Here is a 109,358-nt window from a genome sequence, read left to right as displayed (position 1 = left end):
TGTTGTTACAAATATGAATTCTATACTTTTTCTTAGTCATCTTTGTCATTGAGCTCTTATTGCCACTTTTCACCCTAAGCCTTCCTTTTCCAAAAGAAAAATAAAAGCCCTCCCTTCAAAAAAAAAAAAATTAGGATAGGGACAGCTAGGTGGCTCAGTGGATAGAGAACCAGGCCTAGAGATGGGAGGTTCTGGGTTGGAATCTGGCCTCATATACTTCCTACATGTATGACCCCTAAAATGACACAACCCCAATTGCCTAACTGCTACCACTCTTCTACTTTGGAAATGATCCTTAGTATTGATTCTAAAACAGAAGGAAAACGTTTAAAAAAATAAAAACAAAAAAATAGGAATAGTCATATAAAACAAATCCTTATATTGGCTATGTCTGAAAATGCATATATCATTCTGCAATTCTAAGCCATTGTTTTTGTGTCAAGATATAGTTATCCCTTGTTGGCTTCGGGAAGGGTGGCTGGAGAGGAAGGAGGGAAATAAAGTGAGTATTGTAACAAAAAAAAAATTTCTTTTAAAGATATAGTTATCATTGTATTGAACATTGTTTAGTCTCAGAGTTATATTTTTCTTTACAGTGTTGTAGTTATTATATAAATTGTTCTCACTTCATTCTGAATCAGTTCATACAAATCTTCCCAGGTTTTTCTAAATCCATCCCATTTTTCATTTCTTTATAACATAATAATATCCCATTAAATCCATATACTATAATCTGTTCATCCATATCTCAAATTGTATAAATCCACTTTTGTTTCTGGTATTTTGCTACAACAAAAAGTAGTGCTTCGAATATTTTTGTGTATAGCCTAATTGTTTTCTCTGCTACTAGGCTCTCCCAAATCCACTCCCTGCAATTTATCCTCTATACATCCTACAAAATAATCTTCATGAGCAAAGGAGTTAAACCAAGAGCAGGACAGACAACCAGAATGGCTGAGTTACTGGCTTCTAGTAGTTCCTTTTTTCTCCTTCCCTCTCTCTAAATCCTCTTTTCATATTCCAGCTACCCAACAAATCAAAAATATTTCTTTTCACAATGTCCTTAGTAAATTAGTACTAGTTAAAGAATGTCTATTCATGCTCAAGTATCTCCCAAAAACTTCCATTTGTATATTTGCCATAAAATCCAAAATTTAACAATTATCTGAGAAAAAATTTCAGGGGAAGGAACTTTGATAACTCTTTGCATTAAGAAAATGAATTATTTGAAGAAGATGCCACAAAGATGACTGAAGAAACCTCCACAGCATCAGAAGACCCAGAATGAGCCTTGGAGCAAAACTGATTGCACTGTGGGGGATTGAACACAAGTATTTCAAATATAAACTTGTATGCCAAAGGGGATTGCCCCCTAATTGGCTTATTGTCAATGCCTCTAGCAAACTTTGAAGTTTGCTCTCTCTTATTCTTTCATTTCTCTCTCATCACAACTTTAGACAAGGTAGGCTTTCCATGCTCTTCCACATAGTGAAATTGCATCAGGAGAACATGCAGATGTATTCTGTGCATATGCTAATTTCTCTTTATAAATTATTTTGTAATTATAATCATGCAAGTTCTGTATGCATCTTAAGTATAGTTAACTACATATATTATATATATATATATAACTTATAACTATATATAGTAGTAGTAGTTGTCTCTCGGTAACCGAGGATGACTATTGTCTTTGTGCGTTTTTGTGCACAAAGACACTTGTGCGTGAAGGAGATTTCAGTGGAAAAGTCGATGCACAGAGACAGTCCCACTCTCTCGGCGTTGGAAGCCTGGGTCCATTGGCACGAAAAGTCGTTACATCTGGAGACTTCCTCAACTGCATTGGATGGCCATGTTGTCTTTTGTGCTCCAACACTCCCTAAACACTCCACAGTGCTTTGCTGCGTCGCCATCTCAGCCATTGAACATTCTTATTGGTTTCTTCCGTCTGTTCTGCCGAAGCAGTCTTCACATGCTGGGTGAGCAAAGCCCTAGTTCACCAGGGGCCCACAACGACCCGATGGCTACCCTCACAAGGTTTAGCCGGCCTGTCGAAGCCGTTGCCCGGGGTGTGGCCGCTGCCTCATGCTAGCAGCTACCGGGAGCCACAAGTGAGAGCTGGGTGTCAGGTGAGGGTCAGAGGCTGGAGAGCTGCCCTAAGAGGGCACGACAAGCCCTCCATACCAAAGATATTACTCCTCCCTGAGCACCCCATACACCCCATAACTATATATATATACATATATATATATATATATGTATATATATATAATTTAAGTTAAGTATATTCCCAAAGAGCCCATAGGTGGTTTTTATTTCCTTGCTTGGTTTTTGTTTTTTAAATTTCTTTCGAACAACATCAGACATCAAATTAAACTTGCTTTGCAACTATTACATTTAAATATATAAAGTTATAAAATGTTATAACAAGGTTTTGCTCTTTCAAAGTTTTACTAAGTAGATTTATTATGCATGATTTTTGCTATTTATCCATGCATTCCCATTCACCTTTAAAAATGCTTTATGTGGATTATTTAATTTGATCATATTCTGCTATCTTATATTTTAGTGCTTTAGTTTTCTTTTTAAAAATATCTCTCCCTCTTACTGTTCTCTTAATTGAACAACTAAAACAAAATCCTCACTTTGTTTCTAGGAATAATCCAACAAAACAAATCTTCACATTTAGCACAAGTGGTTTTCAATGGAATTTTAGTCAGGTGAATTCCCAGGCCTTTGAAGCATATTTATCTCCATCTCTTAAATGACAATCTTAATCTTTCATGACATATGGCATGATGGAAGGCTATGTTGTAGTATTTAATCTACTGGGGAACTTCTCTAATTTTGGAATAATTCTGTTCAGCATATTAATATATTTATCATATCCTCATACTATCGATGGAGACATATTTTCCAGGTCCACTAGAGGTAAGAAAAAAATTCCAAACATTTTTGGAGTGATTTTTATAATCTGATGAAGATGCCAGTATCTTATAGGTTCACTGGACTTTTTCTGACAATAACTTTGGTATAGCCTTTATTGAAAACAGTGAATTTCTTCAGTGAAAATTACCCTTTTTTAGTCTTCAGTATTTTTGTCTTGACCATGACAAAAATTTTTCCCTACCTATGCTTAGTAGTTATTTTTATTGTTCTTACAGCTATTTTTCTGTTTTTAAGAAGTCCATGCTTCCCTGTGGAGGAATTAATAAAAACCCTTTCAACTATCAAATCCTTCAGAAAGGCTTTGATAGTTTCTGATAACTAACAAGAGTTATTTTTCATTTTTCACACTTTACTTGGCAGTTTGGTACACTCAATTCTGTTACATGATACTTTTGAATAATCATGGAAATGCTTCAATTCCTCACACTAGCAGCTGCTACAAAATCTTTTCCAGCACTGAAGCATATGTTTTTAAATAACTATAACCTTTACATGCTCCCTTGAATTAATACTCATTCTTTAAAATAATATTTAAAAACAGCAAAACAGAACACTGGGCCTATGACACAACATCTAGCATTAGAGCTAAAGGTGGGAAAACTGGCTCATTGTGGTTTTATCTGGTTAAGGTCAATCTTTCTGAATTAGCCTGGACTTATTGGAAGCACACAAATATAAGGAATGTTATCACAAAATGAAACTATTTCAGAATTACTGCTTATCCCAAATAATTCACATGTGATTGTCAGCTCCTTGAGAGCAGGGGCTGTTTCATTTATGTCCTTGCTGCAGCATTGGTGAAGACATGGAATGCGTGCAGAGCCAGCATTTAGGGAGCTTCTCCTTTCCCCTCTTCCCAGAGCCTGAGGACATTTTTTTGCATGCGTCACCCCTCAGTCCAGCTGCCCAAAGCAAGCACTTCTCCCTCAACTCTCTCCTGCAATCCAGGGGTTCACAGACAGTTTGAATTTGCCCTCTGGGTACTCGAACTCAAAAGGTTCGCCAATGTGGTAAGGTGCCAATTACATGTTGAATATTTTGACCTTCCATTCTAGATGTACTAATCTGATTACCATTCTCTTTCTCTTCTTCAGTACACTCTCGTCTTATACAGAGGAAGAGTGTACTACCTCACCAAGAGCATTCTAGGCTTTTTTTTTACCTTTTTATAAATAAACCTTCAAAACAAGACATCTAGATTATGGGGACATTAATACTAGTATCATTTAATTCATAGTAATAACTATGTCATGATAAGATATATGCCAAGTTCTTTGCACCCTTAAAGCACTTAAAATTGTGACATTGTTTTATTGTGTTTTACTTTTATGAACATTTAACTTTTCTCCTAGGAATTTGACAGTTCCAAAGAAAGAAATAAAAAACATGTAGTTAATTTTATATTACTTGTCTCCTTTTGAGGGGATGAAGCATGTACATACATATGTGTGTGTCAGAATGCGCTTGTGTTTTGGCCAAAATTCTGTCCCAGTGGCCTTTGTGCAAAATTATCAGCATTTCTCACAGTTAATTTAGCCAAGAAGCTATGCCAAAGGAAACCCTCAGCTTTGTGAGCCACTGTCATTGCTTTCCTGATATTTCAATCACTGACACTAATGCTGATTTGCTTTTATGCTACTGATGTTTTGAGTATTTTTAAAGCAACTATGCACAACTTTTTGTAGGTCAGGGATCCCTAATCGTTAGAGAAAATGAACTATTTTTTCATTTTCCTGAAATTTTACAATCTACTAGCCCCAGAGGATGGAGCTGAGGGAGAATGGAGGAGCATTGCTGTCTGAAAAGTTTCAGAGCAGATTGGAGATCTGATGCTCTCACATACTTTGTTTCTGAGTATATTGGCAAATATTGGTGGGAGAAGGACAGGCTGTGGTAGAGGTAGGTGGTAATAACCACTATGGAGCTCTGTCAGGTGAGGTTTCTTGTGGTAGATCTTGATTAGAGGAATTCTCTTTTAAGTTAAGATGATCAGGATTTTAAGGTCTTTGGATTGATTTAAGTAAAATTGGTTTTCTTTACCTTTCCCAACATATATGATAATCAAACCTTGTTTAATCATTGCTGTTCTTAAGGAAATGCCATGATGTTGTGTCTATACCTGTCTAAAATTTAAAATGACTCGGAAGTGAATTTGACCTCTATGATATTTTGGATAGCCAGTGCTAGAGCGAAGACTTGTATCTAAATACTATGGAGATACTGGGGACTTCTTAGTTATCTAACAAGGTAAGTAGGTTTCTGGTAAGTAGGGAAGGTAAGTAGGTTTCTGGTGGCTTCTTTACTCACTAAATAGTCTTTCTATCCCCCTCTGTCCTTCGTAGTCGTATGAAATAACAAGAGCCCTCAAAATCAGAAACAGAATCAATACTATTTAAGTCTTATTTATCCCCAAACAGACATAACTAGTTTTAAAGACTGATATTTTAGGAATATTTGTTTTGATTTAAAGTTTAAAATTCTATTAAATTGTATTCCTATTTCTGATGATTTTATTCACAGTCACAACTCTTATTCATTGATAAAATTAAGTCCCTATATAATAGAATGAAAAGAGTACAGGCTCTGGAGTCAGGAATGCCAGGGCTCAAATTCCACTTCTTATACTTCCTACCTGTGTGACCTTGGGCAGTTTCTTAACTTCCTGATTTCTCATCTCTAAAATGAGGGACTTTGACAACATGACCTCTTAGGTTCCTTGACATTCTAGATCTATGATTTTGTAGACTTGCATTGGGTAACTTCTACTAATTACTATTTTCTACTTTCTGCTAACTACTTTCTAATTTACTTGTCACTTTTTAAATTTAAAATTTTTCTGACTCACCTCCTTATGATCACTTTCAGAACTGATGCTGTAGGTTGTTGTAGAAGTCTTCAGATTTCTTCCTTTTAACCTGAGATTTCAAAGTGAACTCTCAAAAGCAGAAGATGAATGTCAGCAGGTAGCATGGTATACTAAATAGAAAACTGGATCAGGTACCAGAAGACATAGGCTAAAGGCCTGACAAGTCTTGAAATCTTGAGAAAGAGGATCTTAATTTCCCTATCTGTACAGTGAAGAGATTAGACTAAATATCTCAAGTTCCTTCTTTTTTATAAAGTTATATGAGTTTATGACATGAATGACAGGAAGAAGCCCATAGGAGAAAACTTCTTTACATTAAAAATGAAGAAAATTTAAAAGAATATTAAAAATATACAGAAGTTGATGGGCATAAAATGTTTTATAATTTTTTTTCCATTTGAATTAGTTTATTTAATCAATTTAGAACATTATTCCTTGGTTATAATGATCACATTCTTTTCCTCCCTCCCCTCTACCCACCCTTGCCTCAGCCCACATGCAATTTCATTGGGTATTACTTGTGTCCTTGATCAGAACCTATTTCCATGTTGTTGATGTTTGCACTGGGATGTCTAGTCTACATCCCCAGCCATATCCCTTCCATCAATGTATTCAAGCAGTTGTTTTCCTTCAGTGTTTTCACTCCCACAGTGTTTCCTCTGAATGTGGATAGTGATTTTTCTCGTAGATTCCTCCTAGTTGTTCAGGATCACTGCATTTCCACTAATGGAGAAGACCATTACATTCAATTGTACCACAGTGTATCAGTCTCTGTGTATATACTGTTCTGGTTTTGCTCCTTTCGCTCTGCATCACTTCCTGGAGGTTGTTCCAGTCTCCATGGAATTCCTCCACTTTTTTATTCCTTTTAGCACAATAGCATTCCATCACCAACATATACCACAATTTGTTCAACCATTCTCCAATTAAAGAGAATCCCCTCATTTTCCAATTTTTTGCCACCACAAAGAGTGCAGCTATGAATATTCTTGTACAAGTCTTTTTCCTTATTATCTCTTTGGGGTACAAACCCAGCAGTGCTATGGCTGGATCAAAGGGCAGACAGTCTTTTATCGCCCTTTCAGCATAGTTTCAAATTGCCCTCCAGAATGGTTGGATAAATTCACAACTCCACCAGCAATGCATTAATGTCCCAACTTTGCCACATCCCCTCCAACATTCATTACTTTCCTTTGCTGTCAAGTTAGCCAATCTGCTAGGTGTGAGGTGATACCTCAGAGTTGTTTTGATTTGCATTTCTCTGATTATAAGAGATTTAGAACACTTTTTCATGTGCTTTTTAATAGTTTTGATTTCTTTAACTGAAAATTGCCTATTCATGTCCCTTGCCCATTTATTAATTAGAGAATGAATTGATTTTTTGTACAATTGATTTAGCTCTTTGTAAATGTGAGTAATTAGACCTTTGTCAGAGGTTTTTGTAATGAAGATTGTTTCCCCGATTTGCTGCTTCCCTTCTAATTTTGGATACATTCATTTTGTTTGTACAAAACCTTTTTAATTTGATGTAATCAAAATTACTGATTTTACATTTTGTGATTTTTTTCTAGCTCTTGCTTGGTTTTAAAGTCTTTCCTTTCCCATAGATATGACAAGTATACTATTCTATGTTCGCCTAATTTGCTTATAGTTTCCTTCTTTCTATTCAGGTCATTCACCCATTCTGAGTTTATCTTGATGTAGGGTGTGAGATATTGATCCAAACCTAATCTCTCTCATATTGTCTTCCAATTTTCCCAGCAGTTTTTATCAAATAGTGGGTTTTGGTCCCAAAAGCTGGGATCTTTGGGCTTATCATAGAGTGTCTTGCTGAGGTCATTTTACCCCAAGTCTATTCCACTGATCCTCCTTTCTGTCTCTTAGCCAGTACCAAATTGTTTTGATGACCACTGCTTTATAGTATAGTTTGAGATTTGGGACTACAAGGCTGCCTTCCTTTGGATTTTTTTTCTTCTTCATGATTTCCCTGGATATCCTTGATCTTTTGTTCTTCTGAATGAACTTTGTTATGGTTTTTTTGTAATTCAGTAAAAAAAAAGTTTTTTTGGTGGTTCAATGGGTATGGCACTAAATAAGTAAATTAATTTGGGTAGGATTGTCATTTTTATTATGTTAGCTCATCCTACCCATGAGAAATCAATGTTTTTCCAATTGTTTAGATCTAGTTTTAATTGTGTGGAGAATGTTTTGTAGTTGTCTTTAGTTTGTTCCTGTGTTTGTCTCGGCAGATAGATGCCTAAGTATTTTAGATTGTCTAGGGTGACTTTAAATGGAATTTCTCTTTCTAATTCTTGCTGCTGAAATGGGTTAGAGATATATAGAAATGCTGATGACTTATGTAGGTTTATTTTGTATCCTGCAACTTTGCTAAAGTTGTTGATTATTTTGACTAGCTTTTTCATTGATTCTCTAGGATTCCTTAAGTAAACCATCATATCATCCTCAAAGAGTGATAGCTTGGTCTCCTCGTTGCCAATTTTAATACCTTCAATTTCTTTTTCTTCTCTAATTGCTACTGCTAGTGTTTCTAGTACAATGTTAAATAATAGAGGTGATAATGGGCATCCTTGTTTCACTCCTGATCTTATTGGGAAGGCTTCTAGTTTATCCCCATTGCAGATGATATTTGCTGATGGCTTTAGATATATACTGTTTATTATTTTTAGGAAAGGCCCTTCTATTCCTATACATTCTAGTGTTTTCAATAGGAATGGGTGTTGTATTTTTTCTGCATCTATTGAGATAATCATGTGATTTTTGTCAGTTTGCTTGTTAATATGGTCAATTATGTGGATGGTTTTCCTAATATTGAACCATCCTTGCATTCCTGGTATAAATCCTACCTGGTCATAGTGAATAACCCTTTTGATGACTTGCTGGAGTCTTTTTGCTAGTGTCCTATTTAAGATTTTTGCATCTATATTCATTAAATAGATTAGTCTATAGTTTTCTTTCTCTGTTTTTGTCCTGCCTGGCTTTGGGATCAGTACCATATTTGAATTGTAAAATGAATTTGGTAGAACTCCTTCTTGGCTTATTCTTTCAAATAATTTGTATAATATTGAGATTAGTTGTTCTTTGAATGTTTGATAGAATTCATTTGTGAATCCATTAGGCCCTGGGGATTTTTTCTTAGGGAGTTCTTTGATTACTTGTTCAATTTCTTTTTTCTGATACAGGGTTGTTTAGGTAATCTATTTCTTCCTCTGTTAGTCTAGGCAATTTATATTTTTGTAAGTATTCATCCATATCACCTAGATTGCCATATTTGTTGCCTTCATTTCCTCTTCATTAGAGGTGAGGTCTCCCTTTTCATCTTGGATACTGTCAATTTGGTTTTCTTCTTTCCTTTTTTTAATTAGACTTACCAGTACTTTGTCTGTTTTATTTGTTTTTTCAAAGTACCAGCTTCTAGTCTTATTTATTGTCAATAGTTCTTTGACTTTCAATTTTATTAATTTCTCCTTTGAGTTTTAGGATCTCTAATTTAGTTTTCATCTGAGGATTTTTAATTTGTTCACTTTCTAGTTTTTTAATTTGCATGCCCAATTCATTGACCTCTGACCTCCCTATTTTGTTAATATATGAACTCAAGGTTATAAATTTTCCCCTGAGTACTGCTTTGGCTGCATCTCATAGGATTTAAAACAATGTCTCATCATTGTAATTTTCTTCAATGAAGTTATTGTTTCTATGATTTGTTCTTTAACCAGTTTTGGAGAATCATATTGTTTAATTTCCAATTAATTTTTGATTTACCTCTCCATGTGCCCTTACTAATTATTATTTTCATTGCATTGTGATCTGAGAAGGTTGCATTTATAATTTCTGCTCTTTTGCACTTGTTTGCAATGTTTTTATGCCCTAACACATGGTCAATTTTTGTGAATGTACCATGTGCTGCTGAAAAGAAGGTGTATTCCTTTTTGTCCCTGTTTTTTTCCACATATCTACTAACTCTAATTTTTCTAAGATTTCATTCACTTCTCTTACCTTTTTCTTATTTTTTTTTGGTTTGATTTATCTCGTTTGGATAGAGGAAGGTTCAGGTCTCCCACTAGTATAGTTTTTCTATCTATTTCATCCTTGAGCTCCATTAGTTTCTCCTTTAGAAATCTGGATGCTAATGCATTTGGTGCATACATGTTGAGTACTGATATTTCCTATTGTCTATACTGCCTTTTATCAGGATGTAATTACCTTCCCTATCTCTTTTAACTAGATTTATTTTTACTTTGGCTTTGTCAGATATCATGATTGCAACTCCTGCCTTCTTTTTTATCAGTTGATGCCCAATAGATATTTTGCTCCATCCTCTTACTTTCACCCTATGTGTATCTACCTTCCTCATGTATGTTTCTTGTAGATAGCATATGGTAGGGTTTGGGATTATAATCCACTCTGTTATTCGCTTGTGTTTTATGGGTGAGTTCATGCCATTCACATTCAGAGTTATGATTACTAGTTGTATATTCCCAGCATTTTGATTTCTACTCCTAGCTCTACCTTTTCTTTTTTTCACTATTTCCTTCTACACCAATGTTTGTTTTTTTAGTCGATCCCTTTAGTTCCCACCCTTATTTTACTTCCCTTTCTACCCCCTCCCTTCTTATTCCCCTCTTATTTGCCTTGCAGTCTTTCTAAGACTACCCCCCACCCTCTCCCTCCCTTCTACTGCTTCCCTCCCCCACCAGTCCATTTGTTACCCTTCTACTCCCCTATAAGGCACAAATCAGTTCTCTGCCCCAATGGATTGGATTGTTTTTCCCTCTTTGGGTCAATTTCAATACACATAAGAGCTGAGTATTTCCTATCTCCAACCTCTTTACCCTTCCAGTGTATTGATGTTCTCCCCCCTCCTGCCATGAGCTTCTTTGTGACATATACATTTACCCCCTTTTGTTTCTTTTCCCATTTCTTTTAGTATTAACCTCTTTTTTTAGTTCTAGTTGTATATATTGTAAACCTTAAAATTTCTTAGACTTATAAATGTTGGAAATTTCACCATTGGGAAATTTCATACTTGAAAAATGTCCTATTGAGAGTGGGAACTCTATTGGAATGTGAACCCCATTGGCATGGGAGGTTCCTCCTCCTCCCTTCTTAAGATTACTTTAGGACAGAAACCTTTTGCTGAACAATGGAAAGGGCTTTGACCTATGCTTAAGCATAGAACAGGAATTTCTTTGAGTCATGATTGATTTTAGAATTGATACAATAGAGATACTTGGAATGACAGAACCAGGTCTTGGAAAATACAATTTCCTCCCCACTCAGTCCTAACAGGATTTAGGAAGGGCTGCAGCATAGATCAAAATTTAATTATTCCAATCTCTACCCTACTCAGGGTAACAGGATTTAGGAAGGGCTGTAGCAAAGGATCAAAGATTTAATTATTTGAGAATATGACCTTCAACAGACATGTGCAAAGCCACAGACCTCTGGGCGGTCCTGGGTTAAGCTAGAGCCACCATTGGCACATGGAAGACATGGACAGTGATTGGTAGATGTGAGAACTGAGGGGAGGGAACTTGGATGGTTTCCTTAAAGATAGAGGGGTCTGAGGACTGAGGGGGTGGTTGGTTGGAGAGTTTTGGCTCTGAGTGGTTGGAGAGGTGCTCTAAGAAGCTTGCTCTGAAGGAAGCTGGAGGTGGAGGCCCCTGAGACTGTTTCTCCATTTTGGTCACGTGAGTAATAGGGACTGATCTCCTTTCTTTGCCCCAGCTATCTAAAGGCTTGGGCCTTTTGGCTCAGCCTAAACAGAAGGGGTATTTAAGCCCTATTCCCTTCTCTCCCCTTTCTCTCTCCCTCTCTCTCTCTATCTCTAATTCCTTTCTTCCTCCTGTTTGTAATTAAACTCTATAAAAGACAGCTGACTTGAGTTTTCATTTAGGAATTACATAGCTGAATTCCTTGGCGACCTTAAATTAATATATATCAGTCTTTTAAAGTGATTTCCTTGTCACAATATATATACACGTATATGCATTTATGCATGCATATATCTATATACATATTTATGTCTTGTCATTTCATCCTATACAGTTTGTCACTGTTCCCTCTAGCTGCCCAGTTGAAAATAACAATTTTTAAGAGTTACCAATGACCTCTTTTCTTATAGGGATACATATCATTTTAACTTATTGAGTCTCTTAAAAAAAAGTTTTCTTGTTTTTGTTTTTGTTTTTCTTTCTCCCCTCTTTTTAAATTACATTTTGATGGTTCTCTTGAGTTCTGTGCTTGGACATCAAATTTTCTGTTCAGGCCTGGTCTTTTCTTTACAAATTCTTGGAATTCTTCTATTTTGTTGAATGACCATACTTTCCCCTGTAAGAATATAGTCAGTTTTGCTGGGTAGTTGATTCTTTGTTGTAGACTTAGTTCCCTTGCTTTCTGGAGTATCATATTCCATGCCTTTCGGTCCTTCAGTGTAGATGCGGCCAGATCCTGTGTTATCCTCATTGTGGTTCCATGGTATCTGAATGACTTTTCTTGGCAGCTTGTAATATTTTTTCTTTGGTCTGATAATTCTTGAATTTGGCTATAACATTCCTGGGTGTTGTCAGTTAGGGATTAAATATAGGAGGTGAATCAGAGAGATGGAAATCAAAACAACTCTGAGATAGAACCTCACACCTAGCAGATTGGCTAACATGACAGCAAAGGAAAGTAATGAATGCTGGAGGGGATGTGGCAAAGTAGGGACATTAATTCACTGCTGGTGGGGTTGTGAGCTGATCCAACCATTCTGGAGGGCAATTTGAAACTATGCTGAAAGGGCGATAAAAGACTGTCTGCCCTTTGATCCAGCCATAGCACTGCTGGGTTTGTACCCCAAAGAGATAATAAGGAAAAAGACTTGTACAAGAATATTCATAGCTGCACTCTTTGTGGTGGCCAAAACTTTGAAAATGAGGGGATGCCTTTCAATTGGAGAATGGCTGAAGAAATTGTGGTATATGTTGGTGATGAAATACTATTGTGCTCAAAGGAATAATAAAGTGGAGGAATTCCATGGAGTCTGGAACAACCTCCAGGAAGTGATGCAGAGCGAAAGGAGCAGAACCAGGAAATATTGTACACAGAGACTGATACACTGTGGTACAATTGAACATAATGGAATTCTCCATTAGTGCCAATGCAATGTCCCTGAACAATCTGCAGGGATCAAGTAGAAAAAACACTATCCACAAGCAGAGAACAAACTGTGGGAGTAAAAACACCGAGGAAAAGCAACTGCTTGACTACAGGGGTTGAGGGGACATGTCTGAGAAGAGACTCTAAATGAACACTCTAATGCAAATGCCAACAACATGGAAATGGGTTCAAATCAAGGACACATGTGATACTCAGTGGAATCATGCATCGGCTATGGGATAGGTGGGGGAGGGGAGGAAAAGAAAATGATCTTTGTCTCCAATGAATAATGTTCGGAAGTGACCAAATAAAATGTTCAAAAATAAATAAATAAATACAGGAGGTGATCTGTGGATTCTTTCAATCTCCACTTTTCACTCTTCTTCTAGAATATTGGGGCAGTTTTCTTGAATAATTTCCTGTAGTATTATGTTCAGACTTTTTCTTTTGTCATGGTCTTCTGGTAGACCAATGATTCTTAAATTGTCTCTCCTTGAACAATTTTCTAAATCTGTTTTGTGAATGAGATGTTTCATATTTTCCTCAATTTTTTCATTCTTTTGGTTTTGTTTTATAGTTTCCTGCTGCCCTGTGAGGTCACTTAATTCTAGTTCTTGTATTCAGGTTCTTAAAGACTGGATTTCATCCCTGGCTTTTTGGTCATCCTTCTCCTTCTGGTCTGTTTTCTTTGGAGGTCATCTTTCATCCTCTTTGCCTTATCTCTCATCAACTTTGCCTCATTTTCAAGTGGGTTGATTTTGGCTTTCAAGACACTATTTTCTGTTTCCAGATGACTTATCTTAGTTTTTAAGTTCTTTTCTCAATTGTCTTCAGCCTCTCTTAATTGTGTTTTGAATTGCATTTTGAGTTCTTCCAAAGCCTGTATCCAATTCGATGGGATTTCTGATTTATCCTTTGCTGATCCCTCCCCCTCTGCTTCGTTCTCTCTTTGCTCGTTGCCTGTACAGAAGCTGTCTATTGTAATTTCTTTCCTCTTTTTCTGTTGTTTTCTCATATTTACCCCTTCTTTGCTCCCCGTATTTGTCTGTGCTCTTGGTCCACTCATTTTTTTGGTTTTGGGGGTTTCTGTCAGTCTCCCCTCTTGGAGCTTTGACAGGTCTCTCCCTGCAGTCTGTGGGGGAGGGGTGTTGTAATTTGAGCTTCCCTGTCCTCTGGAGGCTTTTTATTGGTTTAAATTAAAGTTCAGCAGTCTGTGAGGGAAGGTTATTGGAATTTGTGTTTCCCTGACCTCTGAAGACTTTTGATGGGATTAAGTTCAGCTGGATTGGGTTGGATGTGCCCTGAGGCCAAAACCTCCTGGAAGGCTGGAGCAATATGGAAGGTCTCTGCAGCTCTGTCTAGGCTGCCAGCTCTATGCTCCATCTCTAGCTCCTTCCCCACTGCCTATGTTTGATGCTCTGAGCCTGACACAGCCCTGCCCACAAGGTACACTCTCCAGACCAGCTCCTTTGCCTGCCCAGAGGTTCCTGCTGCTGCTGGAGAATTAGTGCTCTAGGTGGGTGGGGGGGAGGGGTCCTAGGACCTTCCTTATGCCTTCCCCTTAAACGCGAGTGTTCTCGGATTCCAGCTTTTGGGGGGTGGGTGTACCTTTTGGATTGAGTTCAGCAGGAGAGTTCCTTGGCTCTATCTTATTGTTAGGTTTGATTTCCAGTCTCCTAGGAGCAGTCAGTTTGTGATCAGTAAGGAAGGGTTTTCAGAGGTCTGAACTTCTACTGCTTCTAAGCCACCATCTTCACTTGTTTTACAATTATATTCATATTGTCATAACAACATAAGAAATTGAAATTACATTTGTAATAGAATTCTTCAGTCTCATTTCAGTAGTAACATGTATCTCATGACAAGCAGTGTGGTGTAATGGAGAACCTTACAGTCAGACTTCTGGGTTCAAGTCCTGTCTCTGACATGTCCTAGTTGTATGACCCTGGGCAAGTCATTTCCCCTTTCAATTCCCTAGACAACCCTTTCAAACTATTACAGATCAGTTGTAGATCTGCATTTGTAGAAGGAGAACAAAAGTGCCCTAAACCAATGGAATCCACAAACTAGAAATCCCTGCAATTCCACTCTGTTCCCAGGCTCATTGGATAATATCAGAATGGAGCCATAAAACTTGTAGTCTATTGTGGAGTTAGTTTCCCATCTTCCATCTACAACATTTTGAACTGATACTAATTTTTTAAAATTAAATTAATTTTTTAAATTTTATTTGATCAATTTCAAACATTATTCCTTGGTTACAAAAATCACATTCTATTCCTCCCTCCTCTCCCCCCGCCCTTCCCATTGCTAATGCACAATTCCAAGTTTTATTGGATGCAGAATATTTTGAATTAGGTCAGAGCAGACCATATAGTAGAAAATCTCTACAGACCTTGCCTTTTTAAACTACACTTAACTAGTAAGAAAGTATGGAGATGAGGAAAGCACAAAATTAAAAATTTGATTTAAATTCTCCAAACTTCTTCAATCAGTTTGCTTTATTTGCTCAAGCAAAACACTAAGCATTTAGATGAATGACATGTTTGAATATCTAAATTTTGTGAAGAATTGTAAAGCAATTTATTATTGTTCAGTCATATCTGATTCTTCGTGAACTTATAGACAGACCAAAACACTGAGTTTTTTTTGTAAAGATACTGAACTGCTTTGCCATTTTCTCTTCCAGTGAATTATGGCAAACAGAGGTTAAAGGACTTGCCCAGCATCACACATCTTGGAAGTGTCTGAGGTCAAATTTGAAATCAGGTCTTCCTGACTCTAGGCCTAGCTCTCTAACCACTTAGCCACCTAGCTGCCTCCCACCCCTCTCCAAATGTACTTTTCTCTCTACATAAACTTTAATTATTCTTAACTTCGCTTATAGCAGTGATGGCAAACCTATGGCATGGGTGCCAAAGATGTCAAGCAGATCACTTTCTGTGAGCACTCACCTCACCCCCCCCCCCCAACCAAAGTTCATTACTAGAAAGGCAGAGGCTTGGGAACAGCTTCTCCCCTCCTCCTCTTCACCATGCCTGATGACATTTTTTCACATCCCTTCCCCTTTGCCCAGCAGTCTAATGGGAGCGCACAGTGAGTAAGTAGGTGGCTCACAGGGGGCAGAGCTAGAGGGGAGCAGAGTGCTTGGGCTACTCCCCTGCCCCTCTACATTTGCTGAGAATATTCCTCACTTTCCCTCTCCCTCTGCCTAGCAGCCCAATGGGAGCTCTTCTTCCCTCCCCTGTGTGGGGTAAGGTAGGGTGGGTGGAATGCCCAGAACTTGTGGGGGGAGGGGCATGGCACTTGGTCTGGAAGGGTATAGGGGGGTGGACTCCCAGCACTCTATCTCTAAAAAGTTTGCCATCACTGACCTATAGCCATTTTTCTTATTGGTTGGTTCTAAAGAATTTATGGATACTTTTTTTTATAAAATGTTTTATTTTCATAACTTTCTTCCCCCTTGAAAATTAAGTTAAAAATGAAAAGTAAAACAAAACAGTATTCTACAAATGGTAAAATTTCAGACAGTTTCTAGATATATACAAGAAAAAATGACATTTTTTCACTTTTTAAGAAGTTTTGCTGAAAAGAGAGACTAAGGACAATTTTTAAGTTAGAAGCATTCTCCTACAATTCTCACCAAATTTTAAGTCAAAATAATAAATGAAGTTCTTTAAGTGCTTTTTAAGTAAGGTCTCAGATTTGAAATTTATTATTTCTGTCAAAAAGCTTGCATCCCTTTGAACACACAGTACAGATCTAGAACAAATAACTGGGCAACTGAGGTTTCAAACAGTGGAAGATACTAAATGCCCAAAGAATCCATATATATATATATATATATATATATATATATGCATGTTCATATCAACATTTGAGCAAAAGGTTTTATTAAATTGGTCTAGAAGCTGACAACACAAGAAACTCATTTAAAATAATTAAATGTCTCACAATTTTTGAACTCTATTTGAAACTAACTGAATTTCAGTTGAAATAAAGAGATAAGTATATCCAGTCATGAGAATTTCCCTTTATGCCTTCTCCTTGAAGATCCAAAAAACCGCACTCAGAGAATGCATAAATTTCCCCTTTATGATTTTTACTTTGTTGTTTTAAAAGTTACTAAAATTATTCTTTTATTCAAACTTAGAGCAACTTGTATTGAATATTTTTATGAATAGAGAACATTAATGGATTTGGTATAGCTTAGTACTTACAAATACCAGTCATATCTTTAGACAACTAAAAGACACCAGACCAAGTTGTAAAAAACAAACAAACAAACAAACATTTATATGGGGTCCATTGATCTATTTCCAAGATTAAAAAAAATTTACCCCCTAAAGTTTGAATTTCTGGCAATGAAAACAAATATTTTGTTATTGGAGACTTGAGGTCCAAATCAATGAAACAAAATCATCATTTCACAATTAGTGAAATTAGTTCACCTTCTTTCAAATGTTTCTTCTTGAGAAGCAGGTTTTTTAATAAATGCTTAAGACACATATAGATCCAAATGTCAAGGGGAAGTACACTAGTAAACTTTCCTGCTAGTTTTTTTGTTTTAACTGAGAAAATCTGTAAGAATTCGTATCTTTTATAATGGGATCTGAAAACAACACTTTCTTTTCATACAATACACTCTCACATACAATCTTAACAATTTTCCTGTAAATATATATATATATATATATATATATATATATATATATTGCATAGACTGACTTCATAAGGTTAGAAAATATAGTAAGCTGCATATAAAACAGTACAAATTGAGTTGGCCAGGGAAAGCATGTTCAAAGCATTATTAAATACAAATGCAATTTTTGTGAATATTTGCAAAATATTCAACCATAAAAAATGTGTTATAGAAATATTCTTATATAAGGATACAATTTTCCCCTCAAATCACATAGAAAGGAACTTAATCATTTACCAAGTTTGCTTTCTACTGAATGCAATAGAAATACCTCCTGTAGATCAAAAGAATGCCATTTACAGAATGCCATTGTAGTGGCAAAACTATTAATAAGGTGGATCGTTATGTAGATATCACTCTATTCACCCTGCAAGCATGTTGTTCTCATCTATTTTTCCTGGGGCTAAGTAAGAATAATAACCATAGCAATTCAAATAATAAGGGTATGTTAATAAGGAAAGTCACTTAGGGGGTTTCAGTGAATGTTTCCATTCTTCCAGGGGGCTGCTTTGCAGTCCCCAGTTTCCACGTGTGACCCTGTCAAAAAGCATGGTCTTTGAAGGTTCCTGGAACACATAATTGAGAACAGCAGCCAGGAGTCTTTCAGTCAAGGTACACAGCTGAAAGGATCAATAATCACTCTTCCCATTTTTTCTGTAGGCAAGTCCTTTATCTATAGAAATCTGACAGCAATTAAATTCTGGCATTTTACAGCTACTAGATGAACAAGATGCTGAAAGTCATTACTATACAGCACACTGCTACATAGGGACTCTTTCATTCACTGATTCTGGCACACTTCCAAAATATACCAAACAGTCCAGTTTTATTTTTGTACAAGAAGCTGGGAGTCAAGGATCGGATGTATGCACAGGTATATATAAGCAGCAAAACGATTGTCAGTAGACTCTGAAAGTTGAAAATGGCAGACATAGTGAGGCCTCAGCTACCACCAGCCACATTGCTCTTCCAGGGAAATAGCTGGATATTCTTTCCAAAAACAGGCTCTCCTTTTTTACAACTCTGAATATCTCAAATAGACTTAAGACCCTGTTTAATAAGGCAACCTACCCCAATTTCAAACTTCCACTACTTTTATAGATAGGAGCAAACAACTTCCATATGAAAGGAAGACAGTCTTGATTGGTACCCAGAAATAAATCCAGAGGATTATAAAAATATGGTCAAAGCTGATCCCAAAAAACAATAGTGAAAGTAAGATATAGTTGCAAAAGCAATTTTCTCATTATGGCTAAATTTAATAATTCACATGATTGATATGTACTGAAACCTTTAATAAAAGAATTGATTTGGGGCTAAAGTCTCAAGGCAAGAAACAAACATATTTTAACTCTTTCTAAAAAGGGGCACATCCTCTCATCTACCATCTGAGTAAGCAGATTGTTTATCTACCAACTTTCCCAAAGTTAGACAGCAAGCAGTTCTCACATATTTGTAATAGCAGGAAAGGGATCCTATAGATAGGTTATAATACAAGGAAGATTGATGAAATATGTACAACATCATAACTTGTAGGAAACAGACTTACATATTGTGCTTCACTTTTAGAATCAGCAAAATTAGGCATGAGCATCCTTCCCCAAGAATCTTGTATTATTGATGTGGAAACAGATGTTGTTACTTTCAATAATCTATTGTATTGTGAATTCCTCATTCTCATTGGTTAACTTGCAAATAAATGTACAACTCTTAACCCCTGCAAGCTGAAGAAGTCTCAGAGTTGCTTCCAATACACATCTTTGTGTATTCTTTATATTATCCGCATTTCTTTCCTCCTGCCCTATGTTTTCATGTCAAAGGTTTCCCTCCTCAGATTAAAAGACCCATGTCTTTTATTGTGCTGGATGCAACATCAAATGAGGAGATATGATTAGTGTCACTTCAACTTCTCATCCATTATAGCACCATTAAGGAAATGAGATTAATGCTAAAGAGATGAGATCATTGCAGGTTCCAGCTGCCCTTTCCTGTGGGCAGGCAGACAAGTACCCAAAGGCCAGGCAAGATTGAAAGATGGGGCCATGCAGACAAACTTGGCAGTAATGGTTGATGTGATTCCTTGAATGCAGCTGGGCAGGTAAAAGGCTGATCACAGAGAAATGTCTACAGACAGCATAATTTACATTGAGCTGCATAGTGAAAAAGTATTTACATGCATTTCTTCCAATTTATACCCATCAGGCTAGTTCTGGTTTACAAATATCAAAATATTCACAAGGTCTATTCTCTGGCACTGGAAAAGAGCTTTGGCTAGCTTTCCAACAGTGGCACCCTTGTTGCCTTCTCTCATTAGCCACTTCTGGAGCATCTGGAACACCTTTTCTTTCAGTCCATCTCGATCATAGTCATGGTCAATTTCGTCAATCTGGGATTCAGTGAAGCCCAACCTCCGGGCACATTTTTTCCAATTCTTTCCAAGATTCTCTCTTACAGGGTCCAGGTGTTTATCAAGCACACCGGTGGTATCTTCTACCAAAGGAAAAAAGAGAAGTAACTAGATAAAATGTTACAAAAATCAAATTCTTACACCTCTTAAAACTGGTACTTATGCTCAAGGTCAAGGGAGGGGGCTGACCTAGTTGGTCTCTGAAGTTCCTTACAACTTAAATTTAGCATTCACTGATGCTAGGTGTGTTGAGGGTATAGAGTTTTATGTTGGAACAGAGAAAGGAAATGCATTTTTCCCCTAGATTCTCTCTCTTTGAACCTCAAATGTACCCTCTCCTGGATATAGAGGAAAAGAAAAATGCTTTTACTGATCTCCAAGTTGTCCTTTATATATCTCTTTGTACACGACTATTTGCATTTTGTCTCTCCCACTGAGCTTGGGAGCTCCTTGAGGGAAGGGACTGTCTTGCTTTTCTTTCACTCCCTAGTGCTAATTAGCATAGCACCTCATAGAGTAGGTGCTTCATAAATGCTGGTTGACTTGACTTTCTTCCTGACTTCCTTTTCTACCTAACTGAACAAAGAAGTCCTGACCACAACTGTCATCCACTTTTTCCTTCTTTATTCCCACTTTGACTATTCTCTTATCTAAAAGACACATAATAGAGTCAAATAGTTAGGAAAAGACATCTGTGTGGCCTAGGCTAGGTCTGAAAATTGCACAACTCATTTTATTGTACTTCACAGATACTGTGGATTTTTAAAAAATTAATTCTTTTCTCCACCCTCCCAGAGTGGATGAGCAATTCCACTGGGTTATACCTATATCATTGTTCAAAACCTATTTCCATATTATTAATATTTGCAATAGTGATCACTTAAAGTCAAAATCCTCAGCCATATACCCATTGAACCATGATCAGATAATGGTATTTTTTTTTAAATAAACTGAATGTTTGTGGCAACCCTGTGCTGAACAAGTCTGTCAGCTTTGTTTTTCCAACAGCAGATGCTCACATTGTGTCTGTGTCACATTTAGATAATTCTCACAATATTTCAAACTTTTTCATTATTATTATATCTGTCATGATCATCTATAACCAGTGATCTTTGGTGTTACTTTTGGAACACAACAAACTGGAAATTTTAATTGATAAATGTTTGCTCTGTTGATTAGCTCTTCTTCATTTCTCTCCCTCTTCTCTGGCCACCCTATTCCTTGAGATATAACAATATTGAAATTAGGCCAATTAATAGTCCTACAATGGCCTCCAAGTGTTCAAGTAAAAGGAAAAGTCAATCAGGTGGCAGATTTCATCAATGACTTATTTTAAGAAATTGCCACAGCCACCCCAACCTTCAGCAACTACCACCTTGCCCAGTCAGCACTGAGATAAGATCCTCAACCCCAAAATAAGCTTACTACTCACTGAAGGCTCGGCTGATGATTAGCACTTTTTATTAATAAAGTTTATTTTTAGACATAATACTATAACCCATTTAATCGACTAAAGGAGAGTGCAAATATAGGTTGTATATGCACCGGGAAACAAAAAAAATTAATGGGACTTGTTTTATCTCACTATTCACTTTATTGTGGTGCTATCTCTGAAGTATGCCTACCTGTATATGATGATACTCTAGAGGCTTTTAGCCTTCACTCTAAATTGAATTCACAAAATATGTGCCATAGAAAGTAATTCTTTGATATTAGTAATATGTATTTAGAAAAAAAGGAATATTAAAAAAGTATCCCTTATTCTTCACTCTCCTTGCCCGACTGCCTACCTCACTTTCCCCCTTGTTTCAGCTCTAGAGCCAATTGTGACAGAAGAATCCCCTTAGGGACACATTTGCTGCCTTGAATAGGTCCATACCCACTTTGGTGATGCATTCAGGGCAATGGGTAGGCATTTTACATTTTAAACAGTATGCAGGATATTTAATTATATTTAGTACCAGCCTACCTTCACCAAGTGGCAAGAAAGAATCCTGCCCCAATGTGACTAAACATTAAGTCTTTTAAACTCTAGGAATCCAGTTTCTTTAGAAGATGAAAGATGGAGATGAGAAAATAACGTTACCCAAAAAAGATGTTTTGAGGACTAATTAGAAAATTTATTTATAAAAAGTTAAGTTCTTTGTAATTAATAGATCTCTAAATATTCTGTAAGGCACCATATGTACCTAAAGACTTATCACCACAAATGTATCTTTAATTCTTATTTTTTCTTTTGGGACTATTTTCTCCTTATCACTGCAGTGCCTCTTTTCTTCCTCTCCCATGCTCTTTATGTGTTTCTTCATTTTTTCTTGTCTTTCATTTTCACTTCCTCAAGTCTCCCCCAGTTTCAGTTTTGAACTGTCTATTTTGTCATTTTCTCCTACTAAGCAATCAGTAACTATCTGTCACTAGTCTTTCCTTTTTCTTTTCATCTCTCTCAATTCTTACTGAGCCAGAGAATGGGCTCAACCTGGGCTATGGGTATTATACAGCTTCTAAATCCCTTGGAATCCTTTTTTGTAATGAATCCAGGCCAGGGTTTGTTCTCTTTCCCTTTTTAGAAACTCTATTTAAAAATACCTCTCTAGGCAACATTCTGACCCTCATGCCTCTGCATTTCATTCTCAAGTTCATTCAGGTGCTGGAATTCAAACATTGAATGTACCCTCTACCTGCTAAGTCCTCTCCCTCTAATTGGATGGCTCCTTTCAACGCCTCTATTCAGGAAGAATAGAATCCTGTCTCATTCCTCTCCAGAATGAATTCAAGATTTGTTTTACTATGCCCCAGTACCTTTGTTCCTTTCCTCCCCCTCTTCTTTTCCACTTCTCTTTTTTTATGAATTGTCTTTTCCCCTATTAGAATTTAAATTCCTTGGGGGTAGGGGTTATCTTTCTTTCTACTTGTATTTGTATTCCTAGTCCTTAGTAGAGGCATATTAAGTGCTTAATAAATGCTTGTTGACTGACTTTTGAATGGTAAAGCATGGAGTGCTAAAGGTCAACCAGCTTCCCATTGCTATACTCTCAGGAGCTGGTCTGAATTGGAACAGATATTTGAAGGAATCCTTTGCTAGCCAACTTGAGTTCATAAAACACCTAGAAAATCAGGTTGGTTTGGGGATTATACTATGGTTTAGATATTTGTTACAGTTAAAAGAATGGTTGCCTTAAACTGTGACCACGAAAATATGGTTTCAAGACTTCGAATAGCCAAAACTGTAAAGATAATTTTTAGTGTCTTGGTTTTATATTAAAAATAAAGTGGTCGCCATGGGAAAAATTCCCAAATATGAAATACCCAAGTCAGCTGGGTTTTATGGAGATTTTAATTAATATAAATTAAAGAATTAAGGAAAAAGGAGAGAGAATAAGAGAAATATAGTAGGAAGGGCCTAGGCCAAAATGGCCTAGGCCTGAGCCTTAAGAGAGACTAGTCAGTCTTTTATCACTCACCACAAGATCCTTCCAAGCAAAACTGGTGTTCAGAGACCCAGCTACTCCAACTAGTCCGAGCTCCAACTTCAGCTACCAAAGCTGAACTCATTTCAGCCACCGAGAAAGAGACCAACCTCCAATTCAGCTCCAAAGCTGAATTCCTTTTCAGCGGCCTTCTGACCTCCTTTTAAAGAGAATTTTCTCCTATGTCACTCCCCTAAGTTTTCACATCTACCAATCACAGTAGACGTTTTCCAAAGGACTGACCATTCTTAATTCACACCTGAGTAGACTACAACTTTTGAGTAATTCACACCTGAGTAGACTAATCTTGTCCTTTGCAAGTTGCCTGATTAATTTGATCTTCATAGGTACTTAGCACCCCTTTGTATTAGATCTAAAAATAGACCTAGCTCAAGGGTTCTTGCTTCACTTTAAGTATGGGTTAGGGACTTTTCATTGTTCAATCAGGAGTTTACAACTATATCTTCCCCTAAAGTATGCCTAAGTATGGGTGGAGTAATGTTAGAGTTCCCACCTACATTCCTGACTAAAGTCCCTTCATTAAAAAATAAGGGGATAGCAGCCTTAACCAACAATGTCCTAAGGTAGAGTCTGAGAATTTTTAAGATTCACAAGTCTGAGAAATTTTAAGATTCACATATTCTTTGGTGAAGGTTGTGGAGTTTTTGAAGAATTGGGGCATAACAACACCTCAGTGAGCTGTTAGAGAGGGAGAATAAAGGGGAGAGGAAAATAAGGCATTAGAATTCTATTCCGGGGGGAAGCTAAGTGGCTCTGTAGTTTGAGATCTAGGCCCAGAGAGGGACATCCTGGGTTCAAAATGGCCTCAGACACTTCCTAGCTCTACAACCCTGGGTAAGTCACTTGACCTCCATTGCTTTGCTTCTTCTGTCTTGGAACCAATACATAGTCTTGATTCTAAGACAGAAGGTAAGAGTTAAAAAAAAATTCTATCTCTCTTCAGAGAAAACTAAGTAAATGGAAAAGTCTCTTCAAAGAGGTATTACCAAATATGTGCTGATACTTGGATTCTGATTCTTGCTGGATGTTGGTGGGTATGTTTCTAGCCATCAGACTGCTGTCATCAATCACCATGTAATTGTTATTTCCAAACTGAATGCCACTGCTGTTGATGATCTTGCATGGCACTGAGCCTTCTAAAGAGACATTGAGGAGGGGAAAACAAAAATGTGTTAAATGAGTATAAGTGAAAAGTGAATGGAAAAGCACAGCATGGGAGAAGGTTACAAAGTGAAGACGTCTCCTTCTGTGTAACTCTACCCCAATACAAACATCTCTAGGTAAAACTAGGGTGGGCGGGCAGATAGTACTGTGGAGCCAAGATTCCCAGGCCAGTTTCTCAGGAGTTAGGTTTCCTTTACCATCATCACCTTACTAATCATATTATTCTTAAAACAGGCGAGGTAGGGATGAGAAGGCAAAAGTTTCAAAAGGTCAAGGAAAACTTAGCTTTAGATAAACTTTGCCACACTTATCTTGTGAATTAGGGTGAGCAGCTAGTTAATTATTAACACTTATCCTTGGTGTCTTCAGCTGAAAGTACTGAGAACTGTCCAACAGGATGACAAGAACACTTAGCAATGAAAAGTTCTGTTGATAAATCTAATGGGCATTTTGAAAAAGGTAAAAATAGGAAATCTGCTCTTCTCATTTACAAATTTTAAAAATAAGAAAAAGCCATCTTAAATTTCCACAACCCTCTTCAAAAGCAAAATTGTTGTTTTCAGTTGCATCCAACTCTATGACCCCATTTAGGGCTTTCTTGACAAATATATTGGAATGGTTTGCCATTTCCTTCTCCAGCTCATTTTACAGATGAGGAAAGTGAGGCAAACAGGATTAAAGTGAGTTGCCCAGTCACATAGAATGTGTCTAAGGCTAGATTTGAACTCACAAAGTTGAGTCTTCCTGACTCCAGGCCTGTTATTCTATCCACCATGCCACTTAGCGGCCTTAAAATATCTTTACACTCCTGTTTTAAAAACTATAATATCATAAACTACTTTTAAGGCATAGTATTAAAAACAAAGAAAAGAGATATTTGCATTTGGAAGCAGGATGGAAAATTATTTCCAAAGACCAAGCTGACTGTAAAATAGATACTGTTTCAAAATCTATGCAGCTTGGCAGGATTCAAAGACTTGGATAGCAGTTTGGCAGGAAAAGGTATTCACCCTACACACAGACTTTATTAAACACATGAGCAAATTATAAGGAGTCAATTGTGATAGAGCTCTAGTTGAGGCTGTTTTTGGTTGTTTTTTTTTAAACCCTTATCTTCTGTCTTGGAGTCAATGCAGAAGAGTGGTAAGGGCTAGGCAATGGGGGTTAAGTGACTTGCCCAGGGTCACACAGCTGGGAAGTGTCTTAGGCCGGATTTGAACCTAGGACCTCAAATCTCTAGGCCTGACTCTCAATCCACTGAGCTACCCAGCTGCCTCCTGTTTTTTTTTTTTTTAATAGAGCTATTTGCAATTGTCATTGTCTTTTCTACATGACTCTCTCTTAAACTCCCTTATTATAAGCTGACATTTTATAATACAAAATACTTAATTTGAGCCAAGGAAATCTACAGTGGTCCTGAGATGGACAAATTAATGTTTATATTGTTCTCTCAGAAACTACAGGAGGCAGAATATGAGAGAAGTACAATTGGGTGCCACTTAATGGAAGTCATCAAAATTGCTAAGGAAATGCTGGCAAATATTTGATGACAGTGAATATTAAATTAGAATCAAATCACTTCTCTTGAAAACAGTATCTGTTGTCAGTTATATAGTTGTTACCAAAGCCTGGTAGAGATACAGGAATCTGAGGAACAAAAGAGAAATTCTTCATCATAGTTGACATGCTGTTTACTTGACCTGTATAATGACAAAAAACAACAAAATCTTAAGACTTATTCCTCACCTTCAGTAAACAAAAACAAGACAGAAAAGCACAGCAAATCCTTTCCTGTTTGTTATATTTATATTTTTAATGGTAATGCATACTTCGGGCTATAGAAAAAAGGAAAAAATATAAAGCCAAATAGCAAAATCTAGATGGCTAGTAAGGTTACTTCTAGATATAGAGTCTCCTTACTGGTCAAAGAAATATCTAACTTAGAGAAACAATAAAAGCATAATTTAGCAAGGACATATCTACAACTACTCTCCACACACGAGACAATTGTCAACAACCTGAATTACCCTTTAAATTTTGTTAAAGACCCATAGAGAATCAATGGGAAAAACACTCATAACTCTTCTGCTAATGAACCAAACAAGAATAGTTAGAAATGCATCAACACAAGGAAAAAATGAACACATCTAATCTTTGCTGTGTTCACACGTGCCTTACAGAACTGTTTTGGAAGATGAAATCTTTTGAAATGTATCACACTTACTTATAACATCATGGATTATATTATCTTTAAGGTAGTGACTCTTGGTTTTTGTAACACAGGACAAAGTACACCACATATAAAGTGTGCTCTTCTTTTAAAAAGTATATTTTCCCATGTTAACTTTAAGCTACCAATAAAAGAGAACTTTTAAAAAATCAATTTAATAGTTGCTTTTACCCTAGTAAAAGTTCTACAAGTTATTTTGAGGGAAGTTGCACTTGGAGGCTAGTGGAATTGTTAATAATTGGAGAGTCTTTTGCCCTGGCAATGTGACCTAATGCTCTGGTGTATCCTTTTTGATGATTTGACATTTATGAGATTTCTTTACTTAAAAAAAAAAATGTAGCTAGGTGGTTCAGTGGTTTGAGCACCTGGCCTAGAGATGGAAGGTCCTGGGTTCAATCTAGCCTCTGATACTTTCTAGCTGTGTGACACTGGGCAAGTCACTCGTCCTTACCACTCTTCTGCCTTGGAATCAATGCACAGTATTGATTCTAAGATGGAAAGTAAGGGCCTAAAAAAAAATTTTTTTAATGTTCTTAGAACTCTTGGAAATCATTTATCTTTGTCCACAAGATACAAAGAAAATCATAAATTTTGTACAGTCCACTTTGTAGTCCTTTGTAGGACTTTGTAGTCCAGTGAAGTCTATGAACCTTTTATCAGAATAATTCTACTAAGTGCATAGAATACATAGAATCACAAAGGAAACCAATTATATTGTAATTGCTATTGCTGTTCAATTGTTTTAATTATGTCTGATTCTTTGTGACCTCAAGTTTTCTTGGCAAAGATACTGGAGTGATTTGCCATTTCCTTCTCTAGTTCATTTTACAGTTGAGAAGACTGAGGCAAAGAAGGTAAGGACCTTGCCCAACATTCCACAGCTAGCAAGTTTCTGAGGCCAGATTTGAATTCATGAAGATGAGTCTTCCTGACTTCAGGCTTGGCATTATATTCTAGCTTCCCTATATTGAAATACAGTTATCATATGTGTGTGTGTGTGTTTATACACACATATATAATATTATCATCATTATTTTTTAAAAACCTTATCTTCTGTCTTTTTTTTTTTAAACCCATACCTTCCATTTTAGAATCAAGACTCTCTATTGCTTCTAAGGCAGAAGAGTAGTAAGGGCTAGGCAATGGGGGTTAAGTGACTTGCCCAGGGTCACACAGCTGGGAAGTATCTGAGGTCAGATTTGAACCAGGACTTCCCATCATCCTCTGAGCCACCCAGCTGTTCCCTATTTTCTGTCTTAGAATCAATAATAAGTATTGGTTCCAAGGCAGAAGAGTGGTAAGAGCTGGGCAAATGGGGTTAAGTGACTTGCCTGTTTCTGAATCCAAATTTGAACCTGGGTCCTCTAGACTTCAGGACTGGCTTTCTATCTACTAAGCCACCTAGCTGCCCCCAGAATATATTTTTTAAAAAGCAAACAAGTTAATGGACCTCAGATTAAGAATCCTTGCTAAATAAATGTTTCTTTGACCAAAATCCAATTTTCTCACCCTACACAGCCAGTTCAAACACTTCCTTGAGCTTAAAAAGACAATTGCTGCCTCATATGCACATGAACCACACTAGAGTCAGTGTCCACTTTACTTTTAGGAAACAGCTTGATAAAGGAAGGGGGCAGATAAAAGAGTCCAAGTCAAAAAGCTGGATTACCGATTGCATCGAAAGGGAGAGTAGGCATGCTGGCTCCTGTGTTAGATTCAGGCACGGGTATTTTAAAGGGGGTAGATACACCACTTGGGTTCAGTCCAAGGACGTTGTTTGTTCTTGAATCCATTGGCCTTGATCCAAAAACTGGATGGTTATTCAGCACTGGGAGTGGGGTGGATGGTTCTGCGGGCCTCTGGGACAGATTGTTGTGACTGTTTGCATCGGGAAGGTGGTAACCCTTCCCAGAAAGGAAAGTATTCGGATAAAATGGAGAAGTTGTACGGGGAGCAGGCCCTGCTGCGTAAGGGTCATGTGAGACTCTTCGTCTCCTTTCTTCCTCTCTCTTCTCCACAGCATTTTTAAATTGACTGTTTGTCCTCTTATCCATTCGGCTGCCATAAAGATGGTAGTTTGCCTCTTCTTGGAGCTTGCTTTGTAGGCTCTGGGCCTCAGGACTGGACTCATTCTCCACTGGCTGGTTCTCAGGGTAAGGAGCAAACATAGACTCATCAATGCTACCAGTCCTGAGTTCCTGAGAGCTATGGAGTGAATTGGGTTGTTCTGTAGAATGGAAAGAAGTAGAAGTAGTAAATGAAAACATCTCGACATGTTTTTTTTAAAAATATGGTATATTTCAACAATGGCATAAATAATAATAGTTGTTGAGTCATTTCAGTTATGTCAGACTCTTTGTGACCCAATTTGGGGGTTTTCCTGGCAAAAATACTAAAGTAGTTTGCCATTTCCTTCCCCAGCTCATTTTACAAATGAGGAAACTGAGGCAAACAGTTAAGTGACATTTCCCAGGGTTACACTGCTAGTCTCTGAGGCCAGATTTGAAATCAGAAAAATGAGTCTTCTTCAGTCCTAGCCTAAAACTATATCCACTTGACCACCTAGCTGCTCAGATGAATATGCCTATCATGTCAGTAAACCTTAGCAAAACATCATGGAGGTGAGGTGGCTAAGTGGATAAGAGAGCCAGAGCTGGAATTAAGAGGTCCTGGGTTCAAATCTTGCCTTAGATATTCCCTAGCTGCCTGGCTCTGGCCCAATCACTTAAGCCCAGTTATCTTTCCCTTACCTCTCTTCTGCCTAGGAACTGATATTGACTCTAAGACAGAAGGTAAGAGCATTAAAAAAAAATGGAAAAACTTGAAAACTTTCTCTAAAGAGGAAACAAAAGGCTCTTGTAAGAGAAAAACATGAGAATTCACATATAAAAAGAAAGGTATAACATAAAGAGTCAGAAATAAAGGTATCCCAGTAACCATGTGAACAAGAGCCATATGGGATATGAGATTTGTGCTCTAGATCCTGCCTCTCCTCAAATATATGCCCTCATGTTCCTTTGTCTTATAGGTGCTATTAATGCCAGTATTCGTTTTCTAGCTATTCACTAAGAGAAACCTACAATATGATGCTTCAGCAGCTAGTCACTAGAGGTTCTGAGTTAGGGTGATATTTCATTTCCTTCCAGAGGCCAATGTCGTACCTTATAGGAGACAGTATGCACTGAAAGTATGTCCTGACTCCTGAGCATGCATGCTGCAAACTGGTACTCCTAAAGGGTCTAGAGACTGAGCCTGTCAGTCAGTTAATAAACATTTATCAAGCATCTCTTATATTCTAGGTACTGTGCTGAGCTCCCAAGAGAAAAAGTGTCACTATGAGAGGGGAGGAGGAAGGGTCAAAAGAAGAGAAGGAAAGAGAGGAAGGAGGGAAGGAGTTAGATGAGGAGAGAAAAAGAAACCCAAAGCTCTTCAACACCTTTTTAAAAGAAGCCCCCAACATTTCTCATCCCTTTAACACCTTGATGTGGATAAAAGCCAGAGGACTGTGACTCATGAAGGTCTGAATTATGGTTACTTCCCATTTCTAAAACATTATCTATTCTATTCTGGGCCCACTTTTACTTTAAAGCTGTCAAGCATCAATGTTATATTTTGACTTGATTTGGAGGGTCTCAGATTCTCCATTTGTAATATGAAAGGGTTAGACAAGATGACCTCTAAAATCCTTTTCAGGTTTAAATCATAGTTTCTGTTCTATCAGAGTCAAAGCTTTTGTACTATCTGTCTGCATTTCCTGTCCTCTGTACCAGTATTAACTTCAATTATCTTCATAATGATCTTTTTGCTTAGGCTTATCACAAGTGCTACTAGATGAGCTCATCAAATGTGAAAAGATGTTTCATTATGTCTTTGGCAAAAATCTTCCCAGATTGTGGGAATATGTATATATGTATATATACACACACAATTTGGGAAGATTTTTGATATATATATGAAAGCTATGGGCTTGATTTGCCTCTCTTAAGGACAGCCTGTGAACCACTCTTTCAGGTAACTAGTTACCACTTCCTTAACTTCTGGATTCACTTATAAAGAGAATTGTTAATACTGCTAATTCAGTCGCTTTGTAATATAATGACTTGTTCATTTTAAAGGGAACTCTCCATTTAGAATCCCACCCATTAAATCAATGTTTATAGAGGTCTCAAAAGACTGATTCTTAGTGCCCCCTGTCTCCTTTTCTACCATTCCATGGCTGCAGAAGTGGAAAGGCATTGCACAGAACCAAGGGCTATTTTGCATTTTTCTTCATTTTGTCTTTTCCATGACTAAAACATTCATGACTTGATAGCTAAACTCCTGGCAATGAGTCTCTCCATATTTAGCTGGGCTGAGCTGACAGCAGATATATTCTTTCATCTGGAATATAATCAGAGCCTTTCTAGATGAATAGCACTTGCACCCTCCTGATAAAGCCTTCTAGAATCAAAGGTCATCTACAAGCCACAAGGAAGCATCTGATTTGGTTTTTTTTGTGTGGAGCAAATAGGGGCTAGAAAGATTAAATAATTGCCTAGGGTTTCATAACTAGTAAGTGTATGTGTGTAAAGTGGGTAAGATTGGACTTTCGATTCTATTTGTTTTTCCATTATTATTCCAAAAGTCTAAAATTTTGGCAGGTCAAATCTTCAAAAATGAATTGACATTTAGATAGCACAGTGTAAGTAATTAAGAAATATTGCCAGTGAATGCCAGACCTGGAGTTGGGAGGTCCCGAGTTTGAATCTGGCCTCACACTTCCTAGCTGTATGACCCTGACCAAGCTACTTAACCTCAGTTGCCTAGCATTACCCTTTTCTGCCTTGGAACCAATACTTAGTATTGCTTCTAAGATGGAAGGTAAGCGTTTTTTAAAAAGGAAGAAACATTGCCAAGTCTATTTTCAAAGATGATCAATAATGGCTATCAGACTCCAGAGTAATATGGCAAAAAATAGTGAAAGGTCCCATATATTCTAGCCAGTATGAAAATTCTTAAATGGAAGTTTGCTTTTAAACTTCCAAATCTGATACTACACTCTGGAGTTCCTATGTTCCATAATCCAATTTACAGACTCCATTAAAGGAGAAATGGCAAGCAATTATTTTTGCCAACTGTGATAAGAGAAAGGAGGAAGCTTTTATTTATTTATATTTTATTAAAAAAGGAAATGTTGAAAGGAGAGGAAGAAGCTGTTGTCATGGTAGAGCTGAAATTTCTTAAGACAAAACTCAATGATTTAAGTTACAAATTCCTTTCTATCACCATCTGATGAGTGATAACGAAAAAGCATCTTTTCATTCATTGTTCTAAATAAATATTGCAACATTGTATCTAATAAACTCAATTCACAAGCATTTCTATGACTAGGAATAATCTGCATCCTGCATGGAATTTTTGGAGTAATTTTTAAAAAAATTAATGTGAAAATATCTTTACAATCTCAGTATTTTGTGTGAGCTAAGTGAGGGCTAGCTGGGGTTGGATTACATGAAGCACAGCCAGGAAGAGGACAAGTGGGGGGAATGCAGCCCCACAAGATGGGCTTGGGAAATTTCCACTTATTCCTAAGGCCAACAGCTTTGATGTAACCTTTCTGGCTGAGATTCTTGTGATCAACATTTCTTAGGAAAGCGTACAAAGGGAAAACGGCTATCATATTCTTGGTGAACTGGCAGCAATTTTTGTGAAATGCAGAATTCAGGTATACATATGTAGGAGGATAGAAGCATCTCTGGGCATGTCCTTCTGAGCGGTCATTTCTGTGGCATCCCTCCACGAATAATGTTGGGGGATTATCCAGTCTGCATTTCTAAGGAGTAGGAAGGATGATTTCTGTCACCCAGTAGTTAAGCATGTAGAAAGAGAAGTTGTGATAAAAACCTGTAGCCAAGGTCTATGGATACTATGCTAGTGGAACATTCTTTTGAAGCCAGACTGCTATTAAAAAGGGGTGTTTATTCCACTGATTCTAATCCCTGGCCATCAGAGTTCAGGGATTTTGACAAATGGGAAACTAATTCCAGCTGGTTCCACTCCCTAATGCCACAAATCCTGAGAAGCAGCAATGATGATAGAAAGTAGATGGGCAGGAAATTTTAAACACTATTTGTGCCATTTCTTTGGCAATCACCATCTCCCTCTGAAAACTCTTATGTTTTTACTTAAAATTTTGTGCATACATTTCAAGTCCCCCAAGAAGAATATGAACTCTTACAGAGTAGAGAACAATCATTACATTTCTTTGTATCCTGGTTTGTTCTTACAGGTGTTTTACAAATAGTAAGCCCTCAGTAGATGTTTGTTAAATAAAATGTATGAAAGGATAAATGAAATGCCTTGCAAGCATCATGGAAGTTACCTGAATTTGTCCTGCTTGGGGCCACTGGTACTGAATCAACCTGGAGAGATTGCATCCTTTTTACTACTTCATTTGGAGAAGGATATGTTTCCTATAGAAAAAGATGAAAACACAAAGCAATGTTTTTTTTGCAAGCAGCAAACACAATCCATTTATGAAAAACACAAAATCACATGAATAATCCCATTCACAGTCTCAGAGATGAGAGTAACTTTTGCTGTCATCTAGTCCAATAAGAATGCCTTTTATAGCGTCTCCAACAGCCTTTGCTTAATGACTTCTAGTGATAGAATTCACTACCTTTCAAGGCAGCCTTATTATACTCATGGAGAGTTCTAATCGTCATAAGGTTTCTCCTTACATTATGCCTAAATTTGCTTTTCAGAAATTTCTACCCATTGTTCCTAGCTCAGCCCTTTATAACAAAGCAAAACAAATGTAATCTCTCTTTCCTATGACAGCTCTTCAAATACAAAGGATCACAGGATGATAGATTTAGGGTTGGAAAGAACCTGAGAGAAGATTCTAGTCCCACCCCATTTTAAAAATGGGGAAATTAAGGCCACAACCAATTAAAGTTGTGAGAAAATCATTTGGGTAGTAAGTGGCAGTCAGAATTTGAATGCAAGATCTCTGACTTCAAATTAAGAAATCTTAAACATATCTAATATGTCTCCAGGCCTGGTTCTCAATCTACTAAGCTACCTAGCCTTGTGCCCTGCTGCACCCCCCCGCCCCACAGGATATTCTAATAAAGGTCTCTTTCCAAGTTGACATTGAGCCTTGAATAATAATAATAATAGCTCATATGGAATTTTAAGGTTTGCAAAATGTTTTCCTCACAGCTTTGTGTGATAAGTAGGAAAATGTTCTCTCCATTTTACAGAAGAGAAAACTGGCATAGAAAGGGTTAAGTGATTTACCCAGGTTTACCTGGCTAGTAAATGTCAGAATAGGAAGAGGAATCCAAGTGTCCTGACTCTCAGTTCAGCCCCCTCTCCACTATACCATACCACTTATGGTACTTTTGGGCAAATTCAGCATGTTTTGATTCCACCTAACTATGTGATCATCTAGTCTATTTCTTCCCATATTCTCCATAAGGGTAGCATGAAAAATCTTAAAAACACTTTGCAGACACCTAAGGATACTGTATCCATAGCATCCTTCTGACCTTAGAAATCCTGCCAAAAAATGAAGGTTGGTCTGGCGTGATTCTATTCATGAAGCCAAACTATTTGTGATCATCACTTAATGTTCTAGAATTTTGTCAGGATTGAAGTCAAGCTCTTTGGTTTACTCTGTTTCCTTTTTTGGAAGATGGGACAGCATTTTTACTTCTTTAGGCCTGAGGTACCTCGCCTGTTCTCCAGCATCTTTCAGAAATTGCTGACAATGGCTCAAGTTCTTTCAATACCCATGGATCTAGTTCACCTTGATCTGGTGTTGAATCCATCAAGGATAGCTAGAAAATCTTTTATCATCTCTCTATTTATCTTATTTCAACCCCCTATAAGCCATTTTTCATCCTATCCCTTCTAGTCAAAAGATAATTCTCAGTGACAGAGAGAAAGCAGAAACAGAGCAAAAGTTGCAAATTCTTCCTACTCTTAGCTTTCCATTCTCAATGTTGTATCCATCCTGAGCTTAGGAGTCTTCATCCTTCTCTGATCCTTCTCTTTTCTCCCATAGAGAAAAACAAAAGTTTTTGCTTTTGAGCATAAAAAAAATTAATCCCCCTGTAAAAGGAAAACAAAAACTAGCTAATTTTCATTTTTTGTTGTCACCAAGATGAGATTCTAAGGAAAACCACAGAACAGTAATTCTGTGCCTCGTATTTATTCATGTTTAAGCATACAAATATGTGATATAAATATCCATTTCTGAGCTTCCACTAAGCTACTTACTTTTAAACTCTTCACATCTTCTTCTACTTTTTCTCCTAATTGTTTCAAATAGAAAGGTCTGAATTCTTGGTCAATTTCTGTGGGAAAAAAAATTTTTTTAAGTTTAAAAATTTTTAAGCACAAGAGTAAAAATGTTGACTTGTCATCTTTATAAAGTGAAATGACCCTGAAGAGTGATTATAGAGTTCATTGGAAATAGCAAAAAAGAGAAGATAGTCCCTTGATAAAGAAGATTAATAAGAAAGTTGATAATAGGTTAGGTAGGAAAGTATAGCATGCTAGGAAGCAAAAGATCTTGGGTTGCTACTGTCTTTCTCAGTTTCCCTTCACAGAGCAGGGCAGACTGACAGCATTTTTTGTTGTGACTTACCATTTCAAGTGGTCAGGGATGCACATGAAGATGATGTCCAATGTACAAAGGCTAAGTCACTCAGGCTCAGGGTATCTTTGACTTTTCTCTATCTGACTAATTAGTTGCCAAGTCTTATGAATCTACTCCACCTGCAATTTTATATGGATCCATTTTCTCCTTTCCCTTCCTTTAGGCTCTTCTTACCTCAATCTCTCTCTTTTATGACTCATTTTTTCTAGCTGCCAAATAAAATTCTTATTATTGTATTACTCTGATCATATAAATCCTCTGCTCAGAACCTTCAATGGCTTCTGATTGCTTACTGAATAAAGCTTATCTTCCTCATACTGCTATTCATCAGTGTTCATCATTATAAAACATTCATCAATATTTTACAAAAGTAAAAACATTAAGTTGTCATTTTTACAAAGTGAAATGGCCCTAAAGAGTGATTAGAGGGGCAGCTAAGTGGCTCAGTGGATGGAAGGGTCTGGCTTCAGATCTGGCCTCAGACATTTCCTAGTTGTGTCACCATGGACAAGTCACTTAACTCCAATTGCCTGGCTCTTACCATGCTTTTGTTTTGGATTCAAAACTCAGGATCAATTCTGAGACAGAAGACAAGAGTTTGTTTTTTTAAAGAGTGATTAGAGTTAATTAGAAAAAAAATAAAAAAGAATCCTTTGATAAAGACAATAAGACGCTAAAGAAGAAGTGCAACCTTATAAGAATCTCTAGGAAGCAAAAGATTTTGGATTGCTACAATCCAATATCCTGGCTTCTAACTTCAGACACTCAATGTGTGACCCTTGGCAAATTTAACCGCTGTTTGCCTATTTCCTTCCTATTTCTTAATTTCAAAATCTTAACACCTCATAGGTAAAATTGGGATAGTAATAGCACTTACCTCCCAAGGATGTTATGAGAATTAAATGAGAGAATAGTTATAGAGCCTTAGCATAGTGCCTGGCACACAGAAAGTGCTATATAAATATTAGCTATTATTATGATTAGATATTCTCTACATTCTAGCTCTACTTTCCTGCCAAACAGAACTACTCACTGTTTTTAGTTCTCATCCTGCTCTCTCCCATCTCCCTGCCTTTGCTCATTTTTATTAGTCTGCTTTTTGACTTCATGCTTTTATTTTCCTCTCCTTTTGGAAGCTTTCCTTTGTTGATGGTGTTGGGCAAGAGACAGTGCTATAAAGGGGACAGGCCTTGGCCTGGAAGTCTTGCAGCCTAGTCCCTTGCCAAGTTTTGCAGTTAGCCCATCACTGATGTTCTAAGAAGCAGGAAGTTGGAGGCTACTATCTTCTGTGTTTCAAAAAGTCAGGAAAGCAGGCCTCCTGGACTCTTAAGACTTTTGGTGGCTTGATCTCCTCAATTTTTGAAACTCACAAAGGTCACAGCCCCCAACTTCCTTCACCTAAAATGAAAAAACAAAAAACAAATACCAAAGCAGCCAAAGAACTTGGACTTGTATTTGTAGGCCATAGGAAGGAGAAGGCCCTAGCACTTCTCTTCAGCATTGTCTCTTTTCAATTCCATCAGTCAAGAAGTCAAACCAAGATCTGAATTCCATCAAGAGAGCAAGAAGATGAGACCATCTAAGGCTTTAAAAAAAAAATGACCCCAGTTCCCCAGCTGCAACCAATTAAATAGGCTATTATTCACCATGTGGTTAGCAGACCTGAATCAGTCACAGAATGTCTTTCCAAAATATCTTAAAGAACTTCCATTATACATCATTGTGATTATTTGGAAACAAGGACCTCAGCCCCTTTAGTAGGCAACTGTATCAGCTGAGCACACTGATTTACGCATTGAGTGCTGACTTAAAAGATTGCACTTACTGCCAGTCACTTGTCAAATAAATGTTAAATAAAACTAGGGGAGGGACGGAGAGACAAGAGATATAAACAAAGTATTTGCCTTTGTTGTTTTGAATATTTTTGTTTTTGTTTTCCTAAAAGCTGTTTGAGAAAATCTGAAAAATCAATTTAAAATGATTTATAATTTAAAATGTGATTTTCTGAGTTCTATTAGCAGCATGCTTGAAAATCTTTATATAGGATATAGCCCAGGTTCGTAAATATCTTACCACTAAAGGTTGGCCGATCTTCTGGATTCCCATTCCAGCAGCGTACCATGAGATCAATAATCTCCTTTGGACACTTTCCAGCTATTTCTTCCACATTTGGTCTGTTTCCATTTCCAATACATGTTATTATTTGTTGTTCACAAATAGCATCTGAAAGGCAAAGATAATCTTGAGTGCCTATCTCTCTCCAGGCTCCTTCCATAAAAGTGCTCTATAGTTCCTAAGTAGTAAGTAGAAAATATGTAAACCAAAATTTTACCTTTATCTGTACTAGAAATTGCTTTTAGGGTCTACAGTGGATATAACTGTTAGGAGAGGCAGAAGAGACTCATAACACAGAGAATCCTTTAGTTGGAAGGGACTTCAGAGATTAGCTAGCTGGGCGATAAAATCTCCAAAGGCTTCCAGGCCTCAGCTATATTATGTGAAGACAGGATTAACTCTCCCCTTGCCTATTTTTAGCTAATCAAATCAAGAACTTAAAGTACCCCCACTTATCATTAAGTATGAGAGTTCAGAAGTCACTTACTAGAGTGATAACTGCAAAGGCCACTACCCCACCCAACTTGGGCAGTGCTAAGCAAATTGAAAGACTGCCATTGGTTTCTGTGAAGAAGGAGGAGTGACAGGAAGTGATGTGGTAAAAAGGGGTATAAAGAGACCAACAGGGTCTAGCATACATTTTCCCTTCCTAGCATTTGGAAAGATTGGTTCCAGACATTCCTTTCCTGGCTTCTGGAGAGATTGGTTGTGGAAATTCCTGCTTTGGCTTTGGAAGAGGCTGCATTGGTAGAACCCTGGCTGAAGACACCACCAGGACTTTTGTCTTAGAGAGATTCTTGCCTTGGTGGCTCTGTGAGGAGACCAGACCCTCTCTGCTTGTTGGCACTTCGGTGGGACACTCCTTTCAGCGTGAGTTCTGTGGAGAGACTCTTTTCCTTGGATCCTGCATTGGATAGCTAGTGAGTGACTTGAACTTCCATGTTGAGATTGGAGCTTTGTCAGGGAGCAAGCTGAATTTCATTGGATCAGCACTTAGGGTAGGCTAGGCAACTCCTACCTCTTTCCCTCCTACAGTTCATACTTCAACTCTTTCTCTTCCTCATTATAAATAAAAGTTGCTAACATTTTTTTCTAGCTTAGGGATATTTTTAATTTGGCGACCACAACACTGAATTTATAACTCTTTTATTTAGTCAAAACCACAATTTAACCCTACACTATTACTACTTATCTTTCCTTCTAGCCTTCATAATTTACTGAAAGAAAAGGTCTGTGAAGGCTTTATAACATCCAACATTTATTTCATAGCCCAATCTTTCTCAACTTTCAAGGGACTTTCTTACATTTTTTTCCATTCTACTCCTAAATCTGGTCCTTGGAAATTTTAATATTTATATTAATAACCCTTATAATACCCTCTCTTCTTAAGACTCATCAATCTCTTATGACTTCCATGTCTACTCTTCTTTATTCACCCAATGGTGTAGTTATAACTTTAAACCTCACTATACTTGAAACTGTTCAACATCCAAGTTCTTGAAAACTACTATTCTCTAAAGACAATAGCCTGTCCTCTTCTCAATTTACTTCTTCTATGACTAGTCTTTACTTTAATCATGACCTCTGTCCCCTTAATCTCTCTGGGCAACTCCCAGACAGTCATCCCTGTTCTGGCTTCACTTTCCTTCCCCTTCCTTCACAATCTTGTTTCTATAGTTTAATCATCTTAAAATGCACTACCCTCTACCTCTAAAGTCCTTATATCAGTACCCTGGGTCCACTTTTAAAAACAGATAGGGATGGTTTCAGGAGGGGTTGTTTGGGAGGCAGCTGTGGCTGATGTTGTGACAGGATCAGCTTTGTCCAGCCCTCTGGAATGCACTGTGCCTAATGCCTCAAGCAGCCTTCTGAACAGCTCAGTACTATGCAGAAGATTTTCTAGAGACATATGTAATACAGAAACAGATACTGGTGAAACACCCAGGTAATCAGATCCTACAGATCTGCACTGCATATGGAATAACAAATTTCCACACAAGTTTTCCTAAGTTACAGGTTCAATTTTTTTCCTCCCTTCCCTTCCCCATCCTGGTACTGGTAGCCAATTCAATCTGGGTTAAAGTATGTTCTCTTCTAAAAGTTTTCCCTACTACATATGCAAGTTGTTATCTCAATTTTTTCCTCCTCTTTCCAGGCAAACTCTAAGAAGAATAGTCCATACTCACTCTGTCTACTTCCTCATTACTTATTTACTTTTCAACCTGCTGTGTAATATGGCTTCTCTGGCCATTACTTTTCCAGAATTGCTCTCTCAAAGTTACCAATGATTTCTTTAATTTTCCAAAACCTGAGGATATTTTTTTTCAGTCTGTTCTCCTTGATCTTTCTCTAGCCTTTGATATTGTGGATCATTCCCTCTTTCATGAAGTTTCCACTCCATAGATTTCCTTGTCTAGTCACTTCTGATTAGTCTCTTATATACTCTCACATATTCCTCAAACCCATTCACTAATTCATCTTTCTCTTCCCACTCCTTAAGTGTAGTATCATGCAAGGCCCTACTTTCAGACCTTTCTCCCACAATCTCATCCATTTGCAAGGTTTCATTATCACCCCATCTCCCCAGATCCTTTATTTCTTTTGTTGGCAAATGACCATGTCTCCTCCATCTTGTTCTTAAGACAGTTTTTTTTAAACTTAGTGAAACTTAAAAAAAAAAAAGACCATGCCCATTCATGTCTTTGTCTACCTAGCTGTGTGCATGTGTGTGTATGTGTGTGTATTTTAACCTCCCTATTATTTTAAGTTTCTCCCATGGAACAACTCCCACCCCATTGCATACCACCACCATTACAAATTCAATTAAAAACAAGAAGTGGGGGGCAGTTACATGGCACAGTAGATAGAGACTAGAAATCTTGGGTTCAAATCTGACCTTAGACACTTCCTAGCCGTGTGTCCCTGTGCAAGTCATTCAACCTCCATTCATTGCCTAGCCCTTACTTCTCTTGATCTTGGAACCAATATATAATATTGATTCTGAGATGGAAGGTAAGGAGTTAAAAACACCCAATAAATAAGATTCTGTGAAATGGTCATTGTGCTTCTGTTCAAAGTCTTCCAGGAATGGGGAAATCACTGCTCCCTGTGTTAGATATTCCTGATACCAACTGAGCATTCTTAACTGGGCTGGGAAATTCACAGACTTGACTTTATGTGTGGGCTTTGGAACAATATGAACCAAAAATCTGAACTCAGCTCTCTTATGAACATCTGCTTGTATCCCAATGATGACACAAGAGATGGAGACTCAGGCTCAAACATCATAGATACCACAGCTGTGTTGCATCTTCTCTTTGTAGCATATTTTCTACTTGCTCTTACCACTATATCCAGACCAATTTAGTCACCCCCTTCCCACTATCTGGCACCCCTAAAGGGTTAGTTTGTAGTTCCCAAACTATCAATTTCTGCTAATTTAAACTTTCCTGCAAAAGTAGGAACATCCAATGGGAGGCTGTTCTGTGGTACATCTGTTTTCACTTCTACCTCTTTTTCTTGATTTTTTTAAACCCTTATTTTCTGTCTTAGTAACAACTCTAAGTCAAAAGGGTAAGAGCTAGGCAAACAGGGTTAAGTGACTTGCGCAGGGTCATACAACTAGGAAGGTTCGGAAGCCATATTTGAACCCATCCTCCTAACTCCAGGCCTAGTGCTCTAAATAGTTGTCCTTCTCTTTCTTGATTGTAAGTTCTTTGAGTGCAGGAACTATATCTTATACAACTTTTTGTCCTCCAAAGAACAGCACAGCAATTTATTCAAGCTCTATTAAATATATGAATCTTCTTCATTGAAGACTTTAAAGAACCCATCCAGAGTTTGGATGAAGTATTAAGATTTCTTATCAGTCCTATGAATCTTTTATTCTTAGCCCAAGTTTCCTCTAAATCGTAAGTGATTTTCTAAAAGATGCATGGTTCTTAATTTCACAAAATAATTTAGGTTAATCATATTTTGTTTTCCCACATATCTTACTTTCATATGGTTCCTTGTTTGCAAAAATTGCCCAGAGCACTATGGCAAAGCTGTACACATCTGACTTGTCTGTAGGCTTTGCGTTGACATCATTCAAATGCTCTGGGGCCATGTACAACAGGGTGCCAGCATTTGCCTTAACAGCAGTATTTATTTTCCTCTGCCTGTTGTTTTCCTCTTTAGTCAGTTTGCTCCATGTCTTAAAGAAGGCAACACCAAGATCTGCTATCTGCAAAAGATGGCAAAACCAGAGATCACATTGCAGGCAACAAGTGAGGAGATCTTGGAAAGTGATCACTCCCTTTTCAGCTTTTCTTAAAATACTATGTCTGGCTATCTGCTTTGTTTTTATTATAGCCTCCTTAATATCTGACCTATAGGTATACATGTTATATCCCAGACTAGACTCTAAGCTTCTCAAGAGCAGAGATTGGACCATTTTTCATTTCTGTATCTCTGTATCTCCACTGTCTACTGGTGCCCCGAAAACAGTAGGTACTTAAAAAATGCTTAATTAACTTAAGATGGAAATTACTATGAAAACTTGCAGAAACAATTGGTTTTAACCAAGTCATATAGACATGCATGAATATTTTTTTTAAAAGGTAGCATTGGGGTAGGTGGGTGGTTCAGTGGATCGAGAGTGGGGCCTAAAGATGGGATCTTGTCTCAGACACTTCCTAGCTATGTGACCCTGGGCAAGGCACTTAACCCCAATTGCCTAGCCCCTTACCACTCTTCTACCTTGGAACCAATATACATTCTAAGACTGAAGGCAATGGTTGTTTTTGTTTTTGTATTAAAAGATAAACATTCAGATAAAAGTTCATTATTTGGGTAAATTTAACTAGCAAAACTACAAAAAAAATTATGACTGCTTTACCTAAATAAAAGATGTCTGACAATAACAAATTATAAAGTTTTATATCATAGATTTAGAGCTAGAAGGGATGTGAGAAGAAATCCAGTTTAATCTCATTTTAAAGAGAAGAAAAAGAAGCTCAAGGAGATTGATTGACTTGCCTAATGTCGCACTGCTAGGAAGTGGCAGAGCTAGGATCTGAATAGAGATCCTTCAGCTCCACACCTAGAACTCTTTATTACTGTATCACACTGTTCCACTGATTTCTTAAGAATCTAGAATGTTTTCTCGAAATGTCCCTTGGAAATGTATTTCCTCCATTTGGTTTTATCTTAATTTCTTTAGAAAGTTCCAAAGGCTAGTGAAAAAGCTAATAACAGTTTTGATTGGATCAAAGAAGGGGCCCAAAACCCCCAGTACTTTGCTAAAATACCTTATTTTTCCTTTTGTGTTATTAAAATTTTCTTTTTCAGAAGACCTCCTGTCTAAGTAGTAAGTAGGTAGTGATTGGGTGGGTGGGTGGGTGGCACAGTGCTTTAAATTTCTCCCAAGTAACATCTACTGATTAGTTAATACAAGTTGCTCCACATACCCAAAGGTTTTATTCAGTAAGAGACATCTTGAGGAGAGGACCATGACACTACTTGCTGTGGAGTCACTGGCCAGAGCCTAAGGGAAGAGTGGGGAGATAGGAAGGACCAGGAGGCAGGAAAGAAAATATAGAGATCAGACAGAAAACATAAAATGGGGAAAAGTAGGAGAGAAATGGGTATAGTGCTGGGCCTGGAATCAGACTCATCTTCTTAAATAAAAATCTGGCCTCAGGCACTTATTAGCTATGTGATCGTGGGCAAACCATTTATCCCTATAGGCCTCAGTTTCCTCATCTGTAAAATGGACTAGAGGAAAAAATGGCAACCATCCTAATATCTTGCAAAGAAAACTCTAAATAGAGTCATGAAGAATCAGACATGACTGAAATGCAGAACAATAACAAGAAGGAGAAAAACACAAAAATGTACAAATGAAACTAAATCAAAGGGAACAACTTTATCTCTGTTTGGGGGAAATCCATATAATTCAGGTATACTTTTAGAATTTGATTATTTAGGTCTGAGAATAAGACTACTAAATGTTGCTCTTAACCTGGAATTGATATAGAAAATAGGACTGAATATTTCATCTTCCAACTCCACAATGTTGATCTTTTGATCCCCCCAAGCCCCATCATCCTATTTTCACTATAACTAGCACCAATAAAGGACTGAGCTGATGTTATGAAGTATCCTATATGCTGATGTTCTATGGTTCTATAAGTTACTTAAGACATAAGATACATGCAGATCTTAGTGGATACAGTGCAGTACAGAGGGTGATCCCAGCTTTCTATGAAATCCATCATCACCTTAATGTGGAAGTTTTCATCCACGAGGATGTTTTCTGGCTTTAGGTCTTTGTGTATCACACCTTCTCCATGCAAGTAGCACATTCCTTCAATGATCTCTAGAATGGATCTTCCTTTCACAGATAAGGGGATACTGGTCTGAAATTAAAAAAAGAATTTTAGTAGATAAAGCAATAAAAAGACAAGACAAGGTACTAAATGTCTCATGAATCAGTTCTTTTAAGAACAGAAAACTAAAAAATAATGTCATTTAATCACTGAGAATGTATCCCTTCAGCAGTATCCTGAAAATTTGAATTCTTTTTGCTATATTCTTATGACCATAGTAATAAAATAGTTCCACTTTCCTTGAAAAATTTCTCTAAAGTTCAAAAGGTGATACAGAAAAGGCAATTTTGTTACTTACATACTAAAATCACTTAAATGCTTTTTTAAAAAAACTATGTGGTTTTACATATAATTTGATGCATTTGGATGCTTCAACTTTTTTATGGTTTTGCATACAGTCTTCTTGTTCTTTATATACTGAAGTTTTCATGTTTGTTATTTATTACAAAAACAAAAAAACTTCAAAGTTTCTCTATAGATTTTCAGAACATATATACTGTATCACATCAATATAAGTCTAAAAGTCAAGCTATGTCTGTGTTGTTTCATGAGGACAATGATAAGAGAAAGATTTAGATCTTTAAAATAATAAAAGTTGACATTGATATAATGTTCCATACAGTCTTATTTAAACTTTACAACAACCCTATGTGGTAGGAGCTATCACCATCCCTGTTTTATTGCTGAGGACCCTGAGACTCAAAGAGGTTATATCACCTTCTTATGGTCACCCAGATAATAAATATCAGACATAACTTGAATCCAAATCCTCCTGATTTGAAGTTCAATGTTCTATCCATTACACTATGCTGCCTATATGTAATAATAATGTGTAAAGGGATTTACCATATAAGCAGTCTGATTTTCTTTAATAAACATGCCAGAAATTTTGAATTCCTTTTGCTATGCTATGATAAATGTAATAAAACATTTCTATTTTCCTTTAAAATTTTCTCTAATGTTCATTCAGGTCACTGTTGTCCTTTTTCAAAATAGTTATTTTGGGGCACAATTCACACACCGTATTCCAATGATGCGTGCCATTACTCCAAACATTACTAGAATTTCTGTTTTGGAATGAGAGCCCATGGCATATTCTTTTGCTTACCTTTGAGTGTAGAATTCTTGTCATTTGACAATGTATATTTTTAGGGGGAAACAGTTACAAGTCAGTAACGAGTTGGCATAGAACCTTCTTCCTCCTGAAATGATGACTTTGGAGAACAACACTCATCACTTACTCACATTCTGACAGTTCTACCTGTTCTACCTCTGCACAGCATCTCTCTTGGATACATCTGCCCCTCTGTCTTCTCACTGCCATCAACAGTGTAGAGACAGTGACTTCTGGCTACTACCTGGAAAAGTCTCCAAAGACATCATGCTTCCAAAATAATTGAAAAGAGCTAGTTGTGTAATTCTTTGCCCAAAATAAATTCTCAGTAATCCCCATCTTGTATTGAATAATTCCAGTTCCTTTGGCTGGTATTTAAAGTTTTCCACAATCTGGCACCAACCCATCCAGATTTACCTCATACTATTCCCCTTCACAGATTCTGCTAGAGCTCAACTGGACCACATTCTGTTCCCCAAAATACACACTGCATTTCCACTATACCCCTGTTTACTCTATTAACTATGCTTGAAGCATCCCTTCTTTACCCTTTTCTAATTTGAATGCTTTCCTATCATTTAATGTCCAACTCACAGATCATCTCCTCTATGAAGCCATTCCTGACCTCCCCACTTTACTTTATATCTTTCCATTGTGTATATCATGTATTACTGGGTACTATAGTTATCTGGATATGTCTCATTCCATTGCTGGACCATCAGTTCCATGAGGGATTGGTACCACATCAGCTAAACTTTGTCACACCCCCAGCACCTGAGAGTACTATATACACAGTGAGCATTTTATAAATTTTGGTTGAATTGAAATGTTTGCTAAAAGTCCATCTATTTTCTTTCTGGTTATACCTCTTCTGCCATACACTGAAAACCAATTTTCAAAGAATCATATGTGGTATTCTCAACTTTAAGGAATATATAAGTTAAAGAACTAAGATAGGCAAGCACATAAAAATTTCCTTTAAAAAATATAAACCAGAGAGGGATGATAGTGGCTTGGATTAGACAACTATCTTGTCTTACATTAATCTCATACAATTAGGCCACCAGGAATAAGGTTACATACTTGGCATATAAGAAGACGTCCTCTGTGTGACTCCGGGCAATTGCCTAGTCTTATCACTCTTCTATCTTGGAATCAAAACACAGTATTGATTCTAAGATGGAAGGTAAGGGTTAAAGAGGGAAAAAAAAAAGTAGTCTTTCACTTGGTTTCTGGCCTGACACTTGTCAAGCTATTATGCATTTTTACCCAGTTAGATATCTATATCTCATCACCTTATGGTTAGCTAACAGGTGATGAAATTTTTTTGTCCATAGTATTCCGTAAGACATTGAGGTGGGTTTATTTACTCTACTGATTGAGCAAAAACCCAAGAAATTTTCATTCAAAGAATCAGGTTTACATTATAAATAGGTTTGTGTGGTTAATTAATTATAATTTCTATAACCATTATTAATTAACGGGTTTATATTAATTGTAGGATTATATTATTGGCTTGCATTATTAATTACTAAACCCTTATTATATATATTTTGTATAGGGTCTTGTATTATGTGTATTTAATTATATTTAGGGCCCAGTATTAGATAGAGAGGAACAGTGTCTGCCTCAAAGGGCTCACAATTTGGTCAGACAGGTATGAATGTTCCTATACAAAAATAACAGACAACACGATATGATTTACAATTTAATATCAAATGAATAATATGGATAATACATGATATGGAAGTTTCAAATAGAGAAAGATCTCCATGGGTGGGAGTTGTCAGAAGAGGTTTCAAGGAGTTTTTTCATAAGTGAATCCAAAATATTTGTAGTTTTAAAAGGCATATATTGATCTAAAATCCTATAGGTGAAACTTTATTGTTATGGACGAAAACACTCCCAAATTAAAGAAATTTCTAGGCCAACCAGGAGGCAAAATGACATCAAAATGCCCATAATGGAAAAGCAACTGCAAAACCTTAATAACAGTGTCTCCAAAGTGTGTCTTTACTTACTGTCTTCAGCACCTTCATTAGATTCCCTTTTTCCATATACTCCATTACAAGGGAATAATTCCCATCTTCTAAAATAAAGCCTAGGAACTTCACTACTCGATTATGCTTCAGCCTGTGCATGATCTTCCCTTCTTCCAGGAGGGCAGCATTATACCTATTGAAGGGGAACACACCAATGAGAGTATGTGCTAGTTCAGCATCCCAGATGAGCAACCCTGCCATCCATGGGATCTCAATATTTTTCTAGACAAAATGACAAAAAAGCACCTTCCATAACCACTGGGTAAAAAGTGATAGAAGAAAACCAACTTTCACTGTCATGCCTTTAGGTTAAATTCTCCTATGGCTCCTACAAATGAGATGAGAGAAGATACAATAGCTTAGTTAGGGGATGATATCAAGTCTCCAAATGAAACTTTACTAAAATACACACACACACACACACACACACACACAAACTCCTGTGAGCTTTCTATTCAACCAGAGGTTCCTAATCTGTAGTTTATGGACCTCTAAGGGGTCTGGATTTCAAGAGGTTTGTGAACTTGGATAGAAAAAAAAATTACATCTTTGTTTTCACTAGTCTCTAATTAAAGCTGAGTATTTCAATTGCAATTTGTAATAAGTATTCTAAAAAGAGGCCCATAAAGCTTTACTAGACTGCCAAATGGGTGAGTGACACAAAAATGACACCCTGTGTCAGACAAGTCAAACCTTTTGTCAAGGAATTCAAATGAAGGTATTATTTCTCCAAAGGTCTTCTGTATTTAAAGAGAGAATTCTCTTGCACCTTTCACCGATTCTCAAGTTTAAGGCTGGCCCTTAGCAAAATGTTGAAAAGTGGGTGGTTTTTCTTTATTAACCACCACTTCCTCTTCTCCTCATTCCTTCCTTTCATTACTTGTCCTCTGCCCCAGTGCTTTCATAAGCCTTGCCTATTAGATAGTATAGCTCCTTTCAATGAGTTCATATTAAAATATTATTCCTCATTCCTGCAAAAACTGTTTTCACTTTTAAAAGTCTTACAGGAGAATCGTTTAACTCAATAGAAAGTAAAGAATTTTTAATGGTGAAATTTCAGACAGTATAACCAGTTTTAGGGTGATACAACTGAAGAGAATTTCCAAGTGTCTGAATCACACTACTTAGAAAACTTGTTTATGGGAGAGATTAGCCCAAAATAGATTTGTCTATCCTATGAATATTCTTCTTGGCTTAGTAACAACTCTAAGACAGAAAGGCAAGGGCCATCAATAGGGTATTAAATGATTTGCCCAGGGTCACACAGCTAGGAAATTTTCGAGACCAGATTTGAACCTAGGACCTCCCAACTCTAGGCCTGGCACTCTTCACTGTGCAAGAGAGATACGAAGCACAACCAGAGAGAAGCTATCTATGTACTCATTTGGAAGACCCTATCATGGTCCATCATGACTTTTCTGAGCCTCCATCAGAAACACAACTCCTATTTCAAGGAGAAAAATAACCTCCATTTAGGTGTGTGCTAAATGGCAGTGTAGCAAAATGGACAGAGTGCTAAATGTGGAATCAGGAAAACATGGTTATGATTCCAGTTTAGACACTTATAGGCCATATTCTTCTGAGATAAGTGATTTAATCTCTCTGAGCCTCAATTCCTCCTCTATAAAAATGGGGCATACTTCATAGAGCTGTTGTGAAGATCAAATGAGATAAAGTATTTTGAAAGCCTTTAAGGGTCATAGACATTTCAGCTGTTGCTATTTTTTGGCCAATGTCCAACATACAAAAAAAAAAGGCTTTCAGTTTAATTTTATTTCTTTTTAAAATCCATTCTTTCTGTCTTAAAAGTGATACTAAGTATTAATTCTAAGGCAGAAGAGTAGTAAGGGGTAGGCAATTGGAGTTAAGAGACTTGCTCAGTGTTACACAGCTAGAAAGTATCTGGGGTCACATTTGAACCCAGGACTTCCTCTCTCTAGGCCTGACTCTCGATCCACTGAGCTACCTAGTTGTCCCATAGTTTGTATAAAAGGTAATTTTTCTGAGTCTATAATTCTTAAGCATAACAATAAAAAAATTAACAACTGATAGAAATATAGATACTAGCTTCCTAGATATGTTGGTTAAATGTAAAAGTCGGCTACTAATGGAAACAAAGTTGCACTTGATAATAATGTTGATGTTAATAACATTTAGATAGCACCTATTATGTGTCAGGCACATAGTGTAAAGCACTTTTAAAATATTATCCCAACTGACCTTTACAACTCTGGAAGGGAGGTGGCAAAATCTAAAAAATTAGGCAGTAATTAATTCCACAAAGCTCTTTTTGTCAGTACCTTGGAAGGTTACAGGACTGAGTTGCTATTTGTATGAGGAAACTTCCCATCTTTCACCATTGCTGGGGCAGCTGGACAAAGGAGTACGTTATTACACATTCTATGGAGATAGGGGGAACTTGTCATTGTCTGAAAGTAGCTAGAGTTTTTGGCTGTGAAATGGCTATGTGTTTATCTAGGTGTAAGCAAATATAGGAATGTAGAAAGAGCAACCAGACAACATGGAGGCTGCAAGTCTGGGCTGTAGTGGTCCTTTTGGAGTGTAGCTTGATGAAAGAATGATCAGGAGTGTTTGGAGAGAGTTAAATGAATGTAGGCAAAGAATGTGAGGGTTGAAGTGTGATGGCTACAATCTCAGAGTCAGGTCAAAGGGAGTAGAGAGGATGGGAACTATGATCTATGCACGGTAGGACTTGTGATTCAGTTGACAGAATCCCTTAACTATTTTTTAGCATATGTTTCCTCATCTGTAAAATGCGGGGGTTAGATTAGATAACCTCTGAGGTTCCATCCAGCTCTAAATCTGTGATCCTATGATGTAGGGGGTATAGTAGATAGAGTACTAGACTTAAGAGTCTAGAAGACATGAATTCAAGTCCAGCCCCAGATAGCTATGTGATTCCACAAAGTTAAGTCTCTTAACCTATCTCAGACTGTTTACTCATCTATAAAACATATGTTGTGAGTATCAAATTACACATATCGATACAAATGATTATGATTACATAGAGCATATTTTGTATACTATAGGTATACATATTATACATATGTATACATCTATAAAACTTTGCAAACTTAGGTACTATATGAAAGCTAGCTATTATTATCATATGATTCCCCTCATAGTATATACCAGTATGGAGTGAGCAATGATCAGCAATCAGCAAAAGCTCTTTATCTCTTGGTTTCTGTTTCGGAAGGAGAATATCTAGGGCAGGAAGAACAACTGCTCAATCTATCACTTTCTTCCTTTTATTAGCTTTTTAACAGTATCTGTAAGTTTAGGATTTTTCTGCTCTCCAGAGGCATAAAGATTACTTGGAGAGAGTAACTATGTAGGAAAAGATATACAAGCTCAATTCACTAGATAGATTTTTGGAAACCTATTTCCACATAATTCACAGACTTTATTATTCTTTGCATCACAGGAGAAATCAAGTTACAATTACACTACAGATAATCTTGTAGTTTGTAACACAGATTGAAAGAACTATAGGAGCTGTAACTATTTCAAAATGCATGTAAACATTTTCTAACAGTACTAGTCACAGAATTTTTGAGGTGGAAGAATCTCATAGGATTACCTTGACTATTCTTCCCCCCAAAGCAAAGATTTAATCTATGAGATCTGTGACAGATGACTTCCTAGCCTGAACACTTCTGATGAGAACTTATTACCTTACAAGGCAGTTCACTACACTTTGTGGAAACTCCACTCTTTAGATAGTTCTCCTTCTACTGGGCTGAAATCTTCCTCACTTCTGTCTGTTGGTCAAAGAAAGCATCATTTCCCTATTTTCTTATTCTCACAGTAACTTGTAGCCTCACCATTCAATCAACCCTGTGCTAGCTGTATTCTTTTTTCTTCCCAATACTGACTCCTTAGTGAATCAGTTCAATTGTTCCATTTTTCTATATTTTTAAAATATCTTGCTCCCTAGTCTTATCATTTAGTACTCATGTGTGACGGGATCCTAACTCCAATCACCCACTTCCTTTACTCCTGTTCATGTGCTACTGAACAGAGAAGTAGAGAAGTAGAGAAAGTCTTGAAAATTGTGTACATCTCCTACAAATTTCTTTTATCTAATTTCATCTGGATATCACTTCAGGAAGGCAAATTTTTAAACTCCTCCCTAATCAATTCCCTATCACTCTCCACAGCTAAGCAACACATATCCCACCCCCCCACATCAGGTTCAATATACAGTATTCATTACCTTTCTGCTTAAATCTACCCCTCTCCAAACTTCTCTATGTTAAAGGTATCACTATAATTCTAGTCATTCCTTTTTATAACCTTGAGCATTTAGTCTCACTCAATCCCTTACATGATCAATTGCTAAGTCTAATAATTTTTTCTCCACATCTTTAGTAGCTGTGCCATCCACTAACATGGCCATCTAATTTAAAGTTTTTAGTACTATCTCTAGTCTGGACCCCCCCACAACCTCTTAAGTGGACGACTGATTTGTGTCACCTCTCTAATGTATCCTCAACACAGCCAACAAAACAATCTTCCTCAAGCATAGGTCACACGTCATTCTCCTGCTCAAGAACCGCCAATGGCACCCAATTGCCTCTTCAATAAAATATAAACCCCTTTAGCTGGGAATTGAGAATTCCTCATAATATCACTTCAATTCCCTCTCCAGGCTTAGTTAATGTTACTCCTCTTTATGCATTTTGTATTTTAGTCAAACTGGCCTACTTATAGTTCCCCAATACCTTATTTTTCATTTCTGTAGCTTTGAAGAGGTTCATTTCTAAATTCTGGAATGTAACTCTTTCTCATCACTGACTTAAAATTCCTGGCCTTAGGGCAGGTTAGGTGGCTCATTGACTAGAGAGCCAGGTCTGGAAACAGGAGGTCCTGGGTTCAAATCTAGACTCAGATACTTCCTAGCTGTGTGACCCTAAGCAAGTCACTTAACCCCCACTGTCTAGCCCTTACCATTCTTCTGCTTTGGAACTGATACTCCATATCAATTCTTAGCTAGAAGAGAAGGGTTTTTAAAAAAAAAAGAAAATTCATTCCTGGCCTTCTTTTGATCATAAATATATATATATAGTTCCATTTATATTTATAATAAAATGTAAGATTCTTGAGAGCAGGGATGATTTTTAATTTTGTCTTTGTATTTCCAAAGCCACGTGCAATTGTTGTTGTGTTGTTTTCAGCCTTATTTGACTTTTCATGACCCCATTTGAGGTTTTCTGGCAAAAATAATAAGAGTAATTTGCCATTTCCTTCTGTGAGAGTAAAAATGAATAAAAATTCAAATATTTTAAGTATGTAGGAATTAATAACAACAAAAGTGAGAGAGAAAGGGTTAATTCAGCCAAGTGAGAAGAGCACAAGTCTAAAGACCCAGGCCTTGCCACACTTTACCAAACCACAAGCTCAAAAAGAGGCCCACAGCATGGGTCTCAGCCAAATTTATCTCCCAAGCCTCCATACGTAAAATGAGGATGTAACTTAAAAGGATGCTGGGTAAATGTAGTTCAGGTGTAGCAAATTTCTATTTGCACCCTTCTCCAGTTCATTTTACAGATGAGGAAACTGAGGCAAACAGGGTTAAGTGACTTACCCAGGGTCGCACAGCTAGTACATATAAGGCCAGATATGAAATCAGGTATTCCTAACTGCTGTGCCATTAGCTACTCCTCCTTGCACAAAGTAGGTGCTTAAGTGTTTTTCTCTGTCTTCAAGTGTCCCACAGTGTTCTCTACCTCTACTCTCTCAGTTGACAACTTTCCTCATCCAAAAAATGAAGTCATTCATCTCATGGTCTTTCTTCCCTTCTCATCTCACATCTTCCTAACAACCCTGCCCCCATCTCTTCTTCACTCAAGTCTTTAATGAAGAAGCTGCCCTTTTTCCTTGCCAAGGCCAATCCTTCCATATAAGCCCTTGATCCTATTCTCTCCTGTCTTCTTTGGTAGATTGTCCCAACCATCATCCTCTCTCTGGTTTTCAAGCACACTAGATACTGGCTCCTTCCCTTCTAACTTCAAACAATACTTTGGTCCTTAAAAAAATTAACAAAAATGCTTCAAGACCTCTTACTTAATATTGCTGCTTCCTCTCTTGCCACTCTTTCCTAAACTCTCTGCAGTCCAGCGTCTAGCCTCATCATTCAACAGAAACTGCTCTCTTTTCCATTTATTTTTACCTTCTTTTCCCCAGTGAGGTATAGCCAGTAATCATATAGTGTTTTAAACTTTTCAAAACACATTTGCAAATGCTTGAACTTTACAACACTTGTAAAGTAGATAGCACATGTATAATAACAGCCTTCCAATATATAATATAATAATCTAATATATGTAATAATAACCCATTTTATAGATGAGTAACCTGAGGCTATATGACTCTAACAAGGTCACACATATTAGAAAGTGAAAGAATCAAACCCAAAACCCAAATCTCCTGATTTCAGGCTATATACCAGTGGTTCTCAACCTTTCTAATGCCGTGACCCCACAATACAGTTCATGTTGTAGTGACCCCAAACCAAAAAATTATTTTGGTGGCTACTTCAAAACTGTAATTTTGCTACAGTTATGATTCAGAATGTAAATACCTGATATGCATTATGTATTCTCATTGCTACAAATTGAGAGGTTGAGAACCGCTGCTATATACTCTTTCCCACTATGTCATTCTATTTCTTTAGGTTCCTTTAACATTGTCACAATCTCAAAAGGCTGGCTCTTTTGAGCAAAAGTTCTTCCATTAGAATTTTAAGTGAAATGAATTAATAATAAATACATGTCAGGCCCTGACAATCCAGAAATGATGGACTGATATCTCTTTAACATCTGCATCTTAAATGATTAATTTTTTATTGGTCCTTAGATGATGGATTCCTCTATCTAATCCAATCCAACAATCCACTAGTCAATAAATAAGCATTTAATAAACACTCATGGGATAGGGTTGTCAGGAGGACCAGGGTTTCAAATCTGACCTTGGACCCTTCCTAGCTGTGGGACCCCGGGCAAGACACTTAACCCCAGTTGGCTAGCCCTTATTGTTCTTCTGCTTTGGAATTGATGCTCATTGGAATTGATATTCATTCTAAGACAGTAAGGGTTAAAAAAAATAAAATAAACACTTGTCATATGCCAGCCACTACACTAAGTGCTAGGGATACAAAGAAAAAGCTAAAACTATAATGCCCCCAACATCTGTGAGCCATCTAGTGGTTGGGCTCTTGTTTAGATAGATGAGTCCCCCTGGGAGTAATTAAAACTGTCCAGACAAATAAGAGAATCTAACATCTAGCTGCAAAATAGACCAGGATATGTCTTACATCCTTATTATACAGATAAGTATATGTATGTTATTTACATATCATTCAATACACTCTAAAGTTAGATGAACTGAGTGTGATACTTTATATCTTTTCCTTAAGCTCTTGATTTGATTAGCATATTTTTTCTGTTTCCTCCGTATCTTATCATGCCAACTTACTCGGTGCGCTTGGGACCGGTGTATACATTTTTCAAGATCACAAGCCCATGGTTTCTATGAAAACACAAGGACACCATTCCAAACCCTCCACTGTCTATCTGCTCCTTCTCTAACAAGTCGTCGGTTTTCATCTCCATGTCATCCAAAGACATGTCTGTTTCTTGTTTAGATGGACAGTCCTCTGGGAAAGGCAGCTCTTTCTTTACCATAATCCTGGCCTGCAAAGAAAGCAGAGAACTATGTTTACAACAATCATATTTAATAAGCATTTTCAAGTATGCATCACAAGTGTTGTGATCCATACTGTTTTGAACCACAGGAGAGTCTAGTTTCATTCTTTCTGAGTAAGATGGCTGTGGGAAACACCATCAAGTGTTTCAGACTAAGGAAAGTCAAATCTTCCTAGATGAGGAACTCAAAAGACTGTTCCAACAGAGTTCTGATTTGCTCAAGTCTCTCTTACATCTGTAAAAAGGAGGAAGTCAATAGGTTTCCCAGAATAATCACAAGCTGACAGGAAGCTGGAGAGATTATCTGGTCTACATTAGAAGTGGTTTACAAATTTGGACCCACAGCGATCAAGTTCTAGTCACAGATCAAAAGCTATGTATTGGATGGGCCGTACTTAAAGAGCTGTATGAATGCTAGCTATTATTTCTCCTCCCTGCTCTTTATTGAGCAAGGCTAAGGAAACATAAATATTTTCACGTAAAACATTCCAAGTTTGTTCTTTCCAGAGAGATTTTTGTAAGAAAACAAAGAGGAAAGAAAAGATGACCCATTGCTTTTAGGCCTATTGCTATTTTTTGGATTATGCTCATATGAGCTTATCCTTATTTTCATCGTGGGTAATAAAAATAATGGTAACAACAAAAATAATTGACATTTAAATAGGATTTTAAAGTGTGTAAAAACCTTTTACATATACTATCTCATTTGTTCCTATCAACAGCCCAGTGAGGTGGGTGGTATTATTATCCCCATTTCACAGATGAAATAACTGAAGCTCAGAAATACTATGTAGTTTTCCAGTATCATACAACAAGTAAGGCAGAAAAAAATTCTTTCTTTATGTCCAACTCAAGTCTTCAATTCTGTGGCTTAAGCTAATTTCGTCTTAGTCTATTCTGTTCTCAATACAGGTAGAAAAGAATTGGTAGCTATCTTTATAATAACTTCACATATTTAAGACTACACTTTTTTATATTCAGTTCTAACAACTTTCACATAGAGGTTTTTTGATTCGTTTTAAAAAATCATTTAGATTCATACTCTGGACCCTCTTCATTGTCTCTATATCTAAAAATAAATAGGGCTGCTAAGTGCTTTACAAATATTATCTCATTTAACACATGGATGGCACATAGTAGGAGCTACATAAATGCATATTCCCACCCCCACCTCAGAGGCCACTTTAATCTAACCTATGTATTAATAAGAATCTCTTCTATCATACAATATCCTAAACAAGTGGCCATCTAATTTTTGCCTATATTGAGGGAGAACTCACTATTTCCCGTGGCAACTGGATCTATTTTTGAATCAATTTAAAAGTTAGGAAGTTTTTCCTTAAATCACTCCTAAATCTTCCTTTCTGTAATTTTTCATCCACAGATCTTAATTCTGCCTTCTGGAACCAAGAATAAGCCCCTCTTCCATATGATAATTCTTCCATTTCCCCAGGCCTGTTTTCATGGCCCCCTTAATTCTTCTCTTTTGCAGGTTTGACATACCCATTTCCTTCAATGGATGCTCAAGTCCACAATCTTCATGTCCTATACTATCTTGGTTGCCCTTCTTTAGACAGTCTCCAATTTTTCAATGTTGTCATTCAGTCATTTTTCAGTTGTGTCTGACATGACCCCATTTGCAGTATTCTTGGCAAAGACACTAGAGTGATTTGCCATTTCCTTTTTCTCTAGCTCCTTTTACAAGAAATGTGAGGAATGTGGGAAACTGAAACAACAGGATTAAGTGACTTGCCCAGGGTCCCACAGCTAGTATCTGGGGCCAGATTTGAATTTAGGACTGATTTCAGTCCTTTTGCTCTACTTACTGTGCTACCTAGGTTCCCAAGACTATCAAAATTCTCCCTAAAATGAGCCCCCCTCCCACATCTGAACATAGTACTCCCAAAACTTTATTCTAAGGATAATAGCAGATCATCTGATATTACTTACATTCAAAACTCTTATTTGTATAAATCAGCTAAGCCAAAGCATTCTTTTTTTTGTACAGCCAGATCTGTGAATGAGAATAACAATACAAATGGTATCTGGATCATTTCCTCGTGCTTTTGCTTAATTTACTCTGAAAGTCATAAAAACTTGAAATCCTTCAGAAACAGAGTCATTAAGGAATTACCAGGGTCACTTTTGAATGTTAAGTTTTTGGAAGGCAGATACTGTTTCTTTTATTATTTTTTTATTCCTAGCACTTGCCATAGTGATTAATAAGAAATAAGAGTTAATAAATACTGGAGCTAGATATATTCTTCTTAGATCAAACTGAATTAAAATCTAATAAATGACCTCTGTACAAAGACATGGCTAATTCATATCTTCACTGAGGTTCTCTCTCTCCTTGAAATAATATTTCTAGAGAAACTCATAGCAGAAGACACAAGATGATAATCAGGAAAGAGAGATTATGCTGCCCTAGAATCGTGGAGCCTACTCACACTCTATCATTAGGTTTGAGTTGTAAATACCCTTAGGTGAGGGCCAACTACCACCACCCTTGTTTGTATGGATGAGAAGGTCAGAATTATTAAGGCCTTCTCTCACCAACTCTACATATTGGCCTAGGCCCACTTGTCTGGAGCCTTCTGCTTTAGCAGGGACCCAGTCACAGAGAATGGGAATCCCCTCTTTAAGCTCAGGAATCTGGTTCCTATCCCACTAAATAAATATATAAATTACTATAATATAAATTATATCCTAATATCAGAGGTAGGAGAAGCAGGGGCAGAATAACTCTGGGGTTCCCCATACCACAGTCCCACCCCCTCCCAGAAGAGTATCTCAGGAATCAAAGTCTCTTGACTTTCATATAACTTCCAAAAGTCTGCCATCATTTTGTTCCCTTTGTGTATCAGTCCTAACCCTGAGGAAGAAGGAAGGCCTTTCTTTCATTCAGTCTTCTTCCCAGTGTTTGTCCAGGCTCCATATTAGGAACAGAAGCTCCTTCCCTAGGCAGAAAGCTCCCTTCCTAGGCCTGTCTCTGTCTCCCCATCCTAACCTAACTCTCCTTCCAGTAGCCATCATCACCTTCTGCCCTTCCACTTCTGTTTGTGTTGGCCAGAGTCTGATGGATTCTCTTTCACTTTAGCACATGGGAAATGGAAGGTCTTTTCTTCCCTTGGGCCCCTGATCCCACCTCTATCCCAACTGTGCTACCCAGGGGCTAAAGAGTTTACCACCATCTTAGCCTATTAGAAGCTGGCTCCATTCCTTGGTTACTCCCAAGCTTGGTCAGAGGAGAAAGGGTTTTTTATTTTCCCTGAATCCCTTCCCTGTCTCTTTACTTGGCCAAAGTCTAAAAATTCTACACTTCTGCTCTGAGCTGGCTAGGGACTAATGGCTTTTTTCTCCCTTAGCCCTATCCACTTGTACCTGGTCAGCATCCATTCCTTCTCTCAGCTCAGTCCTGACTCTTATAGCAGCAGGAGGGCTCATGGTTCCTTTAGTCCCACAATTCTCTTGGGCCCTACTAGTACCTGCACAGGGCCTAAAGGCCTCTCTCTCCTTTAGCTCTTTCTAAATAAGCCAGTAGTAGAACCTTCTTCCTTCTTTGCCATGGTAAGAGGTCTTTCTTTATTTCAATCCCATCAATGAGAAAGCATCATTTTATATAGATAGATAGATAGATATAGATATAGATATAGATATAGATATAGATATAGATATAGATATAGATAAATGGCTATAGTGGAATGGAAGAAAAACTCCTTTCACTTTAGCCCTATCACTACCAAGTCAAGAGTGGAAAAGCCTCACCCTTTCTATCCAAATCCTCCCACCTAATACATCATTCCTGTACCAACAGCTCCAGCTTGCAATGAAATCAGAAATATTGAGTAATAAAATTTTTTAAAGTTGAAACATTAATGAATGGGATGATAAAAGTTTCATATAATAAATTAAATTAGATAATAATATAGTGAAGGGATTAATTAATTTATCAATTAATTTTTTAAAACATACACATGAAGAAACATAAGAACAATTAGGGAAAATGTAATATTACATCGAAGGACTAAGAATATCAATTAAATGGGAATAGAAATCAGATCTGAGATTTCATTGGTAGAGAGAATTCTCAGAGGAGGAAAATCCCTCTACAAAAGCAAGTTGGCACCTTCTCTGCAATTTATATTTCTGGAAAGTTACCTAGAGCACTAAAATAGTAAGTGACTTGCCCAGGATCACAAAGTAAAGGAGGACCTAAATAACTAGGAGGACATTCAATGTTCTTACATGGGTCAGAGTAATATGGTAAAATGACAATATATAAACTAATGCATATGTTAAATTCAGTATCAATCAAAATACCAACTGGTTTCTTTATGGAACCAGGCAAAATCAATAAAATCATATAGAAAAACAAAATTATTAGAGATCACATTGATGAAAAAGGCTAATGAAGGAGCTAGGATTCACTTGCTAAATCATTAAAGCATTTTTAAAAATCTCTCTACCATGTGCCAGGCTCTATGCTAACTGTCAGAGACACAATAGAAAATAGGCAACAATTCCTAGTCTTAAGGAGTTTAAATTCCATTAAGGAGAATAATCAATACACATATTAATAAATAGTTATTTCAGGGGTGGAAGGACAGTGACTAGGAAATGCCTTATGGAAGAGGTTGGCACTAAAGATAAGTTTTATAGGAAACTAGGAAGTCTAAGAGGTTGAAATGAAGAAGGAATGTGTATTGGGTAAGGGGAAAAGCTTGTGAAAAGTAAGAAAGACTGAAGATGGAATGTGACACTTAAAGAACAATAAGTAAAAGCCAGTTGGCTAGATTGTAGAGTACAAGGAAGGAAAGAGGAAAGGAAAGAAGGAAGGAGAGAGAGGAGGGAAGGAAGATAGGAAACAAGCATTTATTTAGTGCCTATAATGTGCCAGGTACTCTGCTAAATGCTTTACAGATATTATCTCATTTGATCTTCACAACCCTGAAAGGTAAATGCTATTATGGTCCCCATTTTACAGTGGAAGAAATTAAGGAAAACAGATCAAGCGACTTATTCAGGGTCACACAGCTAGTTAAGTGTCTGAGAAGCTAGTTAAGTGTCTCAGTTCTTCCTGACTCCAGGCCCATCCCTCTATACCCTGTGCCTCCTAGCTGAAAGAGAATAATGGGTAATAAGCCTTGAAAGGTGGGTTGGAGCCTGTGTGTGAAAAGATCTAAATGCCACAATAAGGAGTTTATCTCTGACCCTAAAGGCAGTGAGGAATCACAGCTCTTGGTATGATCTGTTTTAGGAGTGTCATTTTGACAACTATGTGGACATGGACTGAAGTGGGTAAAGGTTTGAGGCTTGCTGATTCAGCTAAGTGAAGCTCTCTGCCTCAGAGTTGCTCTATTAAGTCCAACAGTCAAGTATGAGAGCTTGGAGCTCCTTGTGCTGTTTCATTTTTAGGTAACCAAGAAGTAATAGCAGCTGGAGCTTTTATTTTCCTGAGCCAAATCAAATCTTGAGGATGGTTTTAATACCATTTTTTAACACCTTATCTTTCATCGGAGAATCAATACTATATATTGGTTCCAGGACAGAAGAGTGGTAAGGACTGAACAATGGAGGTTAAGTGACTTGCCCAGGGTCACACAACCAGGAGTGTCTAAGGCCACATTTAAATCCAGGACCTCCCATCTCTAGGTCTGGCTCTCAATCCATTGAGTCACCTAGCTGCCCCCTCAGTATCTTTTAAGAAAACAAAACACAATAACAAAACAGCTTAACTTGCATGGAAGTTGGGGATGGTTAGGCTGTTGCTCTCACCAGGGCTGTGAAGTATGCCAAATATTCAGGGAAACAATTCCTATGAGGAATGTTTCCTTAGCACTCTTCTGCCTTAGAACCAATATATACAATTGATTCTAAGGCAGAAGGTAAGGGTTATAAAAAATAAAATTAAGTGAAAAGATAAAATGGAATCTCAATTGGTTTATGATATAAGGAAATGAATACTATATAAACATGTTTGGAATGATAGTGTAAAGATAGCATACAGAAGGATATGCTATTTGTTTTTACTACAAAAATAACTTGAAAATTTGAATTATTTCTCCACCTTAGAAAGGACTGAGCAGTATCATCTATAAGAAATGATGAGTTTAATAGAAACTGTGAAACCCACATTTCCTTTAATAGTATAGCCCAAACAACTGGAAATGGAGGGACTACCCATCAACTAGGGAATGGCTGAGCAAGTTGTAGTATATGATTGCAATGGAAAACTATCATGCTGTAAGAGATGATGAGCAGGAGAAGCTCAGAAAAACCTGGAGAGACTTACATGAACTGATACAAAGTAAAGAGAGCAGAACCAGGAAAACATTGTACACAGTAACAGCAATATTGTATGATGAACAACTGTGAAAGACTTAGCTCTTCTCAGCAATGCAATGATACAGGATATGCTATCTACCTATAGAGAAAAAACTGTTGGAGCTGGAATGCAGATCAAAGCATATGATTTTTCATTTGTTTATTTGGGATTATGTTTTGGAGTTTTGGTTTTATACGATTATTCTCATAAAAATGAACAATATGGAAATATGTTTTGTGTGATAAAACATGTATAACATTGAATTGTTTGCTATCTCCAAAAGGGAGGGAGACCATTTGGATCATACAACTTTGAAAAACTTATGGAAATTTGCCATTATATGTAATTGGTAAAATATCTTTATAAAAAAAAATAACAAAATGTCTTTAAAAGTTTCAAAAAGAAAAAAAGTATCCGTTCGAAGACAGAAGGGAAGTCACAGCTAGACAATTGGGGTTAAGTGACTCGCCTAGGCTCACACATCTAAAAAGTGTCAGAGGCCAGATTTAAATGCAGAATCTCCCATTTCTAGGCCTGGCTCTCCATTCACTGAGTCATTGTAATGGAGGGAGAGAAATGGAGTTACCCATTACCTAATTTAGGACTAGAGTGTGGTAGAGATGGAATGGAGCCAAAAGTTGGAGAGGGGGTATGGACTGTTTCTCCTCTCTTTTTCCCTACTAAAACCCACACTAGTTGTCTTTCAGAGTCACAGACTGTATTTCTTCAGTCTAGGTTGAGATAAAGTCCAGGACTGAATTCCTGAGAAGGTGTAGCTTCCCTCCCTAAGCTTCAGGTCTCTTGAAAGCAGGCACTTGATCTAATCAAACAGCTATTTATTCTTAATGAACACGCATAATGTAGGACAAGTAAGATGGTGGGATAAAGTAATGGGAAAGTGGGAAATTTAGGAAATCCCTAAAGGCTAACAGCTGACCTCCTTCTCCCTAAATCCTGCAGGATCAGGCTTTGCATGCCTGACCCTCTGGAGTCAATTGTGAGGGCTGACCTGATTTCTCTCTGTTCTAGTTATGATATGAAGTTCAAGGACTGCTTTAGAGGGATGGAGAGGAAAACTTCCTGAGGTGGATAGCTTTATGACAAAAGTCCTATCCACTCCCGTTGTCTTCTACTGGACTCTCAGAAGGATGATCAAGACTCAGAGGTTCTCTCAGACCAATCTCTCTGAAGGGCTTCCCAAAGAGAAATGAGTTAACTGCTTGAATTTTCTCAGCTCTTCAGCTCCTTCTCTGGAATTCTCTGTCCTTCTTGTTCTTCCCCCATTTGATTTGTTCTTCTGCTTAGGGTTCACAACGTGCTTTCCTTACAGCAACTTGTTTTAGAAAATATGAGGATTGTCAGCATGCTTGCCATTACATGAACTTGGACTAGCTAGCTCTTTTTGTTTATCTCATTCTCTATTTTCACAAGATTTGGATATTTAAAATATTTCCTTTTGAAAGGCTTTTCTTCCCTCCCACTCCCCCCAGAATTCTTGGTAAAGAACTTTAAGGGTTTTCCCCCCTACTTTTTAGTTTTTACATTTAATTTTTCCAGATATATATATATATATACACATAAATATTCTTAGCATTCATTTTTTAAAATTTCAGTTCTAAATTCTCTCCCTCCTTCCCCTCTTCCATCTTTGAGAAGGCAAACAATTGATTTAGGTTATATATATATGTGCAGTCATGCAAAACGCATCAGTCATGTTGTAAAAGAAAATACAGGCCATAAAAACAACTTGAGAAAAATAAAACTTTTTTTTTCCTTAAACCTTCACCTTCCATCTTAGAATCAATACTGTGTATTGGCTCCAAGGCAGAAGAGTGGTAAGGGCTGGGCAGTGGGGGTTAAGTGACTTGCCCAGGGTCACACAGCTAGGAAGGGTCTGAGGCCAGATTTGAAATCAAGACTTCCCATCTCTAGACCTGGCTCTCAATCCGCTGAGCCACCCAGCTGCCCCCTAGAAAAATGAAACTTAAGAAAAATAAAGTATGCTTCAATTTTAATTCAGATTCCATCAGTTCTTTCTCTGGAGGTAGTTAATATTTTTCATCATTATAAGTCTTTTGGGATTGTCTTAGATCATCACATTGCTAAGAATAGCTAAGTTATTTTACATTTGATTGTTGTACATTATTGCTGTACACTGTTTTGGTTCTGCTCACTTCACTTTGAATCAGTTCATTTCTAGGTTTTCCTGAAATCTTCTGACTTGTCATTTCTTATAGCACAATAATAATTCCATCATTATCATATACCACAACTTGTTCAGTTATTCCCCAATGGAAGGGTATCCTCTCAATTTCCAATTTTTTGCCACCACGGAAAGAGGTATTATATATTTTTTACATGTAGGCCTTTTATGTTTTAAAAAATCTATTAGGACATAGTAGTATTTTTGCTGGGTCAATAGGTATTCACAGTTTTATAGCCCTTTGGGAGCAGCTAGATGACTCAATTGATAGAGTGCTAGACCTGAAGTCAAGAAAACTTGAGGTCAAATCTGGCCTCAGACATGTACAAGGTGTCTCCCATTTTTCCTTAATTCACTGGAGAAGGAAATGGCAAACCAAGACAGTATCTTTGTCAAGAAAATCCCATGAACAGTATGGTCCAATGAGTCATGAAGAGTTGGACATGACTGAACAACTGAATAACAACAATACCTCTTTGGGCATAGTTCCAAATTACTCACCAGAATGGTTGCATCAATTTATAACTCCACTTGGAGTTCATCACTAGTGAGGCAGTTAGGTGACTCAGTGGATAGAGAACCAGGCCTAAAGAACAGGAGGCTCAAATCTGGCCTCAGATATTTCTTAGTTATGTGCCCCTGGGCAACTTAATTCCAATTGCCTAGCCCTTCCCCCTTTTATCTTTTGGAATTGACACTTAGTAAAACAGAAAGTAAGGGCTTAAAAAAACAACAATAATGCCTTAATTTACCAATTTGTTCATATTCCAATATTTGTAATTTGACTTTTCTGTCATATTTTGCCAATCTGATAGATGTGCGGTGTTACCTCAGAGTTGTTTTAATTAGCCTTTTAGTAATTGGTTTAGAGCATCTTTTCATGTCACTATAGATGAACTTTGAGTTTTTTAATGGAAAACTGCAAATTAAGAATTTTAAATCAGGAATTTAATAAGCATTCACTATATCCAGCCTCTTAATCTCAATTTCTGCCTTTTATTGACTGTTGCTTCTGTCAGATAATTTTAGGGTTGTAACTTTAAATCTAGATTTAAACGGTTGCCAAATCGGAGTAGTTTTTAAAGTTCACACTTCATAGGGGGCTTGGAAGAACTACACAGAATTTGGGAAAATGGTAAATTTTCCCAAAAGGACCTTCTGATACATTAACTTTATGATTTCAATAAATGAGGTAGCATGGTATTAAAAAAAAAAGCACAGGGCATTAGAGTGAAATAATCAGAATTCTTTTGCAGTCTCTGACACTTATTAGCCAATGGACTTTGGGCCAGTCCCCCAACTACTTTGAGACTCATTTTCCTCATCATATAAAATGAGGCTAATCATGCTGTCTCCCAGGGTTGATGTAAGGATTAAATGAGATAAAGTATGTAAAACCTTACACAGGCAGATATAAAAGCCTTGGAATAATGGAAGGCTGAAAATTGAAAAACTGCTCCCCTCCTCACAAGTAGGAATAACTGAATAAATGAAAGTAAGAAAAGAAAGAAAAAGGAAGGAAGAGGAGAGGGGGAGAGAGAGGAGGGGGGAAGAGAGAGAAGGAGAGAGGGAGGGATGGAAAGAGGAAGGGAGGAAGGAAGGAAAAGATAGAAAGAAAAAGAGAGAGAAAAGAGAAAAGAAAGGAGGAAGGAGGAAAGGAGGGGGAAGAAAAGTGAAGAAAAGTAAAGGAAGGAAGGCTTTTTAAGCATAAATAACACATATAGGGCAGTGGTGGTTGGGAAAAATGTTTTGGTCTGGGAAGCCACAAGGATGATGAATGGAGTAATAAATGAATGTACCCTTTCTGGGAATGATATTTTTGAGTTGATTACTGTTCTCAACCTACTTTGAACATAGATAGACTGCCTCCTTTATATAATTCCAAACTCCAAAGTTCAGTAGCATATCTCTTTAGAAATAACTGTTTTCCGGTTAGTACAAAATGAATTGTCAGCTTTGAAGGGCTTAGACCTACCACTTTTGCAAAGATTTCTGCCCTTCTGAATATAATGCTCCATTGGGGTCTAGAAGCTGCCATGCCAAAAAGAATATAAATGGGTTCTAAGATTTGCAAGTTGACTTACACATATAGATGCTTTTCTTCTACCTTTAAGAATCTTAAGAGATACATGAAAATAAGATAGAGACTGGACCTGTGATTTCATTTGGTCTAGGGAACTCTGAGATGAAGGATTCATCATTCCCCCAAGTATTTATTTATTTTAAACCCTTACCTTTTAAACCCTTATGTATTGGTTCCAAGGCTGAAGAATGGTAAGGACTAGGCAAGGGTGGTTAAATGACTTGCCCAGGGTCACAATGCTAGGATGTGTCTGAGGTCACATTTGAACCCAGGACCTCCCATCTCTAGGACTGGCTCTCAATCTACTATACTGCCCAGTTGCCCCTTCCCCAAGTATTTATAGAGAGCAAGACTTTTCCCCCCCAATTTTCAAACTTCCTTAATTCTAAGACATTATGGAAGATAAATGATGACTAAGATACAGTTTCCGTTCTTAAGTGTAGATTCATGCTCTCTCTTGGTCAAAGATTACCAAGGCAAGCATTTTGTAAAAGCTTGCCATTGGTCACAAAGGGAAAAGCTATCTGCAAAATTGTTTATACACTTCTATAAATGTCCTCCACCACTTTTGCCTGAAAGGCAAGTTGGTAGAACTATGATCTAGCCATTTTGGAGAGCAGTCTGGAATTATAGTCATAGTTACATGTGTGTGCATGTGAGCACACGCCTTTTGACCGAGAAATACCACTTTTAGGTTTATTTCCTAAGGTGATAACAGGAAAAGGAAAAGAAAAATTGCTCTAAAATATTAATAGCACCTCTTTTTGCGGTGGCAAAAACTGGAAATTGAAGGGAATTCATCAATTGGAGAATGGTTAAAAAAAGTTGTGGCATATGATTGAAATGGAATGCCACTGTGCCATAAGAAACAACGAGCAGCTTTATTTTGGGAAAACATGGAAAAACCTACATGAAGTTATGAAGAATGAAATAAATAGAACCAAGAGAATATTACATAAAGCAACAGAAATATTGAAAAATGGCTTGTTTATGTCTACCTCCAGAGAAAGAACTGATGGATAGAAATAAATAAGACAGTTTTATTTCTATGTAAATCTGTGTTGTCAAATGATGCCTTCTCTAATTGGGGCAGAGGAAGGAAGAAAGAAGTTAATTGGGCATTTTAATGTAATAAATAAATATTTTTAAAAACACATGCTTTATAGAACTAGAAAAACTGTATATACAAGGACTGCAAGAAAGTAAATAGAAAAGACAAAGACCACAAAACAATCAAAACTGAATGATGTGAAATAATAAAGAACAACCTTGGTCCCAAAAAGAGAAATACATGAGAAAATACCTGCCCTCCTTTAAAAATTATTTCTTATAAGGTATAGCTTTCTAAGAAGGGGAAGGGAGGGACACAGGAAGAAATGTAGGCAATAGAAACAAAATATAGCAATAAAATCTATTTTTAAAACATAAAGGAAAATAAAGGAAAAATGCATACTTTACTCATGACAATAAATGAGTAACATCATTCCTACATATGAAAAATGGTATTGTTTTTATGGAGAAAGGAAATCAAGAGAGAGATGGAGAGAAGAGAAATATAAAAAAGAGAAGGAAAGAAAGGAGAGGAAGAGGAAGAAGGATTGATAGAACATTGATTGATAGGAAATCACTGAAAAATCTTGTATATCCAATGTTTTAGTATTCTTCATTTCCTTACACTTTCAATTTCAATTTTATATTTGTATAACAGACAACACTTCCTCCTTCTCAATACACCATGAAAATTATCTTTAATCAAAGTTGTTGAAAAGCCCTTGTCTATAGGATCTAGACATATTTAAGCTATGTTAACAGTATAAAACGTTTAAAGTTTTTTTGTTTGTTTAATTTATCGATTAATTTAAGCTGGTATTTGGAATAAAGTTTTTATTAGTAAATATCCAGGACCTTTGTTTAAGTTCCAGGACACAAAGAAAACTCTGAAAACAAGTTTTTCTCCAGGCTACCATTCTAAGGAAAATTCTTATCCTGTATTGTTGAGGGGTCTCTTTTTGTTTCCTACCTTTATAGGAACTGCTCGACCAGTTCAACCAATTCTTATGTTTGACAAACAACTGCCTTCAGATAAAGTTGTTGTTTTTTTAACAATCATTTTATTTGATACAATTTTTCATACAACTTTAGTCGATACATTTTTTAGAGTGTTTAGAACTATATGGTAAAGTTATTACTGTGTAGTATTCAGATTTTTACCAACACACATTTAATTTACTATCTTGCTTCCATTTTGCCATCAACAGGGGAACAGTAAGAGTGAACTACATGTCTAAATTCAATTAAAAAAATAAAATTCAATTGGCATGGACCATAATATCCAAGGCTATCCCTAGGAAAGATTCAGGGGGCCTGAAATAAATCGTATCCTTCCAATACTCAGCATTTTTCTTACAGGTAAAATTGGATCCAAATGATCATAGAAAGTTTTATAGGTGATGAACCATCTTGGAAATAAAAAGCCTTAACTGACAAAGGAAGCCCTACTCTGTTATGTTTTAATCAGATCACATCTGAAGTATGAAGCTGAATTGTAAACAATATATTTTAAGAGAGCTTGGCAAGCTAGAAAAAGGAGGGAAAGGAGGATAGCTAAAGGGAAGATCATTTGATATAAGTACTGATTAAAGAACTTGGAGACTTTTAGCTAAGGAAAAGAAAACATAGTAAATGGGGGTGGGGCATGATAAACATCTTCAAATATCTGAAGGGTAGTCAGAAGAGAGATTAAACTAGGTCTGCTGGATGATAGAAGACAAAACTAAGGATAATAGATTAAAAATGCTTAAATTTTTTAAAAAATGTTTGTTACATCAAAATTCCCAAATATCTCCTTCCCTTTCTACAATCCCTACACTAAAGAAGGTGTCATTTGAGAAAAAGTTTTATGTATATATAAAACTATGAGGGATTCCCCCCCCCTTTTTCCCAAGAATGCTTTAGATAAAAGTTTTAAGGAGTAAGGTTACATTGGAAGTAAGAAATTAAAAAAACAAAACAAAACAACTTTCTACACATTAGAGTTATCCCAAAGTGGAATAGGCTGCCTTGGCAGATAGTGCAGTAGGCCCTCACTAGAAACTTCTAAGTGACAAAAACTTAAGAATGTTATAGAAATGATTTTTATTTATAGAATGGAAACTACAATGGCATGAAGGACAAGAATCTAGGATCCCAGATTAAAACCTTAAAAAGTAACTAGTCTAATTTTCTTATTTTAAAGATGGTAAAACTAAAGCCCTGGGGCAACTAGGTGGTACAGAGAATAGAGTGCAAAGGCCTGAGGTTGGGGAGGGCTGAGTTCAAATCTAGCCTCAGACACTCACTAGCTTTGTGACCCCAAGCAAGTCACATTGGCCTCGGTTTCCTAAACCATCAAATGAGCTGGAGAAGAAAATGGCAAACCACTCTGGTATCTTTGTCAAGAAAAACCCAAATGGAGTCATGAAGGAAGAATCAGACACAACTGAAAACAAACAACAAAAAGCTGAAGCCTAGGGAGGTCCCCCCAGTTAGAGTCAGAAGACATGGGCTAGACTAGATGGCATATGAATTTTCCTCTAACTTAGCTTCTATGATTCTGTTGATTCATAATAACATAATTAGGATGTAGTTTATAGTTATAGTGTTTTTTATGTATATTATCTCATTTGAGTCTCACAAGAATCTTATGGAGCAGGTGTGATCCCCATTTTATGGTTAAGGAAATAAAGATCACAGAAATTAAGCAAATTGCCCAAAGTCATACAGCTAGTGTTAGAGGCTGAACACAGGAGTTCAGGTCTTCTTGACTCCAGGTTCAGTGCTCTATCCATTGCCACACCAAGTGAAAAGTCCAAAGAACTGGGGAGTCAGAAAGACCTGAGTTCATGTGGGAGTAGAAACACAGAAGAAAAGCATATGATTAATCACTTGTTTATATGGGCATATGATTTGGGGTTTTGGTTTTAAAAGATTACTTTCTTACAAAAAGGAATAATATGGAATTAGGTATCAAGTGATAGCATGTGCATAACCCAGTGGAATTTCTTGTGGGCTCTGGGAGGAGGGGAGGGAAGAAGGGTGGGAGACAACATGAATCATGTTACAATGGAAAAATAAAAATAAAAAAGAAAGACCTGAGTTCAAATCCAACCTCACTTACTAGTTGTATAAGCCTGGGTAAATCACTTCACCTATTTGCTTCAGTTTCCTTATTTGTAAAATGTGAAAAATAACAGTACCTACCTCCCAGGGTTGTTGTGAGGATCAAGTACTTAACACAGTACTTTGCACATAGTAGGTACTAAATAAATGTTAGCTATTATTACTATCATTATTATTATATATTTATAATATATTACATATTATATCTAGTACTACCCATCTCAATACTTTATACATCAGGAATACTTGTTTGCCCCCTCAAGGATTCTCTTTCTTTAAAATCTTTGATAACTGTTTATAAATATGGTTACTTATACTTTTGAAAGTATAAGCTCTAAGGGATTATTTCACTTATAGTGTTTATTTACCTAACATCTGGCATGCTGAAGGCACTTATTAAAGGCTTATTGAATAGGAGCAGCAAAGTGGCTCAGCAGATTGACAGCTGGGCTCGGGGACAGGAGGTCCTGGGTTCAAATATGACGGAAGACACTTCCTAGCAGTATGATCTTTCTACCTTAGAACTGATATTCTAAGACAGAAGGTCAGGGTTTTTAAAAAATGCTTGACTGCTCAACTGACCCCTGCATCTCAATTGTGGACATAAAGATAGGGATAAGGACCAAACCTGTTATTTCACTGCTATAGCAAGCTTCTGGATAAGGAAATTGCTTATATCAATACAGTTTAGCACCTTCTTTCCAACTTACCTGAGTATTAGAAAGTTGCCTAGTACTCTCAGAAGAAATCTTGGAAAGTTGCCTAGAAATTAAATGGCTCCTGTGGGATCATACAATCAGTAATATGTCAGAGGACGGAACTTGAACTCAGGTTTTTCTTTGGTTTCAAGACCAAATGCTTATTCACTCTACCAAGCAGAAACAGAAAACATATAAATAATAGTAGCTCACATTTATATAGTGGTTAACAGTTTGCCAAGCATTTTTCTCAATGCATTCTTATTTTCTTCAGCATCTCCATTTTGCAGTTGAGGAAAATGAGATGGCAAAAGCCTAAGTGCCCATAGTCGCCCTATGTACTCAGAAGTTCTTAGCATAGGTCCACACCCTAGTTTCCGCAATTGCAAATAGGGAATAATAATTAGTGGTAAAGAATAGTGATCTATGATCCAATAAATCAAACAGGGCCAAAGATTCTAATTTGACTCAAACAACTGGCCATAACTGAGATTGTTGAGTAAAACACTCTAAATGAAAACTATGGTAGAAATTCTATTGCTAATGGGACAATTTATTAAAATGCCCAATAGAACTTTAAATAACCATAAATGTCTCCTATGGAAATGGTGTAAAATAAGGTCAAAATAGCACAGAGATAAAATAGCAATAATTTGCTTTATAAAAGCAAAATGCAAGTGACAGCTGGGGTGGCTCAGTGCTCAGTGGATTGAGAGGCAGGCCTAGAGATGGAAAGTCCTGTGTTCAAATCTCAGACACTTCCCAGCTGTGTGACCCCAAACAAGTCACTTAACTCCCATAGCCTACCCCTTACCACTCTTCTGTCTTTGAACGAATACACAGTATTGGTTCTAAGATGGAAGGTGCAGGTTTAAAAAAAAAGCAAAATGCACTTATATCCAAGAGAAGAAGAAAGGTTGATCAATATCAGAGAGTCTAGACGGAGGCTAGAGGGATCCTGACTTAGAAGTATTTAGGAACTAGCTCGGTCGCGCCCAACCCCCACCCCACCCCACCCCAGTCTTCCCCTGAAGATCCTGACTGTCAAAGCAGCACCGACACCTCTACCCTTCCCACCCCACCTCCAGCCCTGCTACCCATACGTGGTTTCTCCTCTCTGCAGATTCTCCTAACAACAGGAAATGTCTTGGGACCGGCCAAGTGCGCAGTCCACAGAATGATTCTCCTGTTTTCTTCCCAAAGTATTTAACAAGTACCGAGTGTGGACAGCTAGCTCGCTTAACCCCGGGAGACAGAGTCCTTCTCTCACACGTGTGCGTGTGGGGGCAGAAGGAGAAACTGAGACAGGCCGTAACGGACACAGACGGACATGGACAGAATTGCAAGCAGTTCCTATACTTGACTCTCCGATAGGAGAACCTGGCATTCTCAGCCTAAGTCCCTCAGAGTCGGCTCATATGCAAGGTTAAGTCCACAGCCGGAGCGCGCGCCGAAGTCTTTCCAAGTGGACTAGATGAGACCCCGGGCCGCCCCTCCTGCCCACCCGAGCCAGAACACAGCCTGCCCACTGCCCCCTGCGTCACCCCGACTTCTGGGAAGCTGGCTGGCAGCTTTCTGGGTGGAAGGACTAGGACGTACCTCGAGGGCCGTCGGGTCCTTCTGTCTGGTGACCAGCTGCCTCAGAGAAGTCCTAGGCCAAACCAGGAAGGCAGTCACTGCGGGATTTTGCCGGGAAATTCGCCATTAATGAATCTTATCAGCCGGGATGAAACCGCGCAGTCGCAATGTAGGAAAAAGTTAGTTTCTTTTTCTGGGTAAGATAAACCTCTCCCCCGCCCAGAGCGAGAAAGTGATAAGGAAGTGCCCGGAGGCGACCTCCGAGCCCGGCGGGTATCAGCTCCTGGTGAGGGACCGACTACCGCAGTGGCGGAGGAGGGGATCAAGCCCTGAAAGAAAGAGGAGGGTCTGCAGGACCCTGAGAGGCCCGTGCATAGGCCGACTTGGCTGCTTCTGGAGGCTGCCGTCCTCCCGCCCCGCTCACCTGGCTCTTCAAGGGTCCCGCGGCTCAGTGACAGCGGGGGTCGCGCCTGGGGGAAGACTGGCCCAAAGGCCGCCGACTATGTGCTTGCGATGTCTGGGCTTGGAATAGGTTGCAGAAACGAGAAAAAGGAGAAGGGATGCGCCGAACTTCAGAGAATCCGACTGAAAGCAGTTGGCCCCACACCGACTTTTATAGACAGAAGCTAAGCATTAACTCCACCCTTTTCTCCTTATTCTCTACGTAAACTTCACCGTGTCTGGGAGTTGCCAATTCTCCATAGGTCGTTCTTTTCCCTACTAGTCACAGTCAAGTACATTTGAGAAACGGATCTCTTACTCATGCGAAATGTTTTTTGCTGACACTGAATTGATTTTCTTCTTGGTGTGCATCCCACTCAAAACGGCTCCACCACACAGATAAGTGTTATGAAATAAAAACCAAAAAGCAGGTAGTACACAGAGGTTAAAAAAAAAGTGGTAGTCCTCTTTTACAAAAGTAAAGTCACCTAGCATGTAAGAGAAAAGAGAAATGTTTATATCAGAACATTTAGTTGATTTTTGTCTACATTCAGGATATATAACCTTTGTGTCATGTACCCCTTTTATGAAGACTATGGACCTCTCCTCAGAAGAATGTTTTTAAATAATAGAATATTTTAAATATTCGAATATTTTAAATGTTACAAAGAGTTAAATAAAAATTTTAAAAGAATTCCATTTTGCCTGGATCACCGAGTATGGGGAGGGAAGTAAGATGGCTGAAGAAGGGAGAAGGGCTAAGGCTTTCAAGGAATTCAAATGATAGAGGATTTTATTTTTTATTCCGGAAATAAGAGGAAGCCACTAAGGTCATTGGTTAGACCTGCTGGCTTTAACAAGAAGATTTGGATAGTTGAATGGAAGAAAGATTGAAGTGGAAAGAGACTTGACAAGGTTGGGAAAAGAATCAGAAAACTATTGCAATAATCTACTCATGAGGTGATAGAGTCTGCACCAGAATGTGTATAGCATCAAAGGAGTAAATATAGAGATGTTGTGAAACTTGGGTTGATAGCCCTAACCCTAATGGACTCCTAGAGCTAATAGATAAAGCTTGGCAAAAGATTAGATATGTGAGTAAAAGAGAGTGAGGAGTCTGAGATAATACCTATACCAGGAGCCTGGGTGACAGAAAGGATGGTGGTGCCTTTAACAACAATAGGGAGGTTATAAAGAGACAGTCTGAGGGGAAAAAATAGTTCCATTTTGGACAGGTAAATTTTAAGATGTCTATGAGACATTGTACTCTAGATAGCAAAAAAAGCAGTTAAAGCTGCAAGATTGGAGGTCAGGAGTTAGGTTATTGATGGATAAATAGATTAGAGAATCATCTACATAGAGATGATAACTGAAACAATAGGAGCTAATGAGATCAAACAAAATAGTATTGAGAGACTACAGAAGAGGACCAGGACAGAGCCCTGGGGAACACAATTAGTCTTCTGTACTTTGAATGTTTATTTGTGTTTATGTTACTCCATACTGATAATAAATTTTATGATAATTAACCATGAAAAATAAATAAATAATAAAAAGGAACGTTGAGTTTCAGTTGGAAGTCAGTGAAAATCAAAATGCATTCTTTCCCTGTCTAAGTTTGTGGACCCTCTCAGAATTATCTGTGGCTGTCTTAAAGGTCCATAAAGAATCTCTAGTCTAAAATTAGATGAATGCTACAAGTAATATCTTTACAAACTTTAGAAAATCTGGCACAAACATTTTACAGAAACTAACTTTACTGGTTACAATAACAATGGATTTAGGAATTATGTTGTCTTTCTCTCACCTGATTTGGACTATCAAAGTACCACCTCTCTTACCTTCCTGTATTGTTTCTCTTTTCTCCTGTTGCTCTAACTTAATGGAAAATGATGCTGAATCTGCTACTAAGTACAGTGCAATTCAGTGGTTTTTTTCCTCAAAAACTCAGAAAATTGTTATAGAAATATTGTATCTGTATATCTGTCAAATATGACAGAAATGTGAATTTCTCTAATACTGCAATGATAATATGTTACAGCTACTTCATATGATGGTAAACCTACTGATGTTAGTGACTACTCTTTTCCTCAAGAAGAAATGTTTGGTTAACAAAATAGCTGCAATTTTGAAATGATCATCTTGCACACCCTTTTTTCTCATTCAGCCCTGGGCCTAGCTTACCTGATCCATTTGTAATGTCTATTCAAGATGTGTGTGTTTGTGTGTATGTGTATATGTGTGTATATGTGCCACTAATAAGATTTATTTTTGCCAAATAATGAAAGTGAAATCCAATTAGACTATATATATATATATATACATATGTATAGGATACAATAATAAAAAAGACAGTGACAAAAATAAAACATAGGGTTTTCTTTTCATTTTTACTGAAATTTTCATTTAAAAATACTCTATTATAGCCTAACTTCACTGCCCTCTCAAGTAAAATTAAACCATAATAAGGATTTTAAAACAAGCACTGTGAGCTTTCCTTTCTCTTATTACCCACTAAGCTGAAAACCTAGGACCTGCTTTTCCCTTGTCTGCTTTTAAACAACAAAAACAAAGCCCTAGATGCTCATATTATTTCATAATATATCTGTGTTCTATCTGGGTAAATGGGAAAAGCCACATAACCTAAAGCTGAGATGATGTCTATGCCTGAACCTGGAGAAAGTTCTTACGGGCCTTCTTCTCTGCTTTCTGCAGACCAAGAGTTCAGATTTTAACATTACAATATTTAAAATCAATTTGCTTAATACCAATGTTATTTCAGTCTCACTGGAGGCTGGCACATTGCTCTGCTATGGAGCAATGATACGAACTTAACCTTTGTCTTCCACTTGGAATCAGGTTTGAACATAGGGATAGATTAGATTCATGTCTGTCTGTCAACAAAGGATAGGGATAGGGACTAGACCTGGGATTCCATTGCTACAGAGAATTACCAGATGAGGAAATATCTTCTACCAGAGCATACATATATATAGCTATAAGTGTACATACACATATATACAAATACATGAGCTTTATAGATCATCCATCCAAATGTACAGTGTACAGTCTCTAATGGGAACAAAACAAGTGGTATAGCCTGAATTGTTTTTAAATATTGCAAAACTAAAATGTCTGCACACAGAAAGCAGAAGTAGGGCCTTCAGTACTATCCCCAGGTCAGGGATAGATATCATCTCAGCTTTAAGGATGTGGCTTTTCTCAACTACCCAGATAGCACAAGGATCCTTTAGGAAGGAGTTAGGAAGTAATGGGCGCCTAGAGCTAATAGATAAAGCTTGGTTGTTGCTGTTATTTTGTTGTTTAAAAGTAGATAAGGGTACAATAATAGGTCCTATGTTTTTCAGCTTAGTGGCTAATAACTAAGAGAAAGGAAAGCGCATAGTTCTTGTTTTAAAATCCTTATTATGGTTTAATTTTACCAGAGAGGGTAGTGAAGTTAGGCTATAATAGGTTTTTAAAAAATGAAAAAGTCAACAAAAAATGAAATGAGAAGTCTTTTTGATTCCTTTTTTTTCTCATTCCACAGTTTTTATCCTATCAACTGGGTAACTGGATTTCACTTCCTATTGGGCAAAGATAAATCTTATCAGTGGCACAGAAAATAAGAATATCTTGGTATATACTATTTTCAATAAAGTCTACTTCACCTAGACCATTAAGAGTTTAAAAACTAGTTGTATTTTTTTTTTAAGCCTCACCTTCTGCCTAAGGCAGAAGAATGGCAATGGCTAGGCAGGCTAGGGTTAAGTGACTTGCCCAGACTCACACAACTAGGAACTGTCTGAGGCCACATTTGAACCCAAGTTCTCCCAACTCCAGGACTGGCTCTCAATCCACTGTGCTTATTAGCTGCCCCAAATTAGATCTGTCTTAATGCTACTTAAGGGCATGATGCTTTGGAAAGAGTCTTGGATCTGGGTTTGAATCCTAATTCTGTGTCTAACTATCTTTGAGAACTTGGGCACATTTATCCTCTTTGGACATCAGTTTCTTCAATAGTAAAATGAGATGATTGCCTCTGAGTGAGGTACCATCTGTTTTAAATATATAGTTTTAAAGTCCTTCCTAGCATTAATTCCATGAACTTGTCTACTGCCACATTTCCAAAGGCACCTCAAAGTAATTTGTGTCATAGAATGGTAGGGCCAGAAAAGAGCAATTCAATCTCTTCCTTTTACAGATGAAGAAACAGGACAAAGAGGGATTTAATTTGATGTTTAATGCGATCTTTTACAGCGCATAAATACAAAGTCACACAAACACCCACACAGTGTTAGCACCTTAAAGGGGTGTTTTTTCTTCCTTTTTTTTTTGGCTATTGCTCTACAACATTAAGAAATGTAATAATAATAGCTAGCATTACTCTTGTGTGTTAAGATTTTCAAAAGTACTTTGAAAACATAGTCTCATTTTGTCCTCAAAAGCCCCCTGAGGACATGATAGGGGATGTAGACTCTAAATGATCACCCTGGTGCAATTATCAATAATAGAGAAATAGGTCTTGATCAATGACACATGTAAAACCCAGTGGAATTGTGTGTCAGCTATAGGAGGAGGGGAGGGGAGAGAAAGAACATGAATCATGAAACCATGGAAAAATATTCTATATCAATTAATTAAATAAAAATTTTCAATTAAAAACCCTCTGGGAGGTCAGTACTATTATGATCTCCATTTGACTGATGGGGAAAGTGAGTTGGGGGAAGGGGAGAGAAACAGACAGACAGAAATAAAGAAACATACAGAAATAGAGAGACACAGAGTATTTAGTGTCTAAGGAAGGCTGCATTTGAACTCAGATCTTTCAACTCTAGGTCTAATGCTCCTCAGCATAAAGTTAGTGTGGGTTTCAAAATTAATAATAACTACATATTATATTTTAAACATTTTATTAATAATAACTAGGGTAAAAGAACTTCCTGAATTCAGCCTGGTAACAGGTCCAAAAAGAGGAAGAAGGAGGAATTACAGCCACTTAAATACAATCATGCAAAATGTGATGCAGGAAAATGGAATTTTGGGAAATACTAAGGAACTTCTGGGGGATGGAGTTCAAAGGCTCAAAATCTCCAGTTATACATTAGTTTAGTGACCAGGGTCAGGTCTCCTGTTGCCACTACAAACTGTGCAATGGTCCTGAATGATTCAAGCTTCCTCTACCAGCACCACTAGGCAAATGTCACTTCTGAGTCTGAATTTGAACTTGCCTTCCTAACTCCAGGTCTGGCCCTATATGGACTGTAACAGCCCACCGCTGCTGGAATGGAGCTCGGACTGTGATCCTCTCTTTCCCACTAACTGTACAGCTGCAGGTAAGCCTGGGAATGGGCTACGGGGGCTGAAACAGAAAGTGAATACAACCGCCTCCCAGAGAGGAACCTGGCCCTTTGGGGAGGCAGCCCCCTTCCAGACCCGCCTACTTCCACCCCAGCAGGCTTAAGGAGGTCTCTCCCACTGCAGAAAGGAAGAGAACTATTCTATTAAAGACCCACCTAATCTGTGATACTCGAACCCAAACAGTTCAGGCACTACACCCTGGTGGCAGACATTGGGTTATGGCTGCTCTGTGACAGGCCCCACTCTAGTATGGATGGGATCTTAAGGGAAATGCTGCTCCTTTCTCTTCTCATCTTCTACAAATTGTTCCTAGAACTTCTAGATCCATCTATTTGAAAGGAATATCAATTGGAGACCTTTATGTGAATCATTTATTTTTTAGAAATCAATTGTTGAAAATTGTTTCTACCTATATCTGAAAAAATAAAAATAAATTTAAAAAATTATTTTTATGCCTATTATAAAATAGATTAACCAATATTAAGAAATATTAAATATTAAAATGCAATATATTAATACATAAGAATAATAATATTAAAATGTTATTATCAATAACAATAAGACACGAGAGGCCTCGGATTCACTTTGTGGCTTTATTGATCATAACATTGTCTCCAGAGCACTTGCTACCGCCAGCTTTGAAACAGGGAAAGAATACTGTATATAACGGTATATAATGGCTATCATTCAAAGTACCAGGAGGGAGTGCAGTTTATTGGCTTCTCTTTCCAGATGGTCTCCAGTCTACTTGCCCAAGATGCTACCATCTCCTTTCTCTTCTCTTCTGATGTATATTCAGGAGCAAAGCTGATCTGAGGGGCGAGGACTTTGAAACCACAGAAATGCAACACACCATGCTAGACTCAGAAAGGGGGGAAAGGAACTGATCAGAAATATGCCCTGGAATATATATATATATATATTTTTAAAAATGTAAATGGGAATAAGAGTATGTTTACCTGTAAGGGCCACAAGATGTATTTAATATCTCCACTGAGCCCAGTTTTGGAGTACAACTCAGCATCCCCTCCAGTGGTGAATGAAATGAGGGCTAATTTGTTCTGGAATTTAAGACAAGGAAAATAAATGTAAAAGATACAGATTTTTCCAAAACAGAAAAAGTCATAATAAATGTTAGCAATTCAAGCTAGGAAGTGGGTTGTATCGGCTTCCTAGATTTTAGTTTGCTTAGCTAGCATATTCTACTTACCTCTCTGCTCCCAGGAGAGAAAAGGATAAAATGAAAATTCTACCATAAAAGATGTTTTCTCATTTTACATTTTTTGTTTTCTTTGATAACCTGACAGGTGTGAGATTAAATCTCAGGGCTGTTTTAATGTGCATTTCTCTAATTATTAGTGATTTATGGAATTTTTCATGTTGTTATTGGCTTGGATTTCTTCCTTTGAGAACTGCCTATTTAACTGATATTTTATTGCTTTAGGAATGACTCTTTTTCTTATAGAACTGAATTGGTTTATTACAGTGATAGCAAACATATGGCACAGATGCCAAAGTTGGCACACAGAGCCCTCTTTGTGGGCACACCTTCCAGAGTTGATCACAAGAAAGCCAGAGGGACTCCGGGCAGAGCTGCTCCCCTCCCCCTCTCTACCATACCTGAGGACATTCCTCATTTCTCCCATTCCTCCCATCCCAGCAGCCCAATAAGAGTGCTTCCTCTCTTCCCTGTCTGGGGTAAGAAGGGCATGGAGAAGAGGGGAAGCAGGGAGGTGGAGGGCAGGGCACATCACTCCTTCTCTAAAAGTTTTGGCATCACTGGTTTATTAGATAGCCTGGAGATGAGACCTTTGGCAAAAAAACACTGTAAATACTCCTTCCCAATTTAATTGTTTCCTTATAATAGTATCTGTATTCATTGGTTTGTGGAAGAATGTTGAAGTTTGCATAATTGAAAAAAAATTAAGCATGTTTTCAAAAGCAAGAACTAGCAGTAGACACAGCGATTACTGCTCATCCCAGGTAAAAATGATAATATAGAAGAAAGGGTAAGTCCAAGCTCAAGTCACTTTAGTAAAAATGCAAATGTGACTTTTTTTTTTTACCCCATACCTTCTGTCTTAGCATCAGTTCTAGGACAGAAGTGCAGCAAGGCAATCTGGATTAAGTGATTTGCCCAGAGTCACACATCTAGGAAGTATCTGAGGCCAGATTTGAACCCTGGTCCTTCCAATTGCAGACCTAACACTCTATCCTCTTTGCTACCAGCTGACCCTTGAATGTGACATTTAAAACTCCAGTGTACTTACAGGCAGTAGTGTGCTAGTAAATGTTTAACAACCAGTTTTCTGAAACAAGATGCATCTAAAAACATTTGTAAATTCAATCTGCATTATTGGCATTTTTTTCATTACTTTCTTCAGTTTAGGCAATTAACAAAATAATTAATTATGACTTGTGGTGTTTGCTGATAACTATGGTGTAAATGAATGCACACATTAAAATTTAACAATCAGCTCTTTCTGAAGCCAGTGTGAGCTGACTCTAGCACAACTCTATAGGTACATACACACATGGCCACTTACTATATATACTAACACCAAGCAGTGACAGATCAGTACCCAAGCTTGTAGCAGAAATATCAAACTGAGGGCATGGTGCCGCTGTTTGACATTGTCAGTGGAGGCTGGGTAAAGGTTCTCTGCAGAAATTTCAAAGACTTATATAATAAAGCACAATTCAACAACCCCAAGTAAGTCAATTTATTATTGGTGGCAGAATGTGGTTAGTTATTCAGAGTTCCTTATTTCTTCTACTGTTAACAGAGTTTTCTGGCATCCTCAGCAAGTTTGTGACCCAAGGAGATCTGGCTGTTTTCCATCTTAGCTCTTTTCTAACCAGAATATTTCTCATGTCAGGAATACTGCACAGTGCTTCCTCAAATCCACAGTGATTCAGAGTTTGTCAGACCATGCCAAGTATGAAATAAGTAGATGTTTCCCTTTTCTCTTTCTCACTAGAGTACTAGTTGCTCTTTTTGTGCCTTAAGGCACATGGTATGAGGTTGCATTGTGCATGTAATTAAGCACTTTAAAATTTTATGTCTTCAAAAAATTGAGTATCTTATTCCTCCAGAAATCATGTTCTAAACCAAGATCTGTAAGTTTTAAAAAATATATTTTTAATTTAAAATTAAAATTTAATAATATAATTATAAAATAAACTAATTATAATTATAAAAAACAATAAATTAATAAAATAAATTAAAATTAAATTAAATTAAATTTTTTAGGAAGTCCTAAGGAAGTCCTCTCTGATAGCTGTCAGGAAAGGGAGGGCATTGCTGATCTAAGGTGACTCAGGGTCTGGCACCCCCACCCCACCCCCTGGCACCTCAAGTTTGAACTTGATATCTGACAATGACATTATAGGTTTTTGTTTTCTTGGACAGGACCTGTGATTTCATTTGGTGGGGGGGAATCTTCCCCTACCTGTGCAGACTTTCCATATATGGCTCAGGTTCTTAGGAAGCTGGCTAGGGCCCTGCCCATTTAAGCTAGGAGCTAGGCTCTGCAGCCAGTTGTATCAGAGATGAGCTTGGACCATCCCAACTCCCAGATCAGCTCTTCACCTGTTCTTTCTGTAGAAATGTCGCACCTACTTCTCCGTGTTCATGCAATTCTTCTTTCCTGCTCGACTGTGAATTCCTTGACAGCAGGGGCTGTTTTGTCCTTAACCCATAGAAGGCATGGATGGCACTTTTAGACCATAACTGAAATAGTTCCATGGAAGACATTCTACTTGAATTTCAAGTCTATCTTACAAACTCGCCCCCTAATTCTAAAATATACTTCTGTGCCAAGTGGAACATTTAAGTCTTATCTCAAGACCTGATTTAGGTTGGTTTCTTTGTTTTCAATGAATTTAATTGAACAAATGTGAATCAAGTTCCTACTATGTTCAATCTAGGAGCAGATGGAGGTAGAAGTTTAGGTAAAGTTATGTTACAAAGTCAGATCTTAAGAAAAGATGAGAGGAAGATATATATACATAAACATGCAGAAAAGCTGGAGACCAAACTTAAGAGCCTGTGTGAACCTGGGTAAATCTCTTAATGTCAGTCTCTCTGTCAACTCTCTCTAAGGCTATAAATTAATCTCCTTCCTTCCTTTCTCCCTCCTCTCCCTCTCTCTCTCCATTCTTTCTTTCTTCCTCTTTCCTTCTTTCTGTCTCTGTCTGTCTGTATCTCTGCCTAAATCTTACCTTCTTCAAGGGCTAGACAATTGGAATTAAGTCCAGGATGTCTGAAGCCAAATTTGAATTCAGGACCTCCCATCTCCAAATCTGACTTTTTTATCCACCGAGCCACCTAGCTGTCCCAACTGTAAGTTTCAATAATATGTTGATCTGCTGTGATGGAGTATTTTTAGTTTTATTATATTTAATATAATTTTGTTTAAATATGAATGATGAAAAATTATATGCGTGGATACCATATCATATGTTATATATTATAATTGTATAATAAAATGATATTAAATATTTCTATGTTAAATAGGATTTAAATACTATATAATTTATATAATATAATTTAATATTATATTATTATTAAGATATTTTATCTTACCAATTACATGTAATAATAAATTTCCACATACATTTTCCAAAGTTATATGTTCCAAATTATCTCCCTCTCTCTCTTCTCTACCCCCTCCCAGAGCTGACAAGCACTTCAATCTGGGTTATGCATGTATTAACATGTAAAATATAATTCTATACTATTTATTTTTATAAGAGAATAATCATATAAAATCAAAACCCCAAATAAACAAGTGAAAAATGATATGCTTTCATCTGCATTCAGACTCCAACAGTTCTTTCTCTGGAGGTGGATAGCATTCTTTGTCCCAAGTCCCTCGGAAATGTCTTGGATCATGGTACTGCTGAGAGTAGCTAAGTCTTTGATAGAGGGACTCTTGTTATAGGGAGGTCCCAATTCCAAAGAATTCCCAGTTCCAGTATGAAAAAGAAAAGGGGTTGTAAGTTCCTTGAGGGCAGAGCTTGTTCTTTGCCCTTTCTTGTAACCCTAGCCCTTGGGCAGTTCCTGGCACATTAGTAGGCACTTAACAAATGTTTATTGATTTGAAATTTATATTTATCATATATCTGTTTATTATTCTGTTCCAATTATGTCATTCTATCTTAGCTTGGACAACTAGGAAGACCTGAGTTCAAATCCTGTTTGAACTAGTTGTATGATCCAAGGCAAATCACTTATTTTTTTCTAGCCTCAGTTTTCTCTTTTGAAAAATAAAGATAATATTAGCACCTACTTCACAGGATTGTGGTGAGAATCAAATGAGAGAACACATGTAAAGTACTTTGCAAACCTCAAAGGACTACATAAATGTTCAATATATTATTAGAAATATTATTATTTATTCAGTCAGATCACTGAAGGGCAACTTGATGTAATCTGTTAGACCATGGATAGGTGACCTTTCAAGACATTATACATGCTAAGTCTTTATTTATTTCCTTCCATTTAGGTGGTATGTCCCAGGAATACATTTTAAAGTCTGCAATCTAAATCCTCTAAACTCTCCCTCATTAGAGAGAGTGAAGTGGGGAAAGTTGGGGGAGAGTCCTAGAGACCACTAGTCAGTCATCAGGATCTTTAAATCAATATGACATACTCAGGGAACAGCCGGGTGGTTCAGTGGATAGAGCCAGGCCAGGAGATGGGAGGTCCTGGGTTCAACTATGAGTCAGACACTTCTTAGCTTTGTGACTCCGGGTAGACAAGTCAATTTTAGCCTCCACTGCCTAGCCCTTACCACTTTTCTGTCTTGGATAATAGACAGTACTGCTTCTAAGGCAGAAGGTAAGGGTTTAAAAATAAAAGATGACAATCAGTCATGTAAGGTAGCTCTCCAACTTGAAACTGGATCAGATGAGCATCGGTAAACTTCACGGACCCAACTGAGCCTGTAGCAGAGCCGCACGGGGCACAGCTGCCGTAAGCTTCAGGTTGGCGGTCCGCTCTGCTTAGTAAGGAAAGGAGCATGGTAAGAGCCGGCCCTTGTGTCCAGTATTGGGGAAAGACTTTTTGAGAGGGTACACAGAGAAAGGAATGACTTTGTAGGTTCATAGAGAAAAGTCTGGTCTTTGGAGGCTGCAAAGAATGAGCAGAGAACAAACAAGGAGAGGACCCAGGGAGTGTGTCAGGAGCGAGCGGCCGAGATGACGAATGCCGATGAATTCTAGGGCATGCGAGGATCAGGGGAGTTCTAGCTGTTCACTGAGGCTTCACATGGGTAACATGGAGAGGAGGGAAGAGGCAGTGACCTGGGTCTTTACTTTCCTCTGCCCTTTATCAGTGGGCTCCCTCTAGTCTGCTTTGGGAAGAGTGCCTACAGGAGAAAGGGTGACTGAAGGATGGGGACGGTGCAAAAGAAAAAGGAGATCTCAGGGTTAGGAGGTCCCCAAAGGGGACCATTTCTTTAAGAAGTTTAGTATTGAAAGGGAGAAAAGGTGTGAGAATGTAACTCAAGGTGGGGGAGGGTGTAGAGAGAAAGGGAACATTCATGAAGACTGAGAAAAGTTTTGAGGTATAAAAGAAGTTGATTCAGAGAGCTGCTATGTCATCTCCATCTTTTCAGCAAGGTGAATGGTAAGACCCTTTAGGCGAGTGGCAGAGGGGAAGGGAGATTTCCGTCTCGGGTCGAAATAATCTGTCATTTCAGTGTAAGTCTTTGGTGGAGGTGTTTGCGGATGTAATAGGAAGTTGAAAAGTGTGATTTAAAAAGAAAGGATTATGAGTCCAGTGATGTAATTAACAGGCCTTTGTTTTAAAAATCATATTCAGGGGGGCAGCTGGGTAGCTCAGTGGATTGAGAACCAGCCCTAGAGACGGGACGTCCTAGGTTCAGATCTGGCCTCAGACACTTCCCAGCTGTGTGACCCTGGGCAAGTCACTTGACCCCCATTGCCTAGCCCTTACCACTCTTCTGCCTTGGAGCCAATATACAGTATTGACTCCAAGATGGAAGGTAAGGGTTTAAAAAAAAAAATCATATTCGGAAGTCTCCACTGGCAGATCTTGCTTCAAGAAACTACTATGATAACACATTCCATTGAACATACCTGGAGGAAGCCTCTATCGAAGCATTCTGGAAAATCAAAAGCAAATCCCTGGCAAAGGACTCTGTCCATCCAGCCTTTCATGATGGCGGGCACACTGAACCAATATAAGGGAAACTAGGGAAAGGGAACAGGAAGAACATCAGTCACAAGATGGAAATAAACATGTCAGTTTGGTGGGAAATTTTATATAAGGCTAACTTTTTTCTTTTGAAAATCTACATTTATTTTTTTTAACATTTCCCAACTATATGTAAAATATTTTTAACACACCTTTAAAAAGATGTATTTCTTCCATGTATTAAAAAAAAATCCTTGTGACTTACTCAGGGTCACACATCTAGGGGCCATATTTGAACCCAGGTCCTCGGAACTTCAGTCCTGGTACTCTACTGTGCCATCTAGCTGCCCCTTAATAATCACTTTTTAAAACTTTGTGTTCTAAATTCTCTCCTTCCTGCTTATTTCTCCCTGACCCCTTGAGAAGGCAAGCAATGTGATATCAATTATATGCGTGAAGTCATGCAAAACATATTTCTGGGGGAAGCTGGGTGGCTCAGTGTATTGAGAACCAGGCCTACTAGCTGTGTGACCCTGGGCAAGTCACTTAACCCCCATTGCCTAGTCCTTACTGCTCTTCTGCCTTGGAACCAATGCATAGTATTGATTCCGAGACAGGTAAGAGTTTAAAAACCTCCAACATATTTCCATACTAACCATTTTGCAAAACACATATGCACACACACACACAAACCAAGAAAAAAAAAAGGGAAAGTTAAAAAAAAGTATGCTTCAGTCTGAACCCAAAGTTCATCAATTTCCTCTGGAAATAGACAGCATTTTTTCATCCTGAGTCCTTTGGAACTCTCTTGAACCGCTGTTTTGATCAGAGTGGGTTCATTATATTTTCAAGATAGACCTTCATTCATATCTTTAGTTTTTACATCATTTATATCTTCCGTTCTTATAATCAAGATTGAAGAAAGTTTACCAAACTAAACAACATATCAAAAAGACTAAAGTTACATGTGGTTTCTTATATCCGGGGTCCCTTACTTGTGCAAAGGGGCCAGGGAGAGTACCAGCTCATATCTCCTCTTTGGGATCAAGCTTGGGCATTGTAACTTTGAAGTATTTAGTTTCATCTATTTTGTTATTATTTTTTACATTTTCACATTGTTATTGTAACCTGTATGTTGTTTCCCTGGCTCTGCTTACTTTACCTTGCATCAGTTCATATAAGTTTTTCAACACTTCTCTTTATTTATCATGTTAATTACTTCTCTAAACCCATAAATATATACAATAACAATATATCCATGTGCCATAATCTGTTTAGCCATTCCTCAACTTAAAAGGCATCTACTTTTTTCCTAGTCCTTTGATACCCCCAAAAGTGCTACTCCAAATATTTTGGTGATTATGAATGAAGCCTCTCCTTAATTACAGATGAACATTCCTGAAATATTTGTCTAGCAATGTCCAAAGAGTATGGGCATTTTAATCTTCAAAATTGCATCCCAGAATGGCCGGACTAACTCACAGCTTCCTCCAAATGATGCATTAGTAAAAGTTCATTATTTTAAATCTATCTCTGTGTAAAAAGATGATTCAGAATTAATTCAATTTTTCTTCTAGCCTCCTTCCCAAGGGGGTTGTTGTATGGAACCCGAAGTAGGGAATGCTGTTTTCAGTGAATTTAGTCAATTTGTGTTGATATTGTGAAAGTGAATTCTTTATTCTCTTTGTCTATTTTGAGTTAACACTTGGTTAACACTAACTTAAGTACCCCTACTTAGTACCTCAAGTCATTTGCTAAAGTGGTAATAATTCAATCAGTCAGGAAATTGTGAATCCTTTTGATAAGAGTTTACACCTCCAGAGGATGAGAAGTGGATTCCACAAGACACTGCACCCCTGGGCAGTGCCAGACGATTTGAAAGCTATGATTGGACCGGGGAATGGGGCAGGGACAAGAAGTCACTATAAAAGCCCTGAATTTCTGGGGCTAGAGGAAAATGATAGATCATCTTCTTCAGTTCAAACTGCCTCTTGGAGGGAACTTGGGTGAGTGAATAGCTAGCTGGCTTTCCTTTCCTGACTTCTGGAGAGAGATTAATTCCAGTTGAGGGTTAACAAGTTGTGCCAGACTGAGTCAAGCACTGGAACTATATTTAGTGTGATAGGGTAAATATCTTCTCTACCTTCTTTTTGTATTTCTCAACTTTTACTCTCTCTACCTATTTTGTAAATAAAAACTATTGAAAAGTCATTTCTTGAGCTATAATATTTTAAATCAGTGACCACCATATTATTTATAATTTTCATATATTTTAGTCAAACCCTTAAATTTAATTCCTTACAATATATTAAGGGAAAGGGAATAAACATTTTATAAATCCTCATATGTACCAAGCACTTATTACAAATATGATCCTGTATCAACTATATAGGATAAACTGGAGATTATCAATAGATGGGAGATGCTAACATTAGAGAAGATCAGGAAAGGCTTCTTCTCCATGTCTTGAAAAGTGAGTTGTTAAAAAAATTCTGAAATGAAGTAGATTATGATGCAAGTAGAAACGAGGTTATTAATATATTTATGTTTCTTTTTGGTCTTACTTGTTGGCTCAATATTTTAGGGCTTGTTATCAGGTAGGATCCCTCCTATATGTTAATGCTGGCTAAACTCCATCTTTACAGGGAACCAAGGGTAAGACAAATTTACAAGGGTGGAGATGTATTTTTTCAATAAATCTTGATATTTATTGAAAATTTCCATTTGGTGTATCATTTTTTTAAAGTGAACTGCATGACATACTCTTTCTTTCAATTATGTTAGCAAAAAAGGCTCTGAAAATAAGCAAGAATTCCCCGTTTTTCAGTCAGATTGAATTGATAACGACTTTATGAAATTACAAAATCATGCCAAGCATGACTGGTTCTTTGGGCATTCTCTAGCAAAGACCAGGATTAGCAGCAGGAAAAGATTTTATCACAGAAGCAGAACTTTGACAAGAAGTTCCTAGGTGGTTTCTCTTAATTCAATAGATATTTCTAGGACATGGATTTTGGTTACTGTAGGATATAATTCATAAATTATGTTCCTTTAATCTTTGGGACAGTTTGCACATAACTTTTCCTTGGCAATCTTGTTTCCTGATAAAATGTACTTACCATACTGACTGGTAGAGATAGGGGATAATGGTCAGGGGTACCAAAGCAAGGTACAATGTTTTTTAAACCTTTACCTTCTATCTTAGTATCAAAGACAGAAGAGTGACAAGGGCAAATAAATTGAGGTTAAGTGACTTGCCTAGAGTCACATAGCTATAAAGTGTCTAAGGCCAAATTTAAACCCAGGTCCTCCCAACTCCAGGCCTGGCACTCTTATCTACTGTGCTACCTAGCTGCCTCTTTTTCTTTTCATTTCCTTCCTTCCTTTTTTCCTTCCTCCCTCCCTTTCTTCCTTTCTGTCTTTTTTCTTTCTTTTTTTTGCAAGATACAACTTTAACACACAGACTTGAGGGAAACATTACAGTTTGTCCTTACACCCTGAAGAGACAGCATTCTATTCTATCTATAAGAGGATTTCTTTCCAGACCCAGGTCCCAGTCCCCTAGCTCTTAATATAGGCAAGGCTTACAAGGGAATTTTGGTGTTCAAATCCAACTCAGTTACTTTTATTTTTTGTTTGTTTTTATGATCAGGTGGGACTTATTTTTTTTTGAAAATTTTGTTTAATTAGTCAATTTAGAACATTATTCCTTGGTTACAAGAATCATATTCTTTCCCTCCCCTTCCCCCCACCCCTTCCCGTAGCCAAAACACAATTCCCCTGGGTTTTACATGTGTCCTTTATCAAAACCTATTTTCATGTTGTTAATGTTTACATTAGGATGACCGTTTAGAGTCTATATCCTCAACCATATCCCCTCGACCCATTTAATAAAGCAGTTGTTTTTCTTCTGTTTCGGCTCCCAGTTTTTCCTCTGAATGTGGATAGTGTTCTTTCTCATAAATCCCTCTGACTCAGTTACTTTTAGTTAGCAAAGAGGTAGATAAGCCTACCCTGTTAAGATTACATTCATAGTATTCATAGCTGCACTCTTTGTGGTGGCCCAAAACTGGAAAACGAGAGGATGCCCATCAATTGGGGAATGGCTGAACAAACTGTGGTATATGTTGGTGATGGAGTACTATTGTGCTAAAAGGAATAATAAAGTGGAGAAGTTCCATGGAGACTGGAACAACCTCCAGGAAGTGATGCAGAGCGAGAGGAGCAGAGCCAGGAGAACATTGTACACAGAGACTGATACACTGTGGTATAATCGAACGTAATGGACTTCTCCATTAGTGGCGGTGTAATGTCCCTGAACAATCTGCAGGGATCCAGGAGAAAAAAAAACACCATTCATAAGCAAAGGATAAACTATGGGAGTGGAAACACCGAGAAAAAGCAACTGCCTGAATACAGAGGTTGAGGGGACATGACAGAGGATAGACTCTAAATGAACACTCTAATGCAAATACTATCAACAAAGCAATGGGTTCAAATCAAGAAAACATCTAATGCCCAGTGGACTTACGCATCGGCTATTGGGGGTGGGGGGGAGGAAAAGAAAATGATCTATGTCTTTAACGAATAATGCTTGGAAATGATCAAATAAAATATATTTAAAAAAAAAAAGATTACATTCATAGCATAATCAATCAAGTATCTCTTAACCTCAGATCATTACTGTAATTTGTTTTAAATTGGCTAAAGAATTTTAGGCTCTCCAATTGATAAATGGTTATGGGGTATAAACAGAGAGTTTCCTAAGGAAGAAATCTAAGCTATCAATAATTATGAGGGGGAAAATGATCCAAATCACCATTAGAGAAAGTCCCACCTTACATTCCTCAGACAGGTAAAGTTGAAAAAAATGGAAATGAAATAAGGAAAAAAGACACATTCATACACTATTGGTAGAACTATGAATTGGTCTAGACATTCTGTGTAACACTTTGGGACTAAGCCCCAAAAGTGACCCAGTGATATTCAGGTCTATATCTCAAAGGGATCAAATAACGAAGAAAAGAATTCATATATACAAATACATTTATAATGGCTCTTTTTGCAATAGTAAAGAACTACAAACTAAGAGGATATCCATAAATATCCATATTAATGTGATGGAATACTTTTGTGCTGTAAGAAATAATGAAAAAGAATTATTTTAGAGAAAACTTGTCTGAACTGATACAGAGTGAAGTGAACAGAACCAGCAGAATAATTTCTACAATAACAACATTCTAAGCATAACTTAGAAAGACCTGGTAATCCTGATGTAAAAATAGAGATTTGAACCCCAGGACTTCAATTCCCAGAAGTCCTTGGAGGTTCCCAGAATTCCCTAAAATCTCACCGGAGATACCCACCTGGGCTGATAACAAAATGGGTATTTAAACTGACTGTACCGCCTACCCTCGCTCCCTGCTTCCACTTCCAAGCACAGGTGGTTCTCTACCTTGCAGGCAAGATGTAGAGTAAGTGGTTGTGAATGGGCTCTGGGCCTAGGCACGTGCTTTCTTATTTTGTATTTTCTTTATTTCTTAATATTTAATAAACCTCATAAAAATATAATAATTTTAGCAGAGAAACTAATTTTAATCGTTACACTGATCAATGCAATGACCATCCAGGATTCCAGAGGATTGATGATGAAAGCAGATTACTCACCTTCTAATACAGAAGGGAAGGCCCCAAGGTATAGACAGAAACATATTTTGGACATGTTCAATGCCAGAATATGTTTTGATTGACTCATGTATATTTGTGACCAGGGATTTGTTTTTTTGGGTGGGGTTTTCCCAATAAGGTAAAAAAAGGTTGTGATAGAGGCAAGCCAGAAAGAGTGAACTTCAGGCTTGCAAACCAAGCTGGGGACCTGATCTGCAAAATCAAGGAGAAGGTTCCAAATGGAATGTTCCCAGGAAAAGACAGTTGGAGGAAAGCCAAGCTGAAGGAGGGACTTTCTTGGCCAATCAACTCCCAGAGAGAGACAGAATCAAATCCTCCCCCTGGCCAGCTCAACTGCCTCCTCCTGGGAATATTCCGTTTGGAATCTTCACCTTGATTTTGCAGATCAGATCCCCAGCTTGGTTTGCAAGCCTGAAGTTCTCTCTTTCTGGTTTGCCTCTATCTCAAGGTGGGAGAAAAAAAATAAGATTTTTGTTAACTGAAATTGAAAAAAATTAAAGTAAAACATATTGGTCCAGGATTTCAGGAAGCAGCTATCAATCCCTTAGGAAACCTGTGCAAAGAGATATGAAGAACTGAGACAATTAGTCCTAGTGGTACAGTGTGGAAAGAGCACTGGTTCTGAAGTTAGAGGACCTGGTTTCAAACCCTGGTTCTGCTACTTGCTACCAGAATAATCTGAGGACCGCAATTTCATAGGATTATTGAATTTAGAACGGAAAGGAACCTTTGATGCCAGCCCCTTCATTTTATAGTCAATAGTTCACAAACTACCATCTGCCAAGCACCATGTTTAGTGTTGGGATACAATCAGAAAAAAATGACAGACCCTGCTCTCATGGAGTTTACAATCTAAGGAGGGAATACAATACATAAAAAGAAGTTGGAAAGGGGAATGGAGTCAAGAAAACTGAGACAAAGAAATCAAGTGACTTGCCCAAGATCACACAGCTATTCTAAAGTAGGATTTGAAATCTGATCATCTAGTGTTCCTCTTCCATGTCTTCAACTAGAAAATTGACTAAAAGACCTCTTTCTGTCTCTAAAGCAATGCTTCAGATAAAAGAAGATTTATTGCAATTATCTGGTTATTTTTGGTGAAAAAATCAAACTAAATTGTTCAGAGAGACTTGACTGAATTCAAACTTTCATGCTAGACTCATAAGAGGACAGGACACCTTAAAGTATATGAACAGAACATTTTTTAGAGGGAGAGGTTAAGGATGAGAGACTCTTATTAACATTTTGCTTTGGTCCCAGAATTTAAATTTTTGATATTGACTATCCTAATTCGATTTACCTTCACAGACATAGCCTTTGAAGACCATCTAGTAAAATAAAGCAGTGACTTGGGTGATGAGTAAAAATTCTGAGAGATTTGGTTCTGGGGAAGAAAAATCAATTTACTGATTAGGCTAGCAATAACTAACATGTTAATTGGTCCGTGATCTCTCTTTCAGTAATCAAAGACAAACTCATTCAATACCTTGCATCATTAAATAGAATTTTGGAAGCTCATTATTCATCCTTCCCCTAGAGAATTCATGACATCTCTAATTGGTGAACACCTAATGAAGAGGTAGGCCAATATTTTCCAGTCCTTCCCTGATCCCATCCTGATGACAGAGAGAGTTGCTTGCCTGACCACATTAAGATTGGCTTTTCATCATTTACCCTAATGGTGGAATCAAGGGCATGGCCATACTACCCCTCAACATATTTGGTCAAAACTTGTTTTTATTTACTAGACAGGATGGAATTTTTATTCTCAATCTTATCCCAATTTGAGAAGCTGCTCTAGGGCATAAAATTTAAGGGCATTCCTAGGGTTGTTAAGATAAAGGAATGTGGAAAAGAAAAACATTTTTGAAAAATCTATTACAGAGTAGTATTAGAAACCAAATAATACTGTATTAAGAATAAATTTTCTCACTTGCTAAGTGATATCCTTATTTATGGCATAAACCATTGGTTTATGAATAACTGGACCAATGGAATTTCTAATACTAAGAAATATTTCCTAAAAGTGATTATTCATTGGGAGGAGTTCAACATATTTTATCAAAGGAAACACTCACCTGAAATATGATTAAATCAGCTTCCCGTACCTTCTTTTGTTCTTCAACAACATCACTGGATAGAAATCCTTTCTTGTAGGCTGTATGTGCTTCTACCCCATAATTGAAGAAATTTGAATTGTTCAAAGGACCTACAGAGGAATACACCAATTTAATTATTCAAAGAAATCTAGTTTCAATGATTACCCCCAAATATATTCCAGATCCTCCATGATAGACAGGAAACGAATATCCTACCTCTTAGAGAGTGGTTTGATGGGGTTCAAAGATTAACAGTATTATGGTGAGTCTAAACCCATTTATTGTGGCCAATCCATTTAATTTGCTTTGAATTCATCCTTGAGAGTTAAGGGCTCAGAGCAATGGCTTGCTTTGATCAGGAAGGCCTAATTAAGAGGTGGTTGGCAGTCATAATTAGAAGTTTAGTGTGATTTTTACATTTCTTTTTGCTTGAAGGAAGGAATGAACATTTTCAAAAGGTGGTGTGATAATACATCTGGTAGAAAGAATGCTATATTTGGGATTCAAGTATGACCTGGGTTTGAATTCTGATGCTGAATTTACTGCTCCTGGGATGCTGGACAAATTAAGTCACCTTTCTGGGCCAAAATCATCCCTGTGCAGATGCTTTTCAGATCTGCTTATCTAAGCTCTCCCTTGATGGACATCTCAAACAGGATGTCTTATAGACATTGCAAATTCCATGTGTCCAAAAAAGAACTCATTATCTTTCTCTACTACCCCATCCTCTTCCAAACTTCCCTGTCATTGTCAAGGGCACCATCCTCCTCCTGATCACCCAGGCCTGCCTCTTTGGGGCCACCTTCAACTTCTCAGAGGCATCCCACAAATCCAAATATGTTGTCAAGTCTATTCCATGAACCCTGTAATGGTTCCTTATTACCTCCAGGATCAATTATAAAATCTACTTTGGCTCCTAAAAACCTTCATAACATAGTCCCTTTCTAACTTTCTAGTCTCCTTAAATGTTACTCTCCTCTCCATATGCTAGGATGCAGGGACTCTGGTCTCCTTGCTATTCTGGCTTTTCCCAATTATGGGCATTTTCACCAGCTATTCCATAAACTCAACCAAGCAGGCAAAGTCTGCTGCCTCTGAGGTATAGGTAGCATCCTGTACCAGCTGTGTGGCTGATGTTAAGGGTAAAAATTAGAGTTGTTGACTGAATATATTATTTTAGAGGTCGCCAAGTATTAAATTCAATCCCAATGAAATACACAAGTCAGTTTGGGATTTTTCTGGTGGTTTAATTACAATAGTAGGAAGAAATTAAGAAGAAGAAAGAGAGGAAAAGGGTATAAGATTTCTCCGGCCTAGCCTAAGCCAAGGGAATTTCAGAGAACTCAGCGAGGAGGCCTCCTCAGAAGATTAAATCTCACTCGGCTTCCAGCCACGAGGTCTCCTTCGAGATGAGGGGCCTCCTAAGAGGAGAGTGGTTTAGGAGGTCAAGGAAAGGAGGAATCAGCCTAACCACTCACCAGACTCACTTAGGGAAGACATCTCTCCTAAACCACACTACAGAGCAAAAACCCACAAGCACACCAAGAACGTAGCCCGAGCTCCCTGCGTCTCTGAGAGAGAGAAGTGATGCGAAATATATAGACCGTTCTTTACATCACTTCCTGCATCTCACATGTACCAATGGTAGCTTAAGCTTGGCTTAGGACAGCCCAGGGGGTCTGTCAGTTGTTTCTGATTTGTCACTTGCTAGCACACTGGGGTCATAGACCTTCCTCCCCAACACTTGATCCCTAGGTAGGGTGTAGATATTCCTGGTTGCTAGAATTCTGAAGACTAAGCAGGGTGGAGCAAAACTAAAATTTTCACTGACCCACCCCTTAAACCATTCACTAACATGTTACAAAGGCTTACTTCTCCTAGGTTGTTGCTCACCGGCGCCTTCACTGGCGCCTTGCAACTTAGAGCCTAGCCCTCAAACAGAGAATGCCAGGGGCATCTTGTTATACAGTATCTTTCTGCCCAGGTACATCATGTACATCACCAGATCCATTATCTTTTAAATAAGCTGATTCATCTGATGATTTACCTTCAAAATCTTTCTTTGTGGCCCTTGGCTCAAAATTCATGGCGTACAGATCAGACACAGTGACTTGGCAGCCCTGATTGCCGAGTTCCATCACAGCTGCGTCCTTCAAGGATCCATTCATAGACTTGGGCTCCTGATGAGCATAGACTATGAGGACTCTTTTCCCTGGATCGTAGAGGAAAAAAAAAACTCCTTTGAGGAATGGTCCTAGTTCTTAACAACAACTATGGGATTGAGAGTGTTCACAAAGGCAGTGGTCAGAGGTAATATGTAAAGCAACAAGGTTATTTCATATTATTATTTAATATATATTTAATTTTATTTAATATATTATATTATACTATATCTTTATTCACAGAGATAGGGAGATTTTAGAGAGAGATAAATAGGCAAAGATAGACAGACAGACAGATAGATAGATGGAAGGATAGACAGACAGAGATAGAAGATATAAAGATAGATGAATAGAAAGAAAGACAGATAGATATATGGATGAATAGAAAGAAACATAGACAGACAGACAGATAGATAGATAGACATATAGATAGATAGATAGATAGATAGATAGATAGATAGATAGATAGATAGATAGATAGATAGATGGATGGATGGATAGATGATAGAGGAAGATTCAAGGCATGAAGAAAAACATTCAAGGCAGTGAGTGTATTGCTAGTCTTAGGAGCCAGGAAGAGCTGAGTTCAAAACCTGCTTACACATATAACAGCTAAGAGACCCTGGCAAGTCGTTTGACATCTTACTGCCTCATTTTTCTCATCTATAAAATGGTGATAATGACAGGACGTACCCCACAGAGGTGTTGTGAGGATAACTTCAAGACAGTACCTTTTGAAACTTAAAAATGCAGGGACAGCTAGGTGGCTCAGTGGATTGAAAGCCAGGCCTAAAGATGAAAAGTCCTGGATTCAAATGAGAATTCAGATAATTCCTGTGTGGCCCTGGGAAAGTCACCTAAACTCCACTGTCTAACCCTTATTGCTCTTCTGCCTTGGAACCAATACACAATAATGATGCTAAGATGGAAGATAAGGGTTTAAAAAAAAAAAGATGTTGACGATCTATGTAATAATGGAGCTCTAATGTACTTGTTTTGTGCTTTGAGGATGGCTGGATAAAACTGCCACTGATAGAAAATTAGATAAGAATAGCCAGCCATTTATACAACACTTTACTATTTTTTAATATTTTTTTAATAACTCTTACCTTCATCTAGAATCAAGACTGTCTATTGGTTTCAGAGCAGCAGTGGTAAGGACCAAGCAATAGGGTTTAAGTGACTTGCCCAGGGTCACACAGTTAAGAAGTGTTTGAGGCCCCATTTGGTCTTAGGACCTTCCATCTCTAGATTTGGCTCCCTATCCCCTGAGCCACCTAGCTTCCCCTTAACATCTTAAAGAGGAAAAATTACAATAGATTAAAACCCACGTTGGCTTCATTTTCCCAATCAGTTAAATGAGTACTAGATAATTTCTAAAATGGTATCTTTGACCTAGAAATTATGCAAAGGGAAATACTAAGCCCTAGGGGGTGAGAATATAAAACATTGCCTCAAAATATAACTACATACCATAATAAATTGATATTATATGGTGAGGATGTAAGTTGGGTTTTAGTTCTATTGTCTAACCACAGAAAATTATAATTATTCACCAGTATGTGAAATTGAATGTCAAGTGTCACAGAAATAATAGTAATAATAGCTAACCTTTATGTAATACCTATTATATGCCAGGCACTTAGGTACTTTACATTGATATCATTTTAGCTTTATAATGACCCTGAGAAGTAAGTGCTTTCATTGTCCCCATTTTACAGGGGAAGAAACTGCAGCAAATAGAAATTAAGTGACTTAAACAGAATCACACAGCTATTAAGTGTCTGAGGCTGGATTTGATCTCAGGTCTTATGGACCTAGTACTCTAACCATTGTACCACCTGGCAGCCCAAACACAGAAGTGGAGAGTTCCAGACCAACCTACACAGGAAGAGAATCTTTCTCTACTCAATCAGACAAATTATCATAGGGCCTTTGTTTGAAGATCTCCAAGGAAGGGAAACCCATCATCTCTAGTATTTTCATTCTACTTTTGGAGAGCTCTAATTGGTATGTGTGAGTGTGTATGTATGTGTGAAGGGTGTGTCTATAATCTATAAACCTTCCAAATGAGTTTAAACCTTCTTTCTTGTATTTTCTTTCTTTTCCTCCCCCCCCTCCTTAAACTCTTATCTTAGAATTAAAACTAAGTATTGGTTCCAAGGCAGAAGACTAGTAAAGGCAAGCAATTGTTGTGACTTGCTCAGGATCACACAACCAGGAGTGTCTAAGGTCACATTTGAATCTAGGACCTCCCATCTCCAGGCCTGGCTCTGTATCCACTGAGTCACCTAGCAGCCCCTTGCATTTTCTGTAAGCTGCTTCTGGTTTTACTTTCTGGGACCAAAGAGAACAAGTCTTCCACCTCACAGTCCATCAAAGAAAGGGAAAGGGGCAGCTGGGTGGCTCAGGGGATTGAGAGTCAGGCCTAGAGATGGGAGCTCCTAGGTTTAAATCTGGCCTCAGACACTTCCTGTGTGAGCCTGGGCAAGTCACTTAACCCCCATTGCCTAGTCCTTACCACTCTTCTGCCTTGGAAACAATACACAATAATGATTCTAAGACATAAGGTAAAGTTAAAAAAAAAAAAGGAAAATGGGGAAGAAGTATTTATTTAGCACCACAATGTACCAAGCACTGTGCAAAGCCTTTACAAAGACTATCTTATTTTATTCTCACAACCCTATTAGATAGGTACTATTATTATCCCCCATTTTACAGTTGCTACAACTGAGGCCAATGGAAGTGTCGAATAAGTGTCTAAGGCTAGATCTGAAACCAAATCTTCCTGTCTCTGGCTGACTCTGCCCTCATCCCTTCCATTCTTCTCAATGGTTAAACGTCCCCTTTGAAAAACCATGGCACTAGGAATTGAACACTATACCCCACGGTCTGAGTAGGGGGAGGGCGCAGAGGCCATGGGCTCTTCATTCCTGGAAGTTCTGCCTCTCTTAGGGAAGCTTAAGCTACCCCTAGTTCTTTGGGCCCCGGACACCTCTTCTCAGACCCGGCCCCCCCCCACCCCCGTTCCCCCCTCCCGCTCTCCCCCGCCTTGTCCAGAGGGTTCTAACCCCTCCATTCACAATCCACAGAATTTAAAAAAAAAAATAATAATAACAACATCAAACACTTGGGAGACGGATCAAGCTCAGAAAATGGGAGTTTTCATCAGGCGAACGGATCACGTGAGGTCCTCGGTGAATTTACTGGAACACAGGCTAAATTACACTTCCCCCACCCCATGTAGCTCCACATAATTCACCTAGTCAGGAGGCTAAAGACGACTCCTGATTGGTTTTCTGTGGCTGCCTCCATGATCTGATTGGCTGGGACTCTGGGGAGGCACTAGCCCTGGGTGCTGACCTAGGAAAAGCAATGGGATCTTCTCCCCTATTCCCTGGAGTTTGGGGAGGGGGAGTAAGGGAGAGGGGCGGGGGCAGGGATTTAACCTATCCTAATTCCCACCACCCCCGCCCCTCATGATTCACGAAGTCAGCCCTTAGGATAGACGCCCAAGTCACTATTTCAGCTTGGCCCAAGATTCAAGCTAAGGTGGGAGGTAGGAGATAGGAGGTGGGGTGTTGGTTCTTGAAACCTAGCTTGGCGAGTAGGAATTTTCATTTCCGGCCTTGTGGACAGAAAAGGCAGGGCCACTGCAAGCCTTGCAGGGGACTCTAGGAGCAATCTCCGGTTCAGGTATGCAAAGACTTTCCTGAGGACAGCACCTCTTATTAGGGAACCAAGGATCAACCTTCTGGCAGAAATCAAGGCTCAAGTTGAGACATCAGTTGGTGCAGGTCAGGACTTTGTCTCTCTCCGGCTATTACCAGGCGTTACCGGCTAGGTGGTGCAGTAAAGCTCTGGGACTGTATGGGGAGAGACCCGAATTCAAGTCCAACCTCAGACAATGCCTAGCTGTGTGACTGCTCAAAAGTGATCTGTAAAATAGGGATGAGGGCATCTACCTCTCAGTGCCATGATTAAAATTATCTTGAGACTGATTTGGGGTTAAGAATAGTTAGATCAGCAGCATAATTGATAAAGTGACAGAGATCTCTACAGCTCTCTTGGGAAGCAGGGACAACCCAAGCTCCATCAGGTAGGTCTAATAGATAGACTTTTAAGGAGCTCATTATTCAGCCTCTCCCTTGACCATGTAAAGACATTAAATTGCTGATAGCTGATTAAGAGGTGATGCATCAACCTATCCACACCTCCTCATCCCCATAGTGGACAGGTCACATGTGTCAACAAGAAATTTGGATGACTCAGTTTACCTCTGCCCTTTGAGAAACCTCAGTACCGAGTACCCCTGTTTTGGGGTTGAACTATGGACACCCTTAGCATAGATTTGTGGACATAGCTAATGTTAAGTGCCTTTTATTTGTTTTGGAGGCTTCTCTGGTGTTAAGTGGCCTCTCAGAAGCCCAGCTCCTCAATTTGACCCTTGCCTTTGATGTGATCTAGCTGACCCCTAGATGATACCCCTGAGGCTGGCTGCAAAGAGGTTTGCAACCTGTTTGTGGTTGTCTCTGCAGGCTGGCCTTAGCAAATTCTCCAGGGGGGTTTAAGAGATCCCCCCCCCCAATTCCATTTCTCTTCAGAGCCCAGAGGGTGTTTTCTCCCAGGGTGCAGTTGGCATCGGAGCTGGCATTTCGTGTGGTACCTTCTCCCAGGGATCCGGTTCCCAGAGTCCCCAGAGTGCAGGTCCTCTGTGGTATATGGTGCTGGACTCTGAGTAGTGGCCAATGATGGACCTGATCCCTTTTCCTGACTAAAGACTTAGGTTTTTCTGACTACTTTGGTAGTTCTGTTATTTCCAAGTTAACACATGTATGCCAGAAAAACCTTTCTTCCCTTCATTTATTAGCCAGATTCTGTGAAGGAAGATATTCCTTGGAATTCCCACAAGGACAAAGAAAATGCAAAAAGCAGTTTAGATGGTATTTCTGACCCAGATCCCAGACAAAGGAATATACAATAATTCTCCCTAATATATATATATATATATACATATATATATCCATAAAAATTCTAATACATAGAAATGTATATGGTATGTTTAGTGAGAATTAAATATAAAGCCCTTCTACCTCATCTCCTTATCTATAAAATGGGGATAATAAGAGCACTTGCCTCCCAAGTGGTTGTGAGAATTAAATACAAAGCACTTCTATCTCATTCTATCCTTACAACCTTGGGAGGTAGGTGCTATTATGGTCCCCACTGTACAGCTGAGGAAACTGGGGTTGTGATTTAACTAACCACATGAGGCTACATTTGAACTCCAGTCTTCCTAACTCTGGACAACTAGGGGCACAGTGGATAGAATGCTGGGCCTGAAGACAGGAAGGCTCATCTTACTGAGTTCAAATCTGGCCTCAGACACTTGCTAGCTGTGTATGCCTGGGCAAGTCACTTCACTCTGTTTGCCTCAGTTTCCTCATATGTAAAATGAGCCAGAGAAGGAAATGGCAAACCACTCCAGTATCTTCACCAAGAAAACCCCAAATAGGGTCAGGAAGAGTCAGACATGACTGAACAACAATTTCCTGACTCTCCTACACACATGGCAAAGTCCTTCTCCAGCCCCAGCTGTTTTTCACCAGAGCTTCGAAGCACCCAGAGCTCTGATGGCTGGGATTCTCCTGCCCCCTACTGTACTTTCTGGTCATCCTCACTCTATGCTGGCTGTGCCTCTAAGGTGCCCCAGGTCCAGATGTGATCTCCTTGAGGGCAGCCACCATTTTCCTTACTAGTATTTGCAGCCCCAGCACTTGGCACAGAGCCTGGCACATGGTCAATACTTAACAAATACTTTACATATTTATCTATATCATAACAATTAAATAATGATAATGGCCATTTCTCAGCTACTTTCAAACAAGCAGACATTATCTCATTTGATCCTCATAGTAGCCCTGACAAGGATGGGAGGGTATTTTCCCCATTTCACGCAAAAGAAAAATGACAGTTCAGAGAGTTCATAATTATCATGATTCCTGTTAGGGAACATTTGCATAGGTGTTAATGTTTGTACTTTATGTACATTACCTGGCTGGAGCCTCATAGCCATCCTGTGAGGAGAGTCCTCTTGTTATCTCTAACACACCAGGAAAGAAAGGGTAAGAGCATTTTCTAGAAATTGAGGTTCGTGGGGGGCAGTTAGGTAGCAGTAGAATGAGAGCCAGGACTGGAGAGAGGAGGTCCTGGGTTCAAATCTGAACTCAGTCTTCCTAGCTGTGTCACCTTGGTCAAGTAATTTATCCCCAACTGACTACCCCTTACTGGCTCTTCAGTCTTGAAATCAGTAGAAGGTCTTGATTCTAAGATGGAAGGTAAAGGTTTAAAAAAGAGAGAAATTGAGGTTTAGGGAATTTTCCAAAAGGCAAGACTGGGGGAGTTTTCTGGGGGTATACTGCTAATAAGGGTTAGATGGGATTTAAAAAACCCAGATCTTTCTTCCCCATCCCTGATTCACTGCTTGTTCCAGTACACCAAGCTTTACAGGGCCAGGGATCAGGGGATTCAGCTGAACTCTGCAGAGCCAAAACTGGAAATGTCCTTTGGCCACCCATGGGGTGCCCTTCTCAGAAATCCTTCCCCAGATGCCCATTCCTACCAAATTGATGAAGCAGTTGGGGGAAGAGGGATTCTCTGCCACCTCCAAGAAGCCAATGGCTTTGAGGGTGATTTAATAGAGGGTATTTTAAATTTAATATAGTCCAAATTATTCAAATTTAAAAAAAGAAAAATAATTTTAAAAAGAAAACATTAAATTAAAAAAATTAAGAACAAACAAACAGAATAATTGCTTAAGTAGAGCCAAGGGCTCCTGAGGCTGAAATAGCATATTCCTGGTTCTCTGGGTTTTGGCTGAACTCTGATAAGAACACAGACAATCAAGTTGCTTCAGGCCAAAGAACTAAACCCAGGTGGGTGAGTGGGAGTCTGAAAAATAGGAGTCGCTCTAATCTCTAGGGAAAAAAGGCATCTCTTCTTACCTGTCATTCCACAGGGTAGAGGATCCTCCTCCATCCTGGCAGATGTCGTCCCACTCATTGCAGAGAAGGTCCTGGGGAAATGATGCGTTTTCAGACCCTGGATGCCCTGCTCACACCTTTACTCCGCACAATTTTGGGGAAGATAATGGTCTGGAAGGAGGAGGAAAAAGGAGAAAAAAATATCATGTGCTCATGAGAAGGAACCAATAGCAACAGAGGGTGGGATTGCCAAATGATACAATGTGGCTAGTGGGCTACAGAGGTTGCTGCTGCTGGCCAGAAGAGAGGCATGGGTGGGAGGGGGTACTTTTTATTTGGATCTAGTTTTGTATTTATGCGCATATAATTCCTAAATTTGTCTTGGCAAGTAGATTCCCCGTATTTTTATTACTTAGAGTGATTTTAAATGGAGTTTCTCTTTCTAACACTTGCTGGTAAGTTTTGTTGGAAATATATAGAAATGCTGATGATTTTTGTGGGTGTATTTTGTACTCTACAACTTTGCTAAAGTTATTAATTATTTCCACTAGCTTTTTAGTTCATTTTTCTCAGATTCTCTAAGTAGACCATCATATCATCTGCAAAGAGTGATAGCTTGGTCTCCTCCTTGCCAATTTTAATGCCTTCAATTTCTTTTTCTTCTCTAATTGCTATTGCTAGTGTTTCTAGTACAATATTAAATAATAGTGATGATAATGGGCATCCTTGCTTCACTCCTGATCTTATTGGGAAGGCTTCTAACTTGGCCCCATTGCAGATGATGCTTGCTGATGGTTTTAAATAAATACTGCTTATTATTTTGAGGAAAGGCCCTTTTGTTCCTATACTTTCTAGTGTTTTCCATAGGAATGAGTGTTGTATTTTGTCAAAGGCTTTTTCTGCATCTATTAAGATAATCATGTGATTTTTATTGGTTTGGTTGTTGATATGGTCAATTATGTAGATGGTTTTCCTAATATTGAACCAGCCCTGCATTCCTAGTATAAATCATGGAGGAAAACTTTTAGAAGATGAGAGACAGAGATAAAAACAGAGAGAGAGACAGAGAAAAAGAGACAGAGAAAGGGTGGATGGAAGGAGAGAGAGAGGGAGGGAGAGGGAAGAAGAGGGAGAGACAGAGACAGGCAGGACGGGCAGAAAAGTAGAAAGACAGAGGCAGAGAGAGAGAGAGAGAGAGAGAGAGAGAGAGAGAGAGAGAGAAAAAGAGAGAGAGAGAGAGAGAGAGAGAAGGGAATTTCAAATTGGGCAACTAAGATGCCTCTTTGACTCTTCACAGAGTGAAGATAAAAGCTTGTAACTCTTCTTTCTGGGTTCATGAGGATCATCAGGTCCTAAGATTTGGAGAGAGAAAAAAGACTATCTGGTTCCTGCCCCCCCCATCCCCCATTTAATATATGAGAAACCATGGTCCAGAAAAGGAAAGTGACTTGCCCAAGGTCACACTGATGGGGAAGAAAAGAGGTGGGATTTAAACCCAGATCTCTTGGTTCCAAATCTAGTGATTTTTCCATGGTCTGAAAGTTACAGGCCCTCACTGAAAGCCTCAAAAGGAAAAAAGGACTCTAAAATTTAAAAGAAAAAAGTAGCTAGTAGAGTATGTTCTGGGGTTTTGTTTGTTCAATAGCAGAACCTACACCTGGCAGGCAGTATGCAGTTAATAAAGGCTCTGGAGACTAGATTTCTGGTGGCCAGCCCAGAGTGGAAGTCTGAAGTCCCCCCAGGGAGACTCTGGCCTTGGAATTTATGACTGTGCTCTGTAGAAACGAGCTGTCCATAAACCTAATCTCCTTTCTATCCTCAGAGATGGCCTCAGAGTGGGTGCAAAGAGGTTAGGGGTTACACCTGGCAAGTGTTGGGAGAGTGATATGTATCTTTATGACTATATCTTTTGAAGTAAATGATTCTTTGCATAAAATAAAAATACACAAACAAACATAAGCAAGTAGATGAATAAATACAAGCTTTTCACTTGAACTGAAGGACTGAAAACTGAAGATGCGGACACAGCCATCTGGGAAGGGAGGGCGCCGGGGAAGGGCAGGAGGTTGGTCTGGGCAGAGGTTTCAGGGAAGCGCGAAGGGGGGCGGGGGGAGCTCAGCCCCCACAACACTTAGAGCCCTTCCCTCTGCCCCGCTAAACTTTTGGGAGTTTGCGAACTCGGTCGCCTGGTTAACTTTCTCTGCCCGCCCCCAGCCAGAAGCGTATCTCGCTCTCTCCTTCACAATCTCAATCTCAAGCAATAACTGGTCACGGATGGCTGCCTGAATCCGAGCGGAATGACCCAGAATGGAACTGCACCCTAAGAAGTAAAAAGGGGGCGTTTCAGAGAAGCCTAGAAGGGCTTGTGTGACTGCAGGCGAAGGGAAGGACACGGAGCCGAGAGAACAATTTAGGCAATCATAACGACAAACATCCTTGGTAGGCTTAATAATTTTGCCAGGGTCGTGCCAGGGGGCGCACTCTGATCCCTCCCATTCCTAGCGCTGCTCGTCTCCGATCCCTCCAATTTGCCGGGTCGATCTTGCACACAGCTGTTTTGCGTGTTCTTTCTCTCCTTCAAAAAAGGGTCCTTGCGTGCACAGATTTCTTTGGGCTAGCCAGTGCTTGGCAGAGTGCCTAGGACATTTCAGTCATGTCTACCTCTGCGGGACCCATTTGAGGTTTTCTTGGCAAAAGATGCTGGAATAGTTTGCTATTTCCTTCTCTAGCTCATTTTACAGATGAGGAAACTGAGGCAAACATCTGTAAGTGACTTGCCCAGGGTCACACAACTAATTATTATCTGAGGTTGGATTTGAACTCAAAGAGGTGAGCCTTCCAAACAATCACTGTGCCATCCAGCTGCCCTAAGCCTGACACATAATAAACATTTAATAAAAATGGGTTGATTTGATTTGGCTATTGATAAACCGTTACCAATCAGGAGTCAGAGAAGTGATGGATTCAGGAAACAGAATGAAACATAAATTTTTGAATGACAAGACGTATTTATTCCCAGGGATTTTTTCCCTTTAAGTTTGGGGTAGGTGAGAGAGAAAGTAAGTTTACATTAATTATAAAAATAAAAGGGGCAGCTAGGTAGCCTAGCAGATAAGAGTACCAAGCCTGGAGTCTGAAAGACCTGCGTTCAAATGTGTCCTCAGATACACCTAGCTGTGTGACCCTGGGTAAGTCACAACCCCCATCGCCTAGCCCCTACTTCTCTTCTACCTTGGAACCAGTACTCAGCATTGATTCTAAGATGGAAAGAAAGGGAATGAAAAATGAACAACAAAAAAAAAAACCCAACAAATAGCAAAGTCCTTTTTGTAGTTGTTAAGAAATCTTTTGACTGTTTTCAGGCACAGTGTGCGTGTGTGTGCAATACACAAACATTTGCAAAGCATTAATGTGTGTGTGCCTGTGAGAGAGAAGAGAGAGAGGGAGGCAGAGAGAAAGAAAGAGAGAAAAAGGGGGAGGGAGGGGGAAAGAGAGAAAGAGGTTGGTAGAAAAAGAGAAAGACAGACAGACACAGAGACAGAGAGCAGAGTGGAGCAATGCACACTTAGCAAAGCACTAAACTTACCACCAGCATACGAACAACGGGAAAATCTGCTTCCTTCTGTGAAGACTTCCCCGTTCACACATCCTGGCAGCCTCCCAACCAGGCGGTGCCAATCAGGGTGAAGGTTCCTGCCGTTTCCTCAGTCATTGCTGCTCCCAGGTTCTGCTTGTTGTGGCTGGATTCCTTTTGTTGCAACTAGTACTGCCTGAAAACGGATTCCGGCCTCAGAACCCACTGCCTACTTAGGTTCCCAGCACGCCGAGGAAATCGATCACTTGCCCAACCCGCCTCTTAGGCCCCCGGGGTGTCCAGCTTCCTGTCCCGGCGGTGTCTCTTTGGATCTACCTCCGGGCACCAGCTAAGCGTGGCTGGGAAGAGCAGTAAATTTTAGGCTGCTCTCCCTTAGTCTGGGTCACGCCGCTTGCAGTCCCCCAGAGCACTTGTCTTTAAAATCCCTCCTAAGTTTACTGAATGAATATATTTGCTGGCTAACTAATGGAAACAAGAAAGCAAGGGCGCGGTGGTGGCCGGGAGGGGAAGAGTAATGGAATGAAGGAAACCGAAGGAAATTTCTCTTCAGTTTTTACTCTATGCCCCAGGGTCACAGAATCCGACCTTTGGGAGTCTTAATAAGTCTGACCTCTTCTCTAGCTCCAGGCAGGTTGGCGGGCCAGGTGACACATGGTGGGAGAAGAACTGTGTACCCCAGCCTGGTGTAAGGAATCCAGATCGTGATGGCCACAGGGCTCTGGTATGCTGCTGAGCTACTGTCAATCATCTTACAAAAATTATGGAGAATGAGAGAGGGGCTACAGGATCGCAAATGGGAAGATGTTATTTAGATTTTCAAAAGAGCAGAGGAGGAACATTCTCACTAAAGGTCAGCAAACCACATCAGTTTCCAGGAAAGTCCATTCTACTTTGTATGGTTTTCTAATTTTGGGAATTCTGCCAAAGTGAAATGAGCTGTCATGGAAGGTTAAGGGCAACAGATGGCTCAGTGGAGATGGGAGATCCTGGGTTCAAATGTGACTTACAACATTTCTTGGCTGTCTGACCTTGGGCAAGTCACTTAACCCCAACTGCCTAGCCCATAACGCTCTTCTGTACTAGAGTCAATACTTAGTATCAATTCCAAGATAGAAGGAAAGGGTTTAAAAAGAAAAAAAGATTACAAGATTCATTTTCACCAGAAGTTTTCAGGTACATTTCTCTTTCAGAAGATTCTCCATTACTAGAAGTCTCTAGATAAATTCTAGGAAATCATATTAGGTATGATGCAGAGATTCTTATTCAGGTAGAAGTTGGATTAAATGGCTTCTAAGGACCTCTGCAGCTCTGACATGTGATTCCACATTACTAATGAAATAGGTCTTTTTAGTTCCCTCTTATTAACATGAACTTGACAAACTTGTTCTGCTTGGGGAAAAGAAGTTGGAAAAGGTCATTCTGAGAAATGTGTGGAGGGGCAGGATTTGTTCCATCTCAGTACCTTGGTGGGATGATATATACCTCTGTGTGTGTGAGTGTGAGAGAGAGAGAGAGAGATACCTCTGTGTGTGAGTGTGAGAGAGAGACAGAGACAGAGAGAGACGCTGTTCCTGCCTTTTATTAAGATAATAAGTGGGAGTCATTTAATTGCATGTGTAACAGCATACAGTGGATTGCCATTGGTTTAAAGGTAAATTACAACATGTTCCAGGCGTGAATTACTCTAGCCCAGGAAAGACAAAGAAACCTGGATTCGAGCCAGAATGTTAAGAATGCTGAAATCAAAGGTCGAGTGGTCAAGTGTTACTTCTGTAACAAGGACAGAAAGTAAAGGTTTTAAAATATTACCTGAGGCTTACATAGTCCATAAGCCCATGTGCTCGCTCGCGCTCTCTCTCTCTCTCTCTCTCTCTCTCTCTCTCTCTCTCTCTCTCTCTCTCTCTCTCTCTCTCTCTCTCTCTCTCTCTCTCTCTCCCTCCCTCCTTGCCATTCTTTCTTTGTTCTTTTGTTCCCCTCTCACCTGACTGTTCAACACTGTTCTGGCACTAGGAGCCCAGGCTCCTAGTTCTGCCAGCTCTACTCTATCTTCACCTGATTTCTATCCTCACACCTGATTTCTATTCCTTAGGAATTCTTCATTCCACGTATTCTTGGTTATTCATATCTTCCTTCACTGAAGGCCCTACAAGGGAAGATATTAAAGGAACGCCAGTTCCTTATCATTCAATTGATCTGTGTGTCTTTCTCAATTTGTTAACCCTTTCTCCCGACTTCTGGTCTCCTCCTCAAGTTACTTCCCTTAGATTTCCCTTTTATGCAGTGGTTGCTGGTTGACCACTGTATTGCCCAGTCAAACAACCCGTGTGTGTCAGAGAAAGGATTTGAATGTAGGTCTTCGTGACTCTACCTTCTTTCTACTGTTATACTTGACATATTATACTTAGTATGTGGTAGGCTCTCAAGTAAAGACTGCTTATTGACTGATTAATCCTAACACATTTTAATAACTGTTTTTTGTTTTGCTTTTTATGTTTGTTTTTTGCTTCTTACTTATACTTAAGAAATGTGTGCTGAATTAAAAATGTTATCAGTCATCAACAAGCATTTTTTAAATGCCTTTTATATAACAGATGCTTAGTCCATGACTTTGGGTTAATCCCTTGATCTCTCAGCTTTCTAGGCGTTCTAAAACCATTTTTCTCCTCATGAATTTGTTATGCTAATAGATATGTGAGCCTCTTCTCAAATTGGAAAGATTCAGCAATAAATCCCAATTTTTATAGTGTTATCTAGATATGTTGAAGGCAACTCAAGATGAAGAACTTCAGTGCCGTACTGTGAGGACAGCCAGAGGATTCCATCAAGCAACGCTCTGGAAAGCCTAAAGACCCCCAACAGCAAAGCTCTGGGATAGCTAAAGTCAGACACAGAGCTCACTCTTCACCTGAAGCTTCAAACCCCTCCTTCTCCTCCCTCTTTGCTGAAACTGTGTTCCTACCAAAACCTACTAATGTATGCATTCTCTGGGAATCTGGGTTAGATGTTACATATGGATATATTGATTTATCAGCCTATAGAAAACTCTGACTAGATTGGATGAGGTAAACCAAATCCTTTGTACCAAACTTACAAATCACTTACCTTCATTGTGTAAGTGGAAACTTGTGCAAAATCCCCAGCTTACTTTCCCCCCATATAAAAGTAGAAGTCATTTCCAATAAAGTCCTTCTGGTTGCTATCAGCACCTCTGGTTTTCCTGACCCCCAATTGTGTCGGTGTCATTTCCCTTGCTGCCTTTTGGGGACCCTGACTGATTCTGTTCAGTGGTACTTGGTAGACTTGACACCATAGTTCATAATAAAAAAGGCAGAAATCCTAAATCCTAAATATATAAATAAAATATAAATGTGTTAGGCAGATACTTCCTAGCTAGGTGACCCTAGGCAAGTCACTCAACCCCTATTGCCAATTCCTTACTACTTTTTTGCCTTAAAAACAATACATAGTATTGATTCTGTGATAGAAGTTGTGTTTAAAAAAATTTTACCTGAGGAGGCTTAGTGGATAGAGTTCCAGGTCTGGAATTGGGAGATCCTGGGTTTAAATCTGACTTCAGACACTTCCTAGCTGTGTGACCCTGGGCAAGTCACTTAACTCCCATTGCCAAGCTCTGACCACTCTTCTGCCTTGGAGCCAATATGAGATATTAATTATAAGATAGCAGATGAGGGTTTACAAATTTTTTTTGATGTACTAAGTATTATGCTGGATGGGTAAAAAAAATTAAACTGTTACTGCCCTCTAGATGCTTACATTTTTGAGGGGTGAAAAAATACATGCACATAAAATACTAAAGTTATACCAAGTAAATA

At 38.2% G+C, this 109,358-nt stretch overlaps 2 protein-coding genes across 12 annotated transcripts; both read right to left on the bottom strand.

Moving 5' to 3' along the window:
* Positions 1 to 18,483: 18,483 nt before the first annotated feature.
* RIPK1 (receptor interacting serine/threonine kinase 1) lies at positions 18,484 to 72,825 on the bottom strand. 10 transcript variants are annotated; one of them, XM_016431799.2, is made up of 15 exons: positions 72,456 to 72,798; positions 72,053 to 72,129; positions 70,466 to 70,623; positions 56,934 to 56,997; positions 54,754 to 54,971; positions 47,233 to 47,386; positions 43,990 to 44,127; positions 41,723 to 41,951; positions 37,685 to 37,834; positions 35,230 to 35,306; positions 33,323 to 33,413; positions 28,631 to 29,188; positions 26,354 to 26,431; positions 24,554 to 24,703; positions 18,484 to 20,162 (listed from the first exon to the last, which is right to left on the bottom strand). In XM_016431799.2, the coding sequence occupies exons 5-15, from the start codon at positions 54,960 to 54,962 to the stop codon at positions 19,876 to 19,878; spliced, it is 2,121 nt and encodes a 706-aa protein (XP_016287285.2). In that variant the 5' UTR covers positions 54,963 to 54,971; positions 56,934 to 56,997; positions 70,466 to 70,623; positions 72,053 to 72,129; positions 72,456 to 72,798; the 3' UTR covers positions 18,484 to 19,875. The 10 variants fall into 10 exon arrangements, with proteins under 10 accessions (XP_016287285.2, XP_007488097.2, XP_056679349.1 ...); XM_007488035.3 differs by having other exon boundaries at positions 70,466 to 70,535; XM_056823371.1 differs by having other exon boundaries at positions 72,053 to 72,798.
* A 5,587-nt stretch (positions 72,826 to 78,412) lies between these two features.
* Positions 78,413 to 106,007, bottom strand: LOC100028625 (ribosyldihydronicotinamide dehydrogenase [quinone]). 2 transcript variants are annotated; one of them, XM_001378574.4, is made up of 7 exons: positions 105,517 to 106,007; positions 101,952 to 102,101; positions 94,833 to 94,997; positions 92,765 to 92,895; positions 84,941 to 85,054; positions 78,793 to 78,894; positions 78,413 to 78,690 (listed from the first exon to the last, which is right to left on the bottom strand). In XM_001378574.4, exons 2-7 carry the CDS (start codon positions 102,007 to 102,009, stop codon positions 78,517 to 78,519), a joined length of 744 nt encoding a protein of 247 aa, XP_001378611.2. In that variant the 5' UTR covers positions 102,010 to 102,101; positions 105,517 to 106,007; the 3' UTR covers positions 78,413 to 78,516. The 2 variants fall into 2 exon arrangements, with proteins under 2 accessions (XP_001378611.2, XP_056679348.1); XM_056823370.1 differs by lacking the exons at positions 101,952 to 102,101; positions 105,517 to 106,007 and adding an exon at positions 98,069 to 98,179.
* Positions 106,008 to 109,358: the final 3,351 nt, after the last annotated feature.

The sequence above is a fragment of the Monodelphis domestica genome, chromosome 3 (assembly GCF_027887165.1).
Source record: "Monodelphis domestica isolate mMonDom1 chromosome 3, mMonDom1.pri, whole genome shotgun sequence".
Taxonomy (NCBI): domain Eukaryota; kingdom Metazoa; phylum Chordata; class Mammalia; order Didelphimorphia; family Didelphidae; genus Monodelphis; species Monodelphis domestica.
Note: the sequence above shows the minus strand (reverse complement) of the source record. Positions and strands in the feature narration are given on the sequence as shown.

Coding starts and splice junctions, on each gene's coding strand:
- RIPK1 (XM_007488037.3), bottom strand. CDS start 54,962: ATGGTAAAGAAAGAGCTGCCTTTCCCAGAGGACTGTCCATCTAAACAA. Junction 41,952..43,989: donor ATGAAAACTTCCACATTAAG/GTGATGATGGAT, acceptor CATCTTTTGCAG/ATAGCAGATCTTGGTGTTGC. Junction 26,432..28,630: donor TCTCCCTTTCGATGCAATCG/GTAATCCAGCTT, acceptor GTCATTATACAG/GTCAAGTAAACAGCATGTCA.
- LOC100028625 (XM_001378574.4), bottom strand. CDS start 102,009: ATGAGTGGGACGACATCTGCCAGGATGGAGGAGGATCCTCTACCCTGT. Junction 92,896..94,832: donor CACAAAGAAAGATTTTGAAG/GTAAATCATCAG, acceptor ATTCCTCTGTAG/GTCCTTTGAACAATTCAAAT. Junction 78,895..84,940: donor TCGATAGAGGCTTCCTCCAG/GTATGTTCAATG, acceptor CTTAAATTCCAG/AACAAATTAGCCCTCATTTC.